The sequence below is a fragment of the Numenius arquata genome, chromosome 15 (assembly GCF_964106895.1).
Source record: "Numenius arquata chromosome 15, bNumArq3.hap1.1, whole genome shotgun sequence".
Taxonomy (NCBI): domain Eukaryota; kingdom Metazoa; phylum Chordata; class Aves; order Charadriiformes; family Scolopacidae; genus Numenius; species Numenius arquata.
In genome coordinates this window covers 11,834,244-11,978,422 of record NC_133590.1, presented here as the reverse complement: position 1 = coordinate 11,978,422, position 144,179 = coordinate 11,834,244, and the positions used below count along the sequence as shown (strand labels likewise).

Genomic DNA, 144,179 nt, shown 5'->3' with positions numbered 1-144,179 from the left:
TTCATCTTTGGACTAAGCAGGGAATATCTGCGGCATTTTTTAAAACACCACAGTCTGGCCACATCGTAAAGACACAACCATGTCGCATTTCAAATAACACAGTGAAGGATGGGCTGACTGATGCATAAATTACTTATATTAAAGAGAAAGAATAAGCTAGAACGGCTTTTCTCATCATATAGTAATATCCACACAAGGTAACTAAGGAAAATTGATCACCATAGATGTCTCACAGCCTAAGATGACACTTATAAAGCAGCTAGAGTTGTCCACAGGAAGAATCTGATCACGACATTTTCAGAGAAAAAAAAAAAAAAAACAAACCAACAAACACCCAAAAAATCCAAACAACCAAATGGAAAACCACCACAAACTGGCATCTACTAGATGTATTCACATCACTGACTCATGCCATATCACAAGGAACCAGTCCTGAGATGCTCCATCTTGGAAACTTGCTCAGAGACTTTTTCCATTTTTCCATTTCCATTTTTTTCAGTAAAGCCAATATCAGAACTTTGACCAGGTGTCGATACATTAAATGAAAACCAAAATAATGTCATCACTTCTTAGAGATTAAACCAAAACTGTTTCTTTGATTTTAGAGTATCGAGTTTGCCTCTGGATCCTTGAGCTCCCTTTGTTACATATCAAACCACCCTTGTTCATCAGCCCCATCTTACAGCAGCCAGGAGAAACCTGGATTTAGCTCAAAAGACAGACGTGCTGTTCATTTGACAATTAAGGCTAACATATTGAACGCAATAGATTTCTTCTCCCACACTCTGCACCTGCAACGTTACACTTCAGGCTGTTGGGCTGAACAATCTTTAACTGGTTTACAAAAGAGAAGACAACTGTCATTTGTCTACTGCTTCCATAGTTTGTTTTTTGTTTGTTTTGTTGTTGTTGTTGTTTGTTGGGGTTTTTTTTGTTTTGTTTTTTGTTTGTTTGGTTTTTGTTTTTTTGTTTTTTTGTTGTTTTTTTTTTCTCTTCTGCTGCCCTCCAGGACAATTTAGATTCTCAAAAGCCTTAATCTCACGAATGATCTGAACTAAGTGCTACAGAACTCATGGCTGGGTTTGAGGCTGAGAGAGACAGAAATGAAGCATGTTTTAGATTATAAGCACACCAAAGTATCCTTTAGCTAGAAAATAGTTATGCTCCTTGATAATCATAGCATAGGATAAATAGAAGGACAGAGAGTAGAAAAAAGATGTTGGAATCCAAAATAATTTTTAGATTATTGAACAGAAAGAGAAGGACAAAATGGAGATGCTAGAGTTAGGGGCAAGGGAAATATAAGTTACATGGACAAAAGCACATTTAGCAGAGTGCAAAGAGGAAGAGGGTGGGGATCTAGACTGGAAGCCTAAAAATGACCATTAAAAAGAAATCTTATTAAAGAAGAAAGAGGAAATACTTGAAAGGAAAAATAGCTGCTAGAAGGAGATGAAAATCAAAAGAGAAATTATATGTACTTGAAAGATGGTGAAAAGAGGATGAAATAGTAGAATATATATAAGAACAGAAATAGCCTGAGGGGAAAATTAGACTGAAAAGAAAATTGGAAAGTAAACCAACAGAAAGTGTTCAAGCACAGAAAAAAAAGAATAAAAACATGGATGGGGAGAACAGACTGTATGGTACTGTATTTTATGAAAGGATGGGGCACACTTACCATTTTCAAGGTTTTCCACTTTCTTAGTCTGGAAAAGATTTAAACTAAACTCAATACAAGCAGTTTCCTGGAGTCTGACCATGGGCTCCTATCTTATAAGGATGTCATTTCTCCTATTTGTTTTCCTGTTTTTAGATGTTTCCCCTTTCTATCACCTGAAAACCAGCTCCCTGATAATCCCAAAGCAGCTGACTTCCTAACACCAGCACCTGTTCACAGCATCTTGCTTTGTGGGCAACAGCAAAGATAAAATATAGCCAAAATAGTGTTGTTAGAAGAATATCTATTTCTTGCCTGACTCCCAGCACTACTTGCTGCAGATTTCATTTTACTACCTTCAATTAGGTTTCTACCCTTTCAACAATAAAGTATATGCATGATTTTATTTTAAAATTAATGTGTGGAGTCACTGTAATTAAGCAATAAATAAAACCCCCAAATTTCAGCCTTCACTGGTGCTAATAAGAATCAGGTGTTGCTGTACTGCTGTTATTCCAATATCAAATAGTAATTGGAAGCAGGAGTCACATGCAATTTGTTCTTGACTACCACACACAGTGCCAAGGACATGTGAAAATAATTTACCTTTAGATTTAAAAAGGTACTTTATTTATTTTTAAAGGCATATCTTTGCTTATTTCAAATATCCTTTTTCACTATTTTCTTCTATTCTTCAAGCAAATAAAAACAGCAATCTCTTCTTTCTCAGAGAATAATGTGCAGAGATAGATATTAACCCTGAGGTGATCAAATAGTAGTAGACGAGGAAGAAGCTATGTTTTAATTAGCAATCACTGGTCATTATCAGTTTAACAATTGTATTTCCTCAAATAAAGGTAGAGAAGATTTTCAGCATATCTTGAATTTAAACATGCTGAAGTCTGATGGAAGCCAAATTTGACACAAGCAGGTATAGCAGTGCTCTGTTGAGGGATTTTACAAGAATTTTATAAGATTTTATAGCCTCAGAACTGTAAATATAATTATTTCAGAACTCATTTACTTGTTAAAATTGATACCAAAAGAATGCATGAGCTGCCTTATAGCTGCAACATGCAACAGATCCAATAAGTGATATAAAACAGAAACATAGTTTATGTTCAAGTTTCCATAGCATCCGGTGTCAAAGAAATTGTTTGCCATCTTCACAGTCCTCAGACACATTAACACACCTCTGCAAGGAGATATTTTAGACTATTAGATAAATGGAATCATTAACAACACACACAAAAGTAACCCACAGATGGCTGTAGGCTCATTATGAATAGGGTTTCTGGGTTTTTGTTTCTTTTTTTTTTTTTTTAAACTTCGTTTAAATCCATCTAAGCCAACAAACTGTGTCTAAAACATTGTTCATAGGAAATATGACTCACTTGATCCTTTATCAGGACAAAAATAAAGAAATGAGGGGTGACCATAGTAGGGTTTAATGGCAGAGTTAAAGCTTTTAGTATCTCCTGAATCTCCTGAAGCCATCCTTTTTTTATTAAAAAAAATATCTTTTAAGATGTGTGATTAGGCTTTGGTTTATTTATCCTCTATCACAGATTTTCCTGCGATGACTCATTTACTCTAGGAGAATTCTATCCTGGACTTGAGAGATTCCAACCCAATGTTCACAGCTTGTGGTGGGGGACATGGGAAGGAGTTCAACAGTAAAGTGGTTTTAGCGGTGTGTGGTTCTGTAATCTTAACTACTTCTACAATTTAAAATGAATTAGCAGCAGCATTTCCTCTGTACTTTAACCCCACTCTTCCAGGGAGACAGAACGATTAGTAAATAACCCCTCCCTGACTTTTGGGCACCATTTTTCCATCATCAAGGAAATATTGGGGGTGGGAACACAAGGGTTGCCTCTGGCCTTTGTTTCTCTCTCAGGTAGCCCCGCGAGAAGGATGTAACCACAAACATTTTTCAAAGTTCACGTAAAACTACTTTCTCTGATTTAGCTACCAGCGTCTTACTAGCCTGCACTCTTCATTGCCCTCCTCTGCTTCAAGCAGCCACAGTTCCCCAATTTAGATGCAACACAAAATTTAATCCTACCCCCTCCCTGCTGTCCCCTAGTTACTTGGCTCTGGAAAGCTATAAACTCACTATAAGAAACTTTGATATTTTAATTGCGTTTGGAAGATTTCCCTGCCAATGCACTCTGACTGTGGCAGTGAAGCCATTCCAATGGCTAATAAATGCATTTACTTGCTCCTTGTCATTATGCAGTAGAATATTTTTTTCAGAAAAAGGCACGTTTGTCTGGATCACTGGGAATCACCAACAAAGAGCTTTTCCCTTTCTGAACAGCACTGAACAAGCCAAACCCAGTGTTTCATACACAACACTCATAACCACCTCAGAGATTCTCAGAATATTGTTTGTTTGCTCCTCATCAGAATATGTATTTCTATGGTTCACTTTCTCCGAGCTATAGCTTTTGTTAATGATGATGGGCTTTCACTTTAAACAAAGTGAGAGTTTCAGTTCTTAGGTGCCAATGCAATTCATTACAACCTGCCTGTCACAGAAAGCAAACGCTGAGGCGCTTCATGGATGAAATCCAACAGCACACACTTATCTACAGAAAAAGAAAAATGCTTGAGACACAAAGCCCCATCTCAATGTATCGGTCTGTGTTTGAAAAACCATTCACATATCCCTGCCTGGGGCTCTTGTGCCATCATTTTGTAACCCTCTGACAAGGACCATTTGGGTTTTTAATGTCTTCCCTATGGAAAGTAATTAATGCAGATGAAAAACTTTGTGCAGCAGTGGTTTGGGGATTTTCTTTTGCTACTAATTATTTTGATTGAAAAGGAAACCATTGTTGTAGCTCTTGGTACAGTCGAGTATTTTATAGCTTTTCCCCTACAGCTGCTCTGAACATTCATACTTGCTGCACCACGTCCCACAGCTCACGATTGCCCTTATACTGCAGGAGAAGCACTTTAGCAGTAAAGGAAAGCTGCCCTGACATTCTCTTCCTTTGTCTTGCCTACCTACATCTCCTGCCACAGCTCACAGCTATATAAGGCAATGTTGTTGGAAAAGTTAATATAACCTTTTGGCCAGTTGAAGACGTCAAAAAACAGAATAGAAAACAATCTTACTTATTTTCATTTTTTTTTACTTCACTGCATTTTTCATTCACCCGGTTGTCAATATATTTATATCTAAATATTAAATTTTCTAATCAGGGTCTTTTTGTACAGATATCAGGCTGTTGTTTCCATCCAGCAGCCAATTAGAATCGGTTGTTTTGTCTGACAAAAAATAAAAAAGCTTTCCAGAAGGTACTGGAAGGAAACAATTACCAGATGATCTTCCATGACTGCTCTTGACAACAGAATACATTTCATTATTGTTTGTCATCGCTCGTCTTCAGTACATAAGCAAACAAAGATTTTCCCAGGGGTACATCCATGTCAACATGCGGTGCTATACTGACAGGTTCAAATTAGTAGTTGACATGAATTACCATAAAACTTGGCATCTTTCCTCATCATCACCGAGAATGAAATTTAATTGAGGAAAGCAGGAGCAGGTGGAATTAAAGCTTGTCCTTTTAGAGCTCTAGTGGTAAATACTGGAGAGTTAGAAAATTAATACTGAGTTTAGAGAAGAGCTGGTACGGAAAAGATCGGAACAGCAACTGGAGAACTTGGATAACAGAAGAGTCCAGTGTTTTAATTATGGAGATGGGTATGAAACAAGAGCAGACAAAGTGCCTAGCTGAAAGCTAAAGAGGACTTTTTGGCATGATGAAAAAGGATGGAAGAAAGATTTGCCATTAAAATGGAGAAGAATAAGGTAGGGTAAAATGGTTCAGATAAAAACAAAAAGTAGCTGGTGAAGAACATTGACCAAAATTTGGCTGGCAACAGAAAAGATATGAATAGTTTGGATACAAAACATTTATTTTTATTTCAAGAAGGGAAGGATTCTCTGTCTGAAAAGCAGAAAGCAAAGTGCTTGGAAATCTGTACTCATTTCCCTCTTCTGCCTTGAGCTTTTCATGTGTCCTTGAGCCCACCACTTCTAGCAACATTTTTAAATGCAATTGTCCTAATTAGACCATGACTTTTAGATGGTCTAATCAAGTATCCACAACACCTACAGCAATAGAGAGACACTTGTAGCAAGGAAAAGAAAACTCACTAAACCCCAGAAAACCACTGAAGAAATTTAATTTTCTAAGCTATCTGTTAATTAAGAAGATTAGTTGTAAAGCTGTAAACAAACAAACTCTGCATCTTTCTTTTTTTAGGATTGTTTTAGTTTGTGTGGATGTTAAAACCCTGAAGTCTTCCAAAACTTATGCATGTGAGCTGAACAACAAAACTTCAAAAGAAGTTCAAATAGGATTATCCAGGCTAAGTCTCATTCTTTAATACTCAATTCTTTCTTGATACATGTAGAACACTGCCTGTTGATAATAGCTGGGCAGATGGTACACAAACCCTTAGTCTCCAAAATATCGTGTTAGCATAGCTTCATTTAAGAGACTAAAAGTGTTTGGTCTGCATTTTCATACCCTAAAACTTAATCTCTTTAACATGGCTAGAAGAACAGTATTTTCCCCTCTGCATTCAGAGTAACTTCCCATGACAAACACTACCCAAAATATTTAATTAAATAAGTTATGAAGAACTGGGTTTTTTCCCCCGTCTAGCTTGTTCCATTTTCATGTTCCACCAAGCACCTCTGCCACAGAGTTCCAAGGTTAAGCTGAGCAAATCATACACACATTTTCACTGTCCACTCCTCATTTTGTTGATTCTCAGCTTGGGAACAAGATTTGCAGAGATGCCATCACTCGCTCTGTACAAGGGTTCCTGGAGGATTTGTGGGAACCTAACTGGAGTCACAGCTAGCCCTGCTTAAACCCACTCTAATGACAAGCAATAGCTGCTGCAAGAGGAATATGTAACAGTAAAGCTTTTCTGTTTATTTCTTGTAAAGGTATGAAGTTTATCGTGCAGTAAATTTACTTATTCTCTTGTGTGCTTAGTGCTATCAGTTAAACAAACATCCTGGTTATTCTTTCTCACATGTACTTCAGACAGTGACACTGAGCTGTAACATCACATTTCTGTGATCCTTCAGTTTGGCTGGAGATTTCTTTAACAAATCCTCTCACCTTTTTCACAGGAGGACTGAAACTATGTGTCCTATCTGCCAGATCTTCTTCCTTAACATAAAACATAAGCCACTTTGCTTTGCCCTTATGTTTATTTTGTATTAAGAAAAAGCAACCTAGGCCATTATTTACGAAGATTATCAAAGTGCAACCTACGTTCTCACAGGTTTTCAGTTTATTGCTTTGCATGGCAAAGTCCTTCTTATCACTTACACTTTTAGCCCATTACAGTATTATTAAGGTGGCTCCATTTTCTGTATCCAGCAGCAGTAAAGTGAGGTGCTATGGCATTCCAGTGCCGGAGCAAGGATTCAGATCTGCAGTTCCTGGGTCTCCTGCATTCCCAGGTCTCTCTGATGGGCCCAAAAGACACTGGCAGGACGATCGGGTGACTCCATCCCATGTCACACAGACACACGGTCTTCCTCCTCTGAGTACCCAGGTGTACCTTGGGTTCCATCATCATTACATGAGACAATTCTCAACAGAAAAGGCACACAGGTTGAACTTTCTGTGCAATGCAGTGCAAGCATTGCAGCCATCTGCTGCCCACTACAACTGAAGCAAATCATGTAATTCCCTTGTATTGCATCCAAAATCTCCTCCTTCAGTATTGAATTCCTGTATACTCATCTTAGAGGTGACTGATGAGAATTAGGTAGCTGCCAGTGGTGGCTCAGTTGACAAATTGGTTCCCGTCTGAGGCACTACACTGTGAGATCAGGTGGCCTCAGACGGGCATGGCACTCCTCTTAATTAGCCTGGCAGATTGCTGGATTAGATAGTCAGAATGCACAGGAAAGTGAGAAACTTTCCAGTGAGAAAGGAAATAGAAGTGTCTAGCAGGACAATAGGAGAAGTGTCTAGTAGGAAAATCAGCATGAGGAGGACACCTGTGAGAATGTCTGCTGAATCAGTGGGGAGGCTCAAAAGTAAACCAAGGAAAGCAGATGCACGAGGGCATGGAGTCTTTGTTTTGCATCTTTCATTCCAGTAATTGTCCTAAACTGCTCTGTTTGCCATTACAAAGATTTCAGATACTTCTGTTGATAAAACAGCTCTATGTGGCGGGTTTTACCCTTTCAGAAGGGAATGCAGTGTGAAAACAGAATGGATCCTTTTTGTAGCTCAGTTGTGTTATTTTATTTTCCTTCCAAGCGATGGCTAACCCAGCCATCATCTGCTGCCTTTCAGGTACGGAGCTACTCAGTCCCATGCCAGTGACTCTAGCCAGATCATTAACAGCAGAGCTGATTGTGTGCTCTTCTAACTGATACTTGGCTTTAAACCAGAAGAATCCTTATGCCCAATCATGAGTAGCACACATAATATTAGATAGCTTTAACTTTATTTTGTTTCTAATAAAATATGTTAGCCATTAAATCCAATGATGGAAGCCAACTCTGTGTTCTCAGCCCACCATTTCTCCTTCAGTTTTTCATTTCATCTGTGCTGATATTTTGATTAGAGTCAAAAGAACTATGTAATAGCTATTATTACATTTTCTACTATAATTATTGCCGACTGCCATGGCCAGGATTCCGGATTTTGGTGTCCAAGACACTGTGAGCTGTACTCAGATGCTAAAATTTCTGTACAAGCCCCTGAGCCTACAGTTTTTTTATAAGATAGGAGACACTGAGGAGCTGAGGCTGGTCAATAGGGTGAGAAATCATAGGGTCAATTTTGAGAGTCCAGAAGGGTGAAAGAGAAGAGAAAGAAAATAAAATCTATTTAAACCTTAAACATGACACCTCTTCTGACCAGCCTGACCTGGCTGATGTCTTTGCGGGATTTTGGGATCTCTATTCCCCTTGCCATAGTACTGTCCAGACAAATATTGATTCATCATATCCACACCTACAGCAGATACAGAATCACATCTTTCCACCGAGGTGAGCACAGCAATCCTTTCGACCTGGCCAGTTTCTTGGCTCCATTACTTTGCCTGCAGTCAAGGTAAATACACTCACTGCTACCATAATAGTATATGTAATAATGAATAACAGGGCTTGGCTTGTTTTTTAATCAAATAAGTCTGTCCCCATTGAGCTGAATTGTTTGTATTTCAGTATAATGGTTTCATTTTGCTTTAAGACTTCCCCCATTTAAGATAATTTTACAGATCTAGTTTTCCATTTATTTTCAGTTCCTTAATATTTTCCTTTGCCTAGTGAAATGGGAATTATCTCAGTGTCCTGTAATGACTGTGTTCTTCCAGCAACACTCACTTAGAGGATACACAAACTCTTCTACATGTTGATATTTTGAAATCTGGAGTTAATTACTGTAATTTCTATTCAAACAGGCATATCAAGAATAAAGCAAGATGATGCTGCATTTCTTGGTGTAGTGCCTGAAGATGTGTGTTAATTAATGACATAAGGAGCTAACTTTTATTATTATTATTATTTTCCTCTTCAGATGTTCTTAGAATAGGAAAGCAAAGCACGGTTTGTAGGAAAATGCAATAACTTTTATTACCCCAACTGGTGCATCCAAAAGAAACACACATAACCCTGAGCATGGCAGCTGAAGACCAGGTATTTATTTCCCTAGCTGAGGCCAAGTGGCCTCTGTCAAGGACAGCATGGATATCCTCAGATATCTTTCTGGACACTGGTCCCCCTCCTAAAGGGAAGGGATCCCACAAAGGACAGCAGCAGTCCTCCCACAAGGACAAGTGGCAGCCCTCTCTACCTCCCTGTAAGAAAAGTGATGAAGCTCTGCCCGTACTGCATCCAGCTATGGGTATGTCCATCATGAGCCTGATAGTGGGGTTAGCTATGACTGTTTCAGCCCATCCCAATATAGTAAAAAATGCAATGGCAAAGAAACTGCAGAAAATGTGTTTTCAGGACTAAAAAAAAAACTCCAAAGAAAACCCCAACTCCCCAAACCCACCCACCCCCCCCCAAAAATAATCCAAAACACCCAGACACAAAGGGGTGGAATTTTGAATCTAAGTCCCCAGTAGTCCCACTGAGCTCTGAGGTATTAGGAAGACATCTAGGACCGAGAAATAGAGTATTTTACTATTCAGAATAATCCCCTGAAGTGCGCTGGTGTTTTACAGGTTTTGACACTAGAAATAAGAGATGTGAGGCAGCTCACCGCATTGGTGCCATTATGTTTTCACCAGGCACTTACTAGCTCTTTCATTGTACACAAGCTTGCTCCTGCTGCTGAAGCTCTCAGTGATCAACTACAAATTAAAAATGTTTACTTCACTTTCCAATCTCTTATTTAACATGCCGCAGCAGACCTCAGCAGTATTCAAAAGTCTCACTAGCCATTGCCAGCAAACATTGATTAAACGAAAATGGTTTATCAGAGAGAAACAATAGGCTCCAGGCTCTGATCTCTGCTGTGTGCAGATGTCCCTATTTTCGCTCTGCTCTCCCATCAAGGGGCAGGAGCTGCATCCCAGAGCAAGCATTGGAAAGCATCCGACTCCTCCAGAGTGTTCAAGGAATACAGAAGCAAGCAGAAATATTCCCTTAACCTCCCAGTTTATGGATGAGAGCAGGTTAGTGAGACACATGAGAGGTAGCTCAGGAGCTCTGTGGTGGGATCTTACTCATGCACCCAACACAGAAGCCACAGTATAAGGCATAAATCTGCTGTCTGTATGTTGATGGGGGGAACTTTGCAATATCTTACAGTAAGAGACAGGCCATCTAGACATTCCTGACACTAAAACCATTCCTGTGACAAAGGCACACCTCCAGGATAGCTGCACACAGGCAATCCATCCAGAAGCAACAATTACTTGCTTGACATAACGTGCTTCATATGTACATGAACTGGTACGACCAAAGATTTGGGAATGCCAAAGGTTGCTTCTTCTAACAATTTTTTTTTTTTCATTTTATATCCAGAACAGGTAATCTCCAATCAAATCATGCACCTCTTTGCCTATTTCTAAAAGGAATTGCCAAACCCACTCATAAGATGTGCAACCCAGCATAATATTTCCTCGTTTTATATTAAATCTCGGACAAATCTGTCGTCAACCTGAGCTCACAAGCTTCCAATATGTTCATCATACTGAGTGGAAACTTTTAAGCACACATTAGATAGTAACAGTTACACAGGTATTACATCTCAGGAACTTTAAACATACACGCACAGAAAGAACAGTTAAATTTACTCAAACCCTTAAAACCCTGGAAATGTGAAGGATCTGCAGCCAAATGTTGAATTTACTCCAAGGGAAAAAATATGCAGAGATACAACATTCAAAAAATATGCTTAACTAGGGCTAGTTTTCCAAGTAGAAAATTAAATTTTCCACTGCTTTCTGTTCCTTAAGATTCTTGGAAGAGCTTCATTCATCATTGAGCAAGCTCATGTTTTCACTTTAGCTTTTCCCCATTTTACTCCACAGCTTCTGATCTTATCGGTTGCAAGTGCTGCAGAATTAAATCACATTCAGTATCTGCTGACACCAGTACACATGATGAGCAACCCAAAAGTTACAGGATAAGTCAGAATTTCTTGATTTGAAGAAAATAGAAACTCAGTGGGTGGGGGAGGGATAGAAGCGTGGAGGTGAAGAGTATGGGGAAAAGCAGCATGAGCTTATTTCTTCACAAGTCTGTAGAATTTATATAAAGAAAAAAGAAACTATTTCCTTTTTTCTGCCCAGTTCTTATACAAGTCACAAGTATAACACTTAAAAATTAATAACTAGCTTATAAAATTTAATTCCCTTTGCCCTGACAGAACTTTTCTTTCCCCCAGAAAATTCACAAGTTTCTGTAAAAGGAGTTGCAGAAAGGCAGTATTTTTTTTAAGCTAGCATCAACATATACAATATTAAAACCATTGAGATAACTTCTTTCCCTTATTAAAAAAGAAAAAAGTATTTTTTAACACATGCAGAGCTCAGAAGAAAAACAAATACCATCCCTGGTCCTTTCAGATTATGTATATATGGAATTAAAATGAACTTACATTTTTTCTACTACCGCATCAAACTTGTGCTGTTAGACACAGTCTTAAAGGAAGCAGGAGGATGTGCTATTGTTCTGGTTTCAAAATAAACAAGAATAGTACTAAAGCTATTCAAAAGAACTTTTTTTTTTTTTTAAATGTTCTGATTAAAAGAAAAAGAGCACACACACAAAAAATCTGAAACGGACAAATAAATACAGCTAAGAACTTCTTTTGTGTACACCATGTCTCTGAAGCAGAGCACTACCTGCTGAAGAGGTCTTTATACCCCCATTCTATATGCTTTTGGGCACAGGTGGGTTCTTACTGACTTCAGGTGCCCATTTTCCCAGCAGCTGTTCCCCGAGCTCTGCATTTCCATTGTGCCTCTGCTTTGGGGTTTATCCCCCCCCTTCCTGGACATGGTCTACGAGCTCTGTGAGCTCGGCTATGGTGTAAGGCAAATATCTATGCCAAGGTGTCCTGGGGTTGCAGTGCTGAAAGAGGGGAGGTGACCAGAAATGCTCCACGGCAAAGCATTGACAGCAGCTGGGTGCAGATGGGGTTTAAATCAGACACTGACCTGAAGCGTTGCTCAGTTCATGGTCTGCAGTGGGTCTGTGGCTGAAATTCTGCTTTTGCTGCAGCAGAGAGCAAGTTCCTTTTAGTCTATTCCTCAAAACAGCGGCATCAGGACTCCTGCCAAGGACTGCAAAGGGCATCCTATTTCAGGATTAAGTACTCTACTGAGAAAATGTTTGTTTATGGTAAATACAGAGACATTTTTAAGAAACCCTGAGGGGAAAAAAGATGAAATCCTAGATGTAGCTTTCTATGCACACTTTGAGCTGTGTAGCCAGAACCCAAAAGTCCTCAGCCTAATACAGAAAACGTTCCAGCTTGCATAAATATGGGTATAAATTATCCCTGTGCTTCCTGCTTTTCCAAAGGAATCAGAGGCACTCAGTGTGGTTGGATTAGGAGAACAAGAGACAGTATTGCAAATTTTTAAAAGGAAATCTGGCAAAACCATATGGCTTTAGATGTAGATTAGTAGATTATCTGGAGTTCTCCAGTGTGTGTCTAGGCCACAGGGAGTTCACTTTTTATTTAGACCAGTTTTGTTTTAGTAAATATTTCCTGTCAAGGGTGGTATAAAGGTGTAGTGCGCTTACCACTTGTGGCTATTTATTTAATGACACACCAAGATTGGCAGTTGCTTACTGATAAAAATAAGTGGGTCAGTGCACCAGTTTGTCTGGAAAGAACCAAGTCTGTGATTAACTAAAGTTGATTTTGAAGCTAATTGTCTAGAGGACCTTTCACTGAACACAGTAAAATTTTCACCTCCGTAAAAAAGACCAGACTGGATGGAGCTTTGAGCAACCTGGTCTGGTGGGAGGTGTCCCTGCCCATAGCAGGGGGGTTAGAACTAGATGATCTTTAAGGTCCTTTGGGTCCCAACCCAAACCATTCTGTGATTCTAAAAAGATCGCTGGCCAGTTGTCACGTGTACAGCTTGTGCTTAGCACACATATGGCTGCTCCTCCAGGGCACAGCCAGTATCTCTGGGAGGCTTTTGTATTTAACAAGTATCCCCCCTCAGCCACTGCTATCTGGTTCAATTTTCTTCTGACTGGCTGCCTCTGGGACTTTTTAATTTTCCCAGATGTGGTTTTTGTCTTTCAGCACCCTACCACTCATCACAGAGAGCTACAGTCCGTACCTTTGTGTGCAATAAACCTTTAGGGCTGAAGAGGAAAGGCATACAGCTCGCTCTGTGATACTCCATTTCATCAGCTCTGCCAAATCTTTAAATATCCAGAGTGCTTAGCTCATATTCATAGAGCCCTTCCAGCTCATTATGGGTCTGTGATTCCCACATAAGCCAGCAGAAGGAATGTGTGCTTTGAAAGATACGCTTTTCTCCGTTCTCTGCCAGGTAAGAGCAGTTCACCACAGCTTCCTCAGCTTTTCATGCAATTCCCCTGCTCTATGAGAGTCAAATATTGCTGCAGGCTGTGGTTCTAGGCTAAAAGCAGTTCCTCTTACTTCCACCATGCACACAGATATTTTTATATCAGTGGTAGTTTGAAAAAGATTAATTTGGGGGGCAAAAATTGGCTTCTGAAAGGATTATGTTCCCATCATATTTGTTTGCTTCCAGTCTCTTTAGCCTGTAGCCTGCCTGAAATGAAAGTCACCTGCTGGCAGTACTATTTTGTTGTTAATGCTTGTTTCATTACTGGCTCTGTCAACAGTCTCAGAATATTCAAATTTTTTTTTCCCCTGATGGAGGGCTCTGGTCCCCACTGGTGCAGACTGATCTCCATCAGCCACCTCCCTAGCAAATCTTAAGTCACATCAGCAATTCTTTAATATCTATTTGTTCCTGCTTATACCCACAGCAGACACCTCCAAAGTTGAACTATTTTGTTTCATTTATGTTAACTGATTCTCCTAAGCTCCTGCGGTGTATTCAAGAAAATTGTGTGCCACGTTTTCCTCTGACTTGCAGGAGGCAGGGATTTAAGGAACTTGTTCTCACCAAATTCCTTTATTCTTACAGTGGTGACAAATTAACACTGCTTGCTGTGGTGCAACCCCTTTCCCATCTTTCAGAGTTCAAAGGCATTGAACCCCCATTTACTCTGAAATAAATAGAGAAGCATGGAGAATATACTCAGGGCTGTCAGCTCTGGCTTTCCGCAAGGATAAATCTTTGGCAGATGCTCCTGTGGAACTCACGTTGCTGCTGGCTCCGTGGGACTACCTGAGGTGAACGTTGGCTTCTCAGACATCTCCAGCCACCATGGTTTGGAACATCATGTCTTCTGTTTTGCTGCTCCAAACAGCTCCAGATTGCCATCAGAAATCGTTTTCACCGGCACAGGTAATGAATGATTTCTGTTTAGAAAAGCAAAACAGTGAGAAGTTTGATTTTTGTCACATTTTGCACTAGACCTAGACAAAACTTTTTCCAAGAGATTAAACCAATTTTGATGAAACTTTTTTTCATCAAGGTTTTCCAGATCCAGGGTGGAGTTTATAGGAAAGATGAAAGGAAAAGGTAAAATAATCTGACCCCAGAAAGCTCAAGACTATTGATGTCTGGTCAAACAGGATTTAACTGTTAGCACACTAAAATTTAATAGGAGCAAAACACCCATTTTTGTTTTAGACCACAACTTGCTAATTTGTTATGTGCTGTAGGAAACTGATATAACAATCTTTTGAAAGCGAAGGTAATACTTAGTTTAATTCAAACTCAGTTATCACGCTCCTCCTGTATACATGTGTTCACAAGCACCAAAATGTGTGCACCGAAACTGTCTGGCCAGTGTCACTGGGATGAGACACAGAGAGCAAGGTTTATCAGCACGTACCAATCTTCATTTCTCCATTAGTCAGGGCTAAATCACGACAAATGAGCAAGTCATATCTTCCTGTAACTGCTATAGAGAATTGAGAAACACTGCTTTTTTCTGATTCTAACCAAAGACCAAGTGTTCTGTGGCCATAAATCATTACCAGAACATCTTAGTCCTGCTTGTTTGCTTGGGATGAAGTTTCCAAAACCTAAATTTACATAAAACGAATCTCTTCTTTCAAGGCACTTTTGTCTTCAGGAAAATTAAGGGGTTTTTTCCCATTGCACAGTTCTACTAATAATTTTTGAGTTCTCAAACCCCATATAGTATTGTGGCATTTTTCTATCTAAATTGAGTGCCAATGTCATGTTGAGTTTAAGTAATTATCTCCCCTTCACAAAGTCCTCTGACCTCAAACACAGCAGGAACTAAAATTCTATCTTAAAAACCAGTATGTTTGGTACGAGGAGACCCATCCTCCCACCCACAGCATGCTTCCAGCTGCATCACCAAGTGCCCTACCAGCTTCCAGCCCACCGCAGCCACCACTTGATCTGTCAGATGAAACAACTGAGGGTGTTCTCACACACCTTATGATTGCAACCCTGTTGGGTAAAGCAAATAGCAGCCACGACCTGTCCTCTGACATTAGTTGCCGTGCAGCTTGGTGGGTCAGGCCCTGCATGGTTCCTTCTTGCCCATTTTGAACAACAAAAGTTTGGTTTGTGAAGATCGAGAGTTTAACTTTGACCCACTCTTGCAATCCACAGCTGGTTTTTTTCCTGCAGAATGGGCCTTGATTGCTCTTTCTCTTGAGCTGGAAGGAGTGCTTGGCATTTCCAGCCTTTAACAAGGCTTAGGTCTGAGATGGTCTTTTCATTCAAAAGTCCCCTAAAGGCAGTCATCAAGGGCTTTCAGTGTGACAATCACTTTCTAATACTGAAAATCCAACTTAAATGTTTGGGATGTGGAAACAATTACCCAAATTGTCCTAGCTATTGAAGAACCACAGCTTGTCTGTCCGGTTGAAAGAAAATGGCTGTGATGGTCAGTGACCACCCTACCAGGGTTAGTGCTGCACTTGTGAAAGCTCCTGACAGCTCCCCAGATGGGGGAGCTGGAAGTGAATGGCTCTTCCCCCAGTCACCAGCATCAAAACCTGCTGTTTCTTACTGGTCTTCCCTCATGACACCAAGAGCAGCCTCTCTGAGTTTACAGGGTAAAACAGAAAGGAATGGGAAGAGAAGCTCTCATGATATTAACAAAGGATTGCATTCGTGAGAAGGCACTCTCACAGGAGGAAGCACTGCACTGCTTTATCATACAATGAGAAACCACAGCTTTAGATTTTAAAAAGTGGTATCTGGGCAGTCTTACACTCATTCCCTAGCCATCCAAAGGGTATCCATAGCCACATGGTGATTTAATCTGAGGATAGCCCTGAATACATCTGGGGAAATATGCAATTCTGCATTCTTGTGACTCACTAGTCACAATACACACCTTAAGGACACAATCTGGAGTCCTTATTTAAACAAAATACATCACACTGTCTTTATGCTTCAGATTCGGAAGTTTTGTGTCCTAAAAAACAGGTGTTGTGGGGTGGGAGTGAATTATTCAGCAATCCACATCCGTTTCAGATGCTGGTGGCTCAGATGTGGCTCTACACTGAGCTAGCCTGGAGACTGCAAACTGGAGCTGTAGGTCAAGAAAACAACAATTCCACAGCTAAGCACATGTTGAAGTTAAATGGGCATCTCAAAATCCATTGCAGCTATTGAGTTGAACTCAGATCCAGTAGAGCCACGCTTTAGAGTTTTCCTGAACTGGAGCTACACTTATGTGAAAAACTCAAGAGGAAAAATGATCACCAGAAAAACATAGCTTGTTTGCCAACAATCCTATTTAAATAGAAATAAGCAAAACTTCCTCCGCCTCCAAAATCTGGATATTATAATATTCCAGATCCAGGAGTGGTCTTCAGAAAAAAAAAGTATTTAATAATTTCCCACCTGACACAAACTGCATAATTATTTTTTGCATTTTTGTCATTTTGTTTGGATATGGAATTGAAAAACCTGGCCAAAAATTTTGAAAGAATTTACAGTGTCATTGGCAGTACAAGAAAGCCAGTATTTTCATGATTGACCTTGAAACAGGAAATCTTAGAACTAACTCATTTAATTTTAGCCTACATTTATTTCATCGAATATTATGTCAAAGCGGAGAGTTAATTTTTCTCCTGGTGATTAAGAAAGCATCCCAGATAATCAGCGAATCAGATAGGCCTGTCAGGGAGAAACTCCGAGTTCTTCATATTAAACCAGACCAGGCATTTCTGAAGCCCAAGAGGCGCACGGGCTGAACACTTGGAAGGGAGGATTTGCTATTTGGAATTGACTTGTCAATGACGAGGAGTATGTGATTGCGAAAGAAAATCGATGCAGAGAGATGGCAGTGGAGCTGAACAGTAAACAGCTGGTAAATGAACACCCCTCTCCTTTGTGGTCTGATCCCAAAACCTCTTTGGTATTTTTTTTTAGGAAATCAGACTGTGTTTATTCTTAACTTGAATTATGGTTTCCTTATGTGCCTATGGATATTAGAAGCATTCAAGTCACCTTTGAATAATAAACCTCACCTGAAAGTAACAACAACTCATGTTATAGACAGTCAATCTGACTGGTGGATTCCTCACTAGGTTAACAAATTTGTCTAACATTAACAAATTTAAGCCAACGAATTTTTATTATAAAGTTTTATTGTAAGGCTGGCAAAATTCTGGCAGCGTTGCCTTCTGCATTCAACAGAAGCTATTAAAAATAATGTGGTCTTTTACAAAGTCTCACAAATTATGCATCATTTTTGAGAAGATTAAAAAACTACTCCTGGTGCAGGAAGCTGCTAGCAGATAAATTACCATGGAGAGAAAAGTAAAGTTTTAGATACGAAAGAGGGCAGAGAAAAAAAGACAAACAAAAAAGCTACTTCCAGACTTCAGCAGTGAGAGCTGGTTAATACCATCCAATGCCAAATTCAAATCTGTAGTCCAAGCCAGAAACCTCCCTTGGCTTTATCTAGCAGTGCTGCTCTGCCAAGCAATAATTAACAATGCTGGTTTTACTCTGCACAAATACCATCATCACAGGCTCCTGCGTGCCCTGAATCACTGAGCGCTTCCTGAGATGTTCAGCATGGCTCTGGGAGCTCAGGCTGAAGCTTCATTGCACCTTGACAAACTCCAGCACCCTTGAGGTGTCCAGGGTGGCCTTTATACAATGTCTTAGAAACACAAGCACAGACAGGTAACAGGTGCAATCAACAAAAGGTTGTTGTTGGGTTGCTTTCCTTTGGGGGAGGTGGTGGTGTAATGTCATTGCCTTTCATCCTCACTCTTGGTGAAAACTGATCCTGAAGCAAAGCCCAGAACATTTCATTAACTATAAAGGTGCAAGATTATCAGTTGCTGGAGAACTGACCTGACTGAACTGATTTTCTCAAAAAAAACCAAACAACGAAATAGAGTCAATCAAACCTTCTAATGCAAGTAGTAAAGCAAAAAGGGGTTTTACTGGAGTAGTATTCTGACACAATTATTTTAATTCCATATTTAATATACTTCACCAATTCTACTGCCCTCATGAACTGTTACAGACAAATCTGTGCACTGAGTTCAAGAGCTGCTTGAGGGAAATGGAGTCTAACTTTCAGAAGATCTTCCTTGTTACCTTGCACTTTTTTTGTTGTTGTATGAAGGCAGCATCTGATTATAGAAATACATAACAATAGTCACAGCAGCTTAGACAAAGCAAGCAATGGATATTTGTGTTTTGCAGCTGTGAAACTCATCTAACATTACCTTTCTGGTTTTGAGAGTACTTAGTACAAATGTGCCCTGATCCATGACTGGGATTTCTTAGATTTTAGCACAGTATATCATCCTTATTAATACTAACACAAGATATCCTTTAGCTACCATTCAGATTCCCTTCCTTGTGAGGCAGCCCAGAACCTGGGCAAAACCTCATGTTTTGTAATAATTCACTCTGAATTTCAAGAAAAGTATTAGTGGCTAAAAGGATGACTATCAGAAACCTCTATTTCCTGAAATAAAAGGATGCATTTAGGCATTTTATTAATGGTTGCAATTTAGCTGAAAGACTCTGCCCTTATATTTTTTTCTTTCAGTAACAGAGATTCCGTTCTGAATGACTCCAGAACACCTATATAATTGCTTTTCTGCTCATAAAGCTCAACATCAAAAGAACATGAGAATCCTAATATGTTATTCTAGACTCAGGAAAATAATTTGTATGAAGGCAGCATCTAAATAGACAAACATATAGAAATATACAATAGTAGCTACACAGTGGTTTAGACAAAACAAGGACTTAATTCCTATTTTGCAGCTGTGAAACTGAGGTATGGAAAAATTAAATTAAATTCCTCTAAAACGATTCAACCTCTTGGTGACAAGATCTCCCTTGGATGAAGACATGTAGCTTTTGATCATGTGCATATGTCTAAGACACCTCTCTTCTCTACACACTGTTAATTACTTTTAGTAGATATCTGTGTCAGAAGTTGAAATTGATGGAAGAGACAGGGAGGATTTCAGGATGATGTTAATAACATTTGCACTAAAAAGTCAGATACACTAAGAAAAGAGCGCAAAGCATGTTCATCAACATTAGTAAATCCCATCACTGCCAAGCCTGACTACCAGAGACAAAAGAGAAGTATAGAACGAGTCAGAAATGGGATGTAACTGACTGTACATCCTGAGTTGCTACAAAGTGTTTGAAAAATAAAAAGATTTTGCAGCAATTGACAGCAAGAGGAATTAATTTGCAAGCTGAGCTTGCTAAACCTGTTCTACCAACCAGAAAAAGAAAATTATCTTGCCACTATTTACTTAAAAAAATCCCAACAACTCTACTCCCGTGGTGAGGAGGGCAGGGGGTGGGGGTAGAAGGATTATGCTTCCTCAAAAGATGCACCAGCACAGGGGAATGAGGGGAGAGAGAATGCTAACCCCAGACCAGCTGAGTACATGCCATTGGATTCAGCCCCAGCACCAGCTGCACCAAAACCATAGAAAATTTATTTCTGTGAGAAAAAAAGCAAAAGTACAGTTCACAATGATTCCTTCAGAACAGAACACAGCTGCTCTGAACCTTGGTTCTGGCTCTCGAGAGAGAGAAGTCGCAGAGATTTCAAAACCTATACAATTTCAGGTTCTAAATGTAAGATTGAGAACTGAGAGTTTGGCTCTGATTATTTTAAATCATGGAGTGGTTTAGAGAAAAACAAGACGTTCAAGCATTGGAACAGGCTGCCCAGGGAAGTGGTTGTGTCACCATCCCTAGAGGTATTTAAAAGATGCATAGATGTAATGCCGAGGCACACAGTTTAGTGGTGGTTTTGGCAGTGCTGTGTTAACAGTTGGACTTGATGATCTTAAAGGTCTCTTCCAAACAAAATGACTCTATGATTTCTGCAAACTGATTGGAAGAAATCAGACATAGTTGCATGCACACTGCAGGCAAAGGTCTTGAAACAACTTAGGTGATGTTTCCAAAACTAATCTGTAAGACTGCTGATTGCATTTTGCTAATCTAAGTAAAAGTCATTAAATACTAAAACGCGTGCCACAGATGTCTACTGGAATCATCTTTGAAACCAAGCCATTTATGTGTCTAAACATGGATTTCAAAGTTTACATGGTATTTGAAAAGAATTGATGGGCAATTTTGGTTTCCATTTTTAAGAAGAACCTAATAAAGCTAAACCTCTAGTTTTAAAAAGCATCCCAAGTTCTTGTTCTGTGATGAACAAAAACCTCCCTAAACTCAAAGATTTAAATTACTGCATTTATTATGAGAGATAAAAGTAAATTCCTCAAAGGAATTCATTAATGTAGTAAAGTTACTACCATACACTGAACTTTAATGCATCTTTGAGCAAAGAAAAAACTTGACGTTTGGAATGGCTATGTATATTTTCATCTTTTCAAGATGCTGTTACAAAGGGGAAAAAAGATGGTCCTTTCATGTCATTTTCGTTTTGCAGTCATCAGGTTTTAAGCTATGTATATTTAAATATTCATTACCAGACAGATAAAGTTGACAGAAATATAATATTTTTAGAAGTTTATGGAATTGCTGACAAGTACCTGATGCTAGCTGGGAGTTCAGTGACTCCATGTAGTGGCACCCTCCATCTATCTTCAGCAGGGTAGAATCAAAAGCAAGTCATTAACCCCGTTGATTAGATCATTTTGATGTAGACCTGTGAGGAACACCTTCATGACTGAATGAAAAACTAGTTTATTCATCTGTGACTTTCAGTCTTTTGGCACCTAATGCTAGATCTAAAAGTGAATGTGGCTATTGTAACAGGAGCATGCAGCTCCAATTAACTGCAGTAAGGTAATTTCCAAATGGGTACTGACTATATGGGCTACCTTTGACTTGAGAGGACACCAGATTGGGCTGTTAGTCAACACTCACCATCTGGAGATATCTTCTGCACCCGCTGACCTGAAGTGGACAAGGATTGAGAAGCTATTTTTCCAAGTCCCTAGGCCTGGCTGAGCCAAGCTGCAGTTCAGCTCAACTTAGTGTCTGCCAGCTGTAACCTGTCTTAAAACTAAGTTAATTTTCAGATATAATCATTTTGCCATGCCACAGAAAGTGAGACAGTCCTATTCAGGCTTTCAGTCAGTTATTTAGTTTGCGTTATTCACCTTGCCCATAAGAATATAGGAAACTGTTTCCAAAATAATCAGTCTGCCTCCTTATCTGTTATTAATCATAACTTTTGACACTACGGTATATTAAACCAATGACATTTTGCCTTTGTTCAGTTTTCTTTTTAACACAAGAATGAAAACAGTGATAAAAACTGGGAAAAGATAAAAACAGGGAAAAGAGTGTGGTCCACACAAATCCACACTTTTGAAGATTCAAAAGAGCTCGCTCTCATTATAGAAGACAGCACAAAATCTACCCAGCAAGCAAAAGGAAAATGATAATAATTAAGGCTTAGATTATTCTTCTGACCACCTTGGCTACAAGAAGTTAGTACAGTTCAGCTGTACTGAATAGGCTGTGCCATTTCATTATGATACCTTTAAACAGGTTCCCCATTTAATAACCCAAATGAAAGTTTATAATAAAATTTTTGACGTTCAGCTGAAACAGCCTGAATATGAATTGAAGTGGTAGCAGACAAGAAGAGTTTCACTCTTAAATTGCATTCCCATAAAGGCCATTTGATCTTCATCAGTCTAAAGAGGAAAGCTGACAGGGTACGCAGAGAGTAGAGACTTTACCCTCTAGAAGTAATAAAAACTTGATATTTTTCATAGATCTTTGGCTGATACAAAGTATTTGGGAAATACAATACAAAACAAGTTGAAACTGCTTAGAGTAGCCAGTTATCAGTGAAAGCTAGATAAATGTTTCTTGCGTGTTTTTCTCCTTTATTTTGGCCTGCTTTTCGGATAGAGGCATGTTAAAATAAGTTCTTGTTACAAAAGAGGTGAAAAAAGAGCATTACCATATCCAATTTCCCAGAAATGCCTATTGTAGCAGTAAAAGCAGATGGCACCAGAAACAAATGAACATCAACTATTCTTGAAGTGAAGTATGTCTAATTAGAACAGGTTGGTTTTGATGAAGATAATGACTTTTGAAAATTCATCATTTTTTATGCAATAAAAAGAAATTGCAGCAAACATTTTCAATAGCCTGTAATACTTGCGTGCAGGCAGAGAGTTAATTTAATTGATCTTGCAAAGGTCTGAGCACTTTTTTATTTCCCGCTGAACCGAAAGGGAGATAAAGGCACTTGAAACTTTTTCAGGAGCCTGCTGGCAACCTGCACACCCAACTGAATGGAGCTCAGTTTGGTCAAAGGCATGGCTGTAACACGGTAGTGCCAAATGCTTTTTTTGACCTATTAGCTGGGCATTTATTGCTGACCATTCTGAAAGACACGTAGCTACACTGAGTTAACTTCTGCCCTGGAACTGTTTTGTTTATGCTGAAAATGCAATACAGGGCTGTAGATGCTATCGCCATGGATGCAAGTGATTTCCAGTGACCTGGATTTTAAATATGTATTTATATTTATATATCTCTTTTTCATCTATATGGAGCCCAGACTTAAGGAGTCCGTTACCACACCGTTCTGAATGGAGAAAGGGTTGGTACAAGGCAGGACACTAAAACATTACCACACCTCTACCTTGTATTGAATAGCTATAAATATTTCTCCTCATCTGCCTAGGAGTCATATAGGGGTTTCCAGGAGATTCTGATTAAATCATTCCTCTTTGAAGAACAAGTTGTTATGCCTTTGATTTTTAAACGTTTCACTTATCTTTTCTGTTATTTTCCTATATTCAGCTCACAGAGAGCTTGGATTTTTCATGCTTGACTTCTCTCTCTGCCCTGATGTAACTGCAGTCACTTCTCTTTGCCTTTTGCTGTGAAATTCCAGGATAGAAAAAATAAAGGTAGCGCCATACTGCATCTATCTTTCATCATTTTGTCATTCCATGGGATTTCCAGTGCTTCCCCTTGTAACATCCTCCCTCAAGTCTCCAGGAATAATTGGGCAGAAATACCATTGATAACAAATATAGACATTAAGACTTTTTGAATCCCCATGTCTATCCAAAAAAAAGGTATTCTTGTTTCTTCTACAAACATTAAAAATCAGACACCTGGAGAAAAGCGATAACATGAATATTCTCCGGAACAGCCTCCTCCTCTCAAGCACATCTGAGAAAATGCAATTCACATCAAAACCAAGCAGCCTTGCAAATTCCTTGTCTCCGGTCATGGACACTAAAGCATGGATGAATATGGACATTAGCAATTCATCTCAGGTTAATATGCCTGCTGTTTTTCAATAAAAACTAAAAGAAAAACTGCATAACTCTCTCTCCAAAATGGCCCAATATCATTCAATACCAAAGTTTAATAGGATAGGAGCTAAGATATAGAAATAAGCACTAGATAAATTGAGGAAAGTTCGGCTTCAGCTCCACAACTCTAATAATTCATTACAAATTGCTTTTGAGTGTTCACTCAAGAAATAAAATTTTGTGAATTAAATTTGTGTCTAATTAAGTACAAAAGCATTTAATTGTATCTAAAATATTGAAACTTTTTAATATATGCCCAAAAGCCGAAGAAGCATTTTGTATGAATTGATCTCCATGCCTCATAAAAGTATGTAAATATTATTTACGATTGGAATATTTAGATACAACTCAAAACTTAAAACACTTCTAATCTGAGGTTTTGGGATGAAACCAACAAAATTCTATTTTCAAATTATTTCTCAAGATTATTTTTTAAATGCAAAATAAGTAATACCAGAACTGACAAAGGGAAAGCTCAATAATAGAAAGATATTTTATCAAAAAAAACCCCACCTCTAACATAGGGTGACTATTATACAGGACATTAGGATTAGAGCTATTGTAATAATGAACTCAGACTTAATGTTCAGGAATGAGGTTTTGTCAGTATGAATAGAAAAAGAAAGGAAAGAAGCTAGAAAACATGAAGCCACTAGAGCATTACTGTAATATGAATATATTACTGTATGTCAATGAATTTTGTCTAGCTGAAGCATACTTATTTCCATATCACTTACTGGAAAAGATTACTTAACACTTTAGTTAATATTCAGTGTTAATTAAATAGACAGGCTGACAGCAGAGACATGGCTCAACATATTTTTCCTCTTCTCTCTCCTTTATTAAGGCAACTTTGGCCTCAGGACAGTAAAGGGATTTTGCTACTTAACACTAGCCTCATTAAGTGTATTAAGCGTCAACTCATCACAGAGACTGGGAATTTTCAAACGGTTTTCTATGAATTTTTCTCAGTCTGCTTCTAAGTACTGTAAGATATTTCATTACATTCAGTACAATTTTGCTGGGGAGAACAACGTCCACCAGGTTCACATCCAAAATGTTGGAAAGATTCAGCCAGAAAAAGTTATTTGATTTAGACACTGTGCCCCCCCTGTGTTAATATTTCCTTTTTTTTTTTTTTTTTTTTCCCCTGCTTGCAAAGGTTTGTATAAACCATAAAATACTTCACTGATTCCCTAGGCTTACACAAGTCTGGGTCTTTTGTATTTTCTGACAGCGGCGATGCTGGCAGGACTGTTGGATTTAATTAACCTAACAAAATGTCTGTTGGCCCTCTCCCTCCAGAAGAGGAGCTTTTTTTCACCTGAGAAGACTCAAATACTAGGACAGGTGTGGGAATTGCAAACTCTAAAGTTAACTGATGGGTGTCCCTGTCCATACCCACAGACAATAAGGAACCCATTGAGAGAGCAGGACCTAGACAGTTTAAGCTCATGCACAACATGGTTTATGTGAGTAAATACAGCAGCTAGTCAGGAATCATCCTGCCTAGTTTTGATGCTGTCTTCTGAACTAGGTTGCAACATGCTTCTCTGTAGCCTGGCAGGGATCATTGAAATGATTCTGTATAATATGGTTGGCTGAGATTTTTCATTTTCAGAAAGCTTGAATAACCCATAACGCTTCCCACAAAACTGGCTGGGAGCCAGCCTCAGGGACCCCCTGGGTGCTGCTGTTCCATTCCCTTGTTCTCTGCTTACGCACAACTTTCCCACTTTCTCACTGAAGCAATATGGGAAAGCTACCTGGATTTTCCCAAAATGCATTGCTGAAAACACACTTATGTGCAGACATGACTTTGCTACACAAGTGTGGCCATATCAGTAGAATATAAATAAGGTCTTGCTAAGTATTTTTCAGCTCCTGTCCCTGTAACGATTACTTTGATCTCTGAAGGCAATGGAAACACATTAACAGGACCAGGCATGTAGGTTTAAATGGGATACGACAGCATCTTTCTTCTCACAACAGGATTCCCTTGCTTATGATCTTTCTCATCCCCTTTTTCTTGGCTCTTGTCTAACAAAAATCTGAAGCTGGGAGCTTCAACATGTTTATTACCAGCACTTCTCAATTTCAGCGCTCTGGTGTCATGGCTTATAAATGAAAAAAGCCTGTCCAACTCTCCAGATCTCTGCTCAAGGCTACAGCCAGCACCTCTCAGCAGCATGCGCTGTGATAAGACACAGCTGCCAAGTCCCATTCCTGGAGAAGCAGGTTCCAACACCAACTGACTCCGTGCCAGGCTCCCCCTTTAACTGCACAAGTCATAGAATCATAGAATGGTTTAGGTTGGAAGGGACTTTAAAGATCATCTACTTCCAACCCCCCTGCTGGAGAGGCTGGGTGAAAACACCAGTAGTCTTGCAGTCCTTCAGATTCAGGTATGGTGTCTCCTACCTCTCCTTGTGCCCTGGTGTTCATGTGCTGGTGCCCTGCTTTCTGTACTGGTTTCATCCTACCTAGCCGTGCTTAGAGTGAGAAGCTGGTTTCCCTCACAAAGATAATTTTTGTTATGCTTAAAAGGGAAAGCTCTTTTAGGCTTCCCCCATAAATCAAGCTCCTTATTCCTGTTCCTGTTCCAACTCCCATTCATCTTGCTGTGCTCATTTGTATGCCCAGATTTGCACAGGGAACTCCAAATGAGGCCTCACGGCTGCCTGCCATAAGACATCAGGATCTCCTCAACTTTACACTTTACATGGCTGGATACATGCAGGTTTCTTCATCAGTTGAAAAATAAGAAAAAAAAAAAAAAGCATCATGAAGGGCTCTTGGTAATCTAGTAATTAAAATTCGAGATGCTGAGATCACAGACAATGCAGACATGGGAGGAAGGAATCCCACAGGCTCGTGTTTTTCCTTCATCAATCTGGATCTTTGCCTTTGCCTATGGATAACATACGCATTTGTAAATCCATGGCAAACAGAACAGAAGCTGTTTGTGAACAGTATTACAAGGAAGTGCAAAGATCATTAAAAAAAAAAACCAGGAAAGATTTTTATTATTATTATTTTCACTAATGTTGGGGTTTTTTAACTAACTGTATTACAAGTTTTTGAGAAAAAAGTTTTAAAAGCCCACCTCCCAGAGTCATTCCCAATGCTTGGAGAGGAGCAGGGCATTTACCAAGAGTAAAATTAATATTGATAGCTTAATTTAGCACTGTCACTTCCCACGATCAAGGCTTTCCTTGCCAGTGCTCATTCATTTCCCATCACAGCCAGTACAACCAGCACAGACTTTACAAGCAGGGCTGAATAAACACGGAGTTTATAAGCTGACACCCTATAAGGCAGCCCTCGAAATAATTTTCTTCTCTGAGCAGCAGCTGCTCCTTTCCTGATGCACATGTGTGAGCTCCAGCCAGCAGCCACAGGGCTCTCTGCACTGGCCACAATGCCACAGTCTCCCCGACGCTGGTCTCATGCTGGGCATGTAATGTCAGCCCAGCAGGTCCTCCATACCTTAGGCTTTTCCATTTCTAGACTCAGTAGGTTCCCCAGAATAATTACATGCTTGAAATACATTAAAGAATCTCTATACTGGGACTGCCAGAAATGAAGGCAAAAATCCGTAGGCGCACCTCCTTCAGTTGCCCAAGAAATTAAAAATGCCAACTGTTCCTTGACCTGCATATGAAAGATGAGGACCATTACATGGTATAAAAGCTGAGCAAAACCATGTTGCTTTGATTTGGAGCGACTGTTTTTACCCTCATAACTTTTTTTGGCTAAATTTCTTTCTTTAAGTTAAAAACTGAAAAAGTATCTTAGCTTGAAAAGGATATTTCTATTTTCATCTTTGCTAGAACTATTGTCTACACTAGATGTGTGTTTGCAACAAATACCCTTCACTCTGAAATCATATTTTCCAACAATAATCTATTTAGTAAAATGACTGCTGTGTCAGTTTTATTCCCTGGTTGTAGGCTGCCTCAGGTCTTTCTGCCCCTTCTCAAAGGAGTGCTGGGAAATCACTCCATGAGGACACTAAGACCTAAACAGGCTCTCACAGCCCCATGAGAAATGCACTGCAATCCCTGGGGTCTCAGAGTTATCTCAAGATGCAGAGTCTTCCCTCCTCAACTTGGACCTTTTCTGCAACATTAAGGTATTCGGATTTATCACCCTCCTGGGCCAGATAGTATGGACTTGCTTAAGTCCAGAATGTTCGAAACTGGCACCATATAAGGCAGACTATATCTACATTGTCTACATTGGGTACAGAGATTAAAAATTAAGTGTTCAGTTCCAGAGTCAGAGTCTAATTAGGAGCAGTCTTCCTCCAGTGGCTGAAATCAGGAAAGACTGGGAGTACTGAATTAACTGTAAAAACTGCTTTTGAATTAAGTTTTAAAATATTCTGTCCGCTTTGTAGTTTCTTCCTTTGACTTCAATTAGAGTATCTTATTTTCTACTAGTGAAAAATGTAGACTACTGAGCAACCAATGTATACCTAAAAGAAACTCTAGACTCATATTAGAGTACCATCTCAAGATCAAGTTCACTTCTAACAAAATCCCAGCAAAGCGCTAAGATTTTGAGATGTTAGAAAAAAATCAGAAAGAAAATCAAGGTGCTGATGGAACTCTTCAGAAGGGAAGCTTGTAATCAGGAAAGCACGTTCTCAAGACGTGTAATCAGTCCAAATGTGACAATGTAAAATACCACGGTTTGGTAATAAAAACAGAGATTGCACATATAATGGAAGCTCATCAGTCAAAGAGGGAGAAGAATAAATGGCAGCCTAACTGAATAAATTCGAGACTCTCCAGTGAGGTCTAAAAATAACACACATACAAAGGTGGATGGGGACTAAAGGAGGGGTGCCTATCACATCCCACTCATTTTCCACACTGGAAGAAAAGGTAGCATGCAGGGGGTAGCAAAGATGATGGTATGAGATTAAGAGATGGGGAAGTGATGAGAAGAATGACCTGATGGTACACCTTCATCTGGAAAATGTTGTTCCATGAGGTGCTTTAGCTGAGCACAGTACAGCCTTGCTAATCTGTGTTTAAACAAGGTATCCCATGGTAACAGCAAACATCCATAACAGAAAAACATAAGGGTGAAGATACAAAATTCTCTGGACACTACGTGTCCTTCCTTACCCTCATCTAACCATTAAAAAGCACTCCTTGCCCAAAGAATCAGTTTAAGCAAACTATGAATACAGTGAGGAATTCTTCTATTTTAGCAATTTTTGCAGGGGTTTCCTAAGGTCAAAATGCACATTACGATTTTCTGTTTGCTTGTTCTCTCTCATGCAAAAGAAATTTTTTGTGTTACAATTCCTGGACTTTGCTAACCTATCCCCATTATCTTATGCATTTTTTTTTTTTTCTTCCCAAACTTGCTAGAGGCTTTAAATTCACTGTGAAATCTACCTTGGCAAGCAAAAGCATTGTGCACTAAATTTTCTGGTAGAAAAAAATGCTGCATTTTGTGAAGAAGCCAGAGAGAGTTACCATAACTCTGGGAGCAACACTTTGCTGTAAGGCCAGGAGGATCCACGTGCCTCCGTGTGATCAGGACTTGCCTTTTGCCCCCAGCTATGGACCATTCCAGCAGTGGGCTGCCCACAGAGCACTGGGATGTTTCACTGGTGTTTGCCAAGAAGACATGGACATTTGGAAGTTCATCCCCATTTTTCGCTTCTCAATAACTGATCGAAAGAGTTGCAAATACTGTGATTAAAATGAATTTTTAAATCAATGCCACAAACTTACCCATAGATAACTAAGTATGGAAAAGACTGAAGAAGAAGGGACAGATTATGCTGTTCTGTTCTTGTGCTAAACAGAAACAGATAAAGAGAAGCCACTATCTACTGAAAATTGCTGAAAATTATACTTGTCAGTGAAACTTCTTTGTACTTTCAGGAGATACAATGTTTTTTAAGCGCTTCAATAAAAGACACAAAGGGAAGAAAAGTGATGATCTTACCAGCATGGGACAGATTTGGTGCCTGCTCATGTTTTTATCCCCTACTTCTTTCAGAGTTGGGGTGCTTTTATTTTTTCACAGGCGAAAAAGAACAAGAGCAGAAAAGGCAGGATATTTTCCAAAGAGGCTTTTTGCTTTTTTTCTGGTAAAGCTTCCATACCTCCTCCTCGCAGCATGGGGATGATTTTTAAGAAATTAGCTGCAAAGGAAAGCTGACAGACAGCATTCCTCATCACCAGACAGCACATCTGCTAGGACATAGCAAATTTCATATTCAGCTTGCCTGTCAGCCTTGAGGGGTTTACAGGGGCAGATTTTGTTTGTTTAGTTTTCCAAGATGTTAAGCAGAAACAAGAACTCCGAGAGCACCCCAGACTAGCTCACTGTAAGGTTGCATCTGCAATGAGGTGAAAATAAAGCCACGTCTAATTGTGGGGTGAACAATTACAATATGGCATGGCCAATAGCTTAAAAAGTTAATAATGTAAGCAGGGTATAATTTCAAATTGGGAAAGGGTTTTATTCAATGCTAATCAGCTGTCTTTATCAATTGAGGAAAAATTATGCATGATTGTGTTGCAAAATTCCAAATCCTGGTCTAACACCCTCTTGCAACTTGTTTTTGTTTGCTGATATCTGCAAGCAGCCACATGACTGAGTTTTATTAGAGCAGGAATTTAGGGGATTCACAGATGAACAAACCTCTACATATAAATGAGTCTGAGCTTGACTAAACTTATTGCAGCTTTAGATGGTGGAGAAAGGCCATGCCTTTATTCCACATAAGCAATAGCTTCAGGAAAGTCTATTAAATTATCTGAGTGTTCAGGGATCTTTAAAAAATCTATTCTAACTCAGCCACCCCAGTTGCAAAATTGTTTTCTACTCCTTACAAAGTAAAACCCTCTCACTAAACCCATCATTTTTGTAGCTTACCTGTGGGAGTAGCAAATCCAGGATGTGCTTTGATCTGGGATGAAGGAGAGATGTTCCAGGTCCGTCATAACCATTTCTTGCTTGTCAAAATTTTGGAGGCAGGATGAGGCATCTCTCACAGCCTTAGCAGCCTGGCTGGGGTGCTGGCATTGCTAAACATGCAGTGACACAACTGTACCGCACCGGTGCAGGAGAGATGGTAAACAGGGGGCCATAGAGATGAGGAGAGGGAAAGTGGCTACAGATCAGTGGCTGGTTTACTCTTGCATCGGCACCACACCAACCATGCAAAGACCTAGAGAAAGACTTCTCTCTCAGCACAAGGAATGAATAAAAGAGTTATTTTTTAAAGAATTCAATTTGAGAGTAAGAAAGATGCTTCCTTGCTTCCAGAAAAACAAAGAAGACTTTTGGTCCCAGGCCATACTGCCACAACAACAGTCAGGGAAGACCTTCTCAAAATCCCTTTCGCACACATCTTGTCCTACAGAAGCAGCCTCCAACCCGCTGTTACCATCAGAGACGCGCAAGGACTGAGCAAGAAGGAAACCACGTAGGATGGAAGAATGAAGCAGCTCTGGCCACAATCCTTATTTTGGTGGGTGCATTACAGTAGATTTGAAAGTTAATTCTGTTGAATTTGTTATTTGTTAGCAAACCTCAAAACTAGTGGTTTTATATCTTGTTAAAAAACAGCCATACTCAGCTCTTATAAATGCATGAGTTTCAGCAAGTTTCTGGATCCTCAGTTATATGGAATAACAGGGAACATTATGAAATCAGCAATTAACAAGTGGTTTTGACTACCAAGTGGCTAAAAATGAAGTGCTTATTTCCTTCCAAACAAAACATACTCCCCGTCAAGTTTTTGGCAAACTAGAGTTTTGAAGTGGCACCTGTCAATCGTTCCAGTCTGCCTGACACATTTATGTCAAATCAAATATCAAGAGGAACACCTTGGCTGTAAAAACAATCTCTTACAAAAGTTGCTGAAATTAAAAAAGTATACATAACTGCCACCACATACAGATATTGGAAGTTATACTCTAATGAGTAAGCGTAAAACAGCAGAGAGATCATTTTTTAAAATGCATTTGTTTTTAAGTTGGATTTCTTCAACTTTTGGTGCAAAAACTCTTGGGTTTGGTTTTGCTGTTGTTTTTTTTAAATTGTCAACTTTGAAGATACACAGGACAGAAAAATAAGCAAGCTTACCTTTGCATAAGCATTTAGGTTTTGCAAGGATAAAGAGCAACAGGAAGCTTTACCACTTGATATAAAATAGGCAGTTGAGTGACTGAGAGATTAACATTTGTTTGATAACACTCTGAGCTGCACATTTGAATATCGGGCTATTAATTTAAGCATGCAAATAAATTTCACCTTTGCATAGTATTAATTCATGATATAAATTAGCCTTGTTTGACCTTATCGGATGCACAAGAGGTGTGTGGTATTTTCCCTGTATATAAAAAGCAACCATATGCTTACAATGGGAATAATACTGTGTGGTATGAAAGGAAAGCCACCACCAAGAACCAAGCCCAAGTTCTCCAAGATAAATTACATACTGCATATGACTCTGCTGAAAAAAACTGATGTTGACCTGAAAAAACACACAAGTCTGCATCAGCTCAGAGCTGCGGAACATTTTTCTCTAGGTGAAACCTTTGCTTGGTTTAATATTGCACTTGCTCAGAAAGTCTTGTCACCACTCCCCGCCTTTCTGTCTGTCTTCTAAATTATTACTGCTGTTTAGCACTTCTGCTTAATAGGTTCCAGTTAGAAATACAAACTGCATCCTATCAAGTCCACCGATGAAGTAAAAACTGAAATGCCAAAGAAAGAGTTCAGGGAGAGAGGCAACGAATGGAGTGAGGGAACTGTGATTAATCAGAAATTATTTACCTGGGCTGCCTGCACTGATGCTGGACATTTCCTGAAAAACTGTATAAAGACTTACTTTGTGAACAAAACTCATTGTGAGAGCAGTTATGAGCTGTTCTCCTGGGCAATATGCCAGCTCACAGGCCATACTTGAAACAGCTATATTGCTGTGCTTAAAGAATATAGGTTCTGAATGTTTTCTTTACAATAGCACTTTAGCATATGTAAAAGGTTAAATGCTCTAAAGAGAAATAAAAGCAATGGCTCAGCTACATTTTAATGCATTATGTGAAAGTTAGTGTCCAGCTACCTAACAGAACAGTAACTTTCCCCTCAGGTTTGTGATGGGATCAGGTGAGGTTTGGTCTTTTCAGGCTCAGATTCGTTGCACAGCTGCAGAGTAAAACGGTGCTGTAATTCACAATGTATGATGTGCAAGGATATCAGCCGAGGTGACCTAAGGACCTCTTTCAGCCTTCAATTCCCTGGCATGCCAAAGGTGAGGAATAAAACATGTTGCCTGGGGTGGCGGTAGGTGGAAATAAAAAAAAAAAGGCAAAATAAATGAAGGCAGGATCTGTATTGTTGAAAGTTACTCAGAGAAGATGAATGAAAAAATGGTCGGGTAGTTTAGATAGAAGAAGATAAGAAGATAAATTGGATGACCTCTTAGGATCTCTTCTATCTGTTTTTAAATGCTGTGTCAAGCAATACACCAACCACTTTTCAAGATGGCAGGAGTGTCTGCTTCCCTCTGTGTGCTCCTCTGCATATCTGTCACACTCACAGGTACCAAATTCTCGTGTGTGTTAGTTAGAGGAGCACTCCTTAGAGATGCTGGTGGCCTTTTCTCTCCAAGTATGTCATGGCATGTGAGCATTTTCAAAAGGAGTGGTAGTTGCTACATGTCAAGAAGGTAAGTTCAACTGTCCTAAACAACACTCCAGAGAAATAAGTAGTGGAGGTAATAAGCATAATTGCCTGGTGATCCATTATACAATAAAAAAAATAAAATTGAAAGAGGGACCTGAGTAACACAAAATCGGGCTTACCACAGTAGCAGGTCTAGTTTCCCAGCCAGCAGTGTTCTTGTAACTCTACTGCTCAGCTGCCTTGTAAACCAGCAGCTTCCGCCACTGATGCTGTTCAAGGGTATTTTTAAAAAAGAGACTATTTGTAGACAACTTTAACTATAAATGCAAAAAATATTCTTTGAATAATAGTGCATGACCTTTGCAAATGATTTCAGGATAACACAGTATTAACAGAGAATAAGCATTTAGGAGATTCTTCTCTGAGAAGAATTGTAGCTCCGAGAAGTGTGAGCTTCTATGTAACCAGTTATTTTCTGGTTTATACATGTTCTGTCTGTTGTCCCAAATTTTTATACTGTTCCCCATCCAAGAGTTTTCCATATAGCATCATTAATCTGATGAAGTAGACTTTGAAGAAACTGGTCAGACCCTCATTTCCTGTAATCTTAGGGTATCTTGTGGCGCTTACGGATAAATAATAATAATCTGGCACTCAAACCAGAGCTGAAAATAACCGAAGCAGTGTTATCTAAAGGCAAAAACATCTTTTTACGTTTCCAATTAAAGTAAACCAGAAGAAGAAAAAGTCAAGTGTTCAAGGCCTATATCTGGTCATAATTTGTCAGTGCCAATGTAATGGAGTTCTGATTAGTACATCGCCCTCGTTTCTTCAAACGCTATTTTAGTCACTGACATATCGTTGATTCTTTATTAATATGATAATTGTTTAAAAGGCACTGACAAGGAACAAGAAATCAAGGAGCACATTAATCACACAGTCTAATTATTTTTTAAAACAGTAAACACTTACCTAGTCACAGCCTGGTTCTTCTTATCTAGGTCTACAGATATGGGGGTCTGCCAGACTTGAAGGGAGCTGCGTGAGCAGAGGCTGCAGAAGGAAGGGTGGAAGGAGCAGTGCAGAAGCACCCATGGGGAAGGGAGGTATGGGGACCGTGATCATTGTCCTCAGCAAGAACTGCTCTTCCAGGCCGTCACCAGCCCAGGGCTGGTTGTGTTTTAGTGTCATTTCCTCTTTTTTCCCATTTTCTGCCTACTCCTCAGCTTCCCCCTCAGGCTCTTCTGCTGATCTTTCTCTCTCCCTGGACCTGACAGCTAGAGTAATTGGTATTTATACACAGCATCGTACATCACTTCTAGATACACTTTTAGTAACCTAAACTCTTTGACATCCATTTGAAGACCTGTGTAAAATGAATCACTGTTCTTAGTGTCTAGTAAATAAGCCTGCACCTTTTATCACTGCCAGAATGGTAGCGTTAACCTGTTATTTCAAGTTAACAGTTAGGACAAGCTGATGGAGAAAGTGTTTATGGTCACCCTGACTCACCTGGGGTGGTGCAGTTTCCTTTATCTGCCGTTATTCTTTTTCATTGAATATATATGGTATTATAAGTCTGGCATTGTGAGAAGGCACAAGCAGAACAAAGAGGCTGGCAAGTTGGACCCTAACATCGCTGAGAAGCGATCCTGCAATGTTTCCTGAGAGATTACGTGCTCGCCAAGGGGGGCTGCTGTAGAGATGGATCAGAGGAGATACAGATGGCAAAGCTGGATTCCTCCATTCACTTCTTACAATTGAAGTTTTATTTCTTTTGTCCTACTTAAATAGACTATTACTTATCAAACTGAATCTACAGGGGGAATAATCTCTGTAGTTTATCTTTTTCTCATTTACTTTGCCAAATGACATGTTCCTCGGTACCAGTTTGTTGAACAGATGCTGTTGCATGGCAGTTTTAAATAGAGCTTAGTACTGCACACTGCTGAGGGAATATCACATTTGAGCCATTTTCTGTTTCCACTCGATAATTGTTTATCTTTGACTTTTAAAGTCTGTCACATGTACATATGACAACTGTGAAATCTATTGTGAAGACTAACACACAGGGCTGATAGCCCTGTTTTGATAACGTTACTTTAGCCTTAGCTGGAGTGTTATGTTGCAGTGTGTTATACTGACCTGTCAGAAAACTATAAAAACTTTTGGCTTTAATGGACACATGGAAGTAGGAAAGTACAAAAAAGAAAGGTCCCTTCTCACAGCAACATGTCAGATCCAGTAATAAGTAAGACCAAACTCTTGTGGCCAAACAATGGATTAAAAGGCTCCACTTTTTCCCAAACGCAAACCCTGCACTTTCTGAGGTTTGACCAAGTATTCTCTAGTTTCCCTTGGTATCAAGACTATGGATCGAGGTATCATGGCACCGTGCTTGTGAAACTAAAGGAAAAGCTCTAGAAGTATCACAGAAAGCTTTCATTATTTCTAAACTATTTTTTTGGACTGTTGAATATCAGATTTAGAATGTGTTTAAGGTTTCTGGGGAAAGTGGTTCAAGAGTTCCATATGGGAATTTGAGCCATTATTGTCTATAAAACTCAGAGGTGGTCACATTCTCATTTATGGGTAATTTTCCTGTGAAGTCTCTGTTAACCGATTGCATCATATGTTTTTACTTGCTGGCTGTCAAACTGGAATTACTCTTCATTTCTTTAGTTCAGTGAGGGTAAACATGATAGATTTTCAAATATAAAAAAAAACATTATTGAAAGGAGAAGAGGTGATTGTCCCTTAGCACCCTATAAGACAAGAAGCAGTAGCTTGAAATTGTGATGAGGAAGTTCAGGTAGGGTAAAAGGAAAAGACTAATAATAGTGGAGTATGGGAAGAGGTTACCAGAGGTGGCTGTGGTGTCTTTGTCACTGAGGGTTTCCAAGAAGATAATGATCTGTCAGGAAAGGTTTACATAACAGTCAATTCTGCTGCAGGAACGAAGATCCGGGCCAGCAGGTCTCAAATGAACATCTGCTGTGACTGTAGTAAAGTCAACGTGGCTCCCATTTTAAGGGCTGAAGAAAAAATACTTCAGAGGAGATTCAGTGTTGCCACGCGGAACCGTGGCACTGAAACCCCTGGTAGCTCCAGTCAGTACTGCAGCATCATTGAGCTGCTCACCCAGATCCCCTCCTGGATTCCCTGACTTCAGTAGTGTGCTCTTATCTGGGGTGGCTGACACGTGCTAGGACAGTCTTACTTGCAGAAATTCTACCACTTCTCTGAGCACAACGAGCAATTGCTGAAGGCAGCTATGGTCTGCACCATAATAGCAGCAGCAGCCTGTGGAATTTCATGTTTTATATCATACAGCAAACACCGTCATGTGGAAAAAATTTCTAATCCTAAATATGAGTGCAAATAATAAGGTCAGAATCTCTTAAGGTGTAAGAAACTGTAATCCTTCTGTGGGTTTTCCATAAACATTAAGAAAGTAAATGGTAACTACTTATACATCACATCATATTTCTTTGCGCTTATTTGTATCAGTTTTCAGATCTGTAGCTAAAGTTTTTTTTTTATTTAATTTTTTTGTCATTAAAAATGAATTTATATCTGGTGGGTTATAAATCAAGATATAATGGGTGAACTAAACAGAGACTAATATAAAACCGAATCATAAAACATTCAGAATTTTCCATTCTTGTCCACAATTACTCAATCCAAATCAACAAATCATCCTACATTTGTAACTGTAATAACTTAATTAAGAACCGTACTTTTGAATAAGGTTACAATTGCAAGAGGTATTTATATAAAGGACAACTTTTGCACAGTTCTATTGTAACTTAGGTTTTGGTCACCACAATAATTTATGGAAGCTAGGGCCTCCAGTCAGGTACAATAAGATATACCATGGTGAATGAATAACCAATTGTATAATTAAGGTATTTAGCTACTCTGAATGTATCTTTTGTTTCCAAAAACATCACTGTTGAGCAAGCCATGTTACAGCTGAACTCTCTGCTTTGGAAGTTGTTCACATCGCCTGCTGGGGATCCTTGACTTTTCACTACTGTGGTAGTGTTTCTTGTACAATTAATAGCTCAATGAAGAGGTAAGCATTTTTGAAGTAAATAAAGCAGAAACATTGTCTATATTGAAAATTGATGTTATCGCCTACCTGGACTTCATTTCTTCTGTGTAACAGTATCTGTGTGTTTCCTTGTCCCACAGGCAAACCGTCACAGAATGGATGTCACACAATTTATCTGCTGGTTCTAAAATTGGAATAACCACCGCAAGGAGTTTGTATATTTGATCTTGGTCAGTAGGGACAGGGCATGGGGTGATGATCTGAATGCTTTTGTGCTCTTTGTTATGCTCACAATTCTTGCTATAAAAGGTCCATATGGGCAAAAGATAAGGCCATGGGAAAGCCCGTTTATGTGGGGAACACTAGTTCCTGTTCACTCTCATGTGTGGCATTTTAAAAAGTGATAAGTTGGAATTAAGTGTGTGGACACAACAATGAAAAAATGTAAACAGTCTGAGTATTAGGTAACAGATCTATAGTACTTAGAAGTTTGCTTTTTTGAGGATACCCATCATGTACTGTCCACAAGACACACAGATTTTTAACTTCAGTTTTTGCCAGTTCATCCCTTTGAGTCCCTGCCAAATAACGCTGGTGTCACTGTCTGGTATTTTGAGGCCTTAAGTTAGCAGAGATGCTTTGTTTTGAAAGAGGTTAAAAACAACAGAAAAAGAAATCACGGATATTTTTGCAAAGCAAGTTCTATGTCAATATTCGTCTTGCCTTTGATTTCTGTTCAGAGAATGACATCTCTTCTTCCTACCTCTCCCTGAAGTTTCAGATGAGCTGACAGTCTCCTTTACTTTCCACCCTAAACTGCAGCACGGTGTTCTATGCCTTGTTAAACAGGCAACTTATTCACCACCAGGAATGGTTATAATTTCTTAAGAGCTCTAGTAATTGTTATACAATATGCACAGACACAAAATCTTTACACACACATTTAAATATTTTCTTAAGTATTTTGGACACTTCTGGGAGAAGATTTGATATGTAGATATAAACTGTTTTTCTTGCTTGTCACTTTAGAACTTCAGAATGTTCAGACTTTCCCCTAAGTATTAATTTTAGTTATCAGCAGGCTAAATTCATAACTGAAAAAAATAAATCCGGAAACATTTGTGTGCAGTCTCTGGCTTAAAGCATACTTAGGTAATAAATTGTATAAATAAAAAAAGGTAGTGTGGTAATTGCACCTCAGGTAAAGCAACATGCATAATGTATTTAGATCTTACTGAATCCAATTGCTGAAAAATCCTTCTTCCTTTTAGAAACAGTAGTTTATCTGAAATTTCAAGATTTCAAAATGTGGCCATCCCTTTGAGATATTTAACCTGAGCTGCCCACATCGAACGAGCAATTACTTTCTTAGCATTTCCTTTGATTAATATTCTCTGGCCTTTTTAGTTAGAATCTTTCAAGTATTTTTAATTAAACAAAAAAACCCCAGGTAATGCTTGGCAAATTAAGGTCCCAGTGGTTTGTTTAATTTAGTCTGAGACTAGTTGTTCACAATGAATAAAAATAGTATGGATTATTAAAACACAGGAGAAGAGACATAAGGGAAAACAACCAAGAGAGATGTGCAGTGTCTCTGAACTTTAACAACAAATATTTTGTTGATAAGGACCCATGATTAATTATGTTTTTTACTTTATCAATCCACAAGGAATAACTGTGCTCTAGAAAAAAAAAAATCTGCCGCTTCTTAAAACTTTCTTCTGCCTGTGCAAAGTCTGCAGAATAAAAATCCCTGATTGATCTGTACCTGTATACAGGTAATAGTAGGCACAGTGTGGTAGGAGGTAGAAAGAGGAGTCATCCTACACTGAACTGAGAAATTGGGTCCTAGGCTTGTCCCAGGTTTCACCAGTGCAACTGGAGAACAGTGGTTTTTCTCATACAGACCCTATTGCTATACAATGTGAGGAATCGATCTGTTCATCTCCCTAATGGAAGGAAAATTGGAAAATGATGTTCAGGTATTTTCTAGGAAGATGAGGGAGTAAAGAAATTGCAAATAACTAGGTAGAGAGTAGAAGATCTGACAAAGTGGGGCAAGATCATAATTTCTGATGTGGCCGCTAAGATAATAAGGAGTGCCTTACAGAAGGTCTTTGGCAGGATGGAGACCAAATTTTGAACAGAAATGGAGCAACGGGGGTCAAGAGGAAATCTGTGCAGGGAAACAGAGCCAGGTTGTTCTCATAGGTTACAGTGAAATGGACGGAGTCAATGGACACATGTTGAAGCAAGGAAAATCACTTCAGACATTGGGGCAAAATTCTTCACAGTATGAGTGATTTAGCATTGGAATGGAGCTGAGAGGCTGTGAAATCTCAAGCCTTTGAAATACCAAAAGCTTAGCTGGACAAGGACCTGAGCTACTGGAACAAGCTTAAAAATGGATCTAACTTCAAATTTGGCTTTGTCTTGGGTTGGGGGGGACTGAAACAGATGTCCTCCGGATGTTCATTCCAACCTAAATTTGTCTCTGGTTCTGCGAAACAGGTCTGAAATTATTCCATAGAAACTGGGAGATGTGTCTACATGTTTTGAAGAACCGAGTACAAGACCTGTCTAATGACAAAGTCAGTCACTGCTGGAATTATAAAGAAATGAAAGCTGAAGAAGAAGGAAGCAGCTCAAAGCCAGGATGAGATACGGTATCGGCTGTAACGTGACAACATTTTAGTAGTGAGCTATATCTTGAGGGTTCAAGAATTACAAGAGTCAAGAAAACAATACTAGAATTCTGGCTTTTCAGTTGATTTCTTTAAACAGCGGGATGTGTGGAAATTTTTTTACTTTTTTATGTTGTACCCTGATGGACTGATAACCATGGTGAGGAGGAGGAAAACGAAGACAGAAAGATAACAAACTGGGAGATTAAGTTCTATGAGGCTCCAGAAGGATTGTTTCTCAAAATAGGCTTTTAGCAAAAGTCTAACCTTTCAAAGTTTTATATTCAAGTTAAAAAAAAAAAAAAAAAAAAAGGAAAAAGTTACTAAAATCTAATTAGGAAGGATATAACCTGATTTCTGTTAAGAACAAAATGGAATAACATCACAAGGGAAAGAATCTCCAGAGATGTATTTTAAAGAGCTTCTCTCAGAAACATTAAAAAGGAAAGAAGTTAAAATCAGAGTTGATTAAAACGTTCATAGCGAGACTAAACGGCCAGGCAAAGTTGATAAAAACAAAGTTAGGAAGGTGTGTACACCCATTTTAGGCATTGATTTCCAGGATCAGGTTTTATTTACAGGCACATCCTGACTCACCATTGAATAAAAATGTTATACTTTTTTTTTTTTTTTACAGAAAATCGAAGAGCAGCTCCACTATTGCCAATATCTTGCCCAGATTTTCTCACCAGCACCAGTGAGAGTAAAATAAGCAAAATGGAAGCATTTTCTCTCCAAATCAATTTTTTATCCCTGACCCTAATTATTTTAGCCACCTACCTTTGTCAATATGAAGTTAAATAAAGTTTGCAGCCCATATTTTTTTCAGTTTTTAGAAAAACAATCCAACAATTTAAAAAAATTTTTTTCAAGTATATTTGTGTAGATGTTTTTCTTTCTTAAAGGGCTCCGCTCAGCCATAGCTCTATAATAAGCATTTAGGAAAGAAAAGAAACACTGTGGGATTTCCATCAGACTGATATTCTGATATTCTCAACTGACATGAAACTTCCTATCTTATAGGGTCTCTTATTATGTGATTGCTCTTCAGTTTTGTCTCTGCTGCTCCTGATGTTCCAGCTGAGGCTGGAGACGGGGCCAACCTGCTCCTCTGGCTTTTTACCAAGGCAGGGGACCTCACCACAATCTAGAAGTAAATTGACATTTGTCAAATCAAGGGGCTGCTGCCTCCACAGAAAGTACTTGCTCCCATGTTTTTTCCAGCTCTGTGAATATACCAGGAAATGAAAAGATGGATCAAACGTCTCACCTAGTTACAGTATTAATATAGTGCAGGCACATGAATACTGGCCATGGTATGCATGGAGTTGAGTCTGAGGAAACCCAGTGTGCAGCAAAGAGGGCAGGATATGTCTTCCGACATTACTTATCATAGTCCAAAGTTGTTTAAAACACATATAATAAGGAGGAAAGCACAGTATCATAGCTACATACAAAGCTCCTAGCTATACCTTTGCCATGTGCTCAGTGCTATGCAGGAGTAGCTGGATGTCTGTTTAGCCACTCTATGAACAGGTTCCCCTGCCAGCTACTCCCATTGTCATTTATTTCCCAAAGCCTTTTAATAAGCTGCTCAGGACCAAGGCATTAACACACTGCATCTGTTGGCCAATATTTGCAAGGGATGCCAAGTGCCAAGTCTGAGCTCAACTGCATCTTCCACTAAAGTACAGAGCACAGCTTTGCTGGAACCTGATTTATTGTCACTGGCAAGGATATAGATCAGGCAATTCTCTCCACGATCTGGGCCATCTCATTTGGGGTAACCACACAACCCTTGAGAAAGGGAGATGTGCCTGAACAACATACCTCTAAATCCCAGTACTTCAAGGCTTGTAACAGGAAATACAGCACCCACTTCTTCTCGTTGCATATTTTTTGCCTTTACTGGCAAATATCAGAACCAACTTAATTTACCTCCTCTTTATCACACACTTCAGTATAGTGAGCTTTTGATAATGGACCAGATCTACTCGCCTCCATTCTGTCACCTCATTCTTCAGCTGAATTTGCTGAAAATGGGAAAGCTTGAGTGGAGATATAAAAATCACCATATGGGAAGTGCTGTGATATGGAAATCCTTGTGAGTACATGAAATTTAAAATAACCTGGAGGGTTATAATCTGGTTATTTTCCTCAGTAAATGCTTGAAGCAAAGTTAATTGGCCTGTCTAAATAATTTGGCAATACAATTCTGTAGTGCTCAGAAATGGCTGGGCAAACATTTACTAGAGAGATTATATTCACCAATAGATGCTTAATATTTACTGGTGCATGCAGAAGTCCTCAGGAAAGCCCATCAACTCTTAATTCTTGACATTCTAACAAGAACGTTTCCTGCAAAAGCTAAACCAAACATTATATTTCTAAAAGAGAGACAGAAGATGGCATGGCATAAACAGGGTGGAGCAAGTTAGAATCACTAGATCCTTGCTTCCAAAATTCAGGCAGCAAGGTAGAGGCAGCAGGTATGGGAGCTGTTAAACACCCTGTAGAGTCACACCTTCACTGCTTACAATCAGCCTTGGCCCAGGAATTCAGGGACAATTTCTTATTTTCCTACAATACTGTATGTTCAGATCAGACAAAATTGTTTGCAAAATTGATGTACTATGTACCAAGTCCTCTGACATCCTAGAGGAGCATTGTCATTTACAAAATACTGAAATGGACTGTTTTTATTTCTATTTATATGGCGTTTCTTCAGTAAGAATATTTATCAGATGTACACCAGAAAATTTGGTTAGCCTGGCTGCTAGATATAGCCAGTCCATTGGTAATTAAAAGGTCCATTAAACTCTTAAGCAGTTTTTGATTTTTTTTTTTTTTTTACTTGGCCTAGAAGCACTTCTTCAATAAACTGCTTAAATGCAGGAATGGATATGGTATTTTGTTTGGAGCCTTCATCTGAGCTTTAAAATAATAGATTGTTCTCAAATATATCAAAACATGTTGATACACTACAGCATTTTGTCATCACTTTTTTTATTGGTTTCTGGTATCTTGGATGCTAATTCTGTATTCTTCTCGTGATTATGTCTGTGTTTGGGGATCTGCAACTGATTTTGCTGCAAGAATTGCAGTGATTTATCTTTCCTTCTTCCATGACATGATGAGGAAGAAAAAAAAGTCTTACAACTTTTCTTCAGAAAACAATTTTACTTGGGCCTCCAACAATCAGTTAAAGTTGTCTTTTACACTCTAATTTGCATTTCACCTTTAACCAGGGAGGCTTAGGAGTGAGTTTGTTTTGCATAAGCGTACAGATAGCCTAAAGAGACTTCTGCAATACTGAGTTAAAGACTCTCTGGTTCGGGAATAGGCTCTATCTTATTAATGCTGTATGTTGCATTCTGCCTGCATGCAAAAAGAAAATGTACTTGCCACCTTCTTATTGTAATAGCCACTTAAGTACAAAAGAAACTAATTAAAAATGTAAAAAGTGGTACTTTTTATAGCCTTCAGAAGTCTTTTCATGAGCTGCACGGTGACTCATTGATCTATGTTTTATAGCACTGGGTAGCCCAATATATGTATTTTTAATGATTTGGAAAGTGCTCATAAACTAATATCCCCATCCTGTAATAGCTCATGACTGTGTGTAAAAGGAAGCAAAATCCATTATTTCAAAGGGAGTGTAAAAGAGAAACTTGCTTAGAAGTATCTGTATCAGCACTGCTGCTAAAGTCAGAAACTTTTTATTCCGATTTCAAGCTAGTTGTATTATTGCATAAGATGTTTTTTTAGACTCCTGACACTCAGACACCCACAAGAGAATTTAATTCACCTAGTACCAAAATTGTTTGGAGGTCTTGGGCACATACAACCAGCTGAAGTTTAATGAGTTACATATATCAGGTGAGCTGTGATAATTGTCCAGAAGCAGATGAAAGCCAGGTCACTTATCACAGGCTACAAAGCTTCACGCCTACACAGTTAACGTGTCTCAAATGATGAGTGAGAATTTAAGCTTCAGTAACTTGACCATTTATCTGAGTCCAATCTGTAAGCACAGGGGTTTTGCATTAGGGCCTGTCCTGCAGTTCTTTCTACAGGATGGTCAGCTCTAGTGGGGGCTCGTACTAATACAGTACGGTAACAGGGAAGAGAGTTATTTTTCCAAATACGGATGGACAGATCTAGGCTTTTCACACTTATCTCTGGCTAAGCTCTGTGGCTGAGCCCATGTGAGGTTCTATCAATAATTAAGGCTATGTAATGCTCCTTTCTGCTCTTTATTTTCCAGTTAGATAAACTGCACCTCTTTTCTCAGCTGCTATCATTTATCAGGCATTCTGAGCCATTGCAGAGAATATTTCTTCTTATTTTCAATGAAGAATAAATAAGTTTATTCTAGGGATGAAACATGGGTACTATTCCAGCAGTGTGTTGTTCTGAAGCACTAAGTAAACTAAAAAAAAGCTTAACCCAAATACCATATATCTGGCTATTTATCTCCTGTGAAGTAGACTGTATATCTGACTTCATTAATGCAGTACGCTAACCTTTTTGGGTATTTTATTACAGGTTTCTTCACGGTACACCAACTATCAGGCTCATAATATTAAACAACTTGTTCATGGAGAACTGAGATATACAATACGTCTACGTGGTTTATTCTTGGACAAATATGAGCTTGTTCTGCCTGCACTCAAAGCCTGTCATATCACAGCTTACTCGTGTCTGCTAGCACAGGTAGATCAAAGCTCAAGTTGGCTTGCACTAACGTACAGAAACACTTCAAGTCCTAACCTTGCAAGGGGCATGGAGGCTTTACATCCAGTACCACAAATCCTAATTTTTCATACCTATTGCAGAGAGGAATCATTAATCCTAAATTAAATACTTTGGCCTCGGGTAACAGTGCCCCAACAAAATTTAGGTGCTAGAGATTGCAGAGCCAAGACTTTGAGCAGAGATTCCTCTAAGTCAACCAAGCTGAGGTCCAAGTTGCCCCTGAAATGGTAAACTCTGGATGTGAGAAGTACCCCTCTTGCCAGGGGTTTATGACCAGAGGAGAGCATTTTGAGACCTCATATTTTTTGCCCAGCACCCCTTGAACAAAAGGTTAAAGCTTTCAGGTATGAAGCTGCAGGAATTCCCTTTAGTCTGATCTGGAGAACATTCACTTGTAACCATACAATCCAACTGATCCAAGGTGTAAGTCCATAATACATGTACACTGTTGCAACAATGGCTTTCCAAGGCTCCAGGTGAAAACCCCAAACAACCCTTCTCGGTTGCATCTATATTAGACTTCCCTTCTCGAGGCTGTTCTAAGAACAATGCTTTATCTACAGGGCTACAGATGCATAGATTGCACTTTCTCTCCTACCCACATGAGACTACAAGCTTTTTTTTCCAACCTACATTACTGTACTTCTGCGACCTGATTTGCACACAGAGAGAATCCGGGACCTGGAGAATGACTGAAGCTAATGGATTGCATGTCATAAAAGGAAGGAAAAGGTGGAAAATGACACCTCTGTCCTTGTTTTTCCACCTCCAGATCACTTCGGGTCCTGAGGCAAAGGAGCAGATGCTCTTCACTGACTCATTCCTTCTCCTCGCCAAACAACTGGGATGAAGGAGAAACAAATTACATCTCTCCTCAGATGACAAGGAAAGGAAGAGGAAAATTGTTCCATGACTTCTCTTGGCTCATTATGGACTGGAAATCTCAAATTCTGTCTCCCAGACCAGCATTGCCCCTACTTCCTAAAGCAGGTCTGCCTTTAACTCAGCATCACCCTTCTGGAGTTTCAGCACCATCTTTCTAAAGAATACAGCTGTTATTAGTAAGGGATAACTAGTAGAGAAAGCTAATATTCTGCTATTGTTACCATAAATCCAGCTCCATTGAGTTTGCGCTAAGTAAGAAGTTTGGCTCATTTGGCTTTAATCCCCCAGTACCCCATTTTCTCAATCTTTAAGCAGGATGTGGGAAGGGTAATAAGTAGTGGTTCAGAAATAAGGTAGCAGGGCTAGCTCCAAACCATATCAACACTGTCTAACATATTGTGCCCGAGTCCTGAATACAGAATTTTACTTTCATGAATAATCAGAATACATAACTCTTACACAATATTTTGTGCCAGTAGAGTTCAAAGTGATTTATCAAAAAGCAAATAAGAACTGAGGCCAACTTGGTTAGTTTGCTTAAAGGAAAGAAGTTTACCTTAAAATAAAGTAATAAGATATAAATTAGAATCACGTCACTGAATCTTCACGCTTTTCCAGGCTCCTAGAAGTTATGTATCAGTCTGAGCAGGATTTTATGAAAGCTCCAGAAGCCAGCTTTCTGCAGCTAGAAAGGGTGCTGCTAACAGAGGAAACCATTTACAAGTGCACTTCTTACCAAGCCATTTCTGGAATTTTCCCCTCCTTCCCCCAAATTTCTTCTCCCTCTGTCCCAGGGGCAGCACCCAGCCTGCTCATTTGCCATTCCCTTCCATGGCCAGCAGCCCTGGCAGTCAGAAGAAGAGTTTTCTTACATCAGTGAGTTTGGACTCCAGGGAATCCCTCTAGAATCTCTTCAACTCACTTATTTTCCTCCCTCTTTCTTTTTTTTTAATGCACAGATGTAAATTGCCATCTCTTTCTTGTATGTGCACAAAAATAACAGAAAGAAAAAAGCAATTATTATTGCTCCTCAATTATATTGTTCAAGTCTATCAAGTATTCTGAGTTGAAGTATGTATGAAAGGCTATAAAACAAATTTGTACACTGTGACACAAATCTTCCTTGAAGGAGCAATTGTCATGCCTAAATCAACAGACACATATCCACGATGCAGAGAAACTCAACAAGAGTTCTAAGTATCTTCTTTTTAAAATTGAAATAGGATCAAATAGGTTTTCCTGTGGTCTTTGGCTCATTACCCGGTTATCCAAACAGAAGTATAATACCAGCTCACTTGCCAAGTACAGTCTGAAATCACGCAAGGCTACCCTGCTTCTCAGCTGTCTTTGCATGAATTAAAATCCATGCTGTCATGGAATCAGATGTTGTAAAGCAGAAACGATTAAAACTGACAAGTACAAAGGCCTAATGTTTTTCAGATACAAATCAAACAGATCAAATTGAGCAACACACTATTTCCTATCCAGCATTTCAAAGGCTGCCAGAGCAACCGGGTGGCCAAGTTGGAGCAATACTTTCAGCATCCTCCATGCTGAGCATGTGACAGATCTGCTCTTAACCCAGCGGCAAGTCTGGCTTTCCAGTATAGCAGCAGAGGGCAAAAGTCATACCACAACAGTGCCACCATTACACCCACCACCTGCAGGTTATGACCTTCATATTGAGAATATACTTGTTGATCCCTGCAAAAAGCGCTTACTGAAAAGGCAGTGAACAGCTGAGGGGAATCTAGGGAGTTCAGGTAGGCTTTTACAAAGATTCAAATTCATGGTACCGCTTATAGAGTATTTCTTACTCTATTTGGGGATCCCACTGTCACAAGCAGGAATCCAGCCTTCCCTCTTGTGTTCTGGGCATGACCTAACCCACAATTCCAAAGTACAATTTAGTATTTGTACACCCAAATAAATTCTTTCCATATTTTGGGGATAATCCATTATCATAATCAATGTCACCCTCTCCTCCAGTAACAATAAACACCTTGACCTTCAATGGGGTGCTTTTAAGCTTCAGGGTGCAACTACACTATGTGCTACACTGCAATAAATAATGGGCGTACCTTCAGAGCACTGCACTTCATTAATAGTTTCACTCAAAATGGTACTTAATTTCGTGAATTTATCTTATGAGAACTTACTCCTGAAAAAGTCTTCATGAGCATATCTGAGATGGCCAGATGCACCTGCTGGTTACACCTGGTGTTCCATCACCAAAGATTAATCAGTGAGCTTCAGGGAGTAAACTGCTTCTTTTGCAGTATCTTTTCTTGAACATATGGCTCATGTAATAGCAGTGATCTATTTTCTCATGCACCAGATTTACTTTTTTTGACTTCAACAACCACAAAACCACTTGAAAGTAAGTTTAACCCAGAGACCAGGTTATAAGTCAAGGATAAGAGAAAGCAGGTTTTATTGTACTTAAAAGGAAAGGCAGAGTTAATGCAATTAGCTGTGTGTCTGAGGAGATTAATGGAGTTTTGCTTCATATTAATTATCATGCAGAAAATTTTATTTTGCTTTAAGTGTCCAATGAAGTGTCTTCTTCAAAGCGGGAGAGTATGTTAGACTAAATGGAAACTTTGCATTTTCAATCTTAAACCTTACACCCTTGACTCTTACATAAATGGATTTCTCAGGCACCTTGAGGATTCCCACTCAACAGTGTCCTATTTGGATGATCCCCATCACTGTACCTTTTTGGTACGACACCCAGTCATGAACACACCCATCAGTTCAGAGAAAGTGAAAGCTTTGTATGTAAATTCAGACTGAACATAGTTCCACCCTTCAAACTGTCCCTGGATTCCACATCATTTCACACGTGTAGATGTTGAAGTTAGCAATGGATTCATCTTGTTTTTACACGTCACTAGCTTATACATATTTTACACATACTGTCTTATACGAGCAATAGAGCGGACCTGCCTAGCGGAAATTTAAGGTGTAAAAACACACTTTTCCTTGTGGCAACCAGGGCCTGACTGGGAGAAAGGAACTGCCATGAATACTTTGGAAGAAAAGAACTGTAATTAGCACCAAGACTCACAGGCCCAGAATTAACTTGCTAAAAAAATAAAAATGTAAAAGAAACAGCAGCAATATAAAGAGACTGACTTCTGCTTTTCTAAGTAAAAAGGATGTCTTAAAGAGATAATTGTGTTACAGAGAGCCTTTGCAAGAGTAATTGGGGATTTATCAAAGCTTTTAGCCGTAACTTTTGAAGAGAAGATAGAGGCAGATGAAAGTTAAGGCACTGATGAGCTGATGAACATGATGTTAGGACCAGAACGGAAGGAAAAGGAGAATTAATGGACAGCCTGGAGAAGCAACCTCTAAAAGTAATCACCTTAACTCTGGGAGCTCAAGAAATTGTGATCAGATTCAGGTGAAGGGGTGGAAGTTGTAGAGCAGCCTTCAAGGGGAAGGCCAAAAGGATAGAAATGAACCAAAAGCCTGTGATTGTGAAAATGACATTCAGACTTGGGGTAGGGTCAAGGGACAGAGCGTAGGGTAGGTCTCCTCTGTTTCAGTAGGTCACAGCCTTCTATCTAGTGGCATACCAGGAGGTCCCAGGATGCAGGAGACACAGCTATGGAAGCAACAGTAACATAAGCCCACTGAAATCTTGCTATCAAGTCCCATTCGTCTTGCTCCGCTTTTAACTTCTGTCAGTGGTTTCCCTCTGCATTTCTCTTCTCTGACCTGGGGCTGCACAGTATATGTGATTTAACGAGCACACAAATACTTCAGAAACAAAACAGCAAATAAGAAGGACTAGTTACCAGCTCCCTCTGGACCGTAAAAGTGTCCCTGCTTCATTAATTTGTGACTCTCTGGACTTTGCATACACTAATTAATACATACATGCTACTCTCCAGTTCCTACCCTGGCTTCACTTCACCCTTGCAGAACCTCACAGCCCTACCCACAAATTAAAGTGATTCCACTCAGCCTGAAAGAAACAATGCAGATCCAGCAGTTTGTGATACTTGGTTTTAAAGTGAAAGGTGAGAGAGAGTAAGGATGAACTGAGGAAGAATAGTCCTTTTGCTTTACTTGGGCTATTTTTTTTTTTTCTAGAAATGAGTAACAGAGAAGAATGTTCAGAATAGATCAATCAGAAATTGGGAATAACAGAGGAACTTAAATAAGATTAGATTCCAAGATTATGGATCTTGAACAACTTTTCCATCAAGATATCCTCTTCTATAGTATTTAAAGATATGTCAGCTTTCATTGGAAGACATAACACAGCTTTAGCACAAAACACTGCCTCGCTAATCACCACAGAATCCGGCTTGTTAGCAGAATGTCAAGTTCAAATCCACATGAAAAAAATCAGGAATTTTACCCATACACAGCTTAATAATATAAAAGCTGTTAAGAGTAAAATGAAGTTTCATTATTAGCAATCTCGGGCTTCTTCCAAGGAAGGAGAGAATTAAACTTCCATAAAACAAAATAGGTAGAAGCGTACTGCTTTTATTATAGAGCACAGATCACTGTAGAAATACTTTTCCTTTTGATGCCTCTCTCTGGTCTACACATTTCTGTCATGATTAAATTATTGGACTGTACAACAACTTTCCCCCTCCTGTTCCTTTACATCCCTCTTTTCGCTTGTAAAATACTTTTTATCTTTTCAAATAGCCTGTTTAAAGTGTTTGTGTCAAGCTATTCTGGGAGTTACAGTTTAAGACAGGAAGCAGCTGAAGAAAATATTTTTTAAAAGCACAGAAACATACAAGGGAAATCAGACCCTTCACAAATAATCATTCAATAAAAATTACATATTTTGGCCCTAACCTCTAGAAATAGATTGTCTCTATTTTCTGTGGCTAAATATATTATCACACCTAATTACTAATTAATAACCATTCACTGAGTAACCTCAGTGTCAATTTTTCAACTTGCTCTCAGAGATTACCAAACTTGTTATTCAGTCCGTGCACACCCTGCCGTATTATGAGATCATGATTACCCAATTTTCCTCCCATTTACTTTTAGTTTGATCCTAAGTGAATATTTTTAGGCTAATCAGTATCTGTTAAATCAAAGCAGCAATTCCCTCTGTCAGCTCATGTAAGCCTTCACTTTCAGCTTTTAACTGTGCATATCGGAACCACCTATATTTAATTTAAGTTTGGGAATGTTTGCCATATGAGGACAGAATATGCTGAGAAACTTTCAAAAATGCATGGAGTATTCAACAACAAAAGCAAAAAAACCAACACACTAAACATTAAAAAAAAAAAAAAAAGGAGAAAAGGATATTCACCTCATTGCCACTTAACAAAAAGCTCATTTATTAGCCATCAGAGAGAATAAGTGACCTTATGGGAAGGAGGAATAGACACAGTGTAAGTCTCCATCATCACAGGATGTGCTGAGCACATGGTAAGCCTGAAGGTATTAGAACTGTTTTGTTAATTATGTAAGTTATAAATAGTTCCAAGTCTTCACCGAAGGGAGACTTGGTAAGGCAAATTAGACTGGGATTTTAGGTCATGTGATACTTTGGGGCTTCGAGGCTTTTAAATTCAAGTGGAAGAGTATTTTTCATCTGTGTATCATAGCTGATAATTGTATTTCTCCTGCGAAATAATATAACCAACATCGAAATATATGTCCATTTTTTAAAATTTATAACTTTTGATTTATCAACCCTTGTGAATATTTTGATAAAAATTAAAATATTTCAGTTGAAAAATCTTTTTGTTCAAAGGCCATTCTGATAGAATTTTATTTTCAGGCTTTTTTGCCAGCATCAGTTGCAGCAAAATTTGAGATAAACCTTGTAGAGACAGAAAGTCTCAAAACCCAGGAGTACTTTGCTAATATCAAAATGAAATCAAGTAATTTAATTTATTGCTGAAGTGAACTTAAACGTTGTGAAAAGACAACATAACTTCTGAGAAGCCATTTGCATAGCTGGATAACCATAGAAGAATCAATCAGAAGGGTGCGCTGGCAGACAGACAGCTGAGGTACTCCTGTGCTGTGGGCAAATAAAACCACTACAGCTGGCAACCAGACAGGAGTTGGAATTCAGTAACAAAATTTCAATTTTGTGCTCTAAAAGGCCACATCGCTCAACACCTGGAGAGAACCATGAAGGAGAGCTGTCAGCAAATCATGCTGAGACCACACCCCCCTCTCACTACCTGTAAAGGGAACAAAATTTAGTTCTTACTTAAGATATCTATCTGCTCATGTCAGGTCCCTCAAAGCTAGACTGTAATTACAAAACTGCTGCTATAAGTAGTACATTTAAATAACGCCTGAAATAAACTGATACACAGATTTTAAGGGTACAGTGATATACTTGTCACATCCGCAAGAGAAGATGCAGACCTAAGTTAAAGAATGAGGTATTTAGCACTGTAAAACTTTGAATGCAGCCAAACAAATACTGAAAACTAAAAAAAAAAAAAAATTAAAAATATTTGTTTGGAAAATTATTTGTAGGGCTTTGAACGTGGCTAGGTTTCAGAAAATATTGAAAAACATACCACAGAACTGGACTCAGTTGACCCCATCTAACTGAGGAATCAAATGCAACTACATGAAAGGGTGATTTAGAGATCTGCATCCCTCGGTTTCTCCTCTCCACACTTTGGCATCTAAAAGTTTATGCCAAAAAACGTTCATTTCTATTGTCTTGCAGCTGTTCAGACTCAAAAGATTCCATATAAACAATTAGGCCTTATGATATTTATACAAAATGAAATCACTCAGAGTTTTGGTATTACCTTGTCCCTTCTTTGCAGAATGTAATTTTTCACCAGCAGCTCCTTACAGTGCAATTAAGTTGGTGGCAGCTCTGGCTGGAGAGATCATGAGATGAACGATAGCATTAGTCCTACAATAAATCTCACGGTTTTGTGCTGAGCTGGTGGAATTAGTACAACAAATTGCAAGTGATGGATGTAAATGATCCGAGGAATCCCAGCCTGACGCACGGAACTGCCTGTGAATTTGCTGAGTGTTTCTGCCTGTGGAGATCCTTTATAGAGTACAAGGCACCTACAGGCTGAGGAGTCGGGGGCTGTATTCCATATTTAACCACCGACTCGCTGCATGGCCTTGGGTGAGTCTGTCCGCTTTTCTGTACCTAAATTTCAGTCTTCATCTCATCAAATTAGTGTATTATTAATGAAAAGCCCTTCTCTCCCCTCCCCAGTCTAGATCAATAAAGTTCTTTCTCCCATGTGGTCTTCATTACACATTACATAAACGTTTATAACAGTTCTCCATTCACTGATTAGCTTTCTATTCCATAAACTTGTTTTAATACTCTGGGGTTTTTTTTCTTTGTCTATTTAAAGACCAAGATAATGGCAGTATAAACAGAAGCACTTTCAGAGCAAAAAGATGTGGTGGTATTATCTAAACACCTTCCATTTTCCCTTTCATTAACCTTCTGTGCTACAAACTGCTGCATTGGTGTCCAGATTAAAGCTCTGCGAGTTCCTCTTATCTCCCTTACAGAGAAGTAGCACAGCCTATGCAGGCTGGAAAAGATCAGACTGATACTCTCATTTATAGACTTATTGACATAGTTGAGTGAATTCCTGAGATCTCATTTCATTTCATATGTGCTGGTGAACATGCTATTCATAACACCAAGCTTGGTGTTGCAAGTAGCCATTTGTCCATCTCACAGGTTTTAAATTTTTAGTCAAATTACCCGGTACAAAGCCACAGCTTTGTATTAAACAACAGAGGGCAAGGTTAGTTCAGTCTTTCAACATAAGCGAAGATCAAATCTGCATTTCCAACACAAGTTTGGTCACCCAGATATCCTGACCTATGTTAGGCCACTCCAAATTTCCTATTGACTTCAACAGGAACTTCAGGATTTGGCTGTTGCTTGTCACTACTTAATAAACTTGTAGGTGCAAGGCTTTTAGCCACAATAGTCAGATCCTTATTTAAAAGGTAGTAAAAAAGTCAATGTGCATAGCTCTGTACCACACAGGTTATTAGGATAAGGCAATAGGAGACAAACTGTAAAAGCTGTCAAAAATACTGTAAAAGCTCTCAAAAATACTGTAAAAGCTGTCAAAAATACTGTTTACATCCAACTACAGCAATTGACATCACACAACTGATGACAGGAAATTATTTTTTTTAAATCCATCATTTAGGAAGGCAAAATCATCATTAGATCTAACTGTAAAAGAACTACATGTCCCTTAGATATTGATGAGAGAACAGAACATTTCTCAATTACTGTATATCCAAGATAGCAAGACAATGAGAACTGACATCTGAACTAAACAAGTTATTCTATGAGACTGTTTTTTTTAAAATCTTCTCCAAGTTTTAATTTCGTATAAAATATTAGAAAATATTCCTAATTCCTATCTCTCTCAAACTGGAAAGCAGTACAGTGTCAGTTAATTTTGTCCCTCCTGCTAACAGAACAATTTAATGCAGAACTTTTATAGACTGTAAGAAATTAGAGGCGAAATAACTATTAAGTTTAAATTTTCAATAGCCCAAAAATTGAAGGTTCATCTGTTTGTTTTGTACTGGAGTCCATATCTGCAAGTCCCAAAGAGCTGAGAAGCATTTAACTGTCCATTTGAATATAAGCAAGTCATTAGAGGTAAAATTATCCATTTAGTACATGTAAGCACAAAGTTACAAGGGCCTAACACACACTCACAAGAACTTCAGGTGCATTTTTAAAGCCCCATTATGAAAATGGATTTCAGCACTTTGTCATTTCCCTTTTCCAATTTTAAATATGTTCTCATAGCATATTAAAGAAGTTTGTGTTTATTTTGGGCTAAGCCTATTAGCTTGAGATACTCTTGGACTTGCTGGGCAAGACATCATAGCTCACTTGATACTACTTCTGTGAACTATTCTATGATGGTTTAGGGCTCTCCCCAAGACCATTTTCCCCAAACAACTAATTTCTTCATTTTATGATAATAGTTCAATATTCCTTAAGTCCAACTTCTCCTTATTGAGTGTATTTATTAAAGCACCAAGACCTTTATAACTACTATTATTGGCAAGGGGAAAAGATTAGTTTTATGACAGCTGAATTAGAACTAATTATCTAATGCATTTATATAAAATTTTAATTTCGTGTTCGTTTATATTTAGTTCCTTTTATAAAGTTCCCAGTAAGCTAATAACCTTTTGTGTTTTCTTCTCTAGAAGCAGCAAACATCCATCTTTCTTGGGGTTACTTTTAAATCCTAATACTGAAAAGCCCCCATTTTCACATGGGCTACTGATTTATCGATCTGTTCTGTGGCAACTCTTTATTGAGCCCTACTAAAAACATCAACAAAACTTGCTTTAAAGGAATCTCCCGAGTGCTGAGCCATTGGCCCATCTGCCGGTAAACCCGACACACCTCCCACTGGGCTTTGTGCTCTTGCTCTTCTTCAGCTACACGTGGACCTAGAGCCAAAACTGTCATGCATTTTTATCAAGCTCAAAGCAGCCTTAAGTCTCAAGCTGACTGAAATCGAATGTTGGCTGGTGCCTGCTTTTCCTGAGGAGCTTCTCCAAGCTTCATCCTTAGAGTAAAGGTCACTTCTCTGCCCTGAGAGACACTTTTACTCCTCCAAAAAGGACAACACAAATTGTGGAGGGAGCCTGGTACATGGACAACTTTGTGGTTAAAAGTCAGTAGGCTTGGCTTATGAAATAAGTTTGAGTTGGAATGGAATAGAATAGTTTGGGTTGGAAGGGCCCTTTAAAGGTCATCTGGTCCAACTCCCGGCAATGAGCAAGGACATCTTCAACTAGATCAGGTTGCTCAGAGACCCATCCAACCTGACCTTGAATGTTTCCAGGGATGGGGCATGATCACCTCTTTGGGTAACCTGGGCCAGTGTTTCACCACCCTCATTGTAAAAAATTTCTTCCTAATATCTAGTCTAAATCTAGTTTAAAACTGTTACCACCTTTCCTGTTGCAACAGGCCCTGTTATTTGCTTTCTTACCTAGTATTTTATATTATGATGCGATAAAGCCACTTACGTAATGTCAGTGTCGGCTTCACAGTTGACTGTATTAGGCTAACAATATTAGCAAACATTTTGCCTCCAGGCTGCTAAACCAAAATAACTATTCTTTGAGGTGGATAGTTTCTTTACCCTGTTATCATTCATCATGTTGCTGTGCACTGCTGTTGTGTTCACACGCAGAGCGGCGAGGGGCAGCACATCCCCCTTGCTCAGCACTGGTTGGCCATGAGAATCTGCAGTAGGGCTGCACTGCCTGAATGGAGAGGGGGTTTGGCAGCTCAGTGCTGTGCAATCCCTTATATTTGAGTTGATGCTTCAACAACCACAGTCAATAAGACATTTTTAGAGAGCTTGTCGATAATTAGAATAATTAGTTGACTCTCCTCAAGCATACGATTTGCAGTAAGCTTTTCTGCTCATTTCTTTATTGACTGGGATAGTAATGATATCTATTAAACTTCACTCAACCATCAGGTAATACAAACATATTCTTGCAGTTGGATACAGTCAGAAAGGACAGGCACACAATCACTGCAGTACATAAATTTTCTGAGACAATTAGCAACCTCAAGTTGGTATTAATCAGGAAAAAATAGGACTCTAACAAAACGCCAAATTATCTCTTGCTGGAGTAGAGTTCTCTGAGGTATGATGTTGACATAAGGATTTTTTGCTAGGGATTCATCTAACCCTTTATTTTTCTATTGGTAACAAGATCAGTCAATCCTCGAGCAAAAAGTTCCAGTTGCTCTGGAGATCCACCTTGTCAAGCAAACGAGTTAGAAACTGCAAGTGCCTTCTGCAAAGCACCTTATTCACCTCAGCCCAGCCGCTGGAATTCATGCCTTTAGCATGGAAACCTCTGTCAGTGTCCTTTGGCGATTCCCAAATAACACTGCTAGCAGAAGCAAAGCAAATTAACAAAAACACCTTGAGTAGAAGATAATAGAAGTAGCAGGATGGTAGTTAAAGCCTCAGAAGAACGGAAGAAAAGAGCAGTAAATAGCAGAAGACACAAGTACCCTGCCCCCATGATCTATAGACACTAACAAATCTAGTCAGAAGACAACATGTTTCTGACAACATCTGTTTTTGAGGCACTTGCTGTTTTAATGGTGTTCAATTAACTCAGGAAGATGAGTTTAAATAGTGAAATTCTGTTCCAGGAGTTCGAGGAGCCATGCACTCACATGAAGCATACTTAAATATAATATAAAATAATAAATATAAATAATAAATTTCTTTTCCCTTTCAGCAAAGGGTTAAATATTGACCCTGATTTAATTTTTATGATTTTTTTTTTCCTTTAAGCCTGTGGCCATGCAAGTCTATCCCTCATAGCACTTAGGTAGGTGTCACTGTGTGGTGTGCCAAGTGGATGCAAGATTTTCCTGCCAGCTTTCTGCTTTGGTACGTAACTGCAGCTAAGCTGCTGCTTAACCTGCTCTGGAACGCAAAAACTGCACTTTTACAGTGATTGCTGTGCCATCAGTGAGTAAAATTCATTAGTAAAGATAAATGTATGCTATTTAGCCAACTTTTCGTGTAATTGATCCATAGTCTGTCTTGGGCATTTCCAGACACATCCCTTGGTGGATTTAAAATTAAGTATATCATCTATAATGGTTAATTCATGACAAATTAATGTAGAGGAAATAAAAGCCGTTCATACATAAACTGCTGGTAAAAACTCAAGAGGTATGGAAGTACCATTCAGGAAGCCAAAACTTAGAGCTCCTGCCAAAACTCATCGGATGCTATTTGCTGATCAAGAGGCAGAATCCTTGCGGAGGATGAGTGCAGCCAGTCTGCACCACACAGCACTTGGGGGTGCAGGCAAATGCCTGACCCCCCGCTTCAGGGGTCTTCAGTTTTGCAAAACCTTCCTTCTCCAGGGACATATGAATGACTTTAATAGCATCATTAAGGCTTTCACCGAATAGTAGAACTTACATAAGCAAGCTACAAAATTTGCTGCCACATGAAAGTCTGTCCTTGAACAGTTAATTCTGGTTTTATGAAGAAAAATTCTCTTTAAAATACACTGTTTTGATGTGCAAAGCACTATTGATGTTAACTAAGAGGGTTAACTGGAGAAATGAAACCTATGATCTATGCAATTCAATATACAAGCTAAAAATAAATTAGAGATGCACATTACAAACAGTGGATCTTTATAAAAGTAGTTGAGCTAATAAAAAAAAAATAGAAAAGTTTCCAGAGTAGAATATCAAAGGCATAAAACTGACTAAGCTGGGGCAGCATATGCTTCTTTCCAGGATATCTAATCCCTATTTTGTAATTAATGCTAACTGATAGATGTTCTCACTTTTAATAGTTATTTGCTTATATACTGGCAGTAGCTTCCCCCTTTTACACACGAGGTAAACAGCAATTTGACTTGGCAAAATTATATAGCTTATGAGTTTCTGCAGTGTTTTCTATCATGCAAAAATATAGATTCATGTAATTTTTAATAGGACATAATAAGATATGGATGTAGGATAAAAATACATATATAAGGTTATTATAGATAATCATCATAGAAAAGTCAGAGCGATAGATAACTTCCCAGAATAAATTAGTAACAAATTGAATGGTCACCTAAGAATGACAAATTCACTGCTGAATTGCAGTGGACTTTTGGCTTCAAGATGGGCAAGGGCATCTTCCAAGTGCCCTAAGCATCTTTTTGAGTCTTTGGATACAGGACTAAAAAGAACTCTCTCACTTGGCTGTAACAAGGCATAATAAATGAGAATGGGTCCTTGCAACACTCCTGGTCACTGGTTGTTTAAGAGCTTGTACTAACCTGAAACAAAGCTTTGGATTTGAGGACTGTTGTTGCCTGAAATCCTGGCCTTAAACTGCTTCAAATCTTCAGAATATGGATTATTCTAAAGCCCTCATTTCTACTACAGTCAGTGGGCAGGTTGCTTGAAGTCCTACTCCAAAACTCTTTTGGGGTGTGGGTAAAGTAGAGCCAAGTTTTGATTCTGTGGTGAAGAATAAGCTGAACGTCACCATCACACCCCACGTGGCCCTTCAAGTGCATTCAAAAACGTGTGCAGTTTCTTGACACCCAGGAATGGGACTGAGTGTCCCAACTATTTGGGGGCAAAAAAACTGGCTTGTTTAGGAATCAAAAGGTCATACAATAATGATGAATTTGGCATACTGTTTCAGAAATATAATATTCTACAGTGATTCTTCATGATCTTTATGATCTTCAAGTTAAATCTTTGCCATCTTCAGAATAAATATAAATAATCTCACATTCATCTTCATTTCACTGAAAATCAAACACTGTATTTAATGGAAGTCCTTGAAATATTTTCTTTCTTGTCATGTGTGATGGAAATAATCCTCACTGCTTTTTTATTTTTATGAGTAGAACAGACATTTTGGGTTATTTTTAGAAAATTACACCGGGGTTTTGAAGGAAAACACAACTTTCCTAGAACAGATGAACTCTGACAGGCAGTCCACACTGCCCTGCCTTATTTCCTGGTTTTGTATTTTCTCTCCATTTCAGACTTCCCAAATGTTCTAAAGGTCCAGGATCTGATGTCTTGCTGCAGTTGCATTGTATAACACCACTGCACTTTATACGCTGCTCTGATTTTAATTTTGGCCAACAGCTAGAGACACAAAAAGAAGCCAGCTTAACCATATCCTAAATGGCCTGCAGCTAGGCGCCAGGGAGTCATTACAGGACATCTATCTAACCAAGGATAGACAGATTCATTTGCAAATGTGACCCAAATCCAGACTGCACGGTTTTATGGTTTGAAAAAGTTTGCAGGATAAGTTGTTAGTGTCATTGTCTGCAACTTTCTGGATGTTCTTTCCTGGAACATACACGAAGGAGAAGATCCCAAATGTATCAATAAAACAGTTCTGAGACATTTTTCTTCTAGGAGGCACAAAGCCTAAAAATTAAAGGTGTTCTCCAAAAGTGACTTTCATTAATTAATGAATTTGGATCAAGACCAGAGGCAGGGAAAAATACCACTGCAGTCCTTACAGCTTATATCAAGGTAGAATGGGTCTCTAATCACTATTACACGGAAAGAAGATTACAAAAGCTTTCCCATGGGAGGGGGGATACCTTCCTGAATGCCCAAACAGTATCCCAGGGAAGACACCAGTTTCCCAGTCTCACACACCATGTTGATAACTCGTTGTCTCACAGGCTTCCATTCACAGGACTTTGTTTAGTGATGCTCGTGGCTGATCATGCTGTCACTGCTGTCCTTCACCCATTTAATGAACATGCACGCCATGGACACCCACTCAGGGGATGCCACCCCAGCTGAGATACTAGTAATCTCTCATATGGGTCACTAACACTCACAATATTTCCTCTTTGTGCACAAAACCACATTTCTGTGGATTTCACAGTTAATTTGCAATGTTAGATGAAACAAGCTAATTTAGTCTTATATTAAAAACACAGACTATGGAACTGACAAATCCAAGCAAATAGCCTCTGGAGTTCATTGTAGTCCTGTGGCAAATCAATCTTCTCCTTCAATCACAGGTAACAAATTTCCTGACTTGCTAAGTTGTAAAACGATTAGCTGACATTAATTTGGGCTGTACAGAAATGCAGTAGGTCATTAGTGATTGCTGTGGAGGAAATGGTAGTGTTTCCAGTTATTTCTTGTACAGTATGCATGCGCAAGTGCAAGTTGCCTTTGTTCCTTTTTCTCCTGAGAAGGAACATCTGTTTGGTAGTCCCAGGCTCGAGGTTTACAGTGCACAGCACATAGCTCTTTTCCGTACTCCATGGTTTCTCACATTAAAATAGAAATGAGGGACTGCATATAACTATATAAAATCTATGACAAATAACTACTCAGCAAGCGAAGGATGGTCACTGAGATTGAGAGGGAAAACCAGACCTCCTTCCACATTACCGTCTACTGAGTCACAAGAATTGGAATGAAGAAAAGAGTTGAGGCAAACCATTTCTACTACATGCCTAGCATATTCAGAATAAATTGTCTATGCCCCACCAGGTGAATGACATTAATCTCCATCTGCTTCAGGGAGAGGCTTTTGGACCCTGCCCTCACACAAGGTATAAAATAGCCCTTCATTGAGGAAGCCTCTGGGGGTCACCTCAGCCACTCCACAGATCAAACTTTCAAAAAAAAAACAAGCAAACCACAACAAAACAGCAAACCTTTGCCTTGAAAGATTGCTAAGCAGAAAAGGGAGCTTCAGGCAATAAGGGAGTCGAAGTGAAGGCAGCCACTGCTTTCTGCCTGCACAAAAGCAAAATGCTCAGCTCAAAGCATCTCAGTCAGCTGCTGACCTTGTTCCTCTGGCTCTTTCAGGCCTTTCCTGTAGAATAACAGGGCACTATTATGCTCAATGCAAATACATTTAGTGGCTCTTTAAGTTGATGGTATTACTGCAACTCAAAATAGTGTTGTTTGAAATACCGCCATGAATCCAGCATGACATGCATATTTTCTTTAGGAACACAGTGTGTGAAGGAGAAAGGCATTTTCACTGGACTTATTTAACCATAAATAAACAGAAAAGCTGTCATCAATCCACTTCCTTCTGGGACACCACTTCTGTAGGGATGAACAGCCCCAAACATTAGAAATTATTTCTGTCAGACTTAAGCAGTAAGCAAACTTTTGCTGATGGCGTGGCCTCTAAAAAGAATTGTTGTCTAAAATCACAAACCCTCTCATATCAAAATGGGTTCACGTTTCATTGAACAAAACTTGCAAGTCAATAACTTAAATATTACATTTCAGATCACTGTTCTGACACCTGGTTACTGCAACCCTGGAAGGGGTTACCTGAGAAGATTCATTTGCTTTGGCAATCACACTCCTGCAGATGAGGAGCTGAGGCTCAGATATTACAGAGCCAGGAGGGACCTGAGAGTACCAAGATGGCAACTTGTTCCTGTAGCATCAGAGATCTTCCTTGTAACAAGCACTGAACAATGGCTGAAGTGCAAAACAGCTCCTGCCTAGTGAAGTTTACAGGCGGAAGAGCAAAAGGAAAGACAAGAACAACTTTTATCCCTCAAGCACTTTCATGTCCTTCATTGGATGTTATCATGAATTTAAAAAAAATAAATAAAAATAATCATTATAGGTGATTAGAAGTGATTCAACCCATGTGTACCCCAGACAGCTATCCATCCCACTGTCTGCATTTGCTGTGTAGCAGGAAAGAGTGAAAGACTGTACCAGAGCTTAAGTATCAATGTGAATAATTGATATTAAGGTTTGTTGAAATGGAACGGTTTTACTGACCCACTTTTAGATTTCAGGGAAGTATCTCTCATGTAAAGAGCTAATTTGAGTTTATGACGACTTGCTTAAGAGCCTAAGCATGCCTGACAGCTGACCTTATCACAGACAAATTTAGAGAAAATAATGCACAGTAGAACGCTATTATTCCCCAAGTATATTTAACCTTTTTCCTTATAAAGCGCATAGACAGGTGTCTGTGTTTGTCCTAAACAGAGTCAGGGATTCAGTTGCAGGTTTAAACCTTCTCTAGAGCAGCCTAAGTACTGAATAGTCTGTTGACTGTGGAGAAAGCCTGGAGCCATGAATGAAGACCAGAGCCCAATATCAGGTGGAGCCTGGTTCAGAGCCCATTTATATGGGTCAGTTCCAGCTTCTCCAAGTAAAATCTGAACTGCTCAGTTATATACCCTCACCTGCCAAAAGCAAAAAAGAATCCATCATTTAACTGAAATAGTAATAGCCAGCGTTTTGCAGGAGAATCTCAGTTTCTTAAATAGTCACCTTTGGGAATCGCTGTTTAATAACAGTGAGCAATCACTGCACACAAAAGATACTGAGAACCCATTAAAAAACAAACACACACCACCAGAACTAAAACCTCAGCTTTTAGCCGTTTCTCCTCTGTGCTAACATTAGCTCACAAAAGTTAGCGGGAGCACTAATGTAAGCATTTAGAAGTGACCTAAAACATAAACATGCAATTTAGCCTGCAGATAGACATGGTGTGTTTTATGAAAGCACATCACTGAACTGCAAAACATCAGTTGTGATGCTACACCGAGGGCAGGGCGAGAAGAGGAAAGTATCTGTGAATCTTTTTCTACTTACCTGAACATTGCATTATTAGCTCCCCACTTTGATTCTAACCTTTATTCCTTTAACACACTGAGAAGAGTGAATTATACCTCTCCTCCTCCTTCAAAACTAAGTGAAAATTCAGTGTGATGGGGAAGTGACAAAAAAGCTTTTAGTCGAGTTCAGCTGACAACAAAATGTATTTTTTTCCCCCCAGTCTCTCCTAGAAAAACCATTGAAATTCAGGTCACAGGATTGTTTTAGATCATATTGTGCCTGTTAGTTCTGGTGTTTAAACAGATTCCTCACAACCTTGATGCACTAGATGAGCATCAGCAGTGCTACCAGCAAAGATTTAGTAGAGGAAAAGTAAGCTTACACTCCTTAAGGTATGGTTGACTTCACTAGGCTTTGAGGGTGTTAACACCTCACATATGATTCTGAACATTAGTACTAATTACAGCAGTGACTCTAGTTATTTAGTGGATTACCACAACATAACGAGGCAGTCTTCCTATGATTTAACTTATAAGCACCTTACTTCATTGCTGCATTAACTACATTATAAATGCTTCTTATTGTATAGCTATTACCAGTGCCATTAAACTCAATAAACCATCCTGTCATGACTATACTTTTACTGGAAGATAGTAGTAGAAATAACGTCAAGTTTTCCTCTTATTTTTAGCAAGGACAACATAATGGCAAAATATGTACTTGCCTAACAGTTCTGTATAACTCCTTAGAAACTACTACAAGCATTAAACAGACACAGGTTCAAAAAACTGGTGAACTTCTTCAGAATAATCCTTCCATAAAAGTAAAGCTAGAAGAGATGAATAGTCATGCTTGACTGTAAACTAGTACACTTCAAGTTAGAAACCAGGCTTTATTTAACAGCAGATAGGAATACACTTAAGAATACAAAACCTGGTGCTTCTCCATTTATTAACAATTAGGGAAAAAATTATGAAGCTGAAAAAGTTCACTAGGTGATCAGCTCCAATTCCCCCGCTGCAGAAACCTCCACAAACTAAGGGCCATCAGGAAACCAGATGAATTCTTTCACCCCCCTCTTTATCCATAACAAGAAGCTGTTCTACAACTTCACTGCATTAAACCGTGCAGTGGTTAAACTTCACAAATTCCCAGCCAAACTACACCCACAACTAACTTATTTCCATTTACCTTGGGACGTCCCAAATAGAATAGAGGCTGTTTTCATCTCTTCATGGAGAATGTAAATCCACCTACTAGTAATGAGTTCCTGTAGCACCTCCTCTTGCACCATAAGCCCTATTCCCTCCCTGAGCTTCCCAGCTCTTACTTAAAGGTGTTGCTGCAGGAGGCTGGGTTTATCTTTGGTTGTGCTTGCTCTCCATTAGCCTGAACTGAATACTCAGATCAGCTGTGCTCCCCTCTCTGGGGGTTAGTAGCACAGGTGTTTTCTTTCTGTATTAAAACAGAGGGGACTCCAGGTGATGCTAAAAATAAATTGGTCAAAAATTAAAATGAAACTATTACCCATCAGAACAATTCACAGGAACAGAATAGTTGCACTGACATTTTGGGGGAGGTTTCTCAGCCCAGAATAGAATTTATGGTCAAATTAAGAAGGAACAAAGCGCCTACTTGAGAATAACCCTGTTACTATGGGCATTTGCTTGACACGAGTGGGTTGGAAGCCTCGAAAGAGCAAGGGTGGGAATCATTCTTTCCATGTGCTGGCAGAGGGCTTCATACGCTGAGCTGTATGGAGAGATCAATCACTGAGGCTTTTTCAATTAAAATATTCCTAAAATTCTGAGTTTTATTAAAATATGAAATTAAAACTATTTTCTATTTTTATTTTAATCACATGCTTGTGAAATGGAATTCCTGTTTTCCCAACAACCCTTGGAAACATGATTTCTAGCCCTTTGTTTTATGAATTGATTTGTTTGAAGAGGCCAGCTCCAGCCTTTTTCACACCCACTGATGCAGAGGAAGTTTCAAATTGCTTTATCTTTGTCGGACAATGCTGCAGATATGAATTCCAGCACGTTCACTCCATAGACAGGTTTATGCCTCTTGGATTAGAGTGACACTGTGGCATTGCCGTAATGTTCTTTTCCCCTTCCTTTTTCACAGTGTTATATTGGTTTCAATAAGAACTCGCATCTGATTCTTTTATTGTGACTTCATCCTTTGGACTGGAAATGAAGATGAAATGCAGTTTTGTATACACAAATGCTCTGTTGCGCTGATAAGAATGATGTGCAGAGAATACAGGCTAATACAATAGGCTTGTATATTCAGCTTGTTTGAAAAGGAGATGGTTATTCAACAGTCTGTTGAGTATTAATAAATCGTTTGTAAATATTGCCCTCAATAAAGTGGGGAGTCCTTTTCCCTAATGACTCTTATACAAGGAATTGAATACAAAGCTCAAGGAGAATTTTGACAATAATATGACTCCTGGGAGCTTACAGCAAGTCACCTACTCCGTGTGTCCAGCAAGGGGCAACAGGAAAGGCTGTTGGGACTAATTAATCAAATATTCTTTGGTTTAGATCTCTTCCAGGAATTACATGATGGGCATGTACCTTAATTAGCATCTCTTCATCTTCTGCCTGGTGTCAGAGAGTGATGCTAACCAGAACAGTGGCAAAATTGGCCTTAGCTGTGGTTTTCATACCAATGGTCCCTGTCATGGCAGATCAGTGTTGTCTTTATTTCCCAGGTTGTTTCCATTCTGCTGGAGTGACCGGATGTTAGAAAGCTGGAGGAAAGAGGCTTCTAATGGCAGTAGCATCACAGTGCTGGAAATGTCCAACCAGGGGAATCAGAAAAATATTATTTTACAAAGCTTTTTTATTTCACAGAAACATAGTTTCATTATACAGTGGTCTGAAGAAGAGCAGCTTTATTAGATATGATCTGTCTCTTCTTGAAGTAGCCACGTCAGGATTCATGCTGTCTAAAATAGATGATAAACCGATACCTGTGCCAGGCTGAGAATGTTTGATGACAGGATAGACAGTTTCTTGTGTCTTAGAAGGTTCTTAAAAGTGAAACATTAGCCCGCTGTGAGTGTAGCGGTGTTGGCAGACAGCCTTCTGATGGCATCGTGAAAGAAGTGAGAATTTTTCTGAATTGTTTTCTCCAAAGTGCATGTGAAAGTGCCCTCACCAGTCACTAATAGCATTCCACAGATCAGATGTGCATTTGCTCAATCTATAGCATCAAAAATGTGAAGAGCGGGAACATGCTTCTGCTACAGCTGCGAATCAGGGTAAGAATTCCCTTAAATTTGAGAGCAAAAGTGCATTTGCACACTTCTCTACTCATTGCCCTTTCTTACTGCAGTATTAAAAATTCTAAAAGTCACTTCTTAAACGTGTACTGTGGCTTAAGAGTGAGAGGTTTTGTGTATCAATGGCAACCTGAGTCCTCCTTCTGGAGCTTGTTTTCATTCAGCTGGACAGTTCTGTAATGATAGCTAGCCCCTTAAGAGTTGTATTCTGTGTTGTGGGTAACTGTTGTTTATAATATATAAGTGCATTAATTAGACTTGGAAGCTTGTAGATATTGATGCTTCTGTTAATCCCAAAGACTCAGTGTCTGTGTAAAGGATTAAGCTGGGACAGGTTATTATACATATGTATTTAATTCTTAATATTCCAAGCTTTTTTATTTCAGTGGTTTCCCGTTATTAATTTATGTTTAGCCCCGGTATGACTACTGCTACTCAGAGTTCTCAGCTTCTCCATTTGTTATTCATAGGAAGGTCAATCATTCCAGATTTTTCCATTCCTGTGATTTCCAACATGCAGCTCTAAACGTACCATTTCCTCACAGGGGCTTGCTTAGGGCAGGGGCTGATGAGGGAAAGAGAGCAGGTATGGAATGGGTTTCAAGCAGCTTGGGCAGATCTTTCCATTCCACGTGCTGGCTCCTGGAGAGCAGCACCGAGTTGCTTAACCCAGGAGGGGCAGGGGTGTCCAGGGCTGACTCTTTTCAAGTTGCAGCATTTGTGATCCTGTGAGCTATTTCCCTTCCGTTGATCTACAGGTTCAGATCCCTTACTGTCAGCCTATTTATTTCATTTACATCCAGGAATGAAAGTTAACCCAAACAGTTGATCCTAAAGTACCTGCTGGCTGCTTTCCCTGAGTGTGAAAATAACAGTTGCAAATGTTGGGTCAAACCATTCTAGTCTATGAACTAAATCGGCGCCTCAAAGAAGGGGTGTCTGTCGTGTATATCAAGCTGGCTAAAGCTGTGACTTCAGAAAAAGGCAATTTGCAAACTGGAACAAGAGAACAGACAGCAAAACAACAGAGAAGATCACTTTAAAGTCCTCTAATGTGGAGAGGGTGGAAGAGGGAGAGGAGGGAGACAGACACTATCCAGGAGAAGGTATCTGTAGATGTCAGCAAGCACTTCTCTTCCCATCCCCTTCACCAGTAGTGTAGCTGCTCTGGAGATGAAAAAAAAGGGACCTGAAGTCCCTTCATGACATGGGTAGTAATTAAAAAACACACTTACACCTGTGAACAAGAGACCAAATAAAAAGAAACTGTATATAAACATTAGAATAAAAACCCAGTGCCTCCTTGTGCCCAGCCCCACCTACTCCTGCAAATAAACATATTTCAGATCATGTGAATTGAGTATTCATATCAAGTGTTAAGTTCTAGTGATTCGACGGAATACCAGATGACAGCTGGAAAGCTGCCAGTGAAATTAAGAGCTTTTTTGGCAAACTAACAGAGGAACTCAGTCCAAAGGTTTAAAGTTTGCAGAGCTGGCTGGATTGTCTTTTATGCTTGACATTCTGCAATACTCAGGAGCTGATCGGATGCGTTGCTGTGTCGTTTTCATCAAGTCAAAGCGCTGAGCATGGATTTTCTGTTACTTCATGCCCCATTCATACCTTGCAACACAGACTGCATAATGGGGACTACCCCCAAATGCCTCTTGGTTTTCCCTTTGGAAAGTTTTCTCAGGAGCTGGCAGCAAAATAACAGGCAGTTCTTCTCTAAGTTCAGAGTACATCTTATTGCAGTTCAGATGCCTTTAGCATAGTTATCTGGGTTCAAACGTGATCCAAATCTGGCCTGAATGCTGACTTCTTGGCTATCTCCACAAGTTTAAGCAAAAATCCTGTACATCTCAGCCAATGTGCCAGGCACCTGTTAAAGGGATCTCAGTTCAGTTCAGTGTATCAGGAATTATCCAGCCAGTCTTGTCGTTTCAATTTTATACATTTTATACCTGTTGAGCAATTTTTACCTTAATGGCAAAATAATAATGTTTTCTCTGTTCAGAACATGTTCTGGAGCAGGGAATGATTTGCACACCCGAAGAACAGGAGTTCTCTGTATAATATACTGTATGAAACTGGGTGTATCCTACTGGAAACTTCTAATTTAATTTTAGCCTCTTAGGACAGCAATGTAGAAATTCTGCTTATCAGACGAGTATGGAGTGTACTCTTCTTAGAGTAAATACCTTGTTAAGATGGCGAAGAGTAATATGGAAAATGCCTACAGGGTGGGTGTTAACCTGAACTGTTCAACAATATGGCCCTGCTTAGCAATTTTAAGATACATTTTAAACTGGGGGAATAAACCCCTGGCAGATGCCATTGTTACCTACTGCTCCAAACACATTCTGAACATCAAAAGCAACAGAAACACGTGTCTAACCTTTTCACTCCCATCATCCCGGTGCTGCTGTGTTCAAGGCTTTTCCCCTTGGGTTACATCAGAGCAACCCAACAGTTTTCTAACTCAGGAGGGACGTATGTTATCAAAAGCAAACACAATTGCAGACAAATTAGTTTCAGTATTTCGCTAATTATATTCCTAGAAATGTAAGAGTCTGAGCAAAAACACTGTGAAGGCTTTATGCCACCCCCTGGATGTGATGTGCTTAGTGACCCAGAGCAGTTCCACTGAAGTCAACAAAATTTTAGTACCATAAAACAAAAATAAGGCTTTTTTAAAAATCCATAGCACAGTATATTTTATTTATGGAAGGAAAGAAAGAAGGAAAATGAGGTTCTTTTTTTCACATTAAACAGAAAGCACGAGGGAAGAACAGAGGGCCAAATCAGTCTAAATTGCACACAACAAAATCTGAAAATGAATCAGCATAAACGCCCCAGCTCTATTCCTAACATGCTGCCCGGCTTATGTACTCACCACAGGGACATTTTGCTGACCGGTTCGCAATCTCATGCTTCTCTTGGTTTCAGGATATTTCTGCTATGTTCTATTACGATTTTTTTTTTCCATTCTTTTCTAGTCTAATCACATTTGTTACTGTGGGACTCCTAGTCTTATTTGAGACACAGAACTTGACAGATGATGAGCAACCTGCTCTAGTGGAGGTGTCCCTGTCCATGGCGGGGGGTTGGAACTGGATGATCTTTAAGGTCCCTTCCAACCCAAACCATTCTATGATTCTATGAAAGAGACCTGTTGCAGTTTAGATGGTTGAGTATTTCAAAATTTCAACCCTGAAGACTTACACTGTGCATTTTCTTGGATGAAAGTTGGATAGAATATTTTGGGTAAAGGAGAAAGGCTGCTCCATTTTAATGGTATCAGTAATGACTTTTGGAACTGTTGCTGTTTATCAATAATGCAGTCACATTAGGGCTTGGTTTTTTTGTAATACTCCACGTGGTTTATTGATGAAACTAACTTGGTAACTTTTATTCTTCTCAAAATAATGATAACACACAGATGTACAAACCCACATTCATGTGTTGTTTTATTGGTGCGTTACAACATTACATTTCCTTCACATTGAGAAAGCATGAGATTAAAATACATTGATCCACAAAAATGCCTTCCTAGCTACACTGACTTTGCACTGGTAATTACAGCCCCCACAGATCCATCCACAAGTTTCACATCATTAAGCCTTTCATAATTTTGATAACATTTTAATCAAAGCTTTTACATTGTCTATTTTATGACTTTCAATTTAATTATTCCCATTAAAAGACGTTATTCTTTACTGCTTTGTGAAGTTCACCAATTACTCTTGCAATGTAAGTATTTATGCTGCATTACACTTCATATTCCAATCTTTTAACAGCCACTGCTCATTTGAGGACTGTATAAGCTTTCCCCATCCCAAAGAAGATAGCTTGTTCATATCAAAAGCCATTAAAAGACTGGGAATGTGTACAGCACAGTTAGGAGCCCCACTCATTTTTGAGAATAAGCCAGATCTATATAAAAACATGCAAAATGCTCTATGCATCAGTATTAAACTTCTAATTTTAAGATTTTTTTTTTTTAACATTTGCATATAACCTGGAAGACTAGGGTTCCTGCTGAAAGAAAAAGCTAATGGCTAATCCCTATACAATGTAAAGACATGATACCCTTACTCTAGGGCTTTCATTAATCCTCCCATATGAAGTAATAGAAAATGATATCCCTGTTACAGAATTCGGTAGGATGGTTTAAAAACTTTATAGAAAGATTAAGCCTCCACTAAACTGGGTGGATTTCTAGAATAAGACCTCAGTTACACCAGAGAAGTGTTCTGTCAAATCCAGCGCAAATGCAACGCCAGAATAATTTTGCTTTGCTGATGCTAGTTTTGTGACCTAGCATATATACACCAGTAAAATCACAGTTGCATTTGGGTAACTCTCTATTCTGGAGATCAGAATAATGTAACTCCCAGTAAAAAATCCCACCTCTAACTGATGCAGTCAAACTGGTATCAGTTTTACAAGATCAGGCTTAATTTCTGCAGAACCGTCCTGGGTTCATGTCTATTACATTCTGTTTCTTAATGCCATTTCCTATTTATAGTTATTTCCAAATATCATATAAGTTTATATATAGTATGGTTTCATCCTCTTATACACAATTATTACATTTATTTTAAAAGGGATTCTAATTTACTTTCTTTCTATAAAAATCCAAGTGTTGCCAATCAGGAAGTAGCTCTTCTCAAAAAAATCTACAAAGCTTACCTTTGAGAAAAGTAAACGACAAGCCTTACATAAAGACATTGAGCTGTTTGAATCACAAAATGCCTACAAGGCCAATACATATTCCAACAGGAACACATAAAGTATAATTATGGCAGCAGTCTCCTCCAGTCTAAAGCACCGTAATAATGGTCATTGATCAACGCTATCTTGATCGCTGTAACCGGCGGCTCCGGCTAAGAAATGTTCAACCGCCAAGGTGTGGTCTCGAACATTTGCCTGCATTTTCACAGGGTATCTAAGGAAAAAAATTCTGGAATCTGACATTTTGCCATCCAAAGGTACATCATTTCACAGGATTGTGATGTATACTGCATAGTGCATACATAACAAAACAGGATCCTACCAATAATAAATTAACTAAAGTCATACACTTAATAAACTTCTCCATACCAACAGTGTTTTGATTCAGGTGAGTTTCAATTCAGGTACCGAGCCAACCGTCGCAAACACCATGCTCAAGAACATGATGAGCTGAAAATGTGGAATGGGTCTAGTGGAAAACTGTCTCCAGCATTCCTCTGAATATGTTACAGTGCTGGAGACCACCACAAGCAGTCATGGTTGTGCGCCCAGAATCACAAAGGAAAATCTTTGCATTTCTTTAGATCACCAATGCTGCAGTGAGTAACTACACAAGAATGAACATGGCACACCGAGATTCACAGAAAACATTGTGTTTCTTTATCCTCACAGTTTTAGGATTTTTTTTAAAATTTGTTTTAAAGACTTCAGCTTGTTGAATGTCATGGGTGTTCTTTTCTTTCATTTTGTTTTGATGGTAATAACTGCAAGAGCTCTCAAAAAATTGCTAATGATGTAATACCAAGTTTCTAATCCATCCTATGAACATATATGTTATTGCAAGCTGATAATTTTAACAGTGTGGAATTTTATCGAGTTTCAGCATCATCCTGTGGAACTACTAATGCGCAAGGTTTGGCTCTTACAAACACTTACCCATTCATACCTTCAGGTTGCTTGATCATTAGTAGCTCGAAATGACCTTGTCAGAACTTGACAATTAATACAAAGTTCTACCAGCATGTGGAGATTTTTATGTTAGAAGGCAACAAGATAAACATAAGGATGATGCCCAACTTAACAAATTATATAAAGAAATGGCTGGCCACAACAGATGCTGAACATCTGATGAAAAGTGCTGTGTGTACTCATCACCCATCAAAATCAATGAGTGCTGAAGACAACCAGAACTTTCTAGGAAACACTCAGTACTTCAGAAAATCTGTTTTCAGATCTACTATATCCTCAACAATATCTTCTTAAAATTACTCTTTTAACCATTCTCCACATGGGATTGTTTTTAATGTTCTTTCCCCTTCCCTCAAGTAGTCTATCTGTTTGCAGCAGACTGAAAACAGATAATTCAGTAAGTCAATATGAACTGAAAATTTTAAAGTGTGATGATATTATGGCATTACAAATAAAATATTTCATTTTTATTTATAAAAAGGAAAGAAACAAATGGAAAAACACGTACAGTAAGAAACACTGTGTTAAGAGACCAGTTTGGAGGAAATGTGAGAAGGCTAAAAGTTCATACTGCACATTTCTTAAAGTCATACAGGACCTTCAGTTATTCCCTCTAGAGGCAGACCAGTAGCATTATCTGCTGTAGGTCTCTCTTCTTTCTTCACAGAGTTCTGATCTAGCAGGCTGACGTACGATTTATGACAAGCTGTGTTACCCAAAGGAGGGTAGTGTTGTCTGTAGCAAATATAAGCAAAAATGAGGCCAATGATCCCTCCAACGAAAGCATCTAGGTAAGAAAATCAACAAAACCAGAAGTACGTTAGCATGAAAGGGCAGCCAGTAGTGACAACTGTAAATCAAAGACCTTTGGTTGACCTGGAAGTGTTTAATCCAGAAAACGCAAACCTAAAACTTTCATAAAGAATTTGGAGCCAAATACCACAATCATGCAGAACACATCAGTGGTTTTGGGGGACATCTCCAACATTTTAAATACCCAAAATGTAGATGGTTGGCTATGTTTCAGGAGGTGAAAAGGGGAAATAGAATGGTTTCCATGGGGTATTAAATGTTCATGATGTTCCAGCTCACCGTTGACCAGCCTTTAAGGTTAGGCAACCCACATATCTTCTTTCAGTTTGCCATGATTTACAATGACCACCACCAGGTTTTCCATTTATGAACAATACAGTTGAACTGTGCTGTTTACAGCATCCAGAGCTCTCCCGCTGACTGGTACACCCCAAACTATTGCAGTGACTACAGTCTGCTCCTTGTCTCTGCCTACGTACCCCCAGGGAAGACGGCAGCTAAAATGCCAGATCTACTTTTGACTGGTTTGTGTTCCAAAAGGCATTCTCCAGTGCAGACAGGGAGCAGGTAGGATGTAGGATGGAAAATTATCTTCCTTCAGGAAGTGGGCCACTGTAGCTACAACAATTCATTTCAGCAATTCACTTGCAGCTCCTGAAAGGCCCCTGAGAAAGACAGCTGCCAAGAACGATTCCAAGCTGGGTGAACTCCTCCTGAAAGTACCTGAAAGGTCAAAGACTAAGCATGCCTGTTAACTGATTTAATACCTTTTGAATAACTTACTTTGATGCTATTTACTATCTCATACTCCTACCAGAAAATAAAAGATGAAACAAAATATGGCCATTTAATGAGTTATTTGCAGCTCTCACACGGGCAATTTTAAGTTTTCCATGGGAACTGCATTGCACCTGAAGGGCAAGAGGATCTGTTCTGTCAGGTTCTCCCTGCTTCTTGGTAGTATACTTGCCTGCTCCTGTGTTTCATTTTCAAGCAACCAGAGCAAAACTTCACTGAAAGCACTGACTTTGAAAGCCCCAGATTTGAACACAAACAATAATGAAAGTGAGACAAAAGACAACGGCTAGAATACGTCTTGACAACATGCTTTATTTTAACAAGGCTTACTAAGCACCGTATCATCTGTGCATACCTGTGTTTCTCTGTTTTACGTTGAGTTAGAAAGAAACCACAGTGTAATAAAAAAGCAAACTGTTGAGTTTAATGACAAAGAAGTGTTAGTCAATACCAATTATTTTTGTCTAACATAGGTATGGATTAAATTCCCTAGTTTGTCAGTCTAGTATATATTGGGACAAAGGACATGTTGTTCAATTTTCAGTGGGTAATAAATGGCTTGTAATCATTGGAGGAGTGAGATTCTGAAGAGCCTTTTAACAGGAATAGCTAGGGCAAGAAAACCTGAAAAATTTGAGATAAATTTAAGAACTGTGATTATAGGTCACAGTTGCCTGTTGAGGAAGAGGACTAGACTGTATGGTCTAGGAGATCCCTTCTCATCCTACGTTCTCTTCCTACACGCAAAGGGACATAAAAAAAAAAATCTACTACAAATGTAATAGAGAATCAAGTAAGATTTTAAAAGGTGATTGTGTGTACACAGTATTTGCAAGCAGACAGAAGCTTATCCTACCCATACTGATTTTGTACCATTCAGACTGTCCCTGTCAAACTGTCATGGTACTAAAGGTATCAATGGCAAGAATTTTCATCATAGCATAGTATTACAGGATCGATCAACTTGTAAAATACTTAGTTATTGTGACTAGATTCATTTTCTGTGTTGGTTGCAATTCTCAGATTACCCTCCTTTAACTGTGGTCATTTGAATCCTGTTCCAGCTACTTTTTTATTTTGCTTAACAATGAGGTCAAGTCTCTGGTTACTATTTTTAATTATGAAGAAATACCAGATTTCTGCCAGTCCTCTACAAGTTCCCCAGTATTTCAAGACTTGCTGAAAACCTGCCTAAATAATTTCTATCAGAACACTTACATGCAACTCTGGGCCTCAGTTTGGGCACCACAGTAGTACAAATTCACTACATGATTTATGCCAAAGATTTCCAGCTTGCTGACCTCGACTGGGGGCACTGAGCAAACACACAGGCAGATATTTTGACTCCTGTTTTTGAAGACAACAATTCTGTGTTTCATTTGAGCTCATGGTAGCCACAGCTTCCTCTTTTTCTTTTTTTTTTTTCCTTTGCCCAGAAAGAAAAAATCATATTCTTTCAGTCTCAGTATTTATCTTTACTCTTTTTTCATATAAAATTTCTACTTACTTCATGAGTAAATTAACATTTGCAGAGTTATAAGCCTAGACAGAGATCTAGGGATTTAAAAGCAGTCAGTACGTTCATAATTCATAGTGAAATATCCTAACATTCACCAACACTAAGAACCTGGATACTACATTTTCCAGTGAAACTGAAGGGAGCTCATGAAGTACTTATACTATTAATGTTCTGGGACCACTCAATGGCTTTTTAATGTAAGGATATTCCACCCTATCCTTCACCTACAGTATGCTCAGTCTTGGACACTATATTGATGGTCCTTGTTCATTCCCCACAGCATAGTTAAGACTCCATCACAAAGCCACCAGAAGTACTTTAACACAATCAGTTGACTCTGCTGAACGTAAAAGCTGAGGCCTGAGCTTCTGTGCTGTATATTACAGAGTAAACTAGTCTCTCCCATGCTACTCTGATGGGACATCCATGCCAACTATGGCACTGATCTACATTTGTAAAAAATGATGATGTAAAAAACCACACTGATGTGGATTTGTCTATACATACGATGGTGTACATTGCGTATATAAAAATGCAGAATGGTAAACAGCCCCTGCAGTATTTTCAGACATTGAAACCCTCAGCATCAATCCAGGAGCAAGGAAAATCTATAGCATGCTATCGTGTTGTAACTCATGTGATTTAATGAAAAAAAAAAAAAAAAAAGAAATCAAAGAAATACCTTCTTTCTACTTTTCTTTTTTTTTTTTTTTTTTTAAGCCTTGTAGCTCTATGGCTCACCTTGCCAGTGATGTTTGTAATCACACATACGCGACAGGGCAATCATCATGGCGCAGTAGAGCGGGAGAATTGCTGCACAAAGCCGCCAGCTCTTCCCCCGGCCGTTTTCCGTGAAGCAGTGTAACTTTCCAGCTAAGTAGAAGGTGGTAAAGCCAAGGCCTGAAAATGCAACTGATAAAGAAAAACACAGAATTACAGTATTTGTCAGTAACTCTGTATGATACTATCCCTTAAGATCCTTTAAGATATGGCAGCAAGATCTTTCTACTGCAGAGGAGTCTTGGACTTTCTGGGGTGATGTAAGGAGTTAAGGTAAGAAGACCATATGCAGAAAATTGAGGGAGTTTCATTATTTGAATAGAGATTCCTATGTAACCATATGAATGATGCTGTTATAACTTAGTATTTTTAAAGGCAGCAAATTGCCTAGGTAGAGAGGTTTTCTGCAGTTTTGTTTTTGTTTTAATAAAGCAATCGTGACCTTAAAAACTTAAAAAAAACCCAACAAACTACTTTGGGGGCTGAATGGAAAAAGGCAGTCTCCCACAAGATCCATGATGTACATATGCTCTCATATGGTGTTATCTATGTAGCAATGCCAGCAATCAGGCAAGTAAACACTGCAAAGCTAATCTATTTCCTTCTCATAGATACTCAGTTTTCACATAATCTGACATATCTGCAAATGCTGTGGTACATCTAGACATTCATCTATCCAATAGCAACAGATTTTTTTTTTCCTTCAGCAATTTACCTTTTTCCTCCGGGGAAAACATCGGCTGTGGAAAGAATCCCTGATTTTATTTGCACATTAAATTAAACGTTTAGGCAAATTTTTAACTTGAGTCACAAAAGTTCCTTCACACTTAACCTTTAGCATGACTTAAGTTAAAAATTAGACCTATTCTAAAAAGTTGCGGTTCAAAGCAGAAAAGCATTCAGTCAGTCTGTACTACAATTGAATAATATTTAAATGATATTTTTAGGTTCCATCAACCTGTTTCTATAGAACATGATCAACTGGCAGTGACGATAAAACTCAGCCAGCCAGTGTCTGTACCAAACTTCTTTTCTCTCGCAGCTGTTCACCTTCCAGAGAGATGCTGGATGGATTTTATTTTATTTTTCAGAATATGCATTATAAAAAAAAAAAGAAAACACCAACATTTAATTTTTTTTTTTTTTTTTCTGTAGGAAAATTAGTGCTGCAGCTGAGCAGGTAGCTCTGTGAAACACATCTTCTACTTTCTCCACAGATGTCATACTCAATTTTGTTCCTGTCTGCAGAGAACAAAATAGAATATAAGCATGTAAAGCACAGACAGCAAGACTATAAATATTTATCCAAACATTTTTCTGACTACCTTTATGCTTTTTATCTTTGTGGTATCTCAGCACCTCTATAAGAGGTAATAGGTCATGGTCATAATACAAAATCCTGTTCTGATTCTGCTATCAGTGAATTTAATGGTAAAATCACCATCAGTGATGGGTCAGAGATGCATCTTTTTTCTAATCTCCTGCTAGGGCTTTTCAAATGCCCTTCTCCTCATGTTCCCAAAGGCTAGATGTGACAAAGTAATTATTTTGTGTTCTGCTGATAAATCTATGGGATGGTTAGTTTTAGCTGACACTACAATGGAGTGGTTTCAGAAGTTTATACTACACAGCTGTTTGAATGCAATTACTGAAGTTTTGCATTTCATCTTCAAACACACAAATCTTTACATGTGGCGGAGCAGGACGGACTGCTGCTTAGTCACCAAACCAGTATACCAAATATCATGTTTCCTAGAAGCTTTTTCAACCAGTGCTGATTCTGTACGTGACAGAAGACAGTGGGAGGCAAACTTTAAAATATAACAAACAATCTTAGATAAAAGATTTCTTGCAGACTGGGTTACCTCCTTGTGTACAGACCATTGAGAGTCATATAAACTTACTTTGCCATGCCAGCAAACTTGAGCTCACAAATTGTGAGTTATAATATTGATAATTATTATCTACAAAGAATCTTTAATAAGGCATATGCACTCTCCAGATAATATTAATAGCACCTACACAGTCTCTCAGTCATGAAGAAACTTTAGTTTGTGAAAAATTAAGTCAATTTCCATTCCTTTTCCTATACCTGTTCTACCTATTTTGCTTTTTCATAATGTAGACCTACTGGTTATGTAGACCTGCCAAAGGTGTCTAATTGATTTTGTTTGCCACATGGCTATAAACCATTCAGAGACTGTACTGCAAGTTCTCTCATACAACCCCAACCATTAGGGCAAGCACGTTGTCTCTCTCTGCTCACCAAAGTGAATTCCTTACTCCCACTCTCAGAATGAGACTTTTGAATACCGGTCACACAGGGAATAGATCAACTTGAAGTCACCGCTTTAAGCCGGTCCAGTTCACAAAGCCTACTGGAGTTTTTCTCTGCAGATAACACTGCATATTTTGTTTGCTGAATAAGGACTATTCAAAAGTTCACAGAGTTAGCAGCCCAAAGGGACCAGCTGATCTTTCCCATCTGACCTCCTATATATCACACCATTAAGTATGATCCAGTTAGCCCCACAATGTTAGTCTGGATAAAGTACAATTTTCAGAGAAATAACCTGAAGACAGAGAAAGAGAATTATCTCAGATGCAAGAGGACTTGTAACATCAGCCGCGTGGTGAAGTTCTTACTGACAAAACCATGATCAAACTGTAAACCACCATTATGATGGGCCATCTTCATCCAAACACCTGATTCAGTAAAACACTTACAATAGGAAGAGAAATATAAACACCGCTACATAGATGAAAAGTCAGTGAGGCTCTCCAACAGCCTTCCTACAAGAAGTGCTCCTCCCATTTCACAATAATCAAGTACATGCAAAATTGATGCAAACACTCTGTTACAAGCACCTATTGAGGTATAAGCCAAAGGAAGTTTCTGAGTATGTTTATTTACTGTTATAGCAATGATTGAGCTGTACATGAGCAAAATACTTCATAGAAAAACCCCAAAACCTGGTATGCCTTCTGCCCATAGAGTTCATGTACTAAGCTCTCATCCTGCAATAGATGAAAGGTTGCAGAACCGTGTCACCATGGAAAACCTTGAAGGGGATAATGGCAGTCTGTAAAGGTACCAGGATCCAAGCCGGGTAAATCTGATGAATGAGCAATCAGGAGAGGGTAGAAAATGGGAGTCCAAAAAACCCAACTGAATAGGTTTTTAGAACTAAATGGATAGCTGTAGACTTCTCTGTGAAGATAAGAAAGTGGTGTTTTGACCTTTACATCCTAATGGTTTAGGAATTATCAACTTAAGAGAGTGCCTTTCATCTTGTTCTGTGTAGGTGGGGTATCTGGAACCGCGATTGGAAGGCACATTTTAAAACTATACCATAATGGTACTTGAAGCATGTCATAAACCAGCCCTCTCTTGGGCATTATCATTATTGGAATAAATAAAACTGCATTAGACTCAATCTTTCAGTTTGTTTCTATCACCTTCTTTAAAAAAAAAAAATAAAAAAAATCACAGAGGAAATAAAGACTATGGCAGCATCTAGAGACACAGCAGACCCCATCCTGACATCTGATTCTCTCCAGACAGAAGATCTAAATGGGTTTTAAAACCTATCTACATGAACCAAACCGATTACCAAGTTGAAATGCATAAAGTGAGAAACTGTGAACAAGAATCTGATCTAAAGCACCCCAAATAAATTATTAATTAAAATTGTAATTGCTTTTGTGGGTGTTTTCTGGAAATTAAACTACCCCATGAGGATCTTCAGCTTCTCAAGTTTTAATGGATGCTTTGCTAAGCAAGCAATACGTGTCTTCCTTACACTAAGCAGTTTTTGAGCTGAAGAAAAAATGCTCAACTTATTTAAGTGGCAACAAATTATGAAACTGCAAAACAACCATTCAAATGGCCTGTGTAACAATCAGAGAAAATGATTCATCTCTTTGTCTGTAATGCTTTATACTTGCAGTGTTTACCGTATATTTTCCAAATGCAAACACATACTATTCATCACTGGGATTGCTTACTGCAATTTTAGCTGGGGCTACTGGTGAATGTTTTCGGTTTCACACTGCTCAAAGACTGAAATATTTATCTTTCCTGAAGGAAAAAAGTATGACACCAAATGGCTGCATAAATTTTAATGCTGAAATTCAATTCAAAGAGGATTTTCGAGAAGTACAATTCCCAGAGAACGTTTTGAGCTTATTATTACAGGCAAAATTTTTTTTTTTTTTTTTTTCCAAGTGGGACAGTCAATCACCTTCCTCTTGGCTTAGCTTTATTAATTTCTTTTCACAAAGAAAGACAGTTCAGCAGAAGCAACATGAGAAGCACATCACAAGATACAAATGTATGCAGGGGCTTGGGAAACAAAAAGGAGATATCAGAGACAGAGACATGTTAGAACAAAATGAAAAGCAAGTAACTACAGTATTAGTTATTAGATTGGTTTTGCAAGACTGTCAACAGTGAATTCTCATGAACCTTTTTATTTTTTTCTGACATTTTATTTTCATGCACCTTTCAAGATACCTCATTACACCCGAAATATCTGAAGTGGTCTCACGGTGCATCTCACTGCTACCAAAAAATGAGAACTAAGTTCTGATTTGGTCAGTTAACGATGCCATAAGTGAAGCAGTTCCATAGCCTGCTTTGCCATTTCTGTTGTCAGAAGCCTTGAAGAAATCGCCTTTCTCTGAGAACACAGTAAAGAAAAGACTAAAAGGGCTCAGATTCTGGAATTACTCTGAGGAGAAGGGGTCAGCACTCAGGCACTAATCAAAGCAGCCTTAGCATTAATATAAACTACAAGAGACTGTCTTGCAAACTCAGCCCTAATCTTACAGCTGTATCAAACTAGAAAAGCATCTTTCTCTGCAAGGTATGTTTTTTACTCTTTTCTCATTGCCAAGATCTCAATGCTTCTCAATTACATCTGGTATAATTAGGTCCAACTAATGAACTTGTATCAGATTTAAACCTAGGACAGAATGACATCAGGATGCAACTGGCCCTTGAACACACCCATGATGGTGCTCTGCTCTAGTGTGGTCCGTGGATAATGCACTATTCTCCTTACAGGTATCAGGAATATCAAGTGCTGACTGATTTTTTTTTTGTTACATCAGATGTGCAATCCCTTTATGAAACAAAGGTACTATAGTATACCTCTAGTTTCCTGAGAAAATTTGTTAAAACTGAGATAAGAGTTGGCAGGTTAATTCAAACAGATCAGTACTAATTAAACATCTACTCCCCTGTCAATTATCAATAACCAGAGAATAAATTTCTCTTTCTGCTAGACCTTAGCATAAATACAGCATCTATCCATAAGCTTTAGATCACCAGCTCCCCCAACTCTAAATTATTTCCAGTTCAACACTGGAATATACCAAGTCCCACGCTTGAGATCAGGGTAACTTCTTGCTTCCTGCTTTTCCATTTGATAATGGATCACATCCCACTCAACTACTTGTCCTCCCCATTCACCATGACAAGCACGTGTATCGAATTTTCAAGGATGTGCATTTAATATAAAATTTCTCTGAAGTGAACTGGCACAAGCATACAGGTTAGCATATAAAATACAGTTAAGAGATGTCTTGAAGAATACCTTGATGGATAGAAACTTTTTGCAGTGGAGGATCAGAATGCTTCTGCCAAACACGGGATGCGGCATGTCAAAAGAGTCAGTGTCAAAGAGTTTGCTGGATAATACCAGCGTTAGTACTGCCTGCAAATAACCCCCTGAAATACTTCAGAAAGAAACTAGGGAAACCCCAAGACTATGCACAGCTACAGCCGTAAGGGTTTTATAGAAGATCCCCGCTTTTCTTTTCATGCTGTGAGACCCAGCAGGAATAGGAAAATGTTATTTATTCCTGCTACACTGCAAAGTGCAAAGTGATGAAGCCTTATATATCCACCATTTGCAAGATGAACTTATCATTGGGGGTTTTATGTAAAGAAGAAGAGTTTGGTGGAAAAAAAGGCAAGTGATCTGAAGCCTTTTTCAACCACACTTTAAGTAGCAAAGTGAACCAGGACACCAAGAGACAAGTGGCTGCGCAGCTACATTATTCCATCACTGAATTCAATGCTGGGCTCCAAACTTGTAACTAACTCTCTCGAGAGAAACTTTTAAATAACTCTCTTGAGACAATCAGGGACTGGAAAGTGGGTATCTTCATTTCCAATTCAGCCTAGATCCTCTGAAGGTAGCAAAAAAAGTGTACTCCAGAATGGACAATAGAACCGGGACTAATCTCTTTAATCATGCATAGAAAACGAAAAAGTATATTATCATATACTACTGTTAAAAAAAATAATAAAATTGTGTTAAATGCTACAGTGTAAAAGACAATGCATAGAACATGTTTGCTAGGAAGGCTAAATACCATGCTGGAGACAAATATGTGTTCTGAACCTCAGAGTAGCAGGAGTTGGTTTATTATTAGAGCTGGAAAACTAAACTTTAAAGAGTTCATCTCACAAGCCCCTCATGAATTCAAACAGCCTTTGTTATTGAGTACTGAGAGGTAAATATGTCAGAGAAGAGGTAAAAGCATTAAACACAACCATTCCTGTGTATACTTACAGTTTGAATTAAGAAGCCAATAAAACCCACAGGAGTGGTGTTTTTTTTTTTTTCTCCTTGCATATCTAAGAAATCCATTACTTATTTCCCTGGATTCTTCTTTAAGAGGATGAAATATTTCAGAGAGACACTGCCATACAGCTGTTAATTAAGAGATTTATCTTGGAAATAGGGGAGTAGCAGCAATTACTGCCAAAAACCTGTGGCTTGTAGCTCATCTGATACTTAAAATGTTCCCATTCAACTGAAGGAAATATGATTATCCTCCATGAAATCGCTAGCTAAAGATAATTAACAGCTCAAATTTAGATACCCAACTATAATTACATGTACTGCAGTAATATTTTATATAAAATATTGCAGGATAGCAAACAATTCTATTGGAATTCAATAATTTCTTCACTCTGAAATACATAAATCATTTACATTTTTCAAACAAATGAATAGCTTTTAAAATGTAAAAATCTTTTCATTTTTACAACTGACTAATTTCAATTATTTAGTGAAAAAGGGGAGGAGGAGCTAGTCGTCCTTTCACTCTAAAGACATCTATTTTCTAGTCTCCTTTTTCCTTTTTAGTGACACAGCAAGACACACCACAAATACTACATTTATTTAATTAGTGCTTCATCAAGCAAGTTTGGTGCAAGCATGAACTGCATAATCAGCTTTGATATCATCAGAGAAGGCAGCTCCTCGTGAGTAATACAACGGTAATGCACTATACAGTGACAAACAACACTGAGTGGAACAGTTAATTGTGGAGATAAGAGAAAATAAAATATTAACCAGTCAACAGCAAAGGTGCTACTTCTTTTAAGAACTGCAGTAGCAGTCCTTACCTGTCTGAGATGACAATTTACACCAAGGAGACTCCTAGTCTGACTGGCAGAGACTATAACTGTTTCAGAAAAGGAAAAAAAAAAAATGAAGAGATTTCTCTCTCCTTCCCCCAAAGCCAAGGAGTGGAGAAAATGAATTTAGGACTAATCTTGAGAACGCTTTCTGCCCAAATAAGCAGAGCTTAGCTAGGAGAATGGGACACATCCAAACAAATGCAGGCACTGGTATGTGAACCAGTTATCGAGATTGTCATTGCTAGAGATAAAAAGGCATTTCCAAAGAATGCCATATAACACTTTTTGGTACCAGAATCAAGGCCAGACCTGTGAATAGGCACATTCAAATTACACTCCTGCTCCTCATATTTAACTCCTACCCATTCCCTACCCTACTGCTAGAGCCATTCTCTGGATATAGTGAAACTCTTTTTCATTCAGACTCTAGCCTTCTTGCCATATTAATACCAGAAAATGATATACTGTTCTATTGCTTGATAACATAAACATCTTTAAAGCCTTTAGACTTTTTTGTTATTTACAGCAACTAGTAGTTCCTTTTTTTCTAGACAGGATCTTGCTGTATTCACCCACACAAACTTACTGATTTCAAAGAAGTAATGAAGGAAGACAGCCAGTGCAGAGAATATTTTCAGTTTGAAGGGACCTACAATGATCATTTATTCCAACTGCCTAATCACTTCAGGGCTGTCCAGAAGTTAAAGCATGTTATTAAGGGCATTGTCTAAATGCCTCTTGAACGCTGACAGGCTCAGGGCACTGACCACCTCTTTAGCAAGCCTGTTCCAGTGTTTGACCACCCTCCCAGTAAAGAAATGCTTCCTAATGTCCAGTCTAAACCTCCCCTGGCGCAGCTGTGGACCACTCCCAACGCGTCCTATCACTGGATATCAGGGAGAAGAGATCAGCAAAGAAGAGAGGCTAATACAATGAAGAATAAAATGGCTAATCATATCGTGGAATCATAGAATCGTTTAGGTTGGAAGGACCTTAAAGATCATTGAGTTCCAACCCCCCTGCTGTGTGCAGGGACATCCCCTACTAGACCTGGTTGCTCAAAGCCCCATCCAGCCTGGTCTTAAACCCCTCCAGGGATGGGGCAGCCACAGCTTCTCTGGGCAACCTGGGCCAGTGTCTCACCACCCTCACAGGAAAGAATTTCTTGCTGGCATCTAATCTAAATCTACCCTCCTTCAGTTTAAAAATGTCATGATAGAGAAGTTCTTGCATCACTGAGCAGTCCTCACCAGTTCACACTATATCTAATCCCGAGTGCCTGTGCGAATGTTACGATATTAAAAACATCTAGTCAAGCATTCTGATTTCTACTCTCTGATTAATTCCTTCAGTAAAATAATCCAAAGATTTTTTTCTTCCTCCCTTCTTCCCCACAAGAGAATTTTTTTAAAGAGATCTCCCATGTTATTATCCACCATCAGTTTCAACCACGAGTCCAACCTGCATTGCCTTCCAACATGATCAGAATCTTCCAACTTAATCATTTTCCAAAATTTTCTGGTTGTTTAAAGAGAACGTAGGAACCCCAAACAGAGAGACTTCCAAAACCATTGTCTTAGTTCAGATTGAAACAAGCAAAAACTACAAGTCTCAAGAGAAAATCACCAGATAAATCAGTTGATTGCAACAAAGAATTATTAGTTTTAAAAGTATTTTGCACAAACTTTTTTGTATAGGTTTTGTTAGTTAGAACACTGACTTCATAATTTGCTCAGTCCTCTGCAGAGGGAGGGAAAACCAAAATTACCTACTTATCTGTAATAGCTGGTGTTTTCTATGTAGAACTGACAGTAATAGCAAAATCCAAATGAGGCTTTCTGCAGATGTTCTGTACTTTTCTCTTTCTTGCATAAATAATACGCTTGATTTCCTGCATTTATCTCATAGCTTTTATCTCAAGAGACTTTTAATATCCCCTTGTTTTCAAGAGACCTAAATTAATGTTTTCAGAAATCTTTATGACTGAGATTTCTGCAATTGGAAAAATCAGTTAGCCACCTCTAAAGAAAGGTGCCTAGCGTTTTGAATTTATAATTCAATTTCAAGGGGTTTATTGATTATTTTTTAATTTTTTTTTTTTCTTACAGCAGAATTGTAATTGATACTCTTTGTCTTTACTGAAATAATTCTGGATTGACTCAGGGTTATTTATATTACAAGAACGTGTACTTATGTGAGTTAGCTCTATCACTCTTGCAGCTCCAAAGGGCTTTGAGTCAACCAGTACCACCTAGTAGAGGGGAAAACACACATCCCAACTCATGAAGGTGACCACCCTGTAGACAGATTTAAAGTCCCCATGGAAACAGAAAGGTTGGGTTTACTTCCAAGCAGCTCTAATCTAGGCAGAACGCTCTCATACATATTCTGGTTTATTCTTATCATGGGCACCAAGACCACACTGTCATCTGAAACACGGTGCTGTAGGAGGGGACTGTCATAACACTGTCTTCAACAGTGTATGCCTGATCAGAATAAAAATGCTGCCACAGAAAGTCTTACCCTTAGTCTCTACAAACATAGAAAATTACCCTATCAAGATTAAGAGCAAGGATTGCTTCTAGCAGTCACTCCTGATTGAACTTAATCAGTGTCTCACAGCTGATGGGACGGAGGCCAAATTCACAAATATCAGCTTCTAGTTCTCAAAACAGGAATTCTGACTAGACTTATGATTCTCCATTCTCCTCTTTGCAGAGAAGGATGAAGGCATATCCTTCACAAGACCAAGGTTTGACCTGAAATTAAAGTTAGAATAGAGGAAAGGAACATGTTTATGCAGTGAATACAATGAACGTGCAACCAAGCCATGGTTTGGCTTGGGCTATTTACCTGCTTCTCGCGTACAGTGCAGTAGCCAAGCTTCTCTTACCTTCCAAGTGCTGCCTGAAACAGCCCACTATTGAGTTCACCTACCTTAAAGAAAACTCCACACTGAAGGATATTTTACTAAGGAAGAGCTAACACCACACCTACTTTAGAAACATCTCTACATTTGGTTTGTTCTTACACAGAAATGCTACATAAAACCATATCGAATGTATTTCGGAGCATGATGTCAGCCCTATGCTGCAATGGCAAGGAATGGCAAATTTCAAGGAATCTCAGTATTTGCCAGTGGAGACTTCTTTCCTAAAGACGGTCAGAAATTGACTCTGAGTTGAGTTGATAGCCATCCATTTTCAAATTAGGCTTGAGCTTTCTGACCCATTTTGCTCCAGAGAAGAGCTGTCATTGCAGTTCACAGCTGAAAATTGATCTTTAGATCTCTAGTGTAACTCAAAGTCCTTTTAACTGAAAAGATCAGTCAGAAGAACAGTGGTCTTAGCTTTACATACAGCTAAAGTCTACAATATCACAATGAAGTCTTCTGCAGGCTGTTAAATCAAGCATATACCCTAACCTTAGCTTACTAATGTTACCTGAAAAGTTAAAGTTAGGCAAGAGAAAAGGGAGAATTAGACTGGAAGGTAATTAAGCTTCTTCCCTACACACCCAAAAGCAAACTGAATGCCTATAATAACCAAGAAACAGCAAGAGCTGATAGGAAAACTGGTTTATTGAAGCTAAGCTCAGAAATCTACTCATACTTCCAGGTCACTTTTTAACTTCATCTCCCCAGCACTTGAGGAAGAACCGTGCTGACTCACAGAGTCATTCTTTCTGTTCCTCATTAACGACCCAGGATTCAAGATGATTCCATGTTTTTGCCTACTCTCCTCTGAAGTCTCACTGTACTCTTATGTTTCCTGCATGATTTAGTCTCTAGGTTAGGAAAAGCAAAAAACAAACAAAAAGCCCCCCCCACCTCTCTGGTATCCTATGTGAACCACAAATTACAGTGGACTGCAAGTCAGCAAATCACAGTCCTGAGATCAAGAAAGCAACAGGCTTATCTGGTACAATTTCTGCTTTTTCGTGCAGTCCTTGGTATTGCTAAAAAATATGTTACCGTGAAGAATCACATTACTTTCAGCTTTTCTTCAAGAAGGTCTGCTGAATTTTGCTAGGCAGCAGAGAGATACAACACCACAGGCTTCTGTTCTTTTAGTCATTTTAATGAAAAAGGTTGGGTGCTGGTGAGAAACAAAGACCTCTTAACGCAGCATGGAAGCAAGCCTGTTGTTTGCAGAGAAACTGATGAAGAGATAAGGACATGCCCTTTCACCTTAAGTTTTGGTATATTCTCAGACAGATAAGTGGTAAGCATTGAAAAAAAAATGAATAGCATACTTGCTGGTTATAATTTTTCATAAAGAAAATAGGGTAAATAGCTACCTTTTTTATCCCAATAATATACATTATAGCTGCTTGATAAACTGGCATCTGAGCAAGTTTATACTCAAACTCTTGATAGCTTGTGGAAATTAATTGTTGATTCTTCCTAGAAAATGAGGGAGCACAGACCTTCAGCATTCACCTTCTCTATTATGGATAAGGGAACTCTCTCCTGAGTACTGCCAGTCCTGAACAAGATGGGATGCTTCGTAAGGGATGACATTGGTGACGCACATGGCCATCTTCCTCCTGCCACCTGCACTCAATGACAATCACCAAATGCAAATTACATTAGCTTCCCAATATAGTCCCTTTCATTCTGCTCTTTAGGAGCCTTAGTGAAGAGCAGTCCCAAGAAGCTAACACAAGAACTCCACTTCTGGGAAACACGTCAATGCTGGAGGGAAAGGTAAGCATATTCCTAATACCTGCAGGATGTGGGGGCTGACCTCACTCACAGAGGAAGAAAAGGTTACGCAGTGAAAAAAAGTCAGCTGGGATTCCTTCCTCCTGATTCAAAGACAGAGCTGAGGCATCTCTGTAGAAGAATCTTCCCTACGTACTCTTAAGCTTGTTACAACAGATCGGGCAATTACTGCCATCATTCGTTATGGAATCTGGTTACTTAACGTAGGAAATTACTACTCAGGATAGGTCTGAAAAATCTCATTTATTATGACAGCAGGAAAGGGTAGCCAATTACTTTTTTCCTATTGCTGTCTGTACTTCCTTTCTTAGAGACACTGCTCTTTCTCCAAACATAAGCACAGATGACCTCATACCCAGTACTCTTATAATGTATATATTAAAAGTAGGATATGCACAATGTTCATATATAACACGTTCCACTGGCATTGGTTATATAACAATATAACATGTTCCACTGGCAATTTTTTCTTAAAGCTATATTAAAATGCACAGTAGGTATTAACATCCTCATTCCTTGGTCACTGCTCCCATTAACCCTGCTTGCTTATTACTACTTTGATGTAGTAATGATCACTATTAAAAGATTAGAATTCTCCAGGCAATTCAATTCTGGCATTGATTTTGATCAGAACAAGACTATGCCCTGTGTTGGAAATGGATGTTTATTTTGATTTACAATGAGTTTATACCTGCAAAGGCTCATCCCAAATAATGAAACTGTGAAAAATCAATTCTTCATGATGTTCCAACCAGTCACAACCTTGCAATCTGGCCACTACTAACGTTAGTTACATTAGTAGTGACATATTGCTAACTAGGTTTTATTTGTATAAAAAGTGTAACTTATTAAAAAAATACAGTGAAAAGAACCGTTTCTTTTAAAAACATAAATTCCTCATAAAAACAGGGTCAACCAATGCATAAAAGTTGAGTATTTGCATATTATTTGCAATCTTGTCTATGAAGACTGTGAGGTGAGTGTATGCTATAGTTCAAAAGGTAGAGAAAATAAATTTTCTTCTGCGCTTCTAAAAGGCCATTACTCTCTCAAACATATCAAGACACCTTCATACATAAAGGAGGTAATTAAAAAACGTGATATAACAGCCGCTGTTACTGTCCCCACAACCAAATACTCTGATTACATACTTCATTTCAGATTTCTGATGAAATTCTCCAATTTCTTCAGCTGTATTCAACAGTAATCGCTGTAACTCTATTTCAGCCACGTTAACACTCACTCTGGAAGCTGTACAAATCAAATTGAGTTGTTACTACAAAATAATTTCTTCAAACCTTGACTTTTCCTTGAAAAAAGGAACCTCTGATATCAATAAAGATTTCTATTTAAAGAAAAAAAATAGTAAGAAAAACCAATGGCACAATTTAACCAAAAGTGAACTTTTCAAACAAATTTAAGTAACTAAATTGCAGCTACAAAGATAAAATCACACAACTATTTTATTTATTTTGCTGCTATAACAGCACTTTTATACAGAAAATGTTTTTTTTTTTTTAATTGATCAATCCAATTGTAAGTTTAATTATGTCTGCAGCTACTGGCTTATTCAATTGACTTTAATTTTTATCAAGTTTTTTTTCCAGTCATTCACTGTGAAATCCACTAGCAGCAATTGGGATCTTTCTATCTGAGATCAATAGCTGATGTGAACCTCCTGAACCTCCTGCAACATAGGGCACTGCAAAGTCCCCTTTTACTGGGGGAAGTAAAACGAGACCCTTCTCAGCGTTACCCAGTAAAAGGAGAAGAGACAACTGAATTACAGGAAATTGCATTTAAAGATAAGAAATAACATTTTCACTGTGAGAGTGGTCGAGCACTAGAAGAGGTTACCCTGTGAGGAAGGCTGTGGAACCTCCATACTCAGAAATGCAAAACTCAAAACTCAGCTGGACACCGTCCTGAGGAACCTGCTCTCACCGACCCCGCTTGAAGATTTCCAGAGGTACCTTCAGCCTAGAAATTACGTGAATCGAACTCTGAGTTGATACAAACCAGACTAGCAAGTGATTATTCATTTATTCATAGCAGATACCTACATGTGTGTCTTAAAATTGATGTATTGATGACAATCATGAGCTCCATCTGCCACTGACTACCGACACTAAGCGGTACAGGCTCCAAAGAGGTTAAATTAAACACTCACCAAGCTATTCTTTTCTCCTTCAGCACACAGGTACCAAAACCAGTTTCATGCAACTTCCTCAAATCTATGAGAGCATTCCCTTAGCTGAAAAACATAGTTTAAGTAGTTCTGACCAATTCAGAAATAACACATTTAAAAATAGTCAATAAATAAAGCTGACGCCACAACTCTGGGAATTGCAATCTGCTTGCAAATGTTTTGAGTAAAATAAGAGCCTAAAGGGAGTTATATCATGATGAATTAATCACTTCCTCTAAGAAAGCAAACAGGGTCAAGAATTTGGCATTTCATTCACACAGGATTTTTGGTGTTTCTAAATAAAATGTGTTGTGTTACTATTATTTACCCACATTTGCTTGTACAAGGACTTCACTACTACAGTCATGTCAGCATATAAGACATCTGACCGTCTAGGAATTTCAACACCTGGATAGTTCCACAAATTCCCAAAGAATTATCTCCCGAACTCCTTATTAGTGTACTTGATGAGAAAAACAAGAAAGTGTGCTACCAATGATATACACAAATACAGAAAATGAAGTTAACATGACAGCAGAAGAACAAATTATGCAGCAAATTATTGGAACACATACTAAACTGTAATGTTAAACTGTAGAGGAGAATCACACTGACATGATGAATTCAGAGCAATTTGAAATGAGGCACCAAGCTCAAAAATATCCAATTAGGTGGCTCAAGATTAGATCAAAGAGAGGTGTTTATCCTAGAGTGAACTCGCAAACTGTATAATAACCAGCCTGATTTTAAGCTCCAGGAAAATCCCACTATGTAAGATGCTTAGAATTAATATAAGAAAAGAACTTTTTTAATTTGTCAGGAAGAGTCTGTAAATAGCAATAAACTGATGTACTGTAAATGATACGAGAAGGCTTTTCCATCTTCAGTGTCTATGATTCTATGTGAGGATCTGAAAGACAAAGTCTGTTTTCAGACTAAATTCTCTTAAGATTTCAGCATACATGGCTTCCAAGGACAAACTTCCAAAAACAGATAGAGGACAGCAGATATTCCCAAACTTCATATGCAAACTCTGAACATTTTTTGCATATTAAGGGTTCAAGAGTTTAACTGAGCTCTACTCTTCAAACGAGGGAGGGGGGTGGGAGGGGGTGGTGGAACCCAAAACCAAACCACAATACTTGACAGAATTACTTTGTATTTGTGACATTACCAGGACCATAAAGTGAAAAGAGAATTTTCCCCTTTAGTTGCACAATTCTTTCAAAGAGGTACGGGCACAGAGAAGCTTCATGTTATTTTCACAAGCTTTAAATGGCATAAAATAATCAATGGATTATAGAGGCACATAAATACTAAATATGGGAAAAGGACCTACATTTTGGAAGCGTTTTGGTCAGAATAGCCACATGCAAACCTGGGGCTCCAGGGTCTTCCAACCGAAGGTCCAGGGACTTCGTTGATGTAGTAGAACATGCACTACTGGGTGAATTTCAATGGAGTCCTTGAAGGTTGGGTTGTGCTTGTGTAGATTCTGAACTCAAGCTGCTGTTATAAAAAGTTATCAAGAGAAGGAATTGTCTAACTTCAACAGCCTTTCCAGAAAGGGACAGCACAAGACAGTGCAAGGAGACAGCAGCCTTGAATGAGTTACGCCAACTCGAAGTACATTTTCAGCAGTCTCTGCGGGTACAGTTCTTCTGCTCCTCGTTCAGAGGGGGCAGTAACAACAACACTGTCTTCACGCGGGTCAACCTCCTTCTCCGATTTGGTACAAAATGCCCCAGTTGTTTCAGGCAGCTATAGTTTGCATCTATTTGCAAGTCATTCTTTGGCTTTACAAAATAGTTTGTGTTCCATCATTTTTTTTTCTTATTTGTATAACATGCACTCCTTGGCTCAGGGAGATGAAAGACTTGGTAATGTAAGCCAAGAAAAATCATCTGTGCTCTAATAAGGATAACACACTCTCCTTCAGGGCACAAGCTGGCTCTCAAAGTGGAAGACAGGTAGTTCACATTTTTATTGAGTACGCAAGGTCAGGTCAGGCCATCTGGGGGTGTCAGCACTGTCACTCCTGTTATACATCCCTGCTCTACATTCTTAGAGCGCAACTTTCACAGCACCACAGACTTCTTGTTAAAGGCCTCATTTTGCATGGATGAGGTTTTAGATCCTAGTATAACAAAGCTTTTGACTGACAGCCTGTCCAAAGAATGCTCTGAGAAACACTGTTTTGAAGCTGAAAACAGCTCCTGACTGAAGCTTCTAACCTCTCTTTAGGAGCTGCCTGGCAGCTTTTACTTCTGATTTATTTTCTTCATGTGAAGTAGAAAATATGAAACTGTAGTGGGCTACTTGTAACTATCATTCCAACAGAGGTACCATAGTTTATATCAGCTCTCATCCTCCCAACTCACGTTTCTGCAGCCATGAAAACAGAAAAAAAACCCCACAAACAGTAACAGAAACTAAAAACCTTTTCTTGGTGTTGACTCTCAAATTCCACAACAAACAGAGAAAGGATGACAGAAATCTGAAGAATGGAACACCATTTTACCTAGCAGCGATCTTACACTGAAGAAAGGGAGAAAGAAGCCAAGAAAAAATCTTGGACTGACTTTATGGAAGGAAAATTTGCAATTACCTATATGTAAAGAAGGCAGGAAGAACAGCTTTTTAAAACTGAGATAAGAGAATAATTTTTCACAGGGAGTGGGAGGTAGAGGAGGAATAGTTCATACATTACACAAAACAAAATACTGTAAATGTAGAACTATAGCAAAATTTCTGAACGTGAATTATTATATCTTCAACATCCTCATTGCTTCATAGGTCCAGGAAGGTCGTATAATGGTGTGTTTACCATAATAAACTTTGTTTTTCACTCTTCAATCTAGTGAGGGATGAAGTAACTAAATAAACTAAATTTATTATCACAACTATAAAACATTCTTGGCAAAATAACACTGACAATCCTGGTTATCAAAACAATTTTACTACACAGAAGGAGCAGAGGTTAGCATTGTGAGATTATAAAATAAAAATAGTTTCTTTCTCCATTATGAGACTAAAATATGTATGGGTTTTAAGGCTTCAAAACACAGCCTTGTCAGAGACTTGGATATTATAACATCAGGCTTCAAACAGCTAAGTACTTCAAGCAGCTGCAGAATTGCCTCACTCAAGCATACACTTACCAACAGATAAAAATAACTGCACATATATCTTTTCATTCTTATCACATTGTAATAAAAGGCTTTGTGGTGGGAAATAGAGTCAACTCAGCCGCCTACGTCAGTGAAGGAGAAAGCTGCTCCTGTAATTTTGATCTAAATACACGGGGCCATCATTCCACTCCAACTGAATTCTGTGTGAGCTGCAGTAATGTAACTCAGTGCTTACAAAACCGGTACCAGTTAAAAGTAAAACCCCAGTATGCATTGTATGGCTGCCCCACTGGCACAGGGACAAAGCACTTCACTGGGAGACAAGCAGTCTTGGTAAGAGAACTCGGATGCCTGCCAGAGTTAAGTAGAGCCCGCTACACATACAGTGTCTAGTCTGCATAAAAACAAAACACACATTGGGTGACTTCTACAGCTCACACTTTGCAGCCCCGGAGTAAACTGTTGCATTTTCGTAGAGGATAGTGACCAACTATAACACTTGGTGGAGGCTAATCTGTAAATTCTAATATTTCAGTGTAAATGTACTTATTTTAAGCCTTTGTTATACATTGATGAAATACTTAACCAAAAGGATTGCAATTAAGTGTGACAACCAGCTCTGAGGAGAGACTACGAATAGCAATAAATACCATTTGTTCTAAACGGCACACAGTAATATTCTGCTATTGTTTCTTTAATGTAATTAAACCTTATAAACAAAAGTTGAGACAGGTAAGTTGGTTTACTGTTTAGAACTATAAAGCTTCCAACAAATCCACAAACATCTGCTACTCCCATATCTGCTTCTGGGACTCAAACAAGAAAAAGGGAGCAAAATCAGCTCCGAATTTCATTTGTCTTGTTACCCAACTTGTTTGCAATATATACTTCTGCACAATTAGACACTCTGAAGTTATTACTTTAAAAGAAGATCAGAAAAACGAATTCCAGAGATATGACTTACTGGTATTCAACTGGCAGTTCTCGAAACAGAACAGCACAAGGCAACAAAAAATACTGGCAACGAAAACCAAAAAAGCTCACAGCAATCAGGTTATTTTACAGATGAAAAGAAGTTTTATGAAATACCCGACATAAAACACTCCAGAAAGCAGCTCCTCAAGACAGAGAAAGGAACCTTTGTAAACATCCGAGTTAATTAGTTGTATTAAATCAGACATACAAGTTTTCATAAAGCCACCTAAACATCTGTCAGGATACAGCATTAGCTAGGAGTAACTGATCAAACCATCAGCCCTAGATTGAACTCAAAGCCAAATGGAATGACAGGTGACTGTGCTGTCTGAGGAGCAGACAAGAAACTGGAGTAATGCAAACTGTGCCCAACTTACCTCTGTTTCCTGCCCACTCTATATAAGATACTACTGATACCCCTGCTCCCCCATTACATGCTACCCCTGTGCCGTCACACTGACAAGAGTCAGGACATTCCACCTATTCTCCTCTGCTTGCCTGAGCTGGTAACAGAGCTACCATTTACTCCTGCCTGTGCCCTTGCAATGCAGTCCAGCGGCAGCAGACATCTGAACATGGAAATATAAGAATCCCCCAGAATAAAGGCCCACACAGACAATGATCCCTTCCTTCAGCCACAGCAGGCAGTGGGTGCTGCCAAAAGAGTAAGAAAACAGGGAATAAAAGACTCATCCTTCTACTGGCATATTACCATAGCTTCTAGTGCTATAAGGTCTTCTCAAACCTGACTTTGCACCCAGTTCATTAGTATGGACAGCACCCAAATGATGCAGCATGATCACTGTGTGTTCCTTCCTACCCTTTCCATCTTCAATCATACAACCTACCACGAAAAAAAAGTACCTTAAGTAATGGACATTTGGTTTTTTTCTAATGAAACCTTTAAAGATAAAAGCTGTTGAACTGTCTTTGTGACTTGAACTTTGGTTTAATACATCTTGTACTTGAAAGATCTCAACTAAATCTTGTCAAAACTGTGCAGTTCAAATGTGCCCTGTCACATTTCCTATTTCAATGGAATATAACAAAATAAATATTTACTATATGGACAAAGGTTACACACAGAGGTCTGCATTAGGGAACAGATACCCCCTCAGAACTACACTGTTTTCTTTAACCTTGAATAGTTCTTCAGTCTACCAATGGCTCTCAGTGAAATCAGGTGGTTCTCAAGACAAGTGAGGGTCACAGGCTCACAACTTTATGTCCAGAAGGAATCTTCTGGCAGCGGTGACCTAAGACAGAATTGCAGGACCCTCCAACAAAAATAAGGTTCATGACCTAACAAAAAAAAGAGCACTTTTGAAAAATAGATAAGACAGCTTTTTATAAAAGTGGAACTGCATTTAAATGAACTTACAGGAAGAGTGGATACTCGGAAAGCTCTTTCTGCCTTCAGACACCAGATCTGGATCACCTGTGCAGTGCATTTCAGAGTTCATTACTCCATCTGGAAAGCAGCGGTAAAAGAAATCGGGACGCGGTCTACAAAAAACACCATGAATATTAAAAATATAAAAGCTGTAGTAACAAATAAACCTCAAAGTGATTATTACATTTACTGCTTAGTACATACAGAGTTCATTCCCTTCTGCCTTAACACAGCAACAGAAATGTTTTTCTTTTCTTGAATAATCAATTCAAGGTCATTTTTTTTTTGCAGGGAGGTTCTCTCAGGGAAGCTTCCAGTGCAGTGTGGCAGCAGGAGATGTCTCTGAAAAGGAACATGCAGGGCTGCTCTTGCCTACAGCAATCAATCTCGCACAGCACTTCCAGCGACAGAGCAAAGTAACCCAGCAACCCCAGAAAGTTGCACAAGTTTTGCCGACACACCAAGCCGAGAACAGGACTACAACTTAGACTACAAGGTTGGCACCAAAACCACCACCAAATTCTAATGCCAGCCTTGATGCTGACTCTCCAACTCCATTGAACAAACCTCCGAGTTCTTTACACCCTGCTCTGAGCTGAATGATAGCACGTAGGTTTGACTGGTGTGATACTGATCCTGAGCTCATAAACCTCGTAGAGAAGCAAAGCCAGCTACCACAGGTTCAGAGACAAGCTGACAGAGCAACTAGTTGGCTTGAAGTGCAGGCAAAATGAGCTCATGTCTGCCTGGAGAAGAGGGCACAGACATTCTTAACTATATTTCAAAAGTTCTCTTAAAATAAAAGTGCCGAGTACCATTATTGTCAGGGCATCAGTAGTGTAGCAGAGGGGGTTCATCAGAAACCAAGCACAAAGATAGCTTCCTCAAAACAGGTTAGGTTGAACAACAAACACAGCATTGGACTCTATTAATAGAGTACGGATTCAAGTAAAATGTATTTTTTTCAGCTGAAATTATTTAAAATTTTGATAAAGAGCCAAAAACACTTAAAAAATTTATTTTCCAGAGAGTTTTGTTTACTCACCTTTTTCTGAGCCCTTCATTGAAATTTATGCTTCCCTGAAATGGCCTACCTAGGACTCGTTTTATCGCTTAGCTCCAAGGTTTGTTCTGCCATGGACCCTGACATTACCTGGAAATACCACATTCAGTAATATGCTTCACACAAAATGCAGGCACTGGGTTATCTAGAGACTCAACTGATTCCTATTTAATCAGACTGGTGGCACTGGCATCTAAACTCCCACAGCTGTGACTCTTCTGTGTTGCCAATTTAATGAACTGATTTCAGCTCACACCTTTCCTTTCAAACTCCTCATTTGTCTGGATCCACCAGCTGGTCAGACAAATAATAAATCATAAGATTCCAACCACAGTTGGATGTCAGATAATGAAGTTGTACAACACCTGCACCAGGGAAAGGACAGCTTCCCATGGGCCCATTCTAATTCAATGTGCTTTGGAGCAGCAGCTATCTTTTTATTAAGATGTATTGTATTTGTCAATCTGTCTTCATTTCTCTTAACAGTTAAAGCTATCATTTATAACATGACAAGACTTACCTTCCCACTATTAATTTAATAGTATTTGTGCAGACGCCATTCAGAGCTAGAGCCAAGGAAACAGCTACAAAACAGAATGAACAAACAGAACAATAATAACCTAAATACCAAGCCAAAAATTGCAGCATTACAGCATTTGATTTAGAGACTGAAACCTGAATGATCTTTGCAGCCTACTGTTTCTCGTATTACCCAGACTAAGGACAGACCCCAGAGCATCACAACAATCCCATGACTTACTTTCTTCTGCTTTTACTCTTGAGAAATCTTATTTCCATATGCAAAGCCAGTTTTCCTATCATGACATTTGCACAGGCATAACTCATCAGATGGAAACAATTATTAAGGAAGCAAGTACTGTGTTTATCAGTTTTGCAATTTATTAGATGAAAATCTTATGCTCTTTGGGTCAAGGAGATTTTCTGTATGGACCTATACCTAAAATAGGTCTATACAGGCACGTGTGTGTGTGTGTGTCTTTATGTATGTATGTGTATGTATGATGCAATTAAACAGTCTACTTTCAGGCTAAATAACTGCCTTTTGGCTAAAACTAGAACTGGGCGATTTTTTAATTTTTCTGCCAAAAGGATGTGGATGTTTTGACTAAAAATCTTGACATCTCCCCCTTAGATTTGATCCCAGGATTAACCATTTTTTCCTAAAAAAATTGCAGTAATAAACAGGAACTGTCACACTAGGCATGTGTGAATCATCGTTTTTATGCACACCAAGTCCCTAGACTTTTCAAAGAACCTCATCTAAAGCCTGTGGAGATCTCTGCCTTGATTTCAGTGGCACTCGGATCCAGTGCATACACTCCTTTTAGATTAAAACTGATTTAATATTGCAGTCTACACCGTGGCTCCCTGTTACAACATAAGAGCCACTGAATTTTGTTTCCTGTCAGAAAAAAAACCAAACAGCTATCAGGCAAATCTCTGATTTCCAGCAGAACAGTTACAGTAATATAACTCTTGATTATGACAGCTACATGAGCTATTTTCTCATTGGACTGCTGCCCCAGATGCTGCACTTCGGCAGCACTCATCATGTCTCCATAAAATCTTTGCCTAAGGATATTATAGATCATAAAAATGTGTGTGTTATAGGATCTATTTTTCTTTAGCTTAAAAAAAAAAAAAGGGGGGGAGGTCCTCCATCAAAGCAAAACCAAGGGTTTTCTCAGACTATAGCAATAGCTGCCAGCAAAAATAAGAGAACAAGTCAATCCTAGAGACACTGATATTGTTCAAAAAAGTTTTCCACTTTCAACAGCTATGACCACAGTGACCACTCAATCACACACTCTCTTTTTCCTCTCAACTGTTTTCTCTCAGTTATTTATGGTGATTGCGTGGTGAACTGAAATTTTCCACAGTGCCAAATGCATATGACCAGTAATGTCACAGCCCTACATTCCCCTTTTTAAGAAATGGGACCTGTAGAGATATCTGCTTTCTGACCAATGCGGCAAAGTTTACTTTTTTCGTTGAGCTTTGCCTTGACTGTTCATTGCATACCTGAGTGAACCATGCTTTCACTGCCGCATGTTCCTTACAATGGCAATCCAAGTATCAAATGTCAGTGGGGATGGAAGGTGATAAACAAATTGCTCTTGCTCTCATTTATTTCCCTTTAGGAAAGATTCATACTGCCTACCTAAAGTCATAGAATCTAGTCAGTAGAGAGATGTAGGCACTGAATCACCTTTATATTAATTGCTATGGGGGCAAAACATTTTCACATCCTTTTAACCGCTGATCTCTTCTACATATGATGCCTAAAGAAATTCAACTTTTGGGGGACTTCCTGATCATTCCTAATGACCATTATATGCCAGATCTCAGCAAATCAGTAAAGCTCCTCCACCGTTAATAAATCTTCACATCAGCTTCACATCACCAGACACATTAACATATTGAAGCATATTAATGTACAGCACACTTGAACATAATTAAGCCACAAGAAGTTCCACACTTATGGCATTCACTGAACAGGTATACCCTGCAGAACAGAACATCAAGGCTGGGGTTTCCTTAAAGTCTGGGTATCAAGGAGAATTCTGGGGAAACTGGCAAGTTTTCTCCTGGACGTTATAGAGGGAATCATAACAGAAGGCAAGAACAGCAGAAAAAATTAATGTCTCTTTAGAACAAAAAAGTGAGAAATTAATCCAAAGCCCCTTTCCTTCTTAAACAACAGAAAGTGAAATTCAGAACTGTGACTGTATGCATTTTATGAATCAGAGGTACTTCTACTGAATGGATTTCTCAGTAAAATATCACCGTAAGACATTTCAGAGCTTGCTACAAATGACTGGCAGCAACCAAAACAAAACTAAGATCTTTTCACACTTTTGTTAAAGCAACTGGAAAAAGACCAAGCCATGGGCACCCAGCCTTGTCTAAAAAAAAATTTTCAAAGGCAGATACATAGTGCCATTTATATCCTACCTAGCTAGGGCAAGGCCAAGTATCTGTTTGACCCTGTGATCTAAGGGCCAACAAATTAAAGTGTAAATTAACCAGTAAAACAGAATTTCAGAATTGGGCATATTTCAAACATTTCAAACATACTGCTAACAAAAACATTTGCAGTTCTTAATGCTTCAAAGAATCCTCTGCCAGTGAAAGCACTTCAGTCAGTTTTTGTCTCTGGCAATATCTACGTAAAGAGGATCTGAGCATATATCACTAAAAGATTTCAGAAGACAGGCGCAACCAGAATTAGCTGGAACAGTTTTAGACGTACCATCCCCATTGTCTATCTGCTCCTCTGCTCAAAGCTGCTGCCTACAACCGTAATGTGACTTCACCCATAGCACAGCCACAGCAGTTCACAGCCCAGGATTAAGTGCACATCTAACTCCACTGGCAGTTTAAGATGAAACATCAGCTTGTGATTAGAAAAGCTGAGCCATGAGCAGGGATTTTGCAATGGGGCACAGTAAACTCCGGGCGAAGGTCAGAGAAGACAATGAGAGGAGTTACTTCCTACAGTAAGCAGCTGAATCTCACAAGACTTTCCAGTCAAACTCTTAATTGAGAATAGCTGCAGGTATAAATAAGAGGTAAGTAATAGATTGGCTGTGACAGAAAAATATACATCTGAACGGTTTCTTGTCTTGTCTCTGTTGACTGAATTCTGGCCCTTTCTAGCTAGATTGTGAAATTAAGGCACAGATTTTAGAAACATACATAAACACAAAGGCTTTTGTGAGATGGCTTGCAACTAAAACGGCACTGAAAACTACTGCAATGGGCTGAAATGGAGACAGGTTTTCTTCAAGGCTTAGACCAATTGTAATTGGAATCAATCTCTGAGAGCTATCACACATTTTCCATCTTGAAGTATGACATACGTTACCTAAGAAAGCCTCTTTAATTTCAGTCTTGTCTGTTCGCCGGATTATTTTCACCACAAAAATGACTGCGAGTGGCGTAAGGAATGAAATTGCCTGTAAGAGATAACAAATATCATGTGTGAGAGCATCAATTCCTTTTCAGTCCAGCTGATTAATAATTAGTTCCAGTTAGCTCCATTTAAACTGGAAGGCTGAATGATCTTTATCAAACTCCTGACCTTAACCAAAGTGGGATGATTTGTCTTTGCAACTACAGGGCAACGAATACATTAAAACTGTAATATAACTGCGGGTTATAATTGATTTGTAATTGCCTGGAGCTGCATTTAAAATTTCAGCTTCATAAATGAAAAAGCAACAGTCTATAAATCCCACCAAATTCATGCACTGATCCAGACAGATCATATACACTTTTTCCACTCTAAGCATTGTTCAGAAGGCAGCCCATCCAGGCTCTGCTCTCAGTGAGACCCTATTAAGCATGAAAGACTCCAGCACTGACTTCCTAACATTTTAAAATGCTCTTTATTTTACTTTTTTTTTCTTCTTAATTGTCATTCTGGGATGCATTGAGAAGATCGTGTCTTTACGATTCCTTCATTTACAAGTGTTTGGATGTGGATGCCACTGCTTGATTTTGTTCAAAACCAGAAAAAGACCACCTGAACATCTACAAGTTTCTCACTGGTTAAGCAGAGCCACATTCCTTTACTGTCAGGGCTTGTAGGGCAGGATTCCTCCTACAAGGAACCTGAAATGGCATCTGCACCTGGATGCACACACTTGATTTCCACGAACAGCATCTCCTTATCATGGAGCAATTTGGACTGTGGTTGATGATTCACTGTAAACGTGCCAGTTCTCCCAAAAGCACCCTGCAGTGTCCTGTATAGTGCAATCTGTCCTCCCAGAGCAGGTAGTTATTGTCTTTCTCCACAGAGACATATCAGTCTCTCCCAAGCAAAATACCAGGGAGTTTTTCATTAGTAACTTGCCATGGAAACTATGGTTTTGTTCCCAACTGGTCCTTCCATCATCCTTTCTGTCTCAGACATTCAATTGCGGAGGTAAAAGGCAACTTGTAGGCGAGGCAGTCCATTTATGCTTCTTGCTGGTTCCAGTCTAAGTTAACCAATTCAATCCTGTAATATACAAACCTCTCCACAACCATATTTGTTCAAAACCAAATCAAGGTCTTTCAAAAGTATTTATTCTCTTGAAGAAAAGTGAAAATGACCCGTTTAATTTAAACAAGGTGAAAATTAACTGTATATGGCTTAAAAAAGCATACCAGGGCATAAGTAAGATTATGCTGTCTTTATTGAGGCTGAACAGTGCCTTACTACTTAAACAGTCCCACTGAAATAAAAAAACAGAGGCAGGACAGACATGTTATGTCCAAAAAAAGTGTGACTCCTTTTTATAATACAGGTTAATGCCAGTCCTCATTTTATGCTTTTAGAATACCTGAGAAGGCAACAACATGAAAATACACTGTATTTCTTGTTTTAGTAGAGCATCTTGGACCAGATTCCCCTCACCTGCATTTGCAAAATATTACCTAACACAATGAGTCTCACAGATTAAAACACAGTCTGGAGTCTGCTCCCCTTTTTCACATTTAGAAAGGCAGGCACCAGGTTTTGTGCAAAAAGATGCACCATTTCCACTTAAAACTCCCTCCTGTCTCCAGCAGGCGAGATTCAAGTTAGGATGCCAGTGCCATGTTACTGCTCCAGAAATGTTCACTTCTCTCTGTCCTCAGCAATAGTTTAATTTCTGCTTTCAGAGACAGAGAGTGAAATAAAAAAAAAAAAAAAAAAAAAAAATGGTTAAAGCAAAATCTAAACTTATTAGTTTCATTCTAAAAAGTAAGGATTGCTACCAGAAAAGAAGAATGATATCTACATTCCGTTGTTGAAGAACATGTAGAAATATAGCCAGGCTGACAGGCTTATAGTGATGGTTTGATGGAGTCAGAAATCTTTTGAACAAGCAGGAACAGCAGAAAATATCAATAAAGAGGAGAATTCAAGTGGCAGCTTGTTCCAAGCCACTTCACAATCAGTCTTCAGAAATCTGGTAAAACTATGGATTTCCTCATATTTCACAAGCATATGGATTTTTGAGAGAGATGAAGAACTCTCTGCGTTCGCAGTACATCGCTGTTCCTTACACAAAAGCATTAACTGGAAGGTGTTTTTTACTCTGCGGCAAAATGCATGCATAAAGTTTGGCTTTCTAAAGGCTCCTTTTTCTTTATTTTGCAAAAAGATTCTGTATGTCTCATATCCAGAACAGATTTGGCAACAGTCTAACGAGCAACACTCTCCTCAGATACATCTCAGCGATGTTTTCTTTTCCAGCAGTGAAATATTCCAACACTGCCTTGCTTTTGTGAAACATGGACAAAAATCTCTCTCATTCATTATTCATCCTGGCAAGCCAGAGATATACTAAAATTATAGTGACTCCCACATATTTCCATGCATTCAAGAGAAGTTGCCAGTACCTTACACTTTGCAAGACAAGGAATATCTACTGATAGAGAGACAAAAGGAGGCTCAGGCCTTTCCGGTCCTGGTGGCTTGATTGCTGCCCACACAGAATCACAAAATCACAGAATGATATGGGGTTGGAAGGGACCTCTGGAGATCATCTAGTCCAACCCCCCCTGCCAAAAGAGGTCCACCTACAGGTTCGTAGGTTGCACAGGAACGTGTCCAAGTGAGTTTTGAATGTCTCCAGAGAAGGAGACTCCACCACCTCCCTGGGCAGCCTCCTCCAGGGCTCTGCCACCCTCAAAGTAAAGTTCCTCCTCATGTTCAGATGGAACTTCCTATGTTCAAGTTTGTGCCCATTTCCTCTTGTCCTGTCACTGGGCACCACTGAAAAAAGACTGGCCCCATCCTCCTGAGACCCACCCTTTAAGTGTTTATAGGCATTGATCAGACGCCCCCTCAGTCTTCTCCTCTCCAGACTAAAAAGACCCAAGTCCCTCAGCCTTCCACCATAAGAGAGATGTTCCAGTCCCCTCATCATCTTTGTAGCCCTTTGCTGTACCCTCTCCAGCAGTTCCCTGTACTTCCTGAACTGAGGAGCCCAGAACTGCACAGAGTATTCCAGATGCGACCCCACCAGGGCAGAGTAGAGGGGGAGGATGACCTCTCTCGACCTGCTGGTCACATTCTTCTTGATGCACCCCAGGAGGCCATTGGCCTTCTTGGCCACAAGGGCACATTGCTGGATCATGGGCATCCTGTTGTCCACCAGGACTCCCAGGTCTTTTTTATTCAGAGCTGCTCTCCAGCAGGTCAGCCCCAACCTGTCCTGGTGCAGGGGGTAATTCCTCCCGAGGTGCAGTACCTTACACTTGCCTTTGTTTAATTTCATCAGGTCCCTCTCTGCCCAACTCTCCAGCCTGACAGAGGTCAGCTTTGTCCAATTTGGATCTGGATTTGAAGTATTCACAACATTTCTCTTGAATTCAAAGCTCTCAGCATATAAAATAATCCAGCAGTTCATAAACTCTTAAGAGATTGCTTTCTGGTCAGCCATTGCCATGTTTCAGTATCAGAGTACAACTCTAGTGGCAAGAAATTCTTTACATAAGGAAAGATTGCGATCAATGCTAGCGATGAATTTTTCTTCTTTTTAAAGAAATAAGTAAAACATTTAGAAATTATCTATGCGTCTTCATTTAAGAAGCTGTTCAGTGAATTACTGAGTTGTCAATGGTCTGAGCCAAAAAGAGAACACAGACAATACAAACATTACTGACTCAGAGCTGCCTGGAAGTTCCACTTGCATAAAGTTATACCAAAAGCTGGCTCTGTGGGAAGTGGTTAACAGGGAAATCCACTACACTGACACCCCAGAATTGTGGTTCCCCATGGATACTGCCTGGAGAACAGAGAAAGGACCAATGATTATCCCAAATGGTTTCAAAAACAGTTTCATCACTGCAGCAAACCCCAGTACAACGATTCATTATTGGTCCTTCAACTTTTCAGTTATGAACACAGATCAGATAAACCATGTAGCAAGGTAATGCTCAGTGTAAGGAAAACTGGAAGAATTAATGTCCGTTTTCCCAGGACAATTAATGTTTGGGGTTTTAATTTAATGGTTTGTGGAGTTTTTTGTTTTTACACAGCTGTTTTCCATTTCAGGAACATCATATCACCTGTCCAAGCTGAAAAAGTATTTAATAGAGCTTCTTAATGCAATACAAACAATACATTGTTGAATTTAAACCCAAGCCTTCATCCTGTCTTAGAATGCTGGGATATATTGTCGCCTTGTAAATAAGAAGCATCTTCAAGTTGTTCCTTACTTAATTAAAAATTTTCTGTAACCAAAGGCCTGAGCCACTAAAAAAAAAAAAAGAAAAAAAGAAAAACACTGAAGGCAAATGACAAGGCTGATTTGCACTTATTCTGAATTCAAGCCTTAATCCGGAAAAGTAAAAACCTGGCTGCACTGAAGACACAGGAAAAGTTGCTTTGATGTAAGAGTACTCGGACTTGATCTCGTCTGCCATGCCCATTCCTGCAAAATTTCAACTTTGATGAAGCTTTTGCAAAGACTGACCTGCTTGTGTTAATTGTCTGAACTATACTCATAATTTCTTAGCATTTCTGTAGTGTCTATCTTACTGTACTCATATATGTAGATTATTACTATTGTTAATTATTGCTAATGAAGGTTATCAAAATGATGGATTTTGATAACCAGACAAACCATCAAAATCAGACAGCCAGTCTGCATGTCAACATGAGCTGTACTGGGGAGAGACACAAGAACAGTGACAGCAGAGCAGCTCTATAATATATTTAGTATACTTGTCAGCAGAAGATAAACAAAGATTTTTGTCTACACGAGGAAAAAAAAAAATAATTATTTGGAGGCAAATATCTCAGTGCTTAAGAAGCCTAAAACAAATAGGATTTAAAAATTTAAGCACTTAACCTAACAAGAGCATGGCAAGGTTATGTCAGGTCACCCAACCGGCTAATTCAAAAAGTTTCTCTAATCATTTCTCTAGCATCTCTCTACATTAACACTAGCTTAAATCTTAAACTGTAAAATCAACATTCATATATTGCGTCACCAGGTAATGCTGCTTTTTTAGAAACTCCCCATGATTTCCTACATTTTGCCATTTTGGACATCTTTGGCTTAGAAAACAATTGTCATTAGAATTAAAGGAACATCCTATACTCTTGAAAGGTTTCTTACTGCTTATCAAATGAAAGTGTACTTAGTTTACAGCCATCAATGACTAATAATCCTTTACTACTTACAAACATAAGACGTGTAGGTATGTTGTCCGATTGCACCAAAGGATTTTTATACAGCCAGATCTCCTCTGGCTGGATAACCCGCTGGAATGGATCCAAAAATTCTGTAAATCTGAAAATAAAAATTAAAGATACAATTTTTTCACAATTTGAAATTGTGACCAAAAACCTCAGAAGAGTACTGCTGATTTAAAAGTTCCCCCAAAGTTAATTATGGTATATCATGCGCAAGTTATCCTTATAATACATTGCTATTCTACCTCAGTGCTTTTTAGTAATACAACCTACATAAATATACGCTTAGGAAAATGATTTTTAAAAGTCTATATTCTACAACTTTATAAACTTTCCGTAAACTTTACTGTGGAGAACAAATTGCCATTTTATTTTTGTGGGAAAAGTGTGCAAAGAATATTCGGAATTAGAAGAGTCACATGTGTTTTACACTGAAGAAATTATATACCACATAACGAATACAAAATGTGTCTTTCAAACGTCAAGATCCAGACTTTGAGGTATGACGGTTGTATTTGCAGGATCACAAAGCAGGGAGAAAGAAGCAGCCCCGGCAATTCCTTCTACTAATAGAACTGGTAACTTTAGAGAACATCTCCAAAAGAGACTCCTGAAACAGGATGGCCTCACAGAAACACATTTTTTCTTTTTTCAGGTTCCCAGTATTTTGATTTGGCTGTCAAACCTAAGAAAATCTAGCTTTACCAGAAATGTCTCATTCTGTTTTAATTTCATTCTCGTATCATTTAGCTCTCTTAAAACAAGCAAACAAACCGAGCTACAACCAACCAACCAAAACAAAAAAACCCACAGTTTTGTAGTAACGTTATTTTGAAATGAAGAGCATCGAAATAAAATGTTGAGGTTACAAATAATTTGCTTTCTATATAACAATGTATGGGTACCTTTTGTCCAGCACTGAAAGAGGAAGCAGGAACTGTGATCTTTAACTGTAATAAGAAGTTTCAAAAGCTTTTTAGGACTACATATGTTGTTTCTCTTCATCTAAACCAACACTCCTTTTTCCACAGAGTCCTTCACTGTCCTTTAACTTTTCTTAGCTTTGAAGTCATATCAGACTTCCTGGGAAGTTTTGCCTTTACATTACTCATGTCAGGGCTAGTTTACTAGGGCTCAAAGAACGGCTGCTGAGAGAAGACACAGGGACCAGTTCTCGGCAGATTGGTTTCACCTAATAAGCCCATAAAGCCAGAATAAAGGTGTAGTGGCCCAAAGCATTTTTAACTGTAAATTTCCCAAAGCCAAGGCCTTTAAACCCCTCCAAAACCAGGTTTTATACAAGTAACAGCTACAACAATTGGCTTTGTAAATAGGAAAATCTCAAAGCTATTTGTAAAGCAGAGGAAAATTAAATCATACGTATACAACCTCCCCCTGTGAAGACGAGTTCTCAAATCTAGCCAGGTCAATGATTTCCTAAACAACACCAAGCCTTATCCAGTCTTCTGGGTCTTAGGAAATCTTTATTTTTATCCCTTCTGAGGATTGACCAGCTGTTCTTTGTTTTTTCACTGTAGTCTACAATCTCTGCATTAGCTACAGTCCCCCACGTCCCCAGCACACACTACTACTGACCCCCTTCACCTGAACACTCTCAAACTCCCACTAGACAGAAGGTACAAAACTCTCTCTACTGAAACGAGCCCAATCCACCTTTTCTTCCTAAAGGAAAACAACAAAATCTGAAGATGAAACAAGTCAAAATCAGTCTTATCACTTGTACCAGTAGTTACATTTCCCTTGCTGACTTACACAGACAACTAGATTCTTCTGGAAACTTAAGGAGTCTAGTATTGCAAGGAGAGTATTTACTATTTTATTCAGCTTCTTCAAATCCAGAGTCTGATCCTGCTCTCCAAAGAAGGTGCAAGGTGAATTTCAAAAGTGTCAAAACACTTTCTTTCATTGTTTTCAAAATGAAAACTTACATCTTTTTTAATTTTAAAAAACAATGGCTTGTGCAAGACGTGAGAGAGGGAAACATTTCTAGAGAAGACCATTTCCAGGAAATAAACCACCTCATATATGAAAAATTTATTTTACAATTTTTCTCTTCAACTATAAAAATAAAGGTTGCTTTCTAGACAATCAACTAGATGATTTCTAGACATCAACTTTGTTTCCAAATTTCAACTGAGAGTCCTCAAGTATATTATTTTTACTTTCAGTCTTTAAAGCCATTGACAGCAGCTAGAAACAAGGAACTGCTTGGTGAAAGGGTTCTGTAGCCAAGTCAAGTCACAGGCCCAGCTACGACATCCAACATGTGTCACCTGGGAGATTTGAATAGCAAAGTTCACAGCTATACTGGCCAGGACTTAACATTTGTTATGGAGATGTAATAGAGGATCTGCGGCCAGGAGGTACTTCATCGCTCTCATCTAAACATAAATAAATAGATAAGCACACGCATGCCTGGGCATACAAGAATTAAAGCAGCTAGCTGAGTTTCAATGACTACATCTTTCAGCCAGTCACATCTTTTCTGACATACTCCCTCAGGTATCTGCTGCTCTGATGACTGTTTTGAGGCAGTTCTCAAAGCACTGAGACTGATGGATACGCTCCAAGGAACGCCTTGAAGCAGAGACACGTTCTTCAATATATCAAGGCCTTGAAGCATCTCCGCTAACTGCAAAAAACAAAGAATACACTAACAATTACGCTTCAAGGTCATCACAGTATATCCGTGCACCAGTACAACAGTTTTGGAAAATGTGTCACATTAAACCAGAGATTTAATTAATTTCACATTAAGACATCTGACATTATGAGCAAATGCCAACAAGGTTGAAGGTTTGGGGCTCTTCTTGTTCTTTTGTCTCCTGTCTCCTTGTTATGTAAGAAAACTAACATTGAAGTATACTTTAAATCTGAGAAATTAAACAAAAATCATAGTTCTCACAGGAATCATACTATGACACTGCAAATACGTACTAAGTCATAAAATTTAATTCCTTTAAGAGTAAAGTAACACATATGCTAAAGAGATGAAACAAATAACATAAATAGTATCTGATTCCAATTGAGGACTGATTTTCTGATTAGTCATTTTGAACTATTCTAAAGAAATATTCATGTCAAAAAAAGTATCAATGACAGTAATAATTATTATAATTATTATTTTATTTAATAACAGTGGGTTTGTATCCACTACATATTAAATCTGATTATGTATACACTTCTTCCTCTGACCTGCGTTCTGAATTCTTCCCAGAACTGTGTTCAAATATGCTGAAACATAATGAAAAAAAAAAAACACAAAACAAATACAAAATTGCTGAAACCTCGTAAAACCACTATTGAAGGAGGAAAATAAAAATAGATGTAGAAGGCGGCAGATCTTGCCCGTGTGAATGATAAAGAAATAAAAAGTAAACAGTTAAGGGAACGTGACTATATAAAAAGAAAATCGTTTTTTTTATCTTCAGAAAAAGCTCAGCTGCTAATTAAATTTTTATGCTAAGACTCATAAGAGAACAATTCCCTTTTTTTTTTTTTGAAGCATCACCAATGGGCGACTGGATATGAGATTTCACTAGCTTGAAGGCAATTCCCTTTGTACTCTATTAAACAATCATGAGGACATACCAGTTTCTAAGCTGCCTGACACTTAGTGATTTATGTTCCTTCATCCTAACCAAAGTACAGTCTATTACTATTCATAAGCCAGCACAAGCTTGTTTAAATGACTAGATGTTATTAGAAATGAATGTAATCCTTGGATAAAGAAAACTGGTTTCTAGACATTTTCTATCATGGCTGAAAATACAAACTCAATCATATAATATCCCCTGGTAGGAGGTGGGCAACTTGGGAAGCTTACTTCATACTAGTACATGAAATTTTAGTATTAGCTTTTTGACCTTAAACTTTCTGCATGTTTACATATTCATCCAACATTTTTAACAGTTTAACAAGCAAGATTTTGAAACGCTTCAGCCTGTTAACATATATTTAAGGCATAAAAGGACTTCCATTAACTTCAAGAGCCTTTAACCGTGACTTTCAAAGCAACCTAAGGGAAACGGGAGCCCTAATTCCATTAAAAACATCAGTGAGGAACAGGTGCCTAAGTGCCTGAGGTTGTAGGTAGTAATGTTGGGATGTCCAAAGCAACACTACACTACACAAAAATGTTCTTCTTTGAGGACACAAGCACTTCCAGGTAACTTCATTACCATTTAACAGCTGTACCCCTTTAAGATAATTTCCATGCAAGCACATCATCTCAATTTTCAGAGAGTAAAAATATGAAATCACACAGGAGAAGACATAGGGGCTTTCTTCCTGGTGATTTGGAGGACCTAGATATCTGCTCCTTGAAAAGTGTTCATGGCACACTGGAGGATTAGGGAATGCTTCCTGGTTTTGAGCATCAAGTAAAGGACACACCATGAGGGGTCGGTTTGGGTTTTTTGGGAGGATTTTTTTTTTTTTTTTTTTTTTTAATCTTCTGCCTTGTCTCTGAAGAATTTTTCTTCTTCATAGATGCAGGTAAGGGATGTCTCAAGTAACAATAACTAAGAAAGGAGAGGACAGAGAAGTACATATGGCATAACAAAGCACCAGAAAAGAACGGACATGAACTCGTGATTGTGATACTCAGTCTTTCATATCAGATACCCCATGACCAACCCTCCTCCCTCCTAAGCTTCATCTGTTGATAAGCAGATCTGATCCTAAAATGGCTTTGTATGCAATACCTCATTGGAGCAAGTAATGAGGAGCTATCAGGTGTTCATGAACCTCTCTTAGAAATCACCTCTGAGGGCTTGTGGGAAAAAAAAGTTTGGCTCTGACCATCGCTCCCTGACTGAGGAGCTCCATGTGAGCAAACTCACCCCTGCCTCTCCCGCACAAACAGGGTAGTTGTGACTGTGCTAATGGAACTCCATCCTGCACTTTCTTACATGGATATTTCCTTGAGTATTCCCCAAACCAGGTCTCAAACCTAGTAGTAAAAGCTTTTATAGTGTACCTGCCATGTCAAACTGTGCAGTCAGTTGTCCTGATGCTACAACTGCATAATTATGAGCAGCATCTGTACAGGTTGGCCGAATTACAGGGTCCATACACAATACATAACTAAATGAGAGATGCTCACACAACAGAATCACAGCCCCAGCATTTTGACTGAAGAGCCGTAAAGTAGAACACATCACAGGGCACAACGGCTGTGGAGATAAGAAAATTATATTCTGAAAGACAGAACTCGCTTTAGGGGTTTCCAACAAGTGACCTGAGCTAAACAGAAAGAGCCCAGTGTTTACATTGGCTGGGTACATTGCATTGAATGCTGTTTATTCACGTTGCCTTTGTTTGCATTTGAATCCAAGACTTTGACCTAACCATTCTGAAACGTACTAATAGTAGGAAAAGCATTCATATCATGTCATTTGATATACTTAGAGAGAACAAATTATTTTCATGCCATGAGCAAACCTAGCCTTGTCTATTCCCTATAGGTAATATCAAGCAAAAAAATATCACTTTTTAGCGGTTATTTTAGGAACTCCTGCAAAGACATACAAAATATGAAAAGCTTGAAATGGTCTGGGACTGGAATGCAAAATTAACAGAACTGAAGCAGACAAGATAGAAATGAGGTGAGATAAGAAACAATGATTGTGGTTTATCACCATCATTCTACTCACCACACGAACACTGATGGAGTTTAGTTTCTGAAATGCTACTGTCTGTGTGTGTTATCATGATGAGATAGCTTTGTGTTAACACAGAAGTTAGCATAAGGAAAGAGATCTGAGCCATTTAATTTCTATAGTAATTTGGGAAATCCACAGTTCCTCAGCCATCAAGAAGGGAATTATGTGTTGGGATACAAAGAATACGACCAAGGCCTAATTGTTATTGATCAACTGCAATTTTACCAAGGAAGAAGCTGACATGAATTAAAAATATAACTTCAATAACCTAAACTCTAGTTTTGATAGAAAAAAAACCCACAACTTTCCCTCTAGTCAAGGCACAACACTGAGTATCAAGAGATTTGATGTCTTCTGCCACTGTTTTACAATGCAAGGTAGGGGAATTCATTGCAGCAAGAAGCGTGAATATCAGTATCAAAGCAGGACTCCTAATGCTGTAGTCTGATCATTAACCGGACTGGTATTATATAGGCCAAGTATGCACTGCTGAAAAGCATTCAAGTAGGAAAGCAACAGCTTCAACTTCTCCACAGAAATCAAAAGTAAAGAGTTAAATTTAAAAATATATTAGAATTTATATTGCAGTAGCTATTGATTACTTAAGAAGCATGTACACGAGAACAGAAATTAATTTTATTGGTTCTTCACAGGCTTTGATAGAAATGAGTTATTATAACCAACATCTTGTAACTGCACTAAAACCAACTCATTAAGTAATTTACATTCACACCAAGAGATACAGAAGCAGCTGTATCAATAAATTATCTCTACCTTTTTAACAGCTAAAAACTTTTATTAGTCAAAACAATGCCATGCAGTGTATACACCTACCACTTCTGATTAACAATCTATCATCCTAATACAGAGCTTTATTGGGTTTGAGTGTCCTGCAGGACACAGGGTAGTTAACATTCACCAGGAACACCCCACAAAGATAATTCAGAAGCTGGTTTTATTGCTACAGAATTTAGAAGATCTGAAGCCTCTCTTCATTTGCAGTAATCTTCTGTTTGTAGGCAAGTATTTACAAAAACTGAGAGGAGTATTGGCAGAAAGTAAATGATAAGAAAAAAAGAGGTTTCTTTCTTTCAGTCTCTATTCAGTGCCCAATACAGCTCTGGGAATAGTGCAAGTTGATAGCATTTTTTAAACTTCTGTAGTTTTGACAAGCAAGAAACAAAGCCTTCATACCACTTCCTGATAACATTAGATATTCTAATCCGAATGTATACAGCTTTCCCCACTTCTAATTCTGTGGGTGCACTTTTATGTACACTTTTATGTAATGTAGGGAGGATTCAGAAGTCAATGGAATTAGATCCTGGGACTGATAAGGACAAAAGGAAGGGGCAGCATTTTGTTGTTTTGTTGTTTTTTTTTTTTTTTTATTTAATGTCACTGGCAAGTAGAGAACTGGTTCTCAAGGGTAGGTTTGGCTTCAGATGAGTCACTATCACTTGATGTAAAAGATTTCTGAATATTTTAAATTAGCTAGCAATTGCAGTGATACATTTAATTAGCACATATGCCCACATCAGCCCTTCAGATATACAAGAAATCATTTTGATTAAGAAGGGATTGAAAATAAATTCTGATGCAGTTTTAAAAATATACATATTACCCAGATGTGCTGAAAGGGGAGAATTTCCTGTATCTTTCCTCAGTCTCACTAGCAGGTTTCCTAGATTTGCCTCGTATATCCACTGATTTCATGGATATATCTCTAGGTATGACTTCTTCCAAAGATGAATGGCCCGCCCTCTTCACCCTCCTCCTCCCCACAGCTAGCACCGCATCCCAGGCGGGGTGAGCTGTACTGTTACATGGTTGGCCAACAAAGCCAACCATGACGCGAGACAGGTTCTGCAACCAGAGCGTGTCTAACAACATGATAGAGTCTGTGCCTGTCAGTGTCTCTGAACTATTATTGAGCCACTGGACCTCTCTCTGGCACAGCATCTGGGGCTCTATTTATAAAGGTTTCATCAGCTGTGACCTGCTACGGCTCGTGACTTGAGCCACATGTACCCACTACCGAATATACAGGCAGAAACAGGTTAAAACCAGACTAAACCCCTCTGCTCAAATTTTCTCTTCCTTGCTTGGTCCAATTTCAAGAAACATTATGAATTAAACGAATCAGCAAGGAGGCAACAGCTGGGGAGGCTGGGCTCAGTTAAAAGCTCAGATCTTGAACTAACAGCAATATAGATTCACAACAGGAATCCTGCAGCTTATGAAATAATATATAAATGATATCTAAATGTTCCTAGAATACCTAATACGAAATAGTGAACCAGCAAGCCTTTCACAATACTGAAAAAAAGAGAATAGCCTAGAGTTTTAGAATCTAAAGTTAATTTCCTTAGCACTTAAATTATACCTCTACTGCTTTCTCAATCCCTAGCACATGAATTCTCTCTGGGTAAACGATTTTCTCTCTGTGATATTACTCCAGTCATACTAAACCTGAGAGGGAAGGGAAAGGATTATCTGAACATGCACAAACAGCAAAAGAACAAGCAATTAACACAGCCAGACAGTTGTTCTTGTGTGCCTGAAAGAATCTGAGAACTTCCAGTCTTCACCTACATTCTCCTTGAACGCAAGTAGCACTAAATATTGCTGAGTATCGTTATTGCCAGTATGAAGTGACTGAATCTAGAAAACTCCCATTCAATGGGAATGAAAATGGGTATCCAGGCATGAAACTACTTAACTAGCTTAAACACAACCTCATCACCATCATTTCTTCCATACAGAAAAGGAATATTTGGAATTGGGCAAAGTGAAAGGAATGAAGAGGGAACAGTTGGCCATACTGCATTGCAGCCTTGAACAGAAGAGCAAGGGACAAGAGTGGCTATACCAAAACAGGAAAAAACACTGCAAAATGAGTCAAATTGACATATTTTGGCTTGGTCTATATTTTTAAAACTTGCTTTGACCCAATACTGAAAGTGATCTTTTGCTTGCTGATCAGCAGAATATAAAATAAACCATTCTGAAGGAAAAATGTATTTGTTTCAGCATTTAGCTGCTCCCGAGGTGAAAAAGCCCTTCAGTTCTTGTGATCCCTGCTCACAGGGAGCAGTGTCGCAGCACTCCAAGCAGAAGGCAAGCAGGTCAAAGCTGCTACTTATTATGTCAATGTACATCACTTCAGGCAATCCAGTACAGCTGCACTACCGTAACAGAGATAATAAAAAGTGGTAGCCTTACAGAAATAACAGACACCAGCAAAGTGAAAACTATTGTCTACTGTCTTCATTGCATTTTCTCTCATTTTAGTTAATAAAAAGCATGATTTATGGTATTAATTGTTGCCTTTATGCTCTATTTTTATTAAATATACCCTATGATGTAAGGCATTTCACAAAAGCCATTTCAGTGTATGCGTTTGGGGAGAAGGAAGTAGACAGAAAGGAAATCATCAGGATATGAACACTGGTGTAGCCATTAGAAGTTTCAAAGCTGGCAGTTGCACGTTATTCTAAAGTGAAATACAGAATTCATATTATAGGCTTAAATCACCTAAGCATGTATCCGAATACAGAACCAAAACACACTACGGACAGTCAAAATTTTGCTTTGGATGTTTTTTAATGCTAGTTTTTACTACATCTCAAACTGTTTTCAGCTAAACAACTCTCAACAGTTCCTTGGACAACTATCCCAGCTTCAAAGCAATTTGACAGAGCTGAGTAGACTGATGAAGGTTCTTCTGTTTTCATACTTGCATGCCACACTCTTATTGACTATAGGTTTGGACCTAAAATCTAAGTCAGGGGTTAAACTCACAGAGGTGCTGAGTTCTCTTAGTGACCAAAGCTTTCCCTCTCAGTTATTTTTGTTCCTCCATCACTCCTTCTCCACTGTTACTTCAATGTTTCTCTCTCCTTCAATAGCTCTTTAATATTTTTCCTCAGAACAAGGTTTAATCAGTTGGAAGGGACATCTTGGCCCCGGCAGCTTGTTCAGGAGTAATCTCTGAAACACACTAATACGTTCCTCCGTGATGCAGGATCTCACCTCCGTTCAGCCACTGCCCCCCACCCAATCTCTTCAAAAGCCCCATGCCAAAAACCTACTGCCACTTCTATACAAGAAAGTTTCCTTCTCGCTCACCCAGCTTTTTGCCAGAACCTGAATTTTAATATTATGAACATGACTTGATGCTGCCAAGTTATTTTTAGTTTAGAATAGGTTTATTATATGAATGTTTATGATTTGTATCCCATTCGCTCGGCACCACTGTTCCCTTTAAACATAGGATGGATAGACAGAGATGTGACCCTGAAAGAGGACCTGTATGACAGCAAAGCCTATCCCCACATAACACTGGGCCTGAGGGGTATAGGCTGAATTAAAGTGAGGATCGAGTCATATCAAACAAATTGTCCACAGCTACAGCTAAGTGCCAAAACATATTCTCAGACCATTTTTTCAGACCAAAAACTCAGGAGCTGGTAAGGAAGTGACAGAGAGAAATACTACGGAAAATTCTATAAGGTTTGATCAAGAGTTTCTTCATGTGAAATTAAAACATTAAGTTTTGGTTAAGCAGAACACACCATTTTAACTGAAATGAAATATTTAGGGGGAGGGAAGTATCTATTAAATTCATTTTAATAAATAATGTGTTTAAAAACCAAATTTTGAACTAAACCACTTCTGTATTAATAAAGAGGCACTTTTTTGGCCAAATTATTCAATAAATGTAATACAAGCTTCCAAGTTCTTTTGTTCCAGTTTTTCCTTCACAGTTGCTGTATGCAATGACTTCATCTTTCTCTGGGGGAAAAAAAAAAAAGAGACCTCTCTAATAATATTCACAATCCAATCCAACTATATTAAAAATCACTCAATCCAAAAACACTTGTGTGAATAACTACATGTTCCAGAGCATTAATAATGATTGAAAAAAAAAAAAAAAAGATACAAAGATATAGTAATGGGGAATAGGAACATCACTTTTAGCATTTCATAGCGCTTGCTAAAGTCCAATCGCAATAGTTACACTCCCGTAAAGCACCTTGGACTCTAGATGAATGAAATTATTAATGACCTCTCGGCAGGCTATGAGAGTAGTCTGGCTATTAGATCTGTTCTCCCATTAGTGAAAATTGGCAGCTAATGAAAATATAACAGTTTATATCAAATGATACTCTCCTCTGTTGTTTTCGATTTGCAAGGCTTCACAACACTTGGCAGGGTGCCACAAATCCTTCAAAGCTGAAATGCTTCTGTGCTGACATTTTACACCTCCATTATAAATTCTAAAGTAGTAGTAAAACTTCTCACACAAAATAGAGGAAAATGTTGAACTGCAAGACTGCAGAGGGAAACATTTCACCTAATCTAGGATTTAATTTTCCCCACGATCTCGCCAGTGCAGAATATTTAGAATATGAGATCTGGCACAGCACTGCCCTCCAGACAGAAGGGACCAAGAGCTTCCACTCAGCCTTTGCTAAAGCATTCCCCATGGAACTTTAAATTGGTAACACCGTTTCCTTTTCTGCCCATCAACATGAGCCAAAAGTCTCTTACAAGAAATTTGGCTTTAATTTTCCACTCTTCCCCACACGCTGGGACATTCTCGGGCGGTATAAACCTCAGTCCACCGAGTTGATCCGTGCCAGTTTACAAGGCCACCTCGTCTGTCTCCTCACAGCCATGCAGCAAAGCAAAACTTCACGTAAAATACTCCCAAGACACTTTAATGTAACACTTTTTAAAGTTTCCAGTGGTGAAGACTCTACACATGCCTCAGGCAATCTATCACAGAGCTCAGAAGTCCTTACAATCAGTTTGTGCTTCCCCATGCTCACCCTAAGTTTCTCTTGCTACAAGTTCTAAATCTTTCCTTCCTTGCACAATTCCCGAAGGACATGAAGAGCAGTTTGCCTTCCTCAGACTTCTTTATAGCACCTGCTTACATGCAAAGATTACTGCCCTGTCTCCTCAGATTTCTAGATTAAACAGCTCAATTATTTCTATTTTTTCTCAGAAAAGGTGTTTTCTGTACCCCCTCTTACCACCTTTCTCGCTCCTCCCCAATTCTCTGAAATTCACCTCCATAAGTAACCTTAGCCACTTACTATGAAAACACCTGTTGTAAACCCTGTTACTTTAACCTACAGTAAAAAAATTACCGCTTACTGCATTTTATCTATATGCCATTTTAACTAAAATTCATTGGTATTTCAACAAGGAGAGTATTTAGCCATTTGGACAGTAAAAGCTAGAAGTGTTTTGTAATGCAGAGAAATAAACAAATACAATATGTGACTGTAGCAATCTGATTTACAAAGAAACATTCCTAATGTAGTTTTCTGCAGAATCATATAGATCAGACAGAGAGTTTCTTGCATAGCAATTCCTTGGGGTCCAACGATGACAAATTTACCATTTACAAGGCAAGGGAAAAACATGAATGGAAAGTATTTTAGAAACCAAGTACCTCTGAAAAGCTTAGCTCAAATGCCACAGCTGATAACAACCTTGTCTCTTCTATGAGGACGATCACCTGTAAAACAGTTCTGATTCAGAGACCAGTAAAGCTTTCCTTAATTATTCATCAGTCCCTGATGTTCATTAGTGGGTCCCAACCAATACTTTAGCCAGGGACACATGTATTTGTCTCTAGCTTTCTCTCATTGTCCGCTAATCCTTGCCAATACAGATGCTGCACTCAGGCATCCCCTGTTCAGTATCAGTATAGCGCTCACTACAGAAGAAAGCTACAAGACACACTAAACATAATTCTTAATCCACTTTTAGCGTCAATAATTCTGCCAACTATTTCCAAGTACTCACTTTTCAAAGTCACCAACAGATTGGGAGACTATAAAGATCTTTGTTTGCTGTGCCGGGTATGAGTGCATTCCCAGCAATAGGACTGTACTTTTTATTAAAGTCTTTGCCATAAGAAACACAGTTGTGCCCCAGCTTGACTGTGCTTAGATCAAAGTATAAAAGTCAAATTTTTTTAAAGAAAAATTTCCCTTACAGAAACCCTGTCAATCTTAGTAGCATTCTCACTGTAAAACGTCCTCAATCAGGGCTGGGAGCAAATAAACACAAAGTGCCAAAGTTAATGAGTAAATAGGATTCAACAACAAGAGACACAAAGTCACCATTTACTCCTCAAAAATCTGGAGCAGATGCTTTGGCATTTACAATAACATCCTTTTTTAGCATGTATTCAGCTGCGAGTTTAGCCATGGACATCAACTGTAAATCCCATCCTATTAACAGGACAATTAGAATTCCTGCTGATAAATCCCCTTTTTCTCCCCCCTCTCAAGACTCAGGGAAGACAAATGAAATAAGCTTAGTTCCATGACCTAAAAGTATTGACACAACAGTCCATAAAAGTCTATCTTCTGTGCAGGCTTTGGTCTGTCAAAAAGATAGGTACACTTTCTCCTGAATAGCTGTTATCAAAGTCAGTAAAAACCTACCCTAGTTTCAATAAATAAAATAAGAAAGCAATGGAAACAGCAGCGTCAGGTCAGAGGAACACCAAGTACCAAGTGTCTCTGTTAGCTTGGTGATATTTCATAGATATCAGGACAAGCACATGGTCATTTTGTTGTGTGTTTCATATTACACTAGGTATAATGAGTATTTACGGCCTTTTTTTTTTTTTTTTTACAGGAACCTCTCAAGGACACAGAGCTGAGCAGAGTTAAGATTCGGGTCACTTTGTGATATACCAGCTGCATTCAGCGAGTGGCAGAAGCTCCATGGCATTCTAATTCTTCCACCACTTCAAAGGTATAACAGACTCTGCTGAGCACTGGAACAAGTCTGTTGCTTCCCACTGGAGCTCAATATGCAACCTTTGATATATGTTCTCAGATCCTAAGCACCAGAGAGTCTAAGGCCTTTTTTATAGCAGGTCTCTCCCTTAACTGTTCCTTAACCCTTGTCAGTGAACTACACTTCAACCCAGCCACGAAACTAAATCTTCCCCTCATTTTAGTTTCATCTAAATTATGATTTACAATACAATACCTATTTTAAAGTGGGTTATTAATCAAACATGTTGATGTACTCAGTTCCTACTACCATTACTATTTGTGAAACTAACACTGAAAAAGCCCCAAGCATCTTCAGTGGGTTTGGCTACTGTCCATATACCACCTCACAACAAAGAATTTATCAATTAAATGAACAAAGGGTGAGAAAAAGAAGTATTACTTTCACTTTCTTGATGAGATATTAGGGTACAGAGAAATGAAGCCCAAGACTTTTAAGATCAGAAGACAGAAATCAGGTTCCAAACAAAGTCAGAATTATGGCATACTCAAATCTAGAACATAGGACACAAAAAGAACAAGAAGCTCATGTGGCCAAATACCTACTTCGCTTTGAAACATTGAGCCAGAGAGCCTAGGCTCAAAAGCTGCTTTGAAATCTTGGTCCAACTGATCTGTATAATTTGGCAGTGTTTGGGTCAGCATGAGGAAATAAATCTTAATGTCTCAGACTGGCAATTTCTTCTCTGACTGCTCATGATTCTCAGCTCAGTCTACCCTCCAAAAATCCAGCAGATAGGATAGAGAAAAGGCAAGTGCAAACTGTGGGAAAAGTAAAGCGAAACTGCAGCGTTACGGAATTTCCTCAGCTAATTGATTCTCTTCCTGTGTTAACAAGACAATACACAGCATCATTTAGGAAGGCAACATCCACAGAATATCCAGAAGATCACCACCCATGACAAAGAAAGCTACTTGAAAGAACTTTCCATGCTAAATCATTTCATGCATATGCAATATTAAGATTTTAATCAAGTTATGAAAACTTGTAAGAAACCCAACACTCAGAGTGAGCTTTTATTTACTTAAACCAGAGTATGACCGTGGCGCACACACAAAAGATGTCAGCATTAGCCAATACTGTATGCTCACATGTGTGTAATATATACACGTTAGCCTGCAGATAAACATTTATTCCCAAGGGAAGCCGCTAATGAGACTGTGCTGTAGGGAAGACACCCAATTACTCTGAATGACATTTATCTTTTAATCACATCACACTCACTGAAGAGCTTGAGGTTTGATGAAGCAATCCTTGAAAGACTGTCTTTTTAATCAATTAGACAGCTCTAGAAACATCAGCGATATGCTGTTGACAAGTCATTGGGCTAAATATACTACACCACACGCAAAGTCTCCTATCTTCCTACCAAGACAATAATGCGGTCTTCTAAAACAGATGAAAAAGTTTTCCTTGTAGGGGATGCCTAAAACAGAACAACATGTATTTTGCTAAGAAAATAAGACATCCCTACTGGCAATTACAGGCTCACTCAATGAATCCTTTTTAGGACAGATGAAGAACATTGTTTTAAGGGCATTACTCCTGTGTAAAAACATCAAACCTGCTGAAAAGTGCCTTAACTGAATAAACCAAGTCAGTCAAAACAGTTTGCTTTCATCAAGCGTTCAGTAAGTGACAAATGCCAATGTCCACATGGAAGAAGATGAAAGACTGGCCATGTTTAACATGCTTTAGCATTAACCAGGCATCTTAAGATGCTCCAGGTCATAAGAATAAGTACAAAATGAAGAAAACAGATGCAACACCCTAATTCAGCCATTCTTCAAATTAGTGTTTGATTTTTTCTATAAACAAAGTACATGCTCACAATTGTTATATTAAGCAATAGACCATTTCTACTTGAGACCTTACATCAAAAATTTCACTTTAAAAAAATCCAGTTCCGTACTCACATATTTTTTAATAAATAAAAAACTAAACAAACAGAAGTATGAGGTGATCCTTGATTAAAGTCAAGGTTTCATTGAAAAATACTTGAAACTGTACAGTGCAGTAACAACATAATGGTCAAATTATAGCGTGAGAATTTTCTTTGCCTAGTAAGTAGCAAACCATCTATGCTCGTTAGGATCAGTTCAGCTCAGTCAGAAGATGCAAGTCTAAATATTTTGAAAACTAAAAATGAATTTGTTAATGTTAAGGAACAGGGAAAAACTGTAGGCGAGAACAGAAATATCATTATTCTCCTTTGAGTTTGTAACTTGTGGCTTGAGAGCTCTTTTGCTGAAGGTACTCAAAGACCCTCTATTTACCTTCCCAGTAAAGTGTGCAAGCACGTTTTTGACTGCAAACAGTTCTGTTTGGGTTGGGTTGTGGGGTTTTGTTTGTTTGTTTTTTGTTTGTTTTTTTTTAAACTCCTGCTTCTGAATTTCAGGCAGCTGTAGTTCTTCTAATAAATCTCTTCTAACTAATCCTTCCTTCAATAGCAGTAAATCCTGAGGGCTAAAACGCCCTTCAGCACAGATCTTTATAAATGCACAGGCTTAATTTCAATACCAAAACCCATCTTTAATTGCCAAGTGAACACTTCAGCAACTGCTAAGAGCACAACATCTAGAACTGAGTCAGTTGTTATCATTATGCTCACTAATTGTCTGTTGAATTCATCCAAACCAATAAACCACCATCAAAAATGTGTATTACTTGGAATAGTGTACGTTTGCATGACAGAAGAGAACTTGAAATAACAAGTATAGATTTTCGCTTTGGTGGAATGACTAAATTTGATAATTATGGCAACTGAGAGAAAAGAAGGTTGCCAGTCTTAAGTATAGAAGATATGGCTGCTGTTGCTGTAAAATACATTCAAATTGGCAATACATTCAATTGCAGCAATCATCAACATAAGTTTTCACACCTCCATTTTTATGAAATGACATTTATCACCAAGGAAAACTACAACATAGAATACGCACCTTTTTCTTTTGCATTTTATGGTACAAAATGTGCAGTATATTACTCTGAGTTATATTAATCAGTAGGTTCAAGCTGAAAAGACATCTGGGAGGCACAGATGGTTCACAATTGGCAAATAACCATTATCTTCAAGGCGAGATTTCTAACGCTGCAGAGGTTAGTAGTGACCCAAAGTCACCAACACCTTCTCAGAATGAACCGATTCTCTTCAGGCCAGTTCCCGGTGGACAAATACTTATGTCATGGGTAGGTCATGCCAGCATGTCAATGCAGCTGGCATTCGCATCAGAGATGATCTAGACCTAGCCTCAACTCATCGATGTTAACGGCATTCCTTTTGAAGGGAGGTGGGAATTGAAGAGCCTTTGCATTCCTAGAAACAGCTTCTGCAGTAGAGCTTACACTGGTGCTGCTTCAATTCCAGTCCAAGGGCTTCCAAATTCACCAGTAATTGTTCAAACTTGAAGAGATATTTCAATGAACTCAACACTCCACGAAAATCCTTGCCCTAGCTGTCTACAAAGCCACAGAAAACACAATATTTAAACCTTTATAACACTAAAGTTCAAAAATATGAGTAGCTGCCTCTTTGGAAAAACTGAGAGAAATACTGAAAACCATTTAAGTAGCAAAAGATTACATTGGTGTTAAGATTATCTTAATATTAAAAGCATTTTTTCTGGTCTAGCTAGAGATTATAATTTTGCAGCCATTGCAGTTCTTCATAAAACTAAACACCAACCTGGATGTGAACTTAGAATGCTACACGTTCGGTACTTGTAGATGACAATGAATGCTTCAAATGGCCTCTTACAATGTCAGAATTATTATCCACAATTCCAAGAAGGAACAATCTTGAGTGATGTGAAAATGTGAAAAGTACTTGTGTAATCATTTGCCATTTGGCACTGTGGTGGCTCTACCAAAAGCATTTCCTTTAGCCATCACTCAGTTGATTTTAGAACCACAGCATAAAGAAAAGTGAAAGTTATAGAATGTTTCAGAGAGGAAATAAGGACAGAGGACAAGCATAACCTAGAAATTACTACATAGAATGGGGCATGATTTACATATTATGGTAATAAGCTATATGAAGAGATCTCTCACTGGATGGTCTAAGTGATGAATTACACTTACAATCATAATGAAGGGAAAGGTTCTGATGTAGCATAAGTTTCTGAGGTCTTTGCTCACCCTATAATTCCATATATTCCAGAAAGGAGTTCTGTTGAAAGGAATAGGTCTACTTCCCAAGTAAGACGCAACAGAACAGAAAGATATCAAAGGTACAGGTTTTTGAAAGTAAAGTTTATCCTGAAGAGGATGACACTTACCAAACACTTTGCAAATCAAAAAAAAAAAAAAAAAAAATTGCATCAACATTCAACAGAAATGAACACTGAGGAAAAAAACTCAAATACCAGTAAATTGGGCAAGTTACTCATTAACCATGAGAGGTTCAGAAAGGAACCGCATCAAAGCATTCGGGTATCTGTAAGTCAGTACACGGCTTAATAGATGCACTGCACTATTACTGCCTGCACCTGTGACCAACAGCATCCATCGTTAAGTAGACAAAGGAGTAAACAGTAGCAGAATCTGATCTAGTTTCTGTGATACTTCAGAGATCACAAAGATTGAGACTACCCATCTTTAAAGAACTGAAATGCAAACTTATATAAAGCACATAACTTTCTGTTGTTCAAACGCATGGAGAACATGAAGTGCCCAAAAGAGGAAACAGGTACAGCCCTGAGAAGAAAAGGGGAAGCTTTCCTGAAGTATACAATGAAAAGAACACATACACTGCTTTCTCCGAAAGAAGGCAAAAAGAGCGTTCCTGCAGCGACAGCCACGCTTCTTTCAGCAACCAGATTTTTCGTGACTTTCCTCCCTCCATACCAGCGTGCGGACATGCATCTCAGACCCCCCCCCCCCCCAACCCATTGCCCCTCACGTTCAGCCCGAGGTCCTTCCCCAGCTCCAGGCACCGGCGCTGTAGCTCTCCCGCTCGGGGTGCCTGCCCCGCAGCTCACTCTGCGGGCTCCCGCTGCTGCCGGCCGGCACTCCAGGTGCATTGCCAGCCCCGGCAGATCAGACCTTACAGCAAAAACTATCATAGCCCAAACCAAAACAGAAGCAGGTTGGATGGTCTGGTGGGTTTTGGGGTTTTTGGGGGGGTTTTTGTTTCGTTGGCTTTTGCACACTTCTCTCACAAACAGTAGTTTCTCCGCAGGTCTTGGGCAAAATCCCAGGGCAGAGGGAGCTCCCCGCCGCTCCCGCAACGACTCGCCCCGAGGGAAAATTCCCCTTCCCCAGACGAGGGGGGAACGGCGGAGGCTGCCCCTCGCTCGGGGCTCCCGGGAGGGCCGGCGGCGGCCCGGGGGGCTCCCCCGCCGGCGAGTGGGTGCCTCTCCGTCAGGGGCTGCGGGGCGACCAACGAGCCCCAGCCCGCGCCGAGGGGCGACCGACCCCGCACCTCAACCCCACCCCGCGGTCCCCTGGCCCGGCCACCCAGCACGGCTCTCGGGTGTGAAGGCACCGGAGCGGCCCCGGGCGTCGCAGGAAAGTTGAGGCAGCCTCGGAGGTACCCGCAGGAGCCGTCCCCTCCCCGCCTCCCGCTGCCCGGCGGGTACTCACACGAAGACCCCGAAGAGCAGGACCCGTATGCCGATCTCGATCGCCAGCTCCCGCATGGTGGGTCCCGGCGGGCTCCGGTAGCCCCGCGGCGCCGCCTCTCATTCCCCGCGCGGGGCGGAGGCACCCGGGGCGGCTCGGTCGCCTCACGCCGCCCGCCGGCAGCCCGCCCCGCCGCCCCGGGGGAGGGCGGCCGCCGCGCAGAGCCCCGCCACGCTCAGCCCGGGCCCCTCCATGCCCCCCTCAGCCTCCGCGGCTGCCCGCGCCTCACGGCCGGGCTGTGCGGGGAGCGGCGCTGCCGCCAGCCTGACACGGCCGCTGCCGCGGCGGAACCGAGCGCCCACAACCGGGGGAGGGTCCCGGTGACTAACGCGGTGTCTCCCTCCCCCCTCCCCGCCCCGCGGGGGCTGGGGGATCCTGGGGATTTCCCTTCCCTTCCCCTCCCTTCTCCGCCCCCGCCGCTACGGCTGGAGAGGGGTCCCCAGCGCCCTCCGGTACCGAATGGGCGCGAAGGGATATGGAGAAAGCGCTTCTCCCGTCTCATTTAACGCAACACTCCACCCATCCTCAGCTGGGAAGAAGTTAACCCGTTGGCCGTCGATGCCAAGGGCTGGGCGTTGCGTCCCCCGGAGCTCCCTCACGGCACCGCCGGCGACACGCGGGGTGTCAGACCCGCCGGGTGCGGAGGTGGGGAGCCGGGCTGGCGTTTGTGGCTTCCTCTCTGATACGGAATGAAAGTCTGCGTTCCCGAAATGATGGAGCAAGAGAAAATCGGTGGGGGGTAGCGCCGCTAGGCACAGGTAATAGCGGCTTTTCATATAGACTTAAACTGCTGGTAGTTTGTGCAACGGGCAATTACATCCCAGGCCACCCATGCTGACACTCCGCTTGGCACATTTACATACTCTTTGCATAAAGGACTAACAGCGTTTGAATACTTTCTGCGGTATGTATATAACAGGCTTTCATTAGACCCATTTAGACACTCGTGTTGTTTCAAGCCCTACTTCTTATTGTTAGCGCAACTAACCCACCGTGTCACTGCTGCTTCACTTGGTCAGATTCTGCCCGGTGTATGATATTATAGCCTAAATGTGTGTTTAGTTCTGTGTCAGTTCGTTCACAGAGCTGGGTCCAGCTCAGCAGACAGACAGCAGAGGTAGTTACGTGGGACTGCAGATTGCTGGGATGGGAGAAAGGCAGCAAAACAACCCTGGTTTAGTCTGTGATTCCTCCAATCCATCCTTCATTCCTCCAAATAGCAAGCAAGCTCTGAGCCACCCTAATCCTTGTATTGCCTTAGCCTAGTTTTGTAGAGTTCATTTACCTTCCTCTCTGCATAGAGGGATTGAATCCTGAACATCTTTATTCTAAGAGAAGTTCAACCTTAAACCACGAAATGCAGCAAAATAATTAATCTTTAAATGTGTTTAATTAACTGCTTTCTTGTGGCCTTTGAAAGTATGTCCTTCAGGAAAATGTTCATAGCTATTAATACTGCACATAGATACAGAGCAACCATTGGTATTGCAGTAGGGATCCCATTCACCTTACTATGTGATTATTGCTAGAGAATTAATGCTAGAGAGGCTTTATTAAACCTATCTGCTTAATATATCCATTATGCATCCGATGGAAGCTTTGAACTCTGAATTAACTACCACGTAGTAAAGCTTTTATTGACCACGTTTGTGAAAGATCAGAGGCTTAAGCTTCCATGCTAACAGCATCTACGTGTAACTACACCAGTGCTGGATTTGTTGCCAGGAGGGGGACTGAACCCCAGGAAACATAGGTGTGTGACTGGCACTGGAGAGAGCACTGAAATGAGGTCTGCCTCCCTTGTCTGCCTTATTTCACTGATTTTTAAAACGGAGTTGGTCAACTATTTATAGTCTGGATTTTAAAAAAATAGGTGATTCTGTTTCAGGAAACAAAGCTGAATTATGAAATCTCCATATTAAGCTGCTGATGTTGGTAAAGGACATGTCCCCTTCCTTTGGGGACACTCAACTTCTTTGTCTTCTGTCATCAAATATTTGTACTTCCTCTGGTTTGTGCCCCCAATGACTGAACATGTACGTGCATTGTTGCTAGGTGTACACAAGAAAAATCTTTGATTTCAATAATAGTCCTTCCTTACAGACACAGCCTCATAATTTGTGGGAATCAAGCCAGTCATGAAAAGAGGAGCTGTAGGGGCTATCGGAAAATGCAATCATCTGTACTACAGTTAGCAGTTCCACACAAACGGTGGAAGGAGGCAGGTGACAGAATTGGGGAAGATGCGTTTGCCCTGCTTGAGCACCTGGACACCATGCAGATAGTGTTTAAAGGGGAAACAGTTACCCGTCACACATCTTTTCACCTTTTCATTTTTGTCCTGGAACTCTATATATCTCTTCAACTGTCTTGCCTGTGGATCCTTCAGCCCCTTTGACTTTGCTACGGTACATTGGCTACTATCCTGCTACAGAAGTTCCGTATTAAATTAATGTTTGTATTAGTGCTTGGAATCGTTCAACTCTTATCAGCAGAGCTAACAAACAATACTAGTTATAAATTAGAAATTTAACAAAATTTGTCCTACTGCAGCTATCTGCTTGCAGTGTTCTGATTCTCCAATATGTATCAGCTGGTGGTGATTTATGAAGCATAAATACTTCAGATTGATTTTTTTTTAAAATCTAGAGCTAGCTTGCAGCTGGCTGCTGAACAAGACTTGCTTTGACTTTTAAACCAAATGTGAGCTATAGGGATAATTGGCAAGGAAGAGATTTAAGGCTCCATTGTGGCATTAAGCTACAGCCCTGCAGCAGGAGCAGTGCAGAGTCACTATGCTGCAGCGGATTCTCAGAGCAAACTACAACAGCCCTGGGAAAAAACCCAATTTCCTACTCATCCCATCCCTACAACAGGCACAGCAGATGCTCTTGATGCTACTCATTTTCCTATCTGTGACTATGAAGGAAAGAGAACTGATCCCACTCCGACAGAGGCAGCTATCAAGCCTTTTAGGTGGCTAGTTAGGCTTCTCGGTGTTTTTCTCTCACAAGGATTAGTCTCTATTTGTACTGACTCCAGTTGGGGAGCAGAAAGGAGAAAGCTACTTGAATCCTTACTTCAGCTGTATACTTAAAGGGAAGGCTCAGCCACCTGCAGCCCGCTTTTAGTCCACAAGGAGATGTTCACAGGCAGAGCTGCGTAGCAGGTACTGCTTTGCCAGAGGTTACAGCTCTTTGCCAATGCAGCAGGATGTGTGACAGCTTCTTACCTGCCTTATGGCAAAATCTTGCAGCTCACGGAAAACCAAGTTTAAAAAAAGACTGATTTTTCCATCATAGCAGATAAACTTTACCCTACCAAAATGCTGTGGAAAATAGCAAACTCGCAGCAAAAGGAACATGATAAAAACCTAAGTGGTAGTAGCAACCACAACTGCAGAAACTGTTCTTTTCTGACTGTTTCCTAAGAGCTTGTAAGTCTTCTGGGACAAAAAAAAAAAAAGCCTCACTAGAAATAATGTTGTCTGGCTCATTCTTAGGTCTTGTAGTTGTGGAAGCTCTTAAATCCATGGAGTTAATTCTTAAAAAGGTTACATTAAAGTCTAACTTTTTTAGTCTTACTTGGCCACATACACTGGTTAGTCAAAGAAAAATGACAGGCCCGTCCCGAAACATTTGTTAGACAATTCCACCATCTCCATCAATGTATGGTTTTGTATCAGAGACAAGTATTAACCTATAAGAATTCCTAAATCAAGCAGTCCGAGTTTGCGCAGGTGAGGAAAAGCTAATCTGTGAAGATTCACAGGTAGTGTTTCAAAAGTTGAAGAAAAACATTTCAATCCTAAGGAATACATCATCAGTTGGAGAGTTCATAGGTTTCAGGCGGGGATGTGGTAGCAAGATTAATTTTTTTTTTTAAAAAAAAGAGTACTGTTCAAGTATTTCAGAATTCGGATTAATTCTTTTAAACAACCTGTGTTTATCATATCACTGAAAAAAGGTGTAACGTTGAAAGTCATATTTAAGCCCCATTGAAGTCAATAGGAATCTTTCTGCTGGTTCAGGATCTTAAAGTCTGTCATATATCTCCAAAACGAAACAGCAAAATTATCCTGAAAAATCCTATTGTTGTGCTTGCTCAAGAAGTTCTACTTAAAACTAAATTTCACAAAATAGCTCATTGTTATCATTAATAGAAAAGAAAGGATGTTTGCTATTAGGACTTTACACTTGTTAATTCTTGAGTCATTTAAAGTAATCACGGAATTGTCAGAGTTGGAAGGGACCTCTAGAGATCATCTAGTCCAACTCCCCTGCTTATGTTCACTCTGTGTTTAAACAAATGTATTTTTCTTCTTTGTTTTGTCAATGCTTACTGTTAGTGTCTAATCTATGAATATAAATACTTTGGTGTATTTTTTACAAAATCCTATAAATTAAAGAGTCAGAAGTTAAAATAAATGTCAAATGGAAGAGCCATTTAGATCCCCAAAGTGTACCTGTTGATTGAAAAAATAGCAAAATGAAATATCTCCTCCATTATAAGTTGTCACTTTCTTCCTTTCTTTCTTTTCTTTTTTTTTTTTTTTTTTTGTCAAAAGAAGAATTTATTAGGCACTTTTCAGAAGTCCAGGTTTTCATTGCAAGGGTCACATATGGAAGGGTCTAGCAAGCACTTGCGAGCTTGGGGCCCATCTGCATGGTAAAACTAGCTCATTTCTGAAGTAAAGGCTTTCTCGGACTTCCTAACTCTGCCTGGGTTAGCAGAATGCAGTGAAGTTGATTGAGCTGCCCTCTGAGTACACCTTACTCATGGGTTTAGGTGCCATATGTGTGCAGTCAGCTCTTTTGCCCAAATGAGGTAGCAAATGGGCGATGACAGTATCGATGTCCCTGTGCTACTCTACTAATATACTAAAAGTGGTGTCGCTGTGAGTAAGAGGGTTGTCACAGCCCTGCTGAGGCAGTGGGACAGAAGGCAGCCTGCAACCTGAGGACACAAGCACAACCCGAGGACTTCGTCCTGTGCAGGCAGACCCTTTTGTGTGCCTTTATATAGATTTGTATCCTTTATATAGATTTATATAGATTTAGGCATCTGCCCAAGTCAGTCTCATTGGTTCTGAGGTGACATTATTAACCATGAGAAACTCTTAAGTGGAACTGGTGCCACCAGTTCACAGAAGTCAGTGAATGAGAGACACAGTTTTTTTCTTTGTCTTCCCTCAACTTTTTCCAAAACATTGTAGTTCTATAGCCCTCCTCTGTCTGTTACTCACTATTTTAGGTTACTTAACCTAAACCAAAACAATGAGGAATGAAGAGAGTAAGAAATTTGGAACACGTATAAGCACATAATTTATTTCTGAGAAAATCTCTATGTATATGTATGAGTACCTCATGGGAAACTCTTAAATCTGCATAAGTCATTTCTTAATTACTAGACCTCATTCCAAGCCTGTATTTTTTTGTTATTAATTTCTATGGTAAAAATCACATCTACAGAATGCTTTAGCTGGTTGTCCAGAGAAAGGTTGTGTGACGGGTTTGTACTACATTGGGTGGGTCAGATCTACACAAACACTTCAGAATCATGTTACTTAACAGTGAAAAATGGCCATTATTTTGTATTAGTACCAAATTACAGTTATTACCGGTAATTATTGTTATGACTAATGAAATTAGGATTCCTTGAGATCTAAAAAATTCCCCAGAAAAGCAAGCCAAACCTAGAACTTTAAGATACCATACAGAAATTTGCATAGAATACCTGAAACAAGCATGCTGTCTATGGATCAAACGCCCTCTCCCTTACCCTTTATAACCTTACTGAGGATTTTTCCTGATTAAATGCCTCACTGTTGAAGCCGTGAAATAACTGGTTATTATTACTTTATATATAAAGGGGAGTATCTGAGAGCAGAAAACTATTGGTACTTTGATGGACAAAAGAAACTTCAGAGAACAAAGCTCAAAGGAGTGAATTACCTCAATTGGCATGTTGTAATCATGCTCATCTTAATTGCCCTTGATAGCATATTTAAAAATTTATAAAAGCAAATTGTTGACGTTTCTGTTTAGTTACCATACGAGTGCCTACAATTGGCTCATGATTGTGCCTAATTAAACAGTTTTTCTAAACATTATTGTATCGGCGTATTTCAGAAGTTGCCATTTAATGAAATTGTGTCAAGTATACAGTCTGAAAATTTATTGGACTTGAATGTATGTGCTTGGAGCCATCGTGTGGCCCAGAACTACACTGCAACAAATGTGCCACTGCCCATACTGGGGTATGGGCAAATGTGGCTGGTACCCACTGCACTACCAGGGCAGCCAGCCCTGCACACCTCGCTTTGTCTCCTTTCAGTGGAATTTATCTACTGAACCCTGGCTTATGTGTTTCAAAATATGTCACTTATAACTGCTTGACTGCGATGGACAGGAACATGTTTTCAGCTGTCACACTATCACACCTAATTATTATCACCTTGGTGAAATTTGACATGTCTAAATAATTAAATTCATGTATACATGAAATTCTTATATATTATTTATGAGCCAATTGACATTTGCAGCTTTAGTACTCAATATACTGGTGTATATTGTTGTGAGGTTACAGCTGTAAAAGTGTTAATGCTCCCATAATAAACCTGTGATAAATTCAAGTCTTTAACATTTACAATATTTAGTATTCTTGTGCAGTATTTAATAGAAGACTGTGACTTAAAGCAAACATCCATCTTTAATCTAACACTTCATGCCAAGAATGGCCTTATTGACTTCAATGAAATGGTTGTGTAATTACTTTCTTCTATTGGTTGGTTTTGGGGTTCTTTTTGTTTGTAAATGTAGTGGAAACTTGCCAACAGTTGCCACAGTCATTTCAAATGACTCTTAACACAAAAGGGAACGTAATGAAACGTGACTATTAAATATAAGAGGTAAATGGAAGAACGAGCACAAACAACATGAGTAGTGCAAAACAAAATAAAATGGCCACCTCTTGGGTTGGACAGAAGTTGCAAAACAAACACTCCAAAGTTTGAATATGGCCTGGTGATTTAGTACTCAGTAACAATAAAGGTCCATTTGTTCAGGTTTCACTTGGATTTTTTGAAACTACTAGCCATTTCATCTGGGTTTTATGCAACAAGGAAGCCAGAATATTGCGGCTACTCAGAGCAGGATTCTGTTCTAGTCCAATTCTATTGGAAAGAGCCCCGGGAACAACAAAATGGGATGAGGCAGAGTGTTAATACAGGTTCAGACTCTTTGTTCCCCTTGAAGCGTGCCGTTTGTTGCACAGCCCTAGGAATCGGGCTCCGTAACGGCACGCTCGAGTGCCCAGGGACCTGCATTCCCGGCGCTGGAAGAACACTGCGTTCTGGTGACGGTGCTCGCTGCAGCGGTATCCTAGAGCTTCAAAAACAACGCTTCAGGGGTTTCCCAGCAGGAACGATGTTTTATTGCTGCTCTGTGGGCTTCCTCAGTCAGCGATCATGTCAGTGATATGTAGGAGGAGAAACGGGATTTTCTGCTGGATGAGAATGCGACTGGTTTCTAAGTTATAGCTGCGAGCTACTGCAAAAGCTATTTCTAAACCCAGGACTAGCAAACAACAACAGAGACTTCATTCTTCTAAATTCTGTGACACTGTGGGCTTGCGTGCATGCACCCACATTGCGGCAAAAGGAGCAATTTACCCTCACATCAATGTCTTGCCTCATTGAATGCTGAACTGTCCAGTCGATAACTGCAGAAGTAGAAGAAACGTTTTTAATTCCATGGCTAATCAGGATACATCAATGATGTTTTGTCAGACACACAAGACGGGTCAGAGGAGGGCAGAAACATCCTGATTTAGTACCAGTTTCCATGAATACCACTGAAGGCAAACTGAAATTAGATTTGAACTCTTTATGTTACTTGTGGCTGAGGTGGCAAAACCTTGTTCCCCAGCATGAACAGCATCCTGAGCTGCGTCCCCAGCAGCGTGGCCAGCAGGGCGAGGGAGGTGATTCTACCCCTCTACTCTGCTCTGGTGAGACCCCACCTGGAGTGCTGCATCCAGCTCTGGAGTCCTCAGCACAAGAAAGACATGGACCTGTTGGAGCGGGTCCGGAGGAGGCCACAAAAATGATCAGAGGCTAGAGCCTCTCAGCTGTGAGGACAGGCTGAGAAACTTGGGGTTGTTCAGCCTGGAGAAGAGAAGGCTCCGGGGAGACCATACAGCAGCCTTCCAGTACATAGAGGGGGCTTCTAAGAAAGATGGGGACAGACCTTTTAGCAGGGACTGTTGTGATAGGTCAAGGGGTAATGGCTTTAAACTAAAAGACGTCAGATTTAGACTAGATAGAAGGAAGACATTTTTTACAATGAGGGTGGTAAGACACTGGTGCAGGTTGCCCAGAGAGGTGGTCGATACCCCATCCCTGGAAACATTCAAGGTCAGGTTGGATGGGGCTCTGAGCAACCGAATCTAGTTGAAGATGTCCCTGCTCATGGCTGGGGGGTTGGACTAGATGGCCTTTAAAGGTCCCTTCCAACCAAAACTGTTCTAAGAGGAAGGACACGGCACATGTCAAGGTGTAATACCTTTTAGATGACTAGACAATGTATTCGTAATTTCATTCTTTCCTGCAAGGTAGGCTGGGAAAGCCTGAGAGAGCTTGGTGCTTATTTTTACCTGAGCCATGCTGGGACAGACTCAGTACTTACCTTCATTTCCTTTGCCTTCTATGTCATCTATATTTAAAAAATCAGCAGCTCTGTAAATTGAGTAGGCTAAGGACCTGGTTGGGTGCGTATGCATGTGTTACTGCTAATTTTGCATATTCTGCCATAATTCCTCAAAGTGAAGACTACTAATTAACTAAATACAGTGGCTGAATCCAAGCTTACAACATAAAACAGTCTGTGTTCCAAGCTAGTTTGATCAGCAGCCATTAATGTTGCCTATCAGGGAAGTATATGCCATTTATGTAATAATCCTATAGTGCTGGCAAATCTAAATGCACTTCCCAGGTAAGCCAGAGATTGACTGCCACATGTAAGTAGAAAATGGTAATAGTTGTTGATAACAATGAAGCAAAATGATAGAAAACTGATTTATATTAGCTGCACTGAGCTTGGTGCCATTCTAGGCTGTAGCAATGTGGATGCTAGCTACTCTAGGCATGAAATCAATTTAGGTTTCATTTTATGAGGCAAGTGTGTCTCCTCTTAGACGTAGAAGTAAGTAATTATGTCACTGGGCAGAGAAAGCCAAAGGCAAATTTTGAGTATTTATTTGGCTTTTAAAATGTATTATGAAATTTTGTGTATTGATTTGTAAATAATGATAATTGAGTAAACTAGAACAAAATCAGTTCATAAATATTTTACTTTCTACAATTGCAGACAGATTTTAATCAACTAGTTTTAAAGAATAAGCTTTTATACTGTTTGATGGTAGAAAGCAAATTGTTTAACACTATGCTATACCAATACTGCTATGTCTAAACTGTTGAACTGGTTTTGGCTAAAGGATCTCTTTCTGCTGTGCAAGTACCCACAAAGGGATCCTATTGTGGATTCAGCCACAAATCACACAGTTTTGAAAAGGCTATCAATTCAAACTAATTGAAATTGTGAGATTCCTACAGAATTCCATATTCATAGAAATTAGTTCTGTGGATTTATCATCATCAATGTGGTACTACACAGTAATAATGATTAGCTACTTATTGCTGGATTTTAGGAAATAATCTAATATTACTCTATTTAGTCTCCATGAACAAAAAAGAACAGAGCATCGTTGTTAGCAATTCAGCCCACAAAAATAACAGGCTTTCTGTTAAAGTTTCCAAGGCTTTTAGTGGAAAGCTTGACATGTTCTGTGCTCTTAATTTGTTCTAGAGGGAATATTTAACTCAAATTCATTGGAAGTGGGGTACAAGAAAGCAGTAGGTACTTACCAGAGTTAAGTTAGAGGCTCTTTCACTGGGCTGGCACTGTAAAGTTGTAAAGCTATACATTAGTTAAAATGATTTAAAATATTATTTAAGAATGCACTTAATTAAGCACACTGGAAAACTCCTGTATAAGCAATATAAGCAATACAGCTCTTTTTTTTTTTTCCAGTAGATTGACTTCACTGATTATTCTGAGAGATTTTTTTTTCCTTTTCCTACTGATTTTTTTATTTGAGTACTATGAATGAAAGAGAATTGCTACTTTTAGAGAAAGATATGAAAAAAATTCTGTCTTCAACTGTCTATTTATACAATTTTTACTTGAATAATTCATCCCTTTTTGGTTCCCAGTGTTAATGATAATGTATGAATAAGTATCACATCACTTATGCTAGATTTGTGTTGAATATGGCAAAAAAGAATACTTGAAGACATCAGACTGCTTTCTAATCATTAAAATTCCTAAAAGAATTTCCCTTTCTCAAGATCCTCAGTCTTCTCATTTTGTCTTCTTATCTTGAAATTTTCTTACTAGTGAGCCATTAGAAGTCACATGGTCTCATCTTGTTTTCTGCTAGTAAAAAATACTGAGAATTTTCTAAACAGTGGACATGAAATATTCATTACTTGTATATACCAAAATGGAAAGCTAACTTTAGTAATAATAATAATATTGAAAAATGCACGCTATCTTTTTTTAGGTGATTCCAAAACTGTGGATCCCCATTTTGCTGAACATTCCTGAAACTTTGAGATTATTTTGTTGTTCAGCCTGGAGAAGAGAAGGCTCCGGGGAGACCTTATAACAGCCTATCAATACCTGAAGGGAGCCTACAGAAGAGCTGAAGAGGGACTCTTTGTCAGGAAGAGTGGTGACAGGACAAGGGGCAATGGTTTTAAATTGGAAGAGAAGAGATTTAGATTAGATATAAGGAAGAAATTCTTTACAGTGAGGGTGGTGAGGCACTGGAACAGGTTGCCCAGGGAAGTTGTGGATGCCCCATCCCTGGAAGTGTTCAAGGCCAGGCTGGACGGGGCTTTGAGCAACCTGCTCTAGTGAGAGGTGTCCCTGCCCATGGCAGGGGGGTTGGAACTAGATGATCTTTAAGGTCCTTTCCAACTCTAGCCATTCTATGATTCTATGATTCTATGATTTTTTTTTGATACTGACATTCCATCCAGGTTTCCTACACATGGGTGGAATAAATTGAATGAATGAATTCTTGGAGTCAAAAGACAAGTTCAGTTACTCTTACTTTTCAGTCCTCTGGGATCTTCTGATTCTCTTTTCCCATGTCTATTCTGATTCGTCCCTTTTCTTCTTCTTTCCCAATCTTTTTGGTTTCTTTTCCTCCTTCAAATGGTTACACCTTTTCCCAGCCCCATTTCCTCACTCCAGAAAATGAAAACATATTTACCGGACTGCAGTATAGGCTTTGATGGAGAAAGGGGATAAATGTTTTAATGTTGGTATTAACACAGTTAATAGGAGCGATCCTTTTCATGCTTAAGAACTGGAATTGAGAGAAGTTTAGATTTATAGTGGTAGAAAAATATCAAAGCATTCTCACATCAATACAATCCAAAAATAACCTTGATTTCTCATTATTTCTGATGTGACTATGACTTGTCCTCCTTTGTAATTTTCTGCAACAGTAAAGAGCAGTTGAAAGGCTATGTCTCTAATTCCTGCTAGAGGCGGTGAAAAAAGAAGTTCTTTAGAATTACAGTAGCAAACAAAGGGTTTAGCAGTGTAGTGGAGGAGGCCACTTTTGAACAAAGGAATCAGGTTGTGATTCATTTCAGCAGTGTTTTCAGTCCACGGATTTGGGCTGAAAATTCCCATCACTTCTTTCAGGACTAGGTCCTTTAGATCCTAGCCCAGAAAACATCATTTGGGTTTGTTATTTCCTTGCTTTTAAAGGAAGCATCTGAATATACCACGAAGTTAATATTTCATGGTATATTTGTTGTGGTGTAAGTGTATAGATATTTATTTTTAATTGGAAGGCACTAACTGCAGTTTGACAAGCTATTTATTCATTGGCATGCCAGTGAATCTTCAGCTGTCTCCAAAGTACTGGCAATGTCCCCACTTATTTATTGTTGTGTTTTCATGACAAAACGATTGCATAATTCAATTATTATGATAATCTGATTAGTGACTTTTTGAGAAGGGCATTAAAGTTTATGTTTACCAGGTTTAAATTTAAATTTACATGACTAGAGTGATAAAAAAGCGTAATCTCTGTCTATTGTAAACCTGGAAAAGATAGTAATGGAAAGGTTCAGCAAATATTGTGAAACAAACACAATCATTTTATAGGTGTAAAAGGTGCATTTTTTCATCTGCAAGTATTTGTAGGTCATGAACACTGGATATTAGATCATAATTTTATTTTCAGTGAATGAGGGCACAATAGTTTTCTGCAACTGTATGAGCTTCATAGACTTGGCAGAAAGAGAAATTTGTAACTTTGGTTAACCAGGGATAATTTGAGGGGAAAGTGCTGTGCTGGAGCACTTAGTCTTTGAAAAACAGAGACTGTGCTACCTGCTGTCTAGGCAGACTCTGTAGTAACGGTAATCCAAATTAGCCCAGTTTCAATTTATATCCAAAGCACTTTCAAAAAGTCACGCAGAGCAGGCTTTTTGAAAGAAAGGAAGAGTTCACCGGTTTCCAGCTCTGAAGGTATCAGTGGGGGATCTGAGTCCTCCTTTTGTCCTCGAACAGTTAGTCACAAGATGGGCACACATCTTTGCATCAGACACGTCATGGAAAAGAGTCCACAGCATAAGTTTCTGCAAGGGAGAAATCCATTTTTCTTAATTGTGGCGCAGAGCCACAGCCTTTTTTAAATTTTTAATGTCTTTCAAGCTCTCTGCAGAATTAGAGCAATGCTAAACTGTTGCCAAGAGAATAGAAAAGTGAGGCTAAAGCTTTGTGAGTTTTCCTTCTTGCCAATAAACCTATTACAGCAACTTATTCTGCATCTAGAGACAGAAAATAAGGCTCAGAAAACATATGAGCATCCAGTCTGGGTGTTTAAAGTGCCTGATTCACTCTTTGAAATGTAAAGTGCCTTGAATAAAGAAATAAAAAAAGAGGCATCAAAAATCAGGTATTTCTTCAAAAAATTGTAGCTCTGTATAGATGATAATGATACATGTAGCTAAAAACAAGAGAGTGGGAGAGAAAGAGACTTAAGTTCAGCTTCTGAGATGCCATTATGCCTTGCAATTTCAATTGAGTCTATCCAGCTCTCTTTTATAAAGCCCCTTCCACAACAGTTTGAAACTTTTGATGTTCAAGAGATCAGACATAAGCAAAACCACAGTCCTGTGCACAGTGGGCACCTGTTTTACACTGACACCATGAAGTATTTATATTAACATTTTGAAATTTAGAACATTCTCTTTACTCAAAATTGAGTTTGTTTCAAAACAGCTCCAAGCTGAAAGAGAGAAAAAAAAAAAACAACACCACATTTAAAGCTCTTTCTTCTTGGAAAAGACCATGAATTTCAAAAGCACACAAAGCCAGCACAGTCTAAATTGAGATGAAGCTACCAGTTCCTAACCAATGCACCGCAGCCTCTGGAGCTCTTAGCCTTGTAAGGATTACTTGTAATCCTTAAAAGAATTGCATAAATATTAAATAACATACTTGATGTTACAGAATATATCATATACACTACTTTGCATATATACGTATTATGAACGTAATAGCTCAAATTGTTGAATTAATCAAACCTTGCCTTGCCATGTGGGAAAGCTATCTATTATTTCATTTACTGTTATTTACTGCATAATTTTAAATATATTTCCTGTAATGTATCTGTAGTAAAATAGCTTTTGTTACACAAGCTGTTATGGGTAAACACTGTAATTCCTACTCTCAAGAGCTTACATTTTGTATTGCCATCATTAGGACAAAAGCAGCAATGACTTTCAGTGTTATTTCATCTTATGATTAAAAACCTGGGTTCTTCGTTCTCTCCAGTAAGTCCCAAAGAACTGCGTTCTCTCCGCAGTAACCTGCATGTCTTCAGGAAAGCCAATGACCTTTAGTGGGAGCCAAGAAACTCCAACGTGGTGCTGAGTTCTGGGTGACCTTCTCCGGTCAGAAGTTTGAACTGTGGAACATGAACAAAAATATCCCACTATTTCCAAGGTGTTTACAGGTGATAAGCAATCTTAGAGATTGGGTCACAAATGGACATAATTTTTAATAAAAGGTATGATGATAGGGTACATTTAATACAAATGCCAAAATGTAAAGCAGAAGTTGTCATTTATAGGTGTTCAAATATAACTGCAGTAAACATTAATGTTTTGTTTTTAAATTCCTCTGTGTTTCAAAAAACAGGTTGGAAAGTCTCTATCAAAACCGCAAAATGGAGATTTTGGATTCAATTAATTTCTTCATTGAAAGGATCTAATTTCTGGGAAATCTATTTTTACATTTTTCTGCAATGCCAAACAGTAGAAACATTTTGCTTCTCGGGAAAAAAAAAAAAAAAAAAGAAAGAAAAAAAGAAATTAAATTCTTTTCAACAGAAACAGAGTGTCTGATCAGCTTTACTGAAACAGTAATTTCTCTATGAACTACCAGCTTCTTCCCAAGTTGGCAGGTCTTGGCATACATGCAGAGAATAGGCACAGTTTCACTGCTGGCACCGCAAATGACCTCACATCTAATGAAAGGGGCATTACAGTGGAACATTCAGCTTTCCTTTCCTTTTTTCAACATCCCCCAGCCCTTGCTTTGGTAGTAAGTTGACTTTGCGTGCTAATAGCAAAGCAGATGGGAGGCTGCCCCTGCAACGGACGGATTTTTTTAAGTCATGGCGTAGTGATAAAAACTCTGAAGGCTGCCATCAAATGAGTAGAATAAAGTCCCAAAAAGAGATGGAGTTGGCAGAAGACACATTTTACCTCAGCAAGACTGTGTAGCTAAATGTAGGGGTCACTTCAAAAATGAAAGGGGAGTGAGAAGTTAATGGGAGGCTGAAACGATTTTATATTTCCTGTAACATTTCTTGAGCAAAAAAGAGAAGTTCAGAAACTCTCAAACTATTAATTTCAGGATTAGGCAGAATTGGAAAATCTTAGGGCCGAGGTGCTGTGCTTTCAGCTGTGATTATGTCAGTGGAGCCTCTGCAAAAGAAAAACAAGTTATGTGATAAACACAGGGGATCCCAGCAGAGCAAAATCCTACCGTAACATCTGTGTTTATCTTTTAGCTGTTCTGGAGTTCTTTTCATGAGGAATGTCCTGGGGGAAAGTTTGGAAAGCAGGGCAATTTTTTTATCCTTACTAGTATGTGTTGCATATGCATATATGTCAACAGGTAGCACAGCCTACTGGGAGTGGGGTTGTGGCTTGAAAGGGTGCTGAGCATTTGATGTCTGTTATGTATATTCAGGGAGGTTGTTCCAGACTTTATCTAGGCTGGTGCCCTGAACTGAATGCCTGTGAGGGCATTCATTAGATGAGTTTTTATTAAAAAACTCATTAGATGAGTTTCCAGTTTGCAAATTAGGTGGATCTTCCAGTTAGTTCCATCCAAACCAAACCCAGTTTCTGTGCTCTGAGACACAGTGACATCAACCACAATGTGGTAAATGGAAATGATCGGGAGATTCTCTCGAAGAGCATGCTCCTGGTGCTAATACGCTAATGAGGATGCAACTTCAGACACCAACTGTGATACTGAGACCAGTAAATGCCTCTGTATCAATTCAGGTTCCCAAACCTCAGAAACGATTCATCACTCCACTGGGGTGCCTAGCAGGTTGTTCACTGGAGCTGGCTTGGATACACTTCAGACCCTTTTACTAAGAAATGATCCTTTGTTGACTCCGTGCACTCTTCCACAAAAACCTCGCAATATACCAGAGAGGGGGATACCACAGACAGTCCAATAGAGCTGTTTGTCCAGTCACCAGGCTATCGGCTATCATTCAGCTACATTCTACTTCCCTGAATCCCTTTTCCTGTATTTATCTGTTGACCAAACAACGGCGTGAATGCTAAAATAAACATCTGAGACAGCTGGTGTGACTATACGAAGTCTGTAAAAAAGAAACGTTTCTCTTCATTTACGTTTGTGCTTCCTATGTTCTGTTTTTATAGTGGTTCGCTTCTGAAAGGAGGATGCCTTCATACTGAAGAAGAGCCAAGAAGTGGACCAGGAAACGTGAAATAAATTCCAGTGCTATACACAGGTTAATTCCTATTTTCCATCTAACCTTGCCAAACAGCTTGGTTACTGTATAGCATTGTAACTGCAGCAAAAACTGAGCTGAGTAACAAAGGAGGAGGAAGTTTGTAAAGATTTATTTAGATACCCTGTTGATCAATACATATCAATTCTACTTAGAATTTAGTAACTACAGATGAGCAGGACTTATACAACCTAAGAAAAGCAAAAGACACCCTGGCATATTGAACAAAATACCTCTGGCTGAGATGAACTTCCATATGGTATAGGAATTTGTAGCACACAGTGGCAAGAATCTATCAAATGAAGGGGAACCAATCTGGAAGATCCTATAGCACATTACTGTCAAACCAGCTGCAAATCATCAGTTCTGGAATCTGGAAGGGGAGCAAATATGTTGTGTGCAACTAAATTTTTTTATCAGCTAGTAATAAAAAAAAAAATAATCCCAGTAATCTTTGTTCTATGATGGTCAGAGACCTGTATGATAATGAAATATGCAGCAACTACCAACATTCTCTCTTTTCCAAAAGGGAAAATCATGCTCAACTACAGAGAGGTTAAAGTGACAGGTCAGAAGTGGCTCAGGAGAGATGAGGGAATCTCTCAGAGAGGTTTAACTAAAGCCCTGGGATTCAGGGTCCAAATCCCTGAAAGAAGATGGGAACAAATGCTGCTCTAATGAGTTCTAATCCAATTATAAATGGCTGCTTCTGCTCAGTCATGAAACTACATATGGTAGGTGCAAGCAACACGTTGGGGTTTTAAATTATCTGGATTTGTTCCACACATGAAAAAATACATCCTTATTACTTCTTTTTATGAGATCCACCGCTGGTACCTTATGCTTAACGATCAGTGGGATATAAAACATCGGTTACTGCTGCAAAAAGGAGCACAAACAAGCCATGTTACTCTGCTGGTTTATACCCAGTGTGGCTGCAACAGTAAACCTAGGAAATGAGTCTCCTTTGCCATATTAGAAGGTACGGATTATAGTAAGCACATTTTCAGTATTTACTCTGTGCATCTTGGCTCTGGGCTGTTAGTGTTTTTACAGTAAAGCCTCTTGTATGTATTCATAACTTAATTCATTAGCAAGACCCCTCAGACCTGTGTCAATGAATAGTTTCTTAAGATGTTACTATTGAAAAAAAGGCCTTTGACTTTTCAAACAAGAATATATTTTAAAAATACACTGAAGAATGCTTTCATTTCATGTTCGTGGGACTCAGTGAGAGGGGAGGGGAAAAGCTCTGTAGGCGTTTTCTCCCCAGCGTTTCTAACCTTTAACATGTTTGAAAATGCACCAGTGAACAAAGCAACCTACCTAAAATGCTTTAACAGTTGCTAAAACATTGCTATCTTTTTGTCCCCTCCTGCACTAACCAACACATATTTTAATGATCTTTGTGGAAAAGTCAGCTGACATATAACACAATATGATATGCCTTTTATGCTATTTTGTGAGATAGATTCCACAGGAAATTCTGTGGAGTCTCTTCCCCTAGCATATTTTGCTACTTTATAAATAATCTTTGTACATATCTATTCCATTTCTATGCTACACAAGTCCAGAATAAAAACAGTCTTAAGTCTTCATTCAGTTTTCTGCACTTCACTTTTGCACTTGTGGCAGATTGGAGATTGTACAGCAGCAAATAACCTAATAAATATAACATGAAAATACATAATACATTCTATTGCTAGCATTATTTATCAATCCCATTACAAACAGCTCTTAGAGAATAAAATTAAATCAGTGTTGCTGCCTTATAGGGTGTTCATATAATAAGGAACAGTCATGGTCCAGGAAGTTTACATCTATGTTGGCAGGTCAGAGAAGAAATGGTAAAGGATTCATATACTGGTGTCAGGTATAAAAAGGGCCAGTCTGAAAAGCAGCTTTCATTTAAGCCCTGTTGACTTTCCTAGAAGTTGGGATCCTAAAAAAACTTAGCTCTGAATGTTTATCCAAGAATCTCAATTCAACATGGTATTCATATCACCTCAATTTGTCATCTCATATGTTGTGTAATTTAAAATGGTCATTTACACTCCCTTTATAGTCAGTACAGAGAGAGTAGCATCCTCAGAGAGGAGGTCATCCTGTCTATTTTTGTCACAGATTTTATGATGGGATGAATTGCTTTATGGTAATATGGTTGAGTATAATGCTATTCAGGAATATAAAAATAAAGGCAGACGAACATAAGCTAATTAAAATATTTTAAGACTTTAGTTCTCATGAGGGTTAAAATGCTTTCTAATTCTGTCATTTTTTTGTGATTTCACTTCTGCTTTGTTTTAAGCTACTCTGACAGCATTTGTCAGTAGGGCTTAAAAACAATCCCACCGTGAAACATATTTTAAAATATACATGGATTTTTTTCAATAAAGTAATCTAAACCATAAGATCATTACACTCTAATCACTCTAATCACATGTACAAGATATTATATGCTACCTGGTCTCATAAGCTTGGCAGTAAGAGTGACATTGCATTCGGAAGAGGTATTTCAAGCTGACTTACAACCTCTTGAGAGAGAATGTAGTCAAGCCTAGAGAATTCTGCTTTAGCACAGATTTTAGCAGATCCCCAGCATTATTAGCTTCAAGTGTATAAAGGTTAG

The 144,179-nt window shown here is 39.1% G+C and overlaps 1 protein-coding gene across 2 annotated transcripts; it reads right to left on the bottom strand.

Annotated features, from left to right (window-relative positions):
* Nucleotides 1-72,814: 72,814 nt before the first annotated feature.
* Nucleotides 72,815-125,415, bottom strand: PLPP4 (phospholipid phosphatase 4). Of its 2 annotated transcripts, none has more exons than XM_074158991.1 (7): nt 125,360-125,415; nt 106,248-106,356; nt 100,944-101,034; nt 97,575-97,638; nt 95,980-96,104; nt 76,099-76,269; nt 72,815-73,014 (listed from the first exon to the last, which is right to left on the bottom strand). In XM_074158991.1, exons 1-7 carry the CDS (start codon nt 125,413-125,415, stop codon nt 72,815-72,817), a joined length of 816 nt encoding a protein of 271 aa, XP_074015092.1. The 2 variants fall into 2 exon arrangements, with proteins under 2 accessions (XP_074015092.1, XP_074015093.1); XM_074158992.1 differs by lacking the exon at nt 125,360-125,415 and adding an exon at nt 108,668-108,693.
* Nucleotides 125,416-144,179: the final 18,764 nt, after the last annotated feature.

Excerpts from the sequence above, each read along its gene's own strand:
- PLPP4 (XM_074158991.1), bottom strand. The coding sequence starts at position 125,415 with ATGCGGGAGCTGGCGATCGAGATCGGCATACGGGTCCTGCTCTTCGGG. Across the intron at positions 76,270-95,979 it reads TCCGAGTATCCACTCTTCCT|TTGCATTTTCAGGCCTTGGC; the intron begins GTAAGTTCATTT and ends TTTCTTTATCAG. Across the intron at positions 73,015-76,098 it reads TTACAAACATCACTGGCAAG|ATGCTTTCGTTGGAGGGATC; the intron begins GTGAGCCATAGA and ends TTTCTTACCTAG.